General features: G+C 37.5%; 8 protein-coding genes across 14 annotated transcripts; 4 read left to right on the top strand and 4 right to left on the bottom strand.

Moving 5' to 3' along the window:
• Positions 1-19,833: 19,833 nt before the first annotated feature.
• LOC139131634 (glutathione S-transferase C-terminal domain-containing protein-like) lies at positions 19,834-34,689 on the top strand. Its single transcript, XM_070697777.1, has 9 exons — positions 19,834-20,163; positions 21,710-22,122; positions 25,445-26,286; positions 26,718-26,869; positions 27,303-27,418; positions 28,041-28,214; positions 30,930-31,094; positions 31,642-31,711; positions 32,918-34,689. The coding sequence occupies exons 2-9, from the start codon at positions 21,730-21,732 to the stop codon at positions 33,058-33,060; spliced, it is 2,055 nt and encodes a 684-aa protein (XP_070553878.1). The 5' UTR covers positions 19,834-20,163; positions 21,710-21,729; the 3' UTR covers positions 33,061-34,689.
• A 1,198-nt stretch (positions 34,690-35,887) lies between these two features.
• LOC139131640 (methylmalonic aciduria type A homolog, mitochondrial-like) lies at positions 35,888-41,227 on the bottom strand. 2 transcript variants are annotated; one of them, XR_011552175.1, is made up of 6 exons: positions 40,870-41,227; positions 39,980-40,102; positions 39,432-39,602; positions 38,682-38,917; positions 37,370-37,935; positions 35,888-37,291 (listed from the first exon to the last, which is right to left on the bottom strand). XR_011552175.1 is itself a non-coding variant. In XM_070697789.1 (5 exons), exons 1-5 carry the CDS (start codon positions 41,225-41,227, stop codon positions 37,612-37,614), a joined length of 1,212 nt encoding a protein of 403 aa, XP_070553890.1. In that variant the 3' UTR covers positions 35,888-37,611. The 2 variants fall into 2 exon arrangements, 1 of the variants encoding a protein (XP_070553890.1); XM_070697789.1 differs by having other exon boundaries at positions 35,888-37,935.
• LOC139131635 (uncharacterized aarF domain-containing protein kinase 2-like) lies at positions 40,482-57,520 on the top strand. 5 transcript variants are annotated; one of them, XR_011552173.1, is made up of 12 exons: positions 40,482-40,686; positions 44,060-45,029; positions 47,089-47,343; positions 47,799-47,851; positions 48,215-48,361; positions 48,631-48,759; positions 50,569-50,670; positions 50,896-51,147; positions 52,582-52,710; positions 54,155-54,208; positions 55,392-55,713; positions 55,862-57,520. XR_011552173.1 is itself a non-coding variant. In XM_070697779.1 (11 exons), exons 2-11 carry the CDS (start codon positions 44,228-44,230, stop codon positions 55,518-55,520), a joined length of 2,052 nt encoding a protein of 683 aa, XP_070553880.1. In that variant the 5' UTR covers positions 40,482-40,686; positions 44,060-44,227; the 3' UTR covers positions 55,521-57,520. The 5 variants fall into 5 exon arrangements, 2 of the variants coding, with proteins under 2 accessions (XP_070553880.1, XP_070553879.1); XR_011552172.1 differs by lacking the exon at positions 40,482-40,686 and adding an exon at positions 41,936-42,152; XR_011552174.1 differs by lacking the exon at positions 40,482-40,686 and adding an exon at positions 41,936-42,152 and having other exon boundaries at positions 54,155-54,476; positions 54,833-55,713.
• A 5,935-nt stretch (positions 57,521-63,455) lies between these two features.
• Positions 63,456-67,844, bottom strand: LOC139131643 (ras-related protein Rab-9A-like). Its single transcript, XM_070697794.1, has 2 exons — positions 67,710-67,844; positions 63,456-66,974 (listed from the first exon to the last, which is right to left on the bottom strand). Exon 2 carries the CDS (start codon positions 66,831-66,833, stop codon positions 66,213-66,215), a length of 621 nt encoding a protein of 206 aa, XP_070553895.1. The 5' UTR covers positions 66,834-66,974; positions 67,710-67,844; the 3' UTR covers positions 63,456-66,212.
• A 628-nt stretch (positions 67,845-68,472) lies between these two features.
• On the bottom strand, positions 68,473-75,087 carry LOC139131644 (DNA-directed RNA polymerases I and III subunit RPAC2-like). Its single transcript, XM_070697795.1, has 5 exons — positions 74,977-75,087; positions 74,273-74,370; positions 72,544-72,620; positions 69,929-70,008; positions 68,473-68,602 (listed from the first exon to the last, which is right to left on the bottom strand). Exons 1-5 carry the CDS (start codon positions 75,013-75,015, stop codon positions 68,537-68,539), a joined length of 360 nt encoding a protein of 119 aa, XP_070553896.1. The 5' UTR covers positions 75,016-75,087; the 3' UTR covers positions 68,473-68,536.
• LOC139131642 (vesicle-associated membrane protein 7-like) lies at positions 75,060-87,256 on the top strand. 2 transcript variants are annotated; one of them, XM_070697793.1, is made up of 8 exons: positions 75,060-75,186; positions 80,175-80,391; positions 81,281-81,330; positions 82,473-82,560; positions 83,313-83,403; positions 83,664-83,731; positions 84,261-84,353; positions 85,124-87,256. In XM_070697793.1, exons 2-8 carry the CDS (start codon positions 80,188-80,190, stop codon positions 85,181-85,183), a joined length of 654 nt encoding a protein of 217 aa, XP_070553894.1. In that variant the 5' UTR covers positions 75,060-75,186; positions 80,175-80,187; the 3' UTR covers positions 85,184-87,256. The 2 variants fall into 2 exon arrangements, with proteins under 2 accessions (XP_070553894.1, XP_070553893.1); XM_070697792.1 differs by having other exon boundaries at positions 75,074-75,186; positions 80,145-80,391.
• A 182-nt stretch (positions 87,257-87,438) lies between these two features.
• On the bottom strand, positions 87,439-107,706 carry LOC139131638 (scaffold protein ILK-like). The gene is made up of 11 exons (XM_070697787.1): positions 107,245-107,706; positions 105,901-106,066; positions 105,072-105,167; positions 101,867-101,963; positions 99,904-99,984; positions 98,919-99,004; positions 93,022-93,250; positions 92,400-92,521; positions 91,545-91,644; positions 90,672-90,802; positions 87,439-90,195 (listed from the first exon to the last, which is right to left on the bottom strand). The coding sequence occupies exons 1-11, from the start codon at positions 107,331-107,333 to the stop codon at positions 90,046-90,048; spliced, it is 1,347 nt and encodes a 448-aa protein (XP_070553888.1). The 5' UTR covers positions 107,334-107,706; the 3' UTR covers positions 87,439-90,045.
• Positions 107,707-107,904: 198 nt separating this feature from the next.
• LOC139131639 (ribosomal RNA-processing protein 8-like) lies at positions 107,905-113,937 on the top strand. The gene is made up of 6 exons (XM_070697788.1): positions 107,905-108,021; positions 108,996-109,775; positions 111,385-111,514; positions 112,162-112,268; positions 113,134-113,230; positions 113,627-113,937. Exons 2-6 carry the CDS (start codon positions 109,003-109,005, stop codon positions 113,738-113,740), a joined length of 1,221 nt encoding a protein of 406 aa, XP_070553889.1. The 5' UTR covers positions 107,905-108,021; positions 108,996-109,002; the 3' UTR covers positions 113,741-113,937.
• Positions 113,938-115,992: the final 2,055 nt, after the last annotated feature.

The following is a 115,992-nucleotide window of genomic DNA, read 5'->3' as shown; positions in this document are numbered from 1 at the left end:
AGTCAACCAGTGCTTCAGTTCTACGACGTTCGAAAACCAGTAACCTTGTCAGTAGATGCGTCCAAATCTGGACTTGGTGCTGTACTTCTTCAGGAAGGACATCCCATAGCGTATGCATCAAAAGCCATGACTCCGACCCAACAGAATTACGCTCAGATAGAGAAGGAGACACTTGCAATTGTGTTCGCATGTGAGAAGTTTCATCAGTATGTCTATGGCAAAGAAATCATGATCGAAACAGACCATAAACCACTGGAAGCTATCTTTAAGAAGTCGCTGAGCAAGGCACCCCCAAGAATACTTCGATTTTTACTCCAGTTGCAGAAATATGATTGCAAAGTTGTATACAAGCCCGGCAAGCTGATGTATATACCGGACACCTTATCGAGAGCGTATCTGTCAGATAATGCTGTTGACGATGCTGAAGCTGAGGCACAAGTACACATGGTATTGTCCAACTTACCTGTCTCTGAGAAAAAACTAGATGAGATCAAAGAAGCAACACTCCAAGATGACCAGTTACAAACACTGATGAAGGTGATACATAGTGGTTGGCCAGAGAAAAAACGAAACTTGCCAGAGTGTATTTCGATGTATTGGAACTACAGAGAAGAGATCAATGAAGCCGACGGTTTGCTTTTCAAAGGTGATAAACTAATAATACCAGAAACACTACGTCCCCAGATGCTGAAAAAATTACATGAAAGTCATCTAGGAATAGAGAAAACCAAAATGCGTGCAAGAGATGTCATGTTTTGGCCTGGAATGTCGTCTGCCATCACTGATATGATCTCAAAGTGTGGAGCCTGTCAAAAATATCAGCGCAATAATGCAAAACAACCGTTAATTCCACACGAAATACCAAGCAGGCCTTGGCAGAAAATCGGCACTGATCTGTTTACTCTTGGTAATAAAGACTATGTAATGGTAGTTGACTACTACTCAAAGTGGGTAGAGTTTGGAATACTGCCGAATAGTACTACAAGCAGTGACATTATCACCCAGTTGAAATCCTGTTTCGCCAGATATGGTATACCGGATGAAGTTGTTTCAGATAATGGTCCGCAGTACTCAAGTCACAAGTTCAAGCAGTTCGCAAACGAATGGGAATTCAAACACACGACCTCCAGCCCGGGGTATCCACAGTCAAATGGAATGGTGGAAAAGGCCATTGGCTCAATAAAGAAAATGCTAAAGAGAGCACTGGAGCAAGGGAATGACCCGTATGTCGTACTGCTTGAATACAGAAATACACCCATCGCTGGATTGAATTATTCACCAGCCCAGCTACTGATGAATCGGCGACTGAAATCAAAAATACCCACGAGTGAGAAACTGTTAAAACCTGTTGTAATACCTAACGTGGATCAGAAACTTAAAGACAGACAGAGAGTGCAGAAGATGTACTACGATCGCCATGCAAAGCTGTTACCAACTCTCAAACCAGGTGATTCTGTCAGAATCAAACAGACAGAAAATGGGAGCCTGCCATTGTGACAGCCAAAACAGCATCCCCGAGATCATACATTGTTACTACGGCAAACAATCAGTCATATCGACGCAACAGACAACACCTGTTGAAAACAAAGGAAGAACCGATCGCCCCTGCTGAACCAATGGATAACGAGACATCCGTCACGCTTGTGAAGCCGCCGCCACCACTACAAGAGGCTGTATCCACGACAGCAGCGTTGAAACCGCCACAAACAACTTCAACCTCATCGCCAAAGCTTCGTGCTTCTGGGATGGAATCTACAACACCGCCAAAGAAACTGTTATCCTCCCCACAAGGAACACAGCGAAGGGATGAAATCCGCACTTCATATGGTAGAGTTGTTAAAAAAACCGAACAGATATGGATATGATTGACGTTGATGAACGGGAACTGATATGAACTGAAAAACCGACAAAATTCGTTTGATTTCTTGTAATGTCCGTAAGTCTGTACAGTGCATATGTTTATTTGTTTGATGTTGAGAACAAAAATTCCAGTTATGTTTGTGCATTTTCGTTATCTGAATTAATCAACGTACTAATTTATACTAAATTACTAAATCTATTATTATTAAATTTGTACTGACTCGTTTGATGTGAACAATATATAAAAACACTTTGACAACAAACCAATTTTCTGGAAATGATAAGTTGACCTCCAAAAACGGGGAGATGTCATGATCGCTAATCGATACTGTTACGTAATATATCATATGACCAGGTGCTACTATCAACGTGGCTTTTGCAATAAAGTTCAGTTGTTGTTGTTCAACGTGTACGGCTAGTCTGAGTGTCAATCATTACAATTACCACTGTCTCTACACATTTTCACAATGGTCTAACAACACTTTACTGTGATCGGAGTGAAGTTATATACCGGTAGTCATCATTCAGATCGTACTTTAACATCGACGCAACCATGTGTTTTGTCATTGCCGTAAATTTTTATACTTTCGATGCAATTTTCATTCAATCAGATGCACCGTCCATCTGCTGTCACGATCTTGTTGAACAAATCGCCGAACGTAATATCAGGACAAACACTGAGTAGCATCTTTTGAACTAACTGTTGGCCATCACGTCCGAATGTTGGCGATCAAATTAATACTCATGATGTGACATGTACTAACCTTTACAAAACGAGGAAATGCGGAAGTAAGAATTTGCCGCGATCAAAAAAAAAAAAAAAAATTCCAAATATGCCAAAGTAGAAGCGGCGATTCCGATGAACAATTTATTTTTTCTTCCTGGCCCAAGGGGTGAAAATAAATCAGTACATTCAAGACAATTAATATACAACCTGCAGTTAGACTCATGTATTTTATGTACGCTAACTGAATTTTTGGTTTCATTTTGGAAAGGAAATAACTGATTTTTTAAATTCTTTGCAGCCATAGCTCTGTATGGTAGATATATTGCTACCTCTCTCCATTAAACCACTGTAGCAGTATGCAGCGCAGCTTTAACATCTTTATTCACACACATTTCATGTGCCTCATCCAGCGCTACATTAACCCAAGTTGAGCCTGACAAATTACAAACAAATCCACCTGCTTTGAAATGTAACAGCAGAGAGTTTGGCATCTTCAGAATGTCAGCAAGATGTCTGGGAATTAATCTCAAATACAGTGATCTGTCGTATGCATGGAATAGTGGGTTCATTTTTTTAAAGGTGATATTCGAAGGTTCCAATTTCCTGACCGTACTGCAATGTACAAAGAGAGGTATGCAAAGAAATCTTCCTGTATAAATCTAACCCAAAATTTAAAGGTTTTGTCTGTATTAGCCCTTCTGTCACAGAAAATCTGAAATTCCTCTTGCAAACCAGTAAGTTGCTTTAAGGTCATCATTTATTTTGTCAATTGATCAGCTGTATCTTCAGTACATTCCAAAGATTTTGTTACAGCTTCTACTAAACATTTATTGACTGTTTCTGTATCCAAGGGACTGTGTTGGGTACTGTGTTGTTCACCCCTCTGATTTAAAAAGGAATTGACAAGACATCTAAACATACTTTCCCATATTTGTGTTAAGAAGCGATGTGTGAGTTTGAAATTTGTACACTGTACTAGTGTTTCCAAAGTTCCGCCTTTATGATTAAAACCTGCAAGATGTTTTAAGCCAGCATCCCAGAATATTTTCATGATGACAGGCTGGTAATTTTTTAGAGTGTGCCAGTCACCAATAAAAGGCTGCAACCAGTCCAAGTCTGCACCATACATGTCCTTTAACTTTATCAGGTGATGGAAAGTTTTCCCATCACCAACCACAACAAGGTATTTTATTCTCAAGCCAACTCTGAATGTAACATACATCTTGTTGATAATGTCATGGACCGTTTCAATGTTGTCAGCATGTTCACTGATATGCCCAAATAAATGACATTTGAGCATTCACTGTCATTACTGTTAGCAGCTGTTGCTAACTTTGATTTAAAATCCCCAAATACTGATTCAATACCAGCTCTGTGCATTGCATTTTTCTGTAAAGCAAATATGAATGCTTCAGAATACAGGTTTGACCAAGCAATGACTTCTTCTTCTTTAATATCAAAATCTGACAGTGAAATTGATGACTGTGGTTGGTGTTGTCTCAGTAGAGGTGGTTTAAATGCTACACCATCATGAACATTATCGTTTGATTTATTCTCTGTGAATGTACGGGCTTTTCTTGCAGGTGCACTCAAACCTGTACCAGTCCTTTTTGAGATAGGTCCGTCAACCATAGTTTCAGTATAATATTTCCACAAGGACAATTGCCAAATATTTCATTCATGTCAGAGTCTACCATATTTTGTGAACAAAGGATACTGTTTAATTCCTGCCATCGTTCAAATGAATTCTCTGCATTCTCACTCAGGAGACTATCTTTACTTTTAATTAACTGTCTGTTCAGAAGCAAATCATAATGGCCTGGTTGACCTGGCCTGTCTGGTGTGTACAAAAGACAGACAGGCTCAGTCTTGGAAAACACATCACCAAAAGTTTCTCCTCTCACAAATGTATCATTCTGCTTTGTGTATATATGTAACGGACATTTTGCAACATACACAACAGATAACATTTCTGGCATACCAGCATATTCATCTGCTTTTTCCATACATTGAGCTCTGTGCAAAATGTCCATATACCTAGTGCCATCTAACAGTACATCAAGTTGTGCATCATCAAGTTCTTCAAAGTATCTATGATTGGCACGCATTATGTCTACTGTATCGACCCTTAACTTGTCTGCCAGTATTTTCTCTCTGTCTGCTAAAACTGGGTTAGAAGGGAGTCCATTAGGTAGACGCTCGCAATTACGCAATTCAAAATCATTTCTCACAGAGATGCTCCTGAAAAAGCACCTTCCATCACCATATATGTTGATTAGCTTAAAATCTTTGACAGTTGCATGCTTGTCATGACTGCCAAACACAATATCATCAGCACTGTTGAGTATTGACTTTGGTTTTGGTTGGACCATTTGATAGGAGGTACTGTGGAAACTTCTGTCCTTTGGATCAGCTCTAACAGCTGCATATTTAGCCGATTTATCAATATTATCAATGGATGTTATACAGAATGCATTATTTGCAATATTTTCCTCTGTGAAATCAGCTGATGATCTTTCATTAATAACTCCTAACATGTATCTATGTAATGTATCACCAGAACAAATAACACCAAATCGATTTAGAACTTTAACTAGAGTAGATGACCTACCATAACCTTCAACAATGTAAGCCAGGTAGGTATGCAATGGGTAAATACAACGGTCAGAACAAGTGAACAATAGCATGCACACACAAAACAAACGCCTGAGGAATCGTGCTCTACTCTCCATAGACTGTCTGTTATAAAATCCATAGTAGTGTCTATTCCATTCAAAGTTGGAGCTTTTTAATTTACTACGTTCACTGTTGTTTAAAGTTAAATACACAACAGTGTTCCACACCACAGGATCAATCTCACTGACAACATTTTCAAAATCAAGCGTGCTTAGATCAACAATCTTTGTTTTGCAGTAATCACTGAATTCTTCAGATTGCTGATAAATACGGGCATTTAATTTCACAGCAACCAAATCAAGCATTTTGAAAAAGTCAATGTCAATTTTACTCAAGTCTCTTACTTGCATTTCAAGCCTCTCTATCTGTTTCTCAGTTTCCACAACATACTGGCGATGTTCACCAAGTGCATTGTGGAGAGCAATCGTGAGATCTGAACCAGTTCGGAACAAGAGGGTGGAGAACTTTCTACTTACTTTTGATACAACAGAAAGGTGAATAGGAAAATAAACACATAGCAATTCACGAATGAGCCAGCTATTTGGTTTTCTGTACAATTCTACTGGTTGTAACTTGACCTTTCTGCGCAAAGTCTGATATTCATTGTCCAAACATTCATTGAAATACTGCCTCACATCAAACAATAGAATGGCATGTTTTTCTGAGAAGCAGTTCTCCTAAAAAGACCACAGTTTTCCTGAATGCAAAATTTATCAAGTCATTGTCATGGCTGCAGCCTTTTTGTAACATTGCAGTGTATTTTTAGCTCCGCTGTCAGCGACGCGGAGCTTATCAAATAGGTTGATTATCCGTCGTCGTCCGTCGTCGTCCGGCGTCCGGCGTCCGGCGTCCGTCAACAATTGCCTTCTCCTCTGAAACCACAAGTCCAATTGCTTTGAAATTTTATATGCAGTTCACTTAAGGTGACCTTACTTCAGTTTGTTCAAATCATGGTGATATTTGCATATTTGTATTTTTGGGGCATTTTTTTGTGTTTTGGTAAAAAAATCTTCTTCTCTGAAACCGCTCATTCGATTGCTTTGAAATTTGATATGCAGTTTGCTTAGGGTGACTTAAATCAGATTTGTTCAAATGGTGGTGAAATGTGCATATTTGTATTTTTAAGGCAATTTTGTCAATTTTGGTAAAAAAATCTTTAAAAATCTTCTTCTTCAAAACTACTGGTCAGATAGCTTTTATATTTGGTACATATGTCCCTAGGGATGATCTATTTCAGATTTATTCAAATTGTGCAGAAATATGCAAATTTGCATTTTTAAGGCAATTTTTGCCATTTTTGGTCAAAAATGTATTTCTCAAAAAGTACTGGTCTGATAGCTTTGAAATTTGGTATACAGGTTTCTATAGATGAATTTAGTAATATATATTGAATTTCTGATGAAATCTGTAATTTTGTATTTTTGGGGCAATTTTTGCCATTTTTGGTCAAAAAATGTGTATTTCCAAAACTACTCATCTGATAGCTTTGAAATTTGGTATAGAGGTTTCTACAGATGAACTAAATGATATTTATGGAAATAATGATGAAATCTGCAATTTTGTAATTTTGGGGCAATTTTTGCCATTTTTGGTCAAAAAATGTGTTTCTCAAAAAGTACTGGTCTGATAGCTTTGAAATTTGGTATACAGGTTTCTACAGATAAGCTTAGTAATATATATTGAATTTCTGATGAAATCTGTAATTTTGTATTTTTGGGGCAATTTTTGCCATTTTTGGTCAAAAAATGTGTATTTCCAAAACTACTTATCTGATAGCTTTGAAATTTGGTATACAGGTTTCCATAGATGAACTAAATGATATTATTGAAATAATGATGACATCTGCAATTTTGAATTTTTGGGGCAATTTTTCCCATTTTTGGTCAAAAAATGCGTTTCTCAAAAGTACTGGTCTAACAGCTTTGAAATTTGGTATAACTAAGTGTGATATTTTGAAATTATGATGAAATCTGCAATTTTTATTTTTGGGGGGCAATTGTTGCCATTTTTGGTCAGAATATTTTATTCTCAAAAAACTACTCATCAGATAGCTTTGGTTGACATGTTCTTAGGGATGATCGGATGTGATATATTCAAAGTATGATGAAATCTTCAATTTTGTATTTTTGCAGCTTATTTTAGCCACATTTTCTGGCCACTGCATTGAGTTATCAAAGATTTCCACTTCTTCATCAACATGTGTCAAAAATAGTTATTCTGTACATAAACACAGCGGAGCTATATCGGCCGCTAGGTCGCTTGTTTAATTTCTTCAGTAAGTGCTTTATCACTAGACATAATAAGGCCTTGTTGAATACTACATCTGGCTTTTTCTGCTAAAGCAACAAATGTTTTGTAGCATTTCAAACAAACCAGGCTTTCTTGAGTAAGGGCAAATGGTGTGTTAGTTTGTTGATGAAATGTTTGCACCATATCAAAGTCAGGAATTTTAAACAAATTGTTAGTCCGTGATGAACAAGACGTACACACAGCATGACTTTTTCTCATAGCAAGGATGTAGTGACTTTGACATAGCGGAAATGATGAAAATCCTTGAAAATCTGAACTGTGTATATTAAGTTTCGTACACAGATTTTGAAATGCTTCCACATTAGCATCATGAACACTATCACTGTCACACAAGTCAACACTTTCAAGAATGGATGATGTTCTTTGCCTTTTTTTGGGTACATATTCATATCCAGGGTCTTTGAATAATCTTTTCAGCTTTCTTGTACAAGCTCTGCAAAGACAGTCTGTTTCTGCTATATTGTACTTGTCATACAGAAATGTCTTCACATCAGCAGACCAATCAACAGGCTGGTTGTACCTTGCTTCATTCATTTTGTCACAATGCTTGCAAGAAACACACATTACTTTGGGATGACATCTTTCCATAGCACTTTTCCTACCACCCCCTTTCCCTTTACAATATGCAGCTACGTAACCACTAAGAGGTACCAACAAGTTTTCATCAAGAAGTCTGTCATTCAAATACACACTCAGCTGATTTTTTGGAAGAGATAAGGTTGCTCCAATCCTTTCTTTCATGTCTTTTACAGTGTGACAGCTAGACATTTCCGGATTTATGCACCTGCCACCAATTTCAATCTGGTAGAGAACAGGGATACCAATGAAAATAAGACAGGAAGCCATAGAAAGCAGCATTGTTCCACCTCAGATCACAGTGAGATGGCTCTCATTTTAAAAACATTTAGGTTCAAAATGTTGATCAAATTTTGATATGTCACATTAACTGATATTCTTTCACATTACGCCGTCTTAATCTTATTAGTATTACAAAAAATACCGTAAATCGCCAACTTTGGCGAGTTGAGCTAGCGAATTACTAAGTCTACTTTTAAGGGTGAGAGTCGTTACACTAGTATCTAACATAAGCGGTGGTGATCGACGTGCCTGATATCAAAGGGAGTGCATACCTAGTAAACGTCTTTTCTTAAGAGAATAAATACGTTCAGAATCAAGAACAAAGTTACAGAATTCATGGCCAATTTTTCAAGCTTTGTGAAAAGTGATGATGGTCTTACATACACCTTTAATTTTCAAACTTCTAATAACATCGCAGTTGAAAATAAGTAGTAACCGTCCACATTCAAAATATCAAACATTTCAATTTGTTCTATCATTTCAGTGAATATCTTTATAACCTTTGAACTTTCGTGTAATATTATTCACTTATACCCAAATCGAAATTCAACTTCCCGTGCTTTTGGCGTGCATTTCTGTTATTTTCTCTTTATTTCATGACTAAACTAAGGATTATAGCTACAGGTCTGTGAGATACGCATGCTTTCTCTTTACTTCACAGAATATCGCTTTGCTGAAACCAGTAAACGGTCATCGATAAATCCATTATCATGATTGTAGTCTAATGATTAGAATCAACAATTCCTTATAAACAGTAGCAATTTTCAAAAACATAAGTGCTTTAAAGAGTTATTCTTAACCAATAGTCTACGTACAATCCATATACACATAGACTTAAAGCAGCATTGGTGCCAGGGAGTGTTTGATAAAACACCCGGATGGGCAAAACACCTTCCAATACGACCTACGGTAATTGGCTGATTTCAGTTTTCTTCTGACGCCCTGATTATACTGTTTTTGAATAAATCATCTCACCACAACACAAAACCGATGACGCTCCCCTTAGTGAAAGGGTTTAAATATTCTGAAAGAAGTTAAGTTCTGTTTTTATTGCATTAAAACACAAATGAGAAGCTGGTACAGACTTCAACTAGAGAAGCTCACAGTCCGTATTTATTTTTCAACAACTTTGAGTTTTCTTCAATAACTTTAAGGCACAGATCAACATGTCTTCGGTGGGTTCGACAGCTAAGTACACAAATTCTCAAGTTGAGGATACCACAAAGCATCACAGTAGACAAGAACACCCTGCCATCATCGATGATACCTGCATGAAGTTCCCTGTTGAATATTTCTCTTGTTTCCTCATCCCCAGTATCATAATAGAAGGTAACTACGCTCAGCTGCGGACTCGGCCTTGCCACGAATCCTTCGAGGGCTGTTGGACGTAAATATCAGAGTTGCAGTCATGAAACGAACAAATAACATCGTCGGCTCATAAGAAAACCGCCCCCTACGGTTGATAATCAAAAGAGTTTCTCACCAGTTATTTTCTGATAGAAGTATTCTGCCAGTAATAGCTTCTCCTTCAGTGCATCAGAAAACGCTCTCACTCCGAATAGCTTCAGCGGCAGCCACATCCTGAGTCCCCTGTTGATTAGAAAACACTGCAGATATAATTCAAAGCCTAAATAAACACGCCCTAAGTCGTATATTTTTAAAAGTTAAGGTATTCATATCATGAAAGCTGACAACATCATAGTCACACTACGATATTAAACACCGTGTTGACAGTTTATTTGTCTAAGAAACGAATTGTTTGATCATCCCGTTATGGGTTTCATACACCTACAAATCCTTGGTTAATATTTGAAACAATTTTTTCAAAGCAATATTTCTTATCAAGGGTTATGTGAAACCTCTTCCCCCCCCCCCAAAAAAAAAAAAACAACAACAGCAAAAAACTACATATTTTCAAAAAATAGAGAATCTAAAGTTTTGTGTGATAGCGATAGTTTACTCGAAGGATAAAGCTGGTACACGTTGAGGAAAAAAAAATTCAATTTTGGTATCAATAAAACAATTAAAATCTTGTCAATACTTTACGAAATTTAATATCTCATGTAAGCTGGACTTTAAAAAACACGGCAAATTTGTTTATCATAATCTATTCTCATTCTTAAATAGCAGGAATCGAAATACTCGCTTTTGAAATAAATGATGAAAATGACGATAAGCCCACTTTTAGAAGTTTATGCAACAAGAAAATTATAGGTATTTCAACAATGTTAAAATTTCGCAAATTTAAACCAGCCAGAATGGAGTTAGATTCTTTTGAAATTATCAAAAAAAAAGAGCAAAAGAAGACAAGAAATCCGGTAATTTGCAAAGGTTTACATATAACGTACACCTCTTTTTCATCCAACTCATAACTTCTTGTCATGCGAAAAAAAGTAAACCCTACGAATGTAACAATCTTTCGTCAATAAATCACAGAAAATTGAATTATTATTGTGCGAAAAGTAGTGATATTGTGCAAAAACTCAGAGTAACCTGCAACATTCCCTTAATAGCTTCTTTGCAGTAAAGGATCGGCCGTTAATATTCAAGTAAATAATAGGCTGTGTTTTCGATAAGTAACTGAAACAGAACAAATTTCCCACTACCTTGAATGTTTTGACTGTTCAAAGGACAGATCACAAGGGTTGTATTCATCCATTCCAACGGTGTCCTGCAGCATGACAGCTGATACGGACTGAACATGTGACTCGTACATTTTACGCCCATCACGAATGACTACGATTCCCAAACCAAAAGGTAGAAACAATCCTGGAATGTAAATTTGTTAGGCTGAATATTGAAAAAGGAAATACACATATACCAGGTATAGCAAGTCTGTCTGTCAGTGTGAGTATGTATGTATGTATGTATGTATGTATGTATGTATGTATGTATGTATGTATGTATGTATGTATGTATGTATGTATGTATGTATCTATGTATCTATCTATCTATCTATCTATCTATCTATCTATCTATCTATCTCTCTCTATCTATCTATCTATCTATGTATGTGTGCGTATATGTGTGTGTTTGTGAAAGGGGACGGCGGGGTATAGGTAATGGACATTGTAGAAATCCACTCAACGATACCATGAACATTCCTTAGGCCTAAACCGAAAAAGATCATTGATGCCGCACTCCAAAGCGTCACAAAGCTGTTCCTCTACTCTATGTACACGAGAGTCAGTCCTGCCTTACAAAAGTTATTATATATGTACATGACACCAGTGTGCGAAATTAACGTCGGTCCGACGGTCCGAGACCGACAGATTTCTCGTCGGGTCGAAAGTTTTTAGCAACATGTCGGTCCTTATGACCGACTGAAATTTGGAATAAATAATGAAAATTTCTCCGTCAAGACCTGTAACAGATGCAGATGATGACTGACTCTGAATCATGTGGTTCAGACTTGAATGCCATGCAGCTATCAATGTTTTCCACTGTGGGAGTGCGGGGGCAACAGGGGATATTGATCACACTTCGTGTCCTGGTAGTGGAGAATTCAATTTCTATGGTACGCCAGACCGGGGGGGTTGACAATGTCGCGACATTGTAATTTTTGTCTCGCGACTTTTTACATTTACGAATAGTCTAATCCCTCATAGCACAGTGCAGCTGATTACATTCAGATCAGTGTCAATTATGGCCATGCATGCAGATTCTAGCAATGGAATAAATTGATTTTGGTGCAAGAATGCGATACAATATTATAATAATACTTGTCCAATGAGTGTAACCCTGGTATAGTAATGTTAGCATTAACTGATCGTGGTTTTCAGCAGAATCGAGTGTCTGTCAAACGTTTCAGAGTCATTTTAATAACTTTACGCTTTCAAAGGGCGATGAGACCCAGCAATTGCTCAGACAAAACTTTTCGATCAGAAAATATGCATTCATTTCCGCGAGTGGCGACGTGTGCCGTTCATTGTTGTCTGCAATTTCTATAATCGAGAAAAAAGTTACGATACTTGTCCTTTTAATTAAAAGTATAACGTCATCCGTTTCTTCGTGAATGCAACAGAGGCCATATTTAAGCATATTTATTTTTTGAAAAATTTTGAAAGTAATCCATACGTCATATCAAAATACATACGAGGTGCTTTCTCCCTTATGTTTTACATAACAATAGAAAGAACAATGTTTGCATAAAAAATTATTCATACACTCCCCTTACTCATGACTGTTTTCAGGGTACTAAGCTATTTACTCACGCCTCTACCACTCGCGTTGGCTAATTTCAGAAGTGATTTTCAGCTCTCCAACCATTTTCAATTCAAAATATCACATGCCCAGGTGTAGTGTACAATTATACACAGCAATTTAGAGAACACCATCCCAATAGAAAGTCATGAGAGACAAACTTTCTCGCTTTCATCAGCCACATGTAGCCAGTGCATGAGCCTGTATTCGCCGGCCTCTGGGTGTTTGACATAATTTTATAGTCCGAGAGTGGGGAGATTTGACATGGCTAGAAAAAAATTTCAAATTCTCCTAGGCCTGTTAGTCCCATAGTACCCCCCTACGTGGTGGAAAACATTGAGAAATGACAGTGAGGTAGATGAGGGCTGTGATCTTTTTCAGATTCCAAATCATGTAGCTGAATGATTCATTCACTTATACTATTCTGCAATCTATGTGAACAATAGTCATTTTCAGAGAATACTTACTGACTCTTTTGATAAAAGGATATGAAAAATTAATATTACAACATTCAAAAGCATAATATTGGTGGAGAAGTTGACTTTAATTGTCGTTAACAACTTCATGTATTGAGGACCGGCAGTTTTCTGTAAGGACCTGAAGCTTTGACAAGCAGTGAGTTACGCCTCGCAAACTGGAATGACATCCCGTTATCTGAACAACCGTATGGTTTCAAAAAAGGGTCACAACATTGTAGTAAGTGTCACTTGGCACATAAATACGAAACACATGTCTGCACATGTTCACCGACGCTTGACCTTTTTGTCTTCTGAGATGGTTTCTTCCAGCTTCTGAACGTCCATGTGCCATTTCTCTCCCGTGACTGGGATTTCTCGAACGATGATGTCACCCATGCCCAGCACCTTCAACGACTTGCGTACACAGTGATGCGTTGATTGTGTAATGTAGACGACAGAACTGTGATGAGAGTAATAAGAGAAACGCGGAAAGACATCAAGACTACGTAACACAGACGGGTTAGCGAAAAAGCGAGATACAAACAACGAGGACTGACTGAGAGAGGGGGTTGTATTCAATCTTTTTGCCTGTACACGGTACATGTACAAGGACTGAACGCGATCTTAGAAAATAGGCAGATTTGAATCTTCTCCTACTACCAACATTTTCACGAAAAATTAATGTTACCGATAATTCTGTCTCAAAGAAATAACATGTAATCGTTCTATCCTAAGCGTACATAATATTTCAAGAATTCTCCATGAAACATTTGTGTACAAATGAAATATTGATAAAAATTCCTGACCAAGATATTTTTTATATTGCATCAGCTGGAACGAAGATTTCCATATTTTGACAAGGGTTCTTACAAAATATGCAAAGGATTATCTAACAATCAATTAGCAACGAAATGAAACGATGTTCAACTTAATCTGACAGTACATCATGAAATCATTGTAAAGCTGTCATGTATTGTCTGTGACTCCAAGGAGAAAGCCGGTAACAATCCTTGTTTTGTTTTGTTTTGTTTTGTTTTTTGACAGTTAACGTTCAACTTGCAATTGTCCTACAATTTGAACTTGATCAAATTATAACGTGCGTAGGAGGGGAGGGACACGCTTCCTCAATTTATGAGCTGAGTGATATTGTTCAATTTTGGTGATTTAATCTCAAAGTGCCGGTCACCTTTCAAAATCTCTTCCCCTTATAGCAAGACTGTCCCTCGCAGTTGCTATGGCGATGAGAGTGGCGGATGTTCCGCCAGAACATAAGTTGCCGGCATGATCTTCGGGATAGCCAATGAGACCCGCTAGCCACGATATCAACATATTTTCCAAGCGTACTGCTTCGGGGGCGCCAAAGAAAACCCCTGAAAAAAGGGTGGAAACTTTCAAAATTAACACATCACGGCTGTAGACGGTTGAATATAAATGTGTGGTAACGGTATGAATGGCATTTTACTCAAATCATAGACCCTCGAGGGTCTATGCTCAAATAGGCCGAGGAATATTCTCGCAACGGGATTGCGTGCCTTTGTGTACAAGACGTAGTGTGTATGTAATGTCCAACGAGCCCTATTCTTACCTGAATATCTGTTCGTCAACGCTGTAAAATAGTCTCCAAGCGCAGCTGGATAAATACTTGATCCGGGTACAAATCCGAAATTCACCCCGCTGTTTGTTTCTAACCCTGTCTTCAAGACGTTGTCTTCGTACAAATCTAAAAGATCGTCTTTACGGAAAAAATATTGATCTTCAGATAGCAACAGAAGACCACAAAATAGCGTTCCCATTCTGTGTTTGAAGGTAGTATGTGCCTCGAAAGAGAAAGACTAAACTTTCGCTCAATCTTTCCTTAATGAAACTTTCAACCATTTTCATCATTCCAAATCAAGAATAAAAACCGGGATTCACCGTGCAAATTTTGATGATTGGGAAACAAATCACGCAACATTTACCGATATTTAGAATTCACCTTGTTAACTCCAGTGGGGGATTAACAAAACTAAGACGGTGAAAACTGTTCTTATTCCAATGATGTTAACTCAGTGACAGATATTCGGGCCCTCAAACTTTTAAATCCCTTTTGGTCTACATGGGAAGGGGGGATATTTTAAGCTCACGGAATAAAAGTTTTCACCGACCCGATTTGACTTGATATTTGAAAGAGAACGGTTGAAAGTTTGCACGACGAAAGTCTGGGCAAACGTTTATAGGCCTATAGGTCTTTCATTTTTCGAGGCGAGAACACCTTTATAGTGCGTTCGTTCTAATTTACGAAAGTCTATAAGAGTTATCACTGGTGACACAGTAAACAAGGAAGAACTTGTCCATTTTGTACACACTGGCCCTTCCAGTCGTTTGGAAAAACGTGTCCTTTCACCCGCTGCTGTACCAGACTAATTTCTCACAAAGTGTAATCAACATGGCACAAATAGTGTAGCGTATGGAAATCCGGTCGCGAAATGCGACCTGCGACTTCAAAACTGCGATCTGCGTCCTGCGAGTGCGAGTTTGAAAACATGCGACCTGCGACTTCGGCATTTTAGACCTACATGTAGGTGTAACCTGCGACTTCACAACAGTGACTTGCGTCCTGCGTGTTTGTCAAACTGCGACCTCCTGAGTCGCAGGTACGTCACAGTCACAGTCACATCTCGCAGGCAGGCCCACAGTCGATCTGCGACTTACAAACTGCGAGATAAATGATGTCTAGAGCTGGGTGGGGTGCATGGTCACCGGAATCGAATTACAACAACCACAGAATACTTCTTTATGCTTAAACTAGGTCATTTCGATCTGTGAAATAGCCACCACTTTAGGAAACAACATATATAACTACATGCTTGTTGAAGTAGGCCTATCAAAACAAATTTTATACATGAAAATCGGTGATCAGTTAAGCATTGTCCCTTTGAAACCGGACTTTGAAAGCAACCGAACAACACGTAGGCCAACACAGCTGTGTCATCGAACTGATCGAAGCTCATCTCTTTCCTAAATGACACCACCTATCACTGATATTACTTGTGACTGCTTTTCATACTCTCAATGAATACCAAATACCTAAAATCATGGATCAGGTCGTGATCTCGCAGGTCGCAGTTTCAAACTCGCAGGTGGCAGCTAGGCCAGAGCACCTGGATGTCGCACGTTGCAGTTTGACAAACACGCAGGACGCAGGTCGCAGTTTGAAGTCGCAGGTCACAGTTACGAGTGGAGTGATACGTACCGGCCGCCGCGTACTATGCATATAATAATTGGCATAGTACGCGGCGGCCGGTACGTATCACTCCACTCGTAACTGTGTCGCAGGTCGCATGTCGCATGTCGTGACCGGATTTCCATAGTGACATGCTGAGATGTGGAAAGTGACCAATTTTCAGCGTGCACAACCTGACTCGGCCGTACCTAAGGGACTGGTCAGTTTCTTCAGCCTGGGGGGGGGCCGGTGGATTCATGGGGGGGGGGGTCACCCTGTTTTTGACTTTGGTGATGGGGGGTCACCTTGTTTTTGAAATGCCCAATAGGGGGGGTCAGTGTGTTTTTGAATTTTGACACAGGCTCATCATTGCCTAAAATGCTAGTGTCAGCCACAAATTTCATTATTCAGTTGTATTTTTCGGCGCGCCCTTCGGGCGCGTAACTTTAATAATCAGTCATATTTTTCAGCACACCCAACTTAAACATATCAAGCATACATACATCAGAGATATCTGTATGTTCAATATTTTTCAGCGTGCTCTTCAAGCTCATTACTTTAATATATATCAGACATTTTTCAGCATGCCGTTCAGGTGCATGACTTTAATATACGAGGCATATATATCAGAGATATCAGGATGTTTCATATTTTCGGCGCGCCCTTCGGGCGCCATACTTTAATAAATCAGAGATATCTTGATGTTTGCTAAGTGAAAGTGTACCATTATGAAATCTGCATTTCATATGAAAAGGATGACAATTTCTGATACTTTTCTGTTCTCTCTATGAGAATTCAGTATGAGAAAGCAACATGCACAAATATTTCACAATATATATTTGATACAGTGACTTATTTTAGAGATAGAAAAATGACAAGATATCTTTCCTTCTCATTGATGCAATTATTTTCCTTTGTGTCACAGGTTTTCTGTAGAAAGATGCTTTTTATGAACAAAATAACAGTTAAAAAGGCAGTTTTTGTCATTATTAGCTGTGCTTTTATGGTTTCAATGTTACAAGAAAAGGTCCTCTCAGACACTGTACACATCAGATTTGGCTAAAAAAGCTCTCTAAGGCTCCTCAGGAGATTTAATTGGATGGTTGGCAAGTCTTTACACCCATAAAAGTTTTGATTCACTGCTTTTCCTCTTTGATATTAATGATTGACATCCATTTCTGTACAACAGTTCAGGACATCTGGTTAAGCATAGAAAGTGTGAAATACATTCACAGCTCATTCAAAATAAAGCTCATTCAAAATGTACTGTATTCAAACTTTAAGATTGACACTTTGAAATTCCTATCTTACAACTGACATGTCAACAATTTCATTAAAACATAGAATGACTATTTAAAATATAAATATATGTAAAATGTAAAATGTAAAATATAATATAATATATATATATATATATATAATATATATATATATATATATATATATATATATATATATATATATATATATATATATATATATATATAATTTTTTGTCCACCTTTTGCTTTACCTATGTCGCGCGCCGGGGGGGGGGGGGTCACCTTGTTTTCGAAATTTGGAATAGGGGGGGTCACCCTGTTTTCAAAATTTGGCATAGGGGGGGTCAGCCACTTTTTGACGTCGGCAAAAAATAATCCACCGCCCCCCCCCCCCAGGCCGAAGAAACTGACCAGTCCCTAAACTTGACCCATGATCAGTCATCGGCTAATTCAATATACCAGACTGTGATTTCTCTTTGGGGCCTACGTAAGGCCGTTGTTGTTCTTCGTTGTCTAAACCATCTAAGTACTTGTCTGCTCTATCTTCGATTATCTTCATCCACTTATGTCGATCTTCTCTTTCCGGTTCAAAGCATATTGTATTCTTCTCAAGCTCTTCCAGCGTTGCTGTGAGCTCCGCCTCAGATTGGCTGAAGAGAAAAACGAAAATAAAACATTCCCCCAACACTAAACTCCGCGCTGATTACAAAATGATCATTTTGTATTTCTGACGAGCGGACAGTAAAATCTGACATCTACACAACTGGGGAAGGTATGAGCCACAACTTAAAGACAAGAATGTTTCTTCCTCAAGTTCTCTTTTATGTTGTTTATCCTTCCCTCAAGGTCATGTCCTGCACATTCTCCATCACAGTATTAAACCTTTCCGTTTGACCCTTGAATAAAAAGATCTCTTGGGGTTAGATAAATGGGAACAGTAACATTTGACACTGTGACACTTACCCGTTCTCTATATAAATATTTCTTCTACCTATGTTTCGCAGAAACATGTGGCATTGTCCTCGGACCCAGGCCGCGCGGGAAAATATACGTTGTACGTTTGCCATCATCTGTCATACATCTAGTATGGTTCCTTCCACAATAAATAAAGATGAAATTATTCATATAATATACTCTGTGACTGAGAGAGAGAGAGAGAGAGAGAGAGAGAGAGAGAGAGAGAGAGAGAGAGAGAGAGAGAGAGACAGAGAGAGAGAGGGACAGACAGACAGACAGACAGACAGTCAGGGAGGGACAAACAAACAGACACAGAGACAAAGGCAGACAGATAGATAGATAGACGCACATTCGGAGACAAAGATTGAAAAAATTAACAGAGAGAACCAGATGGGATGATTTCACACTGTTACTTACCATATACAATGTTTACATTCCTTTGACTGTGACAAGTAGACAATACAGTTCCCAAAACTGCTGAATGACCGCCAATTTATAAAAACTACGACTCTGAAAAATCGGAGCCGGGAACTTTGCCGTCGCCAAAGACAACTTGTTAGTACTTACCTGGACTAAAAGAAGGGAAGAAATTCGGTGTATGTAAAGCAACACAAAGCAACACTAACTTGACCTTGTGGCGCGGATTTAAAGAGGCTGGACTGTGCTGGACATATCACATGTCTTCCTTCAAACCATGTGTTCTTGACATCAGTGTGCTTCGACATAAGTAGGACAGCACCTTTATGTGTCCTTTGAATGCATCACTCTGATCTGGGTAGCGGTCCATTTTATAATGACTGGAATTTAAAAACTAGAAACGCCCATTTGGATTTCCCATTTAGAATTTCCAGTACAGATGTAATGTTTACATTTCGGGGCAGAATAATTTTTCATCCCTTTATATAAAAAGATGTTGTTGTTGCCAGGTCGTTGTTTAGGATAAACATTTTCGGTCATAGACTAATTTTAATTTTTATGCCAATGGCGATGGTTTGTATTCACCGGTACATGCACCAAACAAACAGTGTGGAAATATAAATGTAAATTGGAAACCCCATTGTTGTTTCAATTATGATTATTAATAAATTATGGTTGAGATTAATAAAAACATATTTTACACATTTTAATCTGCTTATGTAAACAGCCCTCTGGAAACCCTTATTTAGTTCACAATCTATGCAAAAATATACAATTGACACCATTACCCATGTTCAGTCCACGGCAAAAGTTACTACACAGTGCCTGCCATGCAACGGGCATCGCATACCTGATTTATGGACAGGCATTGAGCATTCTAACGCCCTCATCGACGGAAGATAAGAAACATCTGGCTAAAACTGAAAACGAGGTGGAACATAACGCTGTGTTGGTTGAAGAGCAACTACTGTGAAGATATTGACTGTGCCGATCATCTCCATCTATAAATAAGGTAGTTGCATGTTTCAAACGAATACACAGAGTATTCCCTGACTCCTTTAACCTCAAAGCCGTATGCAATTCGCAACGCCATCCTTGTCCGTCCGCTGAATCACTGGCCACCAGCGAGGTGAGGGCAGACATCAGAAGCAGTCTGCCAGCAGCAGTGTGGTGTACCAGCACAAGGGCTGCTCAGTATCAGCACTGCACTGCAGCTGCACAAGCTGCCGGACAGGTAAGCAACTGAATTCCAAGGAGTTCATAAAGCTTGACATCCCTCTGGATACTTCGGTTCGATTTGGTCCTACATGTATGTTGTAGGCATTACGGCTCTGTCATAATGGAGGCAACTACCTCCGTGGAGGTTCTCTTTTGTAGCTCCTTGGTGCTGGCACACTCCCTCCCTTCACAGTCACACAGCGCCGCATGAAGAGCAGGCCTTTGGAGTTACATTGACTTTGGAGTTACATTGCATAAAACACTTTTATAAAGAAGGCACATAGCTCATGATAAAGGAAGGCACGTTAATTCTCTGGAAAACAGACCACATGCATCCAGTACTCAGTCATGTAGTATTACTAATACAGTGTGATGTTGTTGTAGAACACAAACTGACAAAGAGCGTACTAGTAACCACTGTAGGTTTTAAGTGCAGGGTTCTACTTATAGTTTTCCATATCAAAGACAGACAGTTCAAGTTATCAAATACATTTTGCCAACAATTAATGCTTTTGTCATACCTAATAGTGTGTAAATTGTAATATTGCGTAATTGCTCTAATAGCGCATACCGTACACCAGTCCGGGTCAGCTCCAAAATTGGAGACGCTTATACCATAATATTTTCCCTCTCATTAGCCAATCAGCGGCCAGCGCGCTATCAGTAAAAATTGTATTTCCTGGCAACCTCCACATGCGTCCTTCGTTACGTACGCCATACTGTGTCGAACTCCCGCGCCGTATTCTGTCATAATGTCGATCAGTTGTGTGGCCACTCTGTCAAAATACAATTTCAAAATCGCGTACCAGTTTTATTCTGGCTAAGACAACCAAACCCCATATATCGCTGTGATTCCTAGACTCTGGCTTGAAGTCCTGCGAAATATAAATCGTGTACCTACACAGATCGTTCAGAATACCCCATTTGTATCGGAGATGGCAGCGATACAAATTCTACCGTATGGGGAACAGTTGTGTGGCCACTCTGTCAACACATTTTCAAAATTGCGTACCATTTTTAGTCTGCGTTTGACAACTACAAAACAGGTATCGTTTTAAAGCTCTGACATTGCTCTTCTTTCTTGCAAAATGTTATATGCTTACCTACACAAATAACCTTTATAACAGTATTTCTAATAGAGATGACGAACATCCACAAAATGATTCTCGGTACTTGAGCGAAATCGATAAACTGGGGGTAGAATGAATCGTCAATATTTCGAATATTTGTTCACTAATCGGACTCCTTGTTGGACATGACCTTCTGCAGAACACGTGGATTATGTTGACTGTCGAAATTCGTCGAAATTCACAAGACAGGGGCTTAATAAGCGGCCCAAAACTGCCGATCACACTTGGTGGGTAATTTGTGACCCAGGGTGACCTGTACTTTATTAATGATGTAATCTGGTCGATGATTGGCTGAATGCCGGAATACATTATCATAATGAGTCTCCAATTTTGGAGCTGACCCGGACTGTACACTTGAACACTTGAACTCCTAATGCTTTCACTGTTTGAGATTGCCATTGAAATGTATAGTTTTGTCTGTCTTTGTTTCAGACCAGACTGTCATATAAGTGATGACATCATCTGCTTCGTGTGAAGATACATTGTACCTCAGTTACTATGACAATGATTCGGGTACCCTCTCTCTCGAATCTCAAATTACTCTCTTCCTTCACACTTTCTGCCAGTTGACGTCTTCCGTGTGCAAAGTGTGTCTCGTGAGACCTCTCATAAAACGGAAGGTTTTCCAGCTGAATACCACATTCAAGATCCCGGAGTCACTACAATACAATGAGATTTTGGATGAAGGGAGCGTTCCGCCATACGTGCGGCACTGTGCGCCCCCAGTGTTACTCTTGAGAAATGAATACGCCAGCTGTTGCTGCTGCGGCCTTGCCAACATTTTGAGGAACTTGGTGTACAAAGGAGACAAGGAACATCCGGAAAGAAATCTCACCAGTTATTTGGTAGGTGACAGCACTCCCAATTATGAAATATTAATTAGTGCAGATTTAAAATAGTGTGATACTGCAAGGACATAAGAACAACATCTTTTCATGTCAATTGTATCACAACCAGTGTTTCATCTAGAGAGGGGACGGGGGATTCCCCCTCTGTTGACATGTTGGCACCCCTTGTAATTTTTCAAGGGGGGGACCAGCCCCCCATAAAATGGTGCCAGTCACACCTTAGAGATACAAGTAGAACATATGAACTGGTGAAATCCCCCTAAATTTTCTGGTAAAGGGGAAAAATCCCCCCTGTTGATGCCACCCTGGATGAAACACTGCACGACAATATAAAATATTGGATTGCCATGCCAGGACAGTAAAATAAGCACAATCAGTGCTTTTGGAAGTGGTTTGGCTTCATTTATTACACCTGCACCTGTGATGAGCTGACTTCATGGTTGAAAAAAGAACATCACTTTTCACTGTTCACCAAACTAAATTGTCCAATCCTTTTATTTCCAAATATTCAAATGATCCAATAACAAGAATGAAAATCCAAACATATGTTAATCAATAAAGTTATGACACATCAAAACAATAAAAAAGGCTTGTTAACAGATCTATGATTTGAAGACGTCACCGTAATGACTCAATGTAGAATTTCTCTTGTGAAACAGGGGGTAAGAAGTAACACAAAATAAGGTACGGTATATGTCTCTCTTGTCACACATCTGCAAAATTCATTGAACTATTGATATTACAATCTGTTTCGTGATGGCTTTAGCATTCAACTTCAGGGTGAAGGTTTAGTTTTGAAAAGTTTTCAATCCGATAATATGAGGCGACTTTTCAATTACCGTCATGCTCATCATGTTCTGTGTTTATTTCTTTGGTTTATTTCCATATAAAGCGTTATCGTGTTGCACTTGACAGGAAAAGACATCTTTTCCTCCCACAATTGTAACATTCTTTCAGTCTTGACAGATCAGACACGCTCTGATCAGACACGTTGCTGGTCTGACGGATCAGATATGCTGCAGGTCTGACAGATCAAACACGCTGCAGGTTTGACAGATAAGACACGCTGCAGGTCTGACTGATCAGACACGCTGCAGGTCTGACAGATCAGACTTGCTGCAGGTCTGACGTATCAGACACGTTGCAGGTCTGACGTATCAGACAGGCTGCAGGTCTGATGTATCAGACACGCTGCAAGTCTGACAGATCAGACTAGTTGCAGGTCTTATGTATCAGACAGGCTGTAGGTCTGACAGATCAGACACTGCAGGTCTGACAGATCAGACACACTGCAGGTCTGACAGATCAGACACGCTGCAGGTCTGACAGATCAGACACGCTGCAGGTCTGACAGATCAGACAGGCTGCAGGTCTGACAGATCAGACACACTGCAGGTCTGACAGATCAGACACACTGCAGGTCTGACAGATCAGACACGCTGCAGGTCTGACAGATCAGACACGCTGCAGGTCTGACAGATCAGACACGCTGCAGGTCTGACAGATCAGACACGCTGCAGGTCTGACAGATCAGACACGCTGCAGGTCTGACAGATCAGACACGCTGCAGGTCTGACAGATCAGACACGCTGCAGGTTTGACGTATCAGACGCGTTGCAGGTCTGACGTATCAGACATGTTGCAGGTCTGACGTATCAGACACGTTGCAGGTCTGACGTATCAGACAGGCTGCAGGTCTGATGTATCAGACACGCTGCAAGTCTGACAGATCAGACTAGCTGCAGGTCTTATGTATCAGACAGGCTGCAGGTCTGACAGATCAGACACTGCAGGTCTGACAGATCAGACATGCTGCAGGTCTGACAGATCAGACATGCTGCAGGTCTGACAGATCAGACACGCTGCAGGTCTGACAGATCAGACACGCTGCAGGTCTGACAGATCAGACACGCTGCAGGTCTGACAGATCAGACACGCTGCAGGTCTGACAGATCAGACACGCTGCAGGTCTGACAGATCAGACACGCTGCAGGTCTGACAGATCAGACACGCTGCAGGTCTGACAGATCAGACACGCTGCAGGTCTGACAGATCAGACACGCTGCAGGTCTGACAGATCAGACACGCTGCAGGTCTGACAGATCAGACTTGCTGCAGGTCTGACAGATCAGATACGCTGCAGGTCTGACAGATCAGATGCTGCAGGTCTGACAGATCAGATATGCTGCAGGTCTAACAGATCAGACACACTGCAGGTCTGACAGATAAGACACGCTGCAGGTCTGACAGATCAGACACGCTGCAGGTCTGACAGATCAGACAGGCTGCAGGTCTGACAGATCAGACACGCTGCAGGTCTGACAGATCAGACACGCTGCAGGTCTGACTGATCAGACACGCTGCAGGTCTGACAGATCAGACACGCTGCAGGTCTGACAGATCAGACAGGCTGCAGGTCTGACAGATCAGAAACGCTGCAGGTCTGACTGATCAGACACGCTGCAGTTCTGCCAGATCAAACACGCTGCAGGTCTGACAGATTGGACACGCTACAGGTCTAACAGATCGGACACACTACAGGTCTGAAGGATGGGACATGCTGCTGGTCTGATGGATCGGACACACTGCAGGTCTGACGGATCGGATACCCTGCATTTCTGACAGATCAGACACACTGTAGGTCTGACAGATCCGACACGCTACAGGTCTGATAGATCAGACATGCTGCAGGATGTAACGCCAAGACTGAAAAAGAAATTGCACAATGCACTGTATTTGCCCATATTGTATTCACACAAATTATGCAGATATATGTAAATGACTGTGTGTCATTAAAATATGGTAGCTCTACCAAAGTGAGCTGGCCAACCTCAAAATGTTGCAAATGCAACTAAATCATAAGCTACACCCTTCTCATTGTTTGGTATAAGCATAGCTTCAGTGTCACAACAGCTTAACAGCTCAGGTACAACGTAATTCCAAAGAGAATTTGAAGCCATGGCTTTGTGTTGTAAACTAATGGGGCTTCCCTTCTATCTACTCCCTGAGATTCACGCATGCTTGATGGGTAAAGTTTCAACATGTCATACCATAGTATAATTTTGGAATTTTACAGTGGCAATTTTTATCAAATACTAGGTCCTAACACCGGAATAGGGGTTTTCTTTGAATGCAGCTCAAGTGTAAGAGTTTTTCAGTTTTATTTGCTCTGTGAATATGTCCAATTATGCAAAATATGCAGCCTTCCCACTTTCATTTAGATCATCTCTGAATTACACGCAACTTCTATTAATAATATGATAATAATTCACAATCTGTGTGTAGTTTTTGTGTAATATTTTCCTTTCTTCATACACAGGGCTACAACCAGACATGTTTGAAAGCCTGTGCTGAATCAAGTCAGTGGACAAAACTCTGTGAGATTGAAATGCCAGCAGCCATTGAGGAGTTCCTCAGGACGGGTTGCCATGGTGATATCCCTCTGGCAATACTGAAGTTTGAAAATCTCCTTTCCCAACCCGTGGCTATGTCAAACATCAACAAAAAGCGCCGAGAAGTGCATAAAATGATGAATCCTGATAACTTTGTTAAGAGTCGGGGCAAATGCAAGCATGATGGAGGGGTTTCCGAAAGTGATGAACAGGGCTCACAGAGTGAGACATCAAGAGAGAATGTCATCGTGAACACAGCCACAAGAATGCAGAATATGCAAGTTACTGGTACGGAAACTGTGGAAGTGACAGCGCCTATGAAAGAAATCATTGATGATGGATATATCGCAAACGATGATGAGAATTGTCATGACAACCAAGACAGGACAGCATCTGGAGCGACAAGGAGGAAGAAGAAGTGGAGGAAACCTCACTCCAGGAGGATTATCCCGACAGAAAGTTTGCCAACATTGCCTCACCTGTTTGCGGAGGGATTTGAAGTCTCGCTGGCCGATCTGGTGCTATTTCCCAGTCTTTATCATTACATCGCACACACGATAAAGAACGACGTGTCTGACATTCAGGAGAAAATCCCACAAGTATTTCAGTGGTACAAGAACATGCTCACTGTACCATACGTGACCGAAGCATCTGAAATGTGTGGACTGACTCCATTGATCACCAGAGACTTGCAACCAGTCAGTCAGCTGGATGAACTCAGCATTCTTCAGAGTGAGGATAGTTTGAAGCTTCAAAAACTAAGATCCAGGTAAGATTTACTGTTAACTTCAGCATCAGAACATCAGAATTTATAGGAATAGTGCCAAATTTATTGCAAACTACATCACAGGATGTTCTAAACAGCAACCATAATGTGCATCAATGAAAAAGGCCCCAAACAAATCTTTGATGGCAGTCTCAGATATCATAACAGAACATTTTGCAATAGCTGACTGTCTGAACTTCAGTGTATCATATATAATCTTACATTGTCCATTTCAAAAGACACAGTTCATTTGTATTTACAAATTTTGATTTATAACGTTATGAAAAAATATCAACTAAATTTTGTTGTCATTCCTTGAAACATGACAATATTCTGAGAAAATTATTTCCTTCAGAAAAGTGAATTAAAATAATTTTGCACTAGACAGCTTCACAAGTTCAAAATATCTGATGAGTTCAATTGTGTCTTTACAGGAAAACAATCAAAACTGCCTTGAAGAAGGAAGTGCCTGGCCTCTTGGATAAGCTTGCCTCCAATGGAATTGAAACTGCCTTCAAGAAGCATCCGTGTGAAAACATAGAACTTGAATGGAATGATTTTCCAGAAGATGTCAGGCCAATTCAAGGTAGCTTGCATTTGGAAAATTACAGTGGAGGGTGAAAGCAGGGGTATCAGTGCTCAAGCTGTCATTCCTCCTCCAATGGCAACTTAGAAATGTGTAAAAACACAGACTTGAGGGTAGTGATAAACAGCAACCTTAACCATGCTTGATGCATATAGTTTACTATAGAACTTGCAATCTGTATATAAATCTGTAGCTCTCTCTCAAAGAATTTTGGAAAAAATGTCAAATCAAGAAGCCGATGAGAAAAGTCTCAGAAACCGTTGGAATCCATCTCACTTTGCCGGGAATAAAAACTAAAGAGTAAACTATACTTTATGTGCAGACACATGTAGATGTAACCTTTTATATTTCCATGTTTTTGTTATTATTTTATCATCTCAACACTCAAGAGCTGATGATAACAAATTTTTCTGAATTTCGTTTTCCCTTTCAGGTGATGTGACTGATGAACGATCTCTTAGAAAATGTCATCAAGTTGAGAATATTGTATCAGCTGTACTGACAATAGCACAGCCCGGAGATGTCATCGTTGATTTTTGTTGTGGTGCTGTAGGTGTAGTTATGAATTTCTATTTTTTTGCCTTCAACTGTGTCAGATTTTCATAGTGTATATTACGTATGTGCTCCTTCAAATTGTTGCTTGTGAGTTTTCTCAATAAGCATCAGTTAATGCTGAAAGACTCCACAGAGAATACATCACGTACTGTGTTTTAATTTGTGTCCTGGATTTTAAATGTACTTGATAAATCTAATAGTGTACAGTACTTGCATTTCACAAGGTGGTTGTTACTACAATTGAATCAAAGGTTTCTTTAGCTCATATTCTGTCTCCCATGGGCTGACAGTACACAGTTACATCATGAAAAGATATGATAAACTGGAAATTCCTTCATTTTGAATGTCAGTGGACTTGATCATGAACAGTGTCCGACTAAGAAGAACCAGGACAATCTTTTGTGGTTGTGTGTAAATTGTGAAAAGTTCCCATATGAGCAAGAAAAACTCTGTTTAATCAATGAAAACTTTCACTGAAAGGTCGCATTGTATATTTCAGATATTTTTAAGCACTGTCTGGTCAATGACAATATTTACTGCTAAAATTATTACTATATTTGACCAGTCAGTCATTTATGTTTCTTTGTTTAATTTTTACTCTTTCTCTCTCCATCAGGGTCATGTTGGAATCACACTGGCCCATCTACTGCCTCAGTGCCATGTATTTCTCATAGAGAACAAGATAGAATCATTAGAGAGAGCGCAGAGCAGAGTCGTTGACCTCAAGATGAAGAATGTCACGCTGTATCATGGCAACCTGGAATACTTCCTGGGCAGTTTTGATATCGGGGTGCGTGTTCAGCCTTTATAAGAGATGTGACAGAGATGAGAATCATCAGAAAATGCTCTTTGTAGAGCTGTCAGTACAGTTGAAATATTGATTACAGTGGCTTTATATTTGATGCCTCAAGTTATAGCTGTAACATCATTAACTTTCAGCTGTAAGGGAGAACCATTTGATTTCTGGGGGGGGTATGGAGGATTTTGAGAAAAAAAAATTTGTCGCAGGTGAGATAGAAGAAAAAAAAAAATTGATCCTGCCATGGCCTGAGAAAAAAAAAATTGTCATAACAGACAGAAGTGAAAAAAAAAATTGTCACAATGCACCAGAAATTAGCAAAATTTGGAAACCTATTCTCATGTATTCTTTGCCGGCGCGCCGCCATAGGCGGCGCAAATGTTTTTACAACAAGCAATTCTTATGTTTTTTCCCAGCACTTATGATATGAGCATGCACTACATAGGTCTACTACACCTCAGTGCACTCATTGTTTTCCTTCCCTTTCCTGACCCAAGAAATCATATTTCAGGATTTCTGTTGCAATATCTCAATGGCATAGGCACTATCTAAAGGGGACTTTTTGACTTCTGTAAATTGTGAAAATTTTAAAACAGAAGACAGGAGTCAATAAACTAGTGTTAAAATCAATATAGTATTCTCTCAATATAAATATATTAGGAAGATGTACAAGTTGACAATGAAAAATTGAGGAACAACAAATGTAATGAAATACAAGGGAGAGGGTCACTAAAAAAATTGAAAACTTAAGGGGGCGTTACTCAAAATGTGGAGAGGAAGAAGGGGGACGGGTTACTCAATATATTTTGGCGAAATAAATTGAAACACATCTCAGATTGCACCATTGCACACATCCATTTCTCAAAATTTTCAATGCGAGAGGGGGGTACCCCCTCTCGTGCTCTCCCCCCCTGGCTCTTCTAACAGTGTTACTGGTAAAAGACAAATTTAAAATACCTATCGGATTGCACTACACTGCACCATGGCGCACATCAATTTCTCAAAATTTTCACAGGATCTAGGACAAAACTGAACTGTTGTGAATTCATCCTTTATTATCACAGAGACATGTTTTCATACCTCAGTTCAATGACCATTTTGACAGTTAAACATACCATATTCATGCTTTTCATTAGAAGCTGGCAGCTGGAGAAATGACACAAGAAGGTCACAAATTTTCCGTTCCTGTATATTTATTTATCTTCAGTCTCTGGCAAACAGAACTGTTTTTCACAAATTGTATTGTCATTGTTTGGTTGTTGAATATTGTGACACAAACACTGATCATGCATAAAATGTAAAAAAATATTGCAGTGTTCAATGTCATTTTCAAACAGTTTTACCAAATGCAAAATAACCTGAAACTCCTCTCAGATTGCACCATTAAACACATCAATTTCCCAAAATTTCCAATACGAGAGGGGGAAACCCCCTCTCGTGCTCTCCCCCTTGGGGTGTTCTAACAGTTTCACTTAGTAAAAAAAAAATTAAAAAACACCTCTCAGATCGCACCAGACTGCACCATTGCACACATCAATATCTTAAACTTTCCATGCAAGATAGGGGAAAGCCCCTGTGACACTTTCCCCCTAAGCCTCTCACATGTTCTCCCCCTGTACTTTCAAATTCTGCCCGGTCAGATATCCTAGTGAAAACCTTGTCATAATACCCATCCAAATTAAACAATATACTATATGGTTAGATACTGCGTGAGCTTTTATATCTTTATTTTATTGTGACTTGCAATTTCATTTTGATGGGTTCACCTTTTTTGAACCATCATGAGATAACTGATGATAGTCTAGCAGAGTACATCAGGATTTCAAAGGTCTTTACTGTTAAATTGCTGTATTTTGTAAATTTTACAAATACATGTATTTGTATTTAACTTTTCTAAGTGGGGGATCAGTCAAAATTTCAGAGTTAGAGAGGGGAGTTACTCAAATTCATCATGGTTGACGGGGGGGGGGGGGGGGGGGGGGGTGTCACTTGAAATTTCTGAGTTTCAGGCCGTAAATAATGACGGCTCCCTTATATACAACGCATCACAAACTTGATGACAAAGAAAAAAAAATTTGCATTGCTACTCCATTTGAAAAAAAAAAATTGATGAAACTCTGACAGTAGAAAAAAAAAATTGCTGTCACTGTGACAGGAAAAAAAAATTTGCTCCCATACCCATTTCCTCCATACCCCCCCCCCCAAAAATCAAATGGTTCTCCCCTAATTGTCACTAAAAACAATTACATTGTAGATCAACTGCAATCAACTATATCAGCTATCGGTCCTGATGGAGTTGCCATATGCTGGTTTACTGTAACTAATCATTGAGTCAGAGACTTTGAAATGTGTGGTGATACCAAAGCTAATCGTTTACATTTGTATATACAATGTGTCTGTCTGACACACAGAGTTGTGGCACCAAATTTAAATCCACTGTAATTGCAGAGGTGAACAAAGTCTATCAGGTTCAGCACCGACAATTTTTTTTCTGCTTTGATTTCTGAAATAGCCACACTACTGGGCCAACAAATTCGCACATGTCAAGGGTGTTTTGATACATTTTAAAGTCCCTTTCTGTTATTCCATACCCAGACTTTTCACAAATGTGGAAATTGAGCGTGAAGTGCATGATCTTTTATTGATATAATAATCCGGATATAAGAGTATTTTTACAAATTAGCTAATATGTCATTTCTTTCGCAGGTGTCTTTACATGCATGTGGTGTTGCTACTGACATGGTTCTTGCCAAGTGCATCGCCTGTAAAGCAGCGTTTGTCTCGTCTCCTTGTTGCTATGGCAGCGTACGCAATACACATGTCATCACATACCCAAGGAGTAAGACATTCAAGCAGGTGCTATCTGAAGAGGTTCGTACCATTATTATGGGGATTTGTTAGATATTTCCATGCTCAGTAAATGTGGTCAAATTGATAGGAAAAGCCCTATTATGTTTAGGGATGGATAACGTGTATCCTTCACATTTTTCACAAAACGAGATCAGTCTTGACTTTTGCCAGAGATGGAAAAACCCAATGCATGATATCTAGATGACAGAATGAAGATTAGCATATACTGCTGAGTTTTCTTGATCTCATGCAGGCTCATAGTTTGTTCATGCTGATTCGTTCTTCAGTTTTGCTGAGAAGAAAAACTTGAGCAACTGCTGGCCCCCATGCGTACAGCACTTCCCGGTCATTGGAAATGTCCTACCATACCTATGCACAGAGCTTATCCCTACAGCAGCCACAGATGATGGTATGCTTGTTTATTGCAGACAAGTCACTGTACAAGAGCTATGATTCTAGTATAGACAAGCAATAAAGGGATGGGCATGGTAGAGTTTCACCTTTCTTGTGAAGATAATGTATCTCGAGCCTGCACTTTATTTAAAGACTATTTTCTATTGCACTGTAGGAGTATATTCTCATAGGACATGCTGCTGACCAGACTCCATGGCAGTTTGAATCAGACACTGCCAAGCAAGGTGAGGATTATTTGTGCATACCATATCTTCATTGCCACACTCTGTGAATTAATTCCCCATGTAATCACACTTTTTTCTTACTGTTTATGTGGGTTTTTTTTTCTTTTTTGTTATTTTTTTGGCTTTATATTAAAGTTTAACTTTACTCATAAATGAAACCACCTGCAATAGACAAGCCTGCCCTCAGCACGAAAAGAAATGGCAGTAAATGATCACACAATCAAATACCAGAAATGCATCATCAAAACAATCATATGACAATATTTGTATCTTAAAAGCCCCAATAGCTGTTAATCTGTGATAACTTACTTCAAAATATCCTGAGTTTTCCTAGAGTTTTCTTTGAATAAGTACTGAAAAAGTGTATGACACTGTCACAAGTGTCGAAAGTGACATGGAAATTCAAACGTTTTAAAATCATTTTACTCACCATTTTCCAAAACTTGTCATGTAACAGAGACGGAAAATAAAGATGACAGCAAAAAAATGTCGGCCATCGTGTGTTGTGCATTCAAGTAAATGGCATCATGCTTGTTTCTTGTATGATCACGATGGGTATGTGCAGGAAATACTGTGTTTTTTGTACTTTTCCGTTGGGGCACCATTTTATGAGTGCGGCATCCATTTATTATTCAGCCTGTTAAAATGTGTAGGCATGGTCCAAATCAGTGAAAAGTGATACTTCTATACACGTCCTTCAGTTAGCACATTATCACGAACCAACTTTGATTTGAAAATAAAATCATGAAAATAATGCATAAAATTCTCAGCTATTGGGGCTTTAATTATGAAGTGAAAAGCTGACATATTTCACAAGACATGTACGGAAAACGAGGAGGTCAAGATGCAGTGACCTTTGGATATGTTAGCTACATGATGTTTGCTACATGATTAGCTTGTTTTCATCATGTACCGGTAAGTTGTAAATAAATTGCAACATATTAATTTGAGAAATTAGAGCCATGTTGTATGGGATTTTATTTGTGCTGTTCATGATCTGCATAGCGCCCTCACACACCCTATTCTGTTTCTAAAATGCAGCCTGTTGTTGTTATGGCATGCAGTCTTGATTGCTAACTTTCATTTGTAACAATAATGTAGACTGATTCCATGCTGAATGACTAGAATTTTATAGTAACATTTTCTGCAAGCTATGGAATAACCCTCATTTTGTAGTTAACTCCATATTTTTCATTTTCTCCTCAGGTAAGAGGTGCATGGGATTGATTGATGGAGACAGAGCAGAAAGAGCCAGAGAACATGGTTACCTAGTAACAGTCTGCACCATGCAGCCGCCATCTTGCACACCCAAGAACAATCTACTGATCGGCTTTCCACCAAGCTCATGACACCACTATACACAGCTCTAGAATTTGCATTTTAGCTTTTTTATCGTGCAAGCTGTTTTTAAAAATCAAATCTTTGACTAAACTTCCACCAAATTGTTCAAATATTGTCGGCTTTATAAAGATGAACCCTGCTGCGTGCTGGTTGTCAGCATTTTATCAAGTGTACTTTGAGGCATGACCCCAGCCACTTTGCCAGTGTTAAACACCGACTGCGAGATTTATTTTGTCTTTTTCAACCACCCTAAAAAAGCACCCACAGACCTGGCCTCAACTACCTCATTTTCTCAAGGGTACTTAAGTTTTATTCTTCAAAATCCAGCCTTCATATAAGCTCAATTTGTTGCCTTTTGTCAATTGTGCTCTGAACATTTTCATGAGTTTTACATGTAATGTGTTTGAAAACTACTCAGAGTGTACATAACAGTTTAAAAGAAATTGTTAATAATATGGACATCATTGAATTTTTCGAATGGATTTCATTTAACTTACTTTGCAGGTGAACATTTCGGTATTGCAAAGATGATCCTGGAACCATGGTCATTTGATGTGAGAAACAATAATTTTTAATGAAGTTTTTATGTGAATAATTGCATGACTGTTCTTGAAATAAAGTCTGTAGAGGGCGCCCTTGTCACTGTAAGCCTGAAGATATGCCAGTGACCTGGCTAATGGAAAGATATATATGTGTACATGTTTTAAAACCACTCTGGTTTAATAAAATTAGAATGTCTGTGAACATGTGTTTTTAGAGCAAGACAGTTGTCTGAATTTTAGAGCTTTGTTTTTAAAGAGTCAGCAAGGTTTACCTCATACTGTTGAAGTTTTGATATAAGGTCAAACAAAAAAAATGAAACATGCTCAATATTAAACAAAATGTACTATGTAATTATGATGTGTATTTATTTTCCTTTAGAAGGAATTGAGTCACCAGCTGGATGACTTTGTTGACCATTAACATCCTGATCCAAAACGAAAAGTCGTCTAAAATAAACGTATCTGGGAAAGGAATGCAATATTTTTCAGTTAATACCTCAGCAAGGCATTCCGAATGATCTCTGGATCAAGATGTTCACTGATTTAGCCACTGCAGAAGGAAAGTGAACAATAATTTACTCCTTTGAGTAAACAGTCTCCACAGTTCATGCTCTCATTAAGGATACTTGAGAAAACAAATAACAGGATGTATATTGTTGGTTCTAACTTAAAGAGAGTATGGTAGTCTGATTTGAATAAAATCGTGTGTGCTGCCCTGACTACTCCAATAACTGATCTGTTGTCTTGTTAATCTTTGAACCCTGAACCCCCTGATGACCTTTGACATGGAGGGATTTGACCCCCACAAATGCTCAAGGAGGAATCAAAATGCAAATAGTAAATATAGATCCAGCTATTTCTGAAAAAAACTAACTCCCCTTGTTTTGTCTCCTGTAGGCAGTGGCAAATTCTGACCCGTTTTGCAAGTTATAGTATGACAATTAGGAATTATACTATATTGATATCGAACCCCTTTTTTTGGAAAAAGGAGAGCTGAAATGGTTCAGACTATGAAACAAGTTTTGAATGATAAACAAAAATACTGGCGTGTCGTATAGCTTTATAGATAAATGAAGAAAGAATACATTCTGTCAAAATATTTTCCAGAATTTTTTGTGGTTGTATTATTCCTTCTACTGGTCCATCTCGTAGAGGTGCTGCAAACGAATGCTTATTTACATTCAATGTTTCTCAGATGAACAGCAGCACTTACAAAAACTTCACCTTTACCCAAACATCTTTGAGAAGACTAGCTTTCTCCCTCTTGTTTGTGAAAATCATAAAAACTTTGATATACATAGTGTGGGCATAGAGCATTTCCTGACATAGCTATCCATGGTCCAGTTACAGAACACATGTATTGGCACGTCTTCCAACACTTGCGTAGGCTGTAGAGTGCAGCCATCAAATAACAACAGGTGTTTATCATTTCTAGATCTACTGGAAAGTTCATATCCCTGGAGAAATATTACAATATATATTAATATTAGTCTGTTGACAGACGTTTGTTCCTCTGGACCCCATCATGATAGCTAGCATTACTGTACTGTCTTATGTATGTAGGATGCATGTCTCTCTTTTTCCTTTCTTTTTTTTCTGCTGTGTAGGAAAGATTTTTGGGTTATGACCTCTGTTTGATCTTGCATGTACACAGATTTGGAGAGGAATTATTTTAGTGCTAAAACTATAAATTATCAATTTTTGATAAAACTATAAATTTAAATTATCATTTGCAATTCTGTGGTACACCTTTTTTAGGTGAATTTGTACTCATTTTTCTAGATTCTGCCTGATCATAAAAGCAATGATTAGGAAAGAAAGTAGCTGAGAGGGGCGAACACTGATATCAGTGCAGTGCCCCAGAGACAGCATGGTCCCCTTCCCTCTCCTTGAATGTGTGACAGTGAAACAGCAGTGTCTGATCAGCATCTTTAGTCTACAGCCCTGCATCTCTAGCCATAATGTTGATGACGCTTGCCAGCTACCTACCAGAAATTTGGTTCACTCCAGGACGTTTTTTTTTCCTGTAGACAGGCTGGCCTCAGATATTGGAAAATGGGGGTGTCCAGCATTAGAAATGACACCGTTACTCTCTTTCTGATGGGAAATGTCTCGGGATGGTGATTCACAGACAAGGTCTTGACCTGCACGTATTGTTTGTATATGCCCATATTGTAACATGTAGACAGCAGATGATGTTTGAAATACCTTGAGGCAGACTACTGGTAAATAATATCGTGTGTTGAGTTCCTAGTTCCACACAGACTAGTAATTGAGCTACTTGAATTGGAGATGATTTCTAGGAGCCTTGTATTTCTTTTTTTTATTATCTTCAAAATATGCCTCATTAAATAAAAAGAAATGCAACATTCATGCCAACCATACACATTGATCAAGTGTCTGCAGACATCAAATGACTTGTGTACGTGTACATGCACAGAAATATTAACTTATGAAGTCATCAGTATTATCAAATGACAAAATTTAAAAGTATGCTACATATGCAGCAGTATATAGGTATATTTTTCTGCCAACTTCAACTATCTTGACAGACATTGTAAATGATGTGAAAAACTTACAGTTACAATAAATATGCATTAAAAAGGTGATTGAATGCCTGTACTTTGCTACGGTAACAGCACCAGTCTGTTTTGCAAACCAGATGGTCTAATCATTCAGTAATACTGAAAACCTTAATTCATCTCTCTTTTGAAAATGGTGTGTCCATCAAAGCCACAGAATAAGGTGGTAACACTGTAGTGTGTATTACATGAGATGCTGATGTAAGTGAGAGGTGAGGGATGGGAGAGATAAAGACATTGGCTGCCTTGATATTATCCTTTTCTTCAAATAAATCTTTGTACATTTGTATCATTCCGAACAAAAAGTCTGTAAAATGGTTTCCACTGGTAAATGACATGCAAGGGCCGACGATTTCTTTCACAAATTTTCATGTAGGTTGCGTTGGCCTATGAGAAACTTTTCTCCACAACTGCATCTCTTATCACTTCATATTGATGTCAAGAGCACTTAAACATCACTGACAGACCATTTCCAATATTGGCAACAAATTGCTCACATCTATTAATGTCTACATGTCTCACTAGTGAACTTGGAGCACTGGCACACAAAATAAAAAACCTCAAACATGTTGATGGTTGATTATTCTGTGTGTTCCTTGGACTCGGGGAGATACACTATTGCTCAAAATTGACTCCCAAGAGTACATTTTACAACAAACCTGCACATTTTTGCGAAGATTCCTGTCTTTTGAATAAATACCCGCATTCCTATGCAAACTCTTGAATTTGTACTGTGGCAATTCATTTGGAACAATGGCTGTGAAAACCCTATATTTATCCATCAACCATAACAGTCTCCTTTTTATTGAAATTTGGACAGATTACCAGCCACATACAGACTTCTATGGCATGAGTTGCATACATGAAGGTTCCACAAGACATATATGTACTTATGAAAAAATGGAAGCCACACACGAGTTTCTGAAAGTTCAGATCACTGTGCAGACAGTCTGAATCAGTAATTATTTTAAAATTCAGCTAGTTTCAAACCATTCCAACAAATCAGTTTTTGGAATGAATGATTAGTAATTGCAGTCATGAAGATGTTTTGTCACGGTTTTTGTAGAATTTTGCCAGCTATTCACCTTTGCACAAATTATTCTGCAGATAGTTTACTGGAGTGGTTAGGCAGCTGTTCCTTCAGAAAGACGCAAAAAGTACTGGATAGGTTTTGGGAAAGCATCTTCACACACATTCATTTTTGTTGTTTAGGCTATGTTGAACACATCTACGCAGATACAGCATGCAGTATTGCTGTGTACAATTTCAGATTCTCATGTTAAGATGCATTATTGTCTAGTCACAAACACTCATTCACAATGCAGCCCCTTAACCCTTTCACCACAATGAATTGGTCCAATTCCATTGTTACCAATGGTGATTGTGGACCACTTTACGGGGAATTAGGGGTGAACAGGTTAATGCCAATGATACTTTATTTTAATCTTTTCTCATCCTGTTCTATGGCTTCCTTTGTGGCATCTGAAAACGATTTCATGAGAACATCTGCTGCCAAGCCTGGCGTTATCACCGCCTTGGCCACTTTTTCCTCCAACAGTTTGATTTGGGGTTCAACGCTTGGGTGAGTCTTGAACAGTTTGATGATGTGGTCACGTATGTGGTTCCACATCCAGGTCTTGTGCTGCTGTGATCGTCGTCTCTTCATCTCTCCAGTGCTTGTCATGACGCGATAAAACTCAAACATGTTCTCCCACACCTCCCTCATTCCCTCATTCTTCCTGGATGACACCCTCATGACCTGTTGATGGAGATGTGCATGAAACAAGTGAAGCTTCGGTGATGTTTCAAACTATGGTTTCTCCAAATGACAGGGAAGATGTCTTGCCATGCAAAAATCTTCCTTCCATTCAGAATTGAATGTCTTTACATGTATCTCCCTTAATGTTGATTTCTCAAATTTGACATGCAATATACACAATCCCTAAAAATATCAAATAGCAAACTCAAATTATAAATCTGAAGTTACAATGACCATGATTATTAATTTTTCCCTAAGCAATACTGTTAAAAAACTCATATTGAAATTTGTTGAAAGTACTTCCCAGTAATTCAACTTGTCTCCAACACATTTGATTGACAGGTGTCTGTAAATGTCCAACAACAGCAAGAATGTGGATATTTTTGTTTGAAATAAAAGTAAAAATTTCTCTAAACAATAATCTTTGGTTTGAGCGTGTATTGGCAATATTTAGGAGATGTTGTGTACAAAAAGCAGCATATCAAAATTCAAGCTGGCTAAGCAAGGACTGAAAGTAGAATTATAAACAATGGCAGTGAATATACGGGTGTCAGAGATGTGGAAATTAATAATGGTAGTTTCCACGTTCCAGTCCTTCTATTTCATTATTTGTTTCAGAACTGAATCAGTCCCCTTTACGTTTTTACGAATGGAATACATATTACATTTGGATTTTGTTACACTATTCAGATTTACCTAATATGATGCTACGATGGCGGCATGTCAAACATAGCAGAAATCCTTACCTTTGGATTCCAATTTTTTGACTTTTTCCGCAGCAACTTGATAGCACTGACGTACTCCATTTGGATGCGTTTGGCAGGTATGTACAGATCACCATCAGCCTTGTTCACCACAATGAGATCAGCCATCTCAACGATACCTTTCTTAATGCCTTGGAGTTCATCACCAGCAGCCGGCGGTATCAGCAATACAAACATGTCCACCATGTCGGCCACAGCATACTCAGACTGTCCAACACCTTTAAAATAATCAGAAATTATTTCCTCAGGATGAAATTCTGTTTGCCGTATTCTTTCTACTGTCTTCTACCTAACATTTTTCAAGTTTCACCAATCTCTATTACAAGACATGCAAAAGCCCTAAGAAAATATTAATCCTAACAATAAATGGCCTCTATTTCATCATTGAAACACAAAATTTACCCTCATAATGGTATCATCTAAATTCCAGCTCCATCATAGCATGTTAACTAAATTTAAACGTCAGACAGCATCCACTAGACTATCGAAATGCCAAGGTTCTATTGGGTATATCCGTATGCATTTCACGGGATAAAGTTATTCCGGGAAAGGACTATCAACAGTCATGTTCAGGAAATAACACGTTGAGGAATTTTACGTAATGGTAGATAATGTTTATTGTTTCATGTCATTGCCTTGGGCCATGGTAGCGCAGACTCTGAAGCTAATGTGTTGGAGCACAGTTGGCAAATTCAAACCACTGGTTAGGGTACGGTCACCACGACTGCTTACCTACTGTCTCCACAAGAACCACATCGTAGCCTGCAGCTTCACACAGCAATATGGCTTCATTCGTGCTGCGAGTCACGCCACCGAGCGTACCGCTAGTTGGTGACGGCCTGATGTAGGCGTTCACATCTCGGCTTAGTTCAATCATCCTGGTCTTATCGCCAAGGAGAGATCCTGGGAATAGATTGCTACGTCATTGGTTGGATTCACCACATATCAATTGTGTTGTCATTGCAGTACATCAAAAACTAACAATTTGTCAATATACTGCCAGTGTTACGCTTGGAACTTTCAAAAATGCACAATGTATACAGAAAGACCTGGTTTCCATGGATGCTATGACATAACAGACCTGGAGATACATTACGTTGTGATTAGAATAAGATGAAGGGGTTAGCTTCTTTTTCTTTCTCTTCCAGTTTCACTGGCATTTGTTTTAGGTTACTGGAGAGGCAATGACAGAAAACACAAAAACCAAACAGTGTATGAAGTCAAAGCTTATCTCTATGGCTGATTTTGATCAGATTGACGCATATCAGAAAGGTGCTTACCACCAGTGGAGGAAGATGAGGGATCAACTGCTAATACTGCCACTTTACGTCCTATTCCTGTCAGGTATTTACCAAAACATTCAATGAAGGAGGATTTCCCAGCACCGGGTGGACCGGTCAGACCTGACATTTAGGATGAAATATAAAAACAAAAGAATTTAAACGTTCTGGCAGCAGGTGATGTTTGTCATATGCAAATATAAAAAAAGCCAGCCACGCTGGTTAAGGTGTGCTGCAGAGGTAGGTTCACTTGTGATAAAAGACAAAAGGATTGCCCTTGTGGATGGATCTTTAAATAAGTCCAAGGAAAGCAGTGGCAAAATCATTTAATGATATAAGGCATGAATATCACTGGCTGGTTGTCTATCTGAACATAACACTAACACATTTTACACACCTCCTCTGACTCATTCACCAATACGCTACCCTCTTTCCTTAAATGGGCATGTCCATCTCCTTCTGATCATATTCATACAAATTTAAAAAGAGACATGGACCAATCATTTCTATCAAATGACACGATGTGGTGCTAGTAAAAACGGTTGGTGCCGGATGCCAATCTTATTTGTTGTAAGGACAGTGTATTGGGAATATTAGGGTTCTGTGTCACATGCTGCAGTCACAGGTGGCTAGTAACAGCAACATGCAGAGAAGAGTAAGGTGCATAAGGACTTTCCTGAAGACAAAGATTTGTGGTGGTTGCTATGGTAATGTAAAAAACTGGTGATTTGGTTTCTATTTTATTTATTGGTGGATTGGCCTAGTTGATAAATATTTTTATTTTTACTGTTGTCACATGTAGGCACAGTTATGTGTGGGGTAGAGTAACCATGATGTATGGTATGTGTGTAGCCTCATTGGAGTTGTGCATGTTATTTTATGCATGGTACCTGCTCTGAAAGATATAGGTTTCCCACTATTGTGTTGTTCCTTTTTTCGTAGGTATCCAAGCACATCGGTCAGCAGTCTTTCCGCCAGGGCTCTTTTCCTCGGGTTGATGTTTTCAACTAGAGTTATGGCCTCCGCAAGGCTCGCCCTCTTGCCAGTAACGACCCCTTGGTACAACTTCTTCACCAGTCTGTCGTCTGCTGTTTCCTGGTCCTCTTTTTGTTTTGCCAGTAAGCTGGTGAAACGGACATTCAAACAACTGATCGGTGGTATCAGTCTTGACGTCACCGCGGTTCTATTTTGACAGCACTCGGCAAAGTATGCCAGCAAGTGGGGCGCTTTGCTGATTGACCTAAGCATATTTTTTGCAAGGTGGTTGTATTTCAAGTTCTAGACAGTTCGCTACACGCACCCGGGGTTTCAGCGTAGCACAACCTCCCCTTATAATCGTCGAGTACAAATACGTTGGAAGAGCAAATCCTTGTGTGATTTCCAATTTCAGTGGGACCTTGGACATCCAAAACTTCAATTCACACAATAAAATAAGTTCAGGTAAACTTTCTAGTTGCCATCGCAGCTCCCCCGCGTTGTAAACAGCACTATATAATGCCGAGCCGGCTTTCAAGGCGCGACCCAGTAATATAAGGTCACACTGTACCTGCGAAGTGACGTGAGACAATACAAATGCAGTTGCAGAGATGACACAGCTCTGTAATATGACGCCCACGCTCTTCGGCAATATAGATATACGACCGATCACCGATGAATACTAAACGCTACGTCCGATAAAAGCGTTTCAGTATAATTTCGGATATAAACAGTGAAGGTCACCTACGGAAGACATTCAACTCAAATGGCCTCGCTCCTTCTGACTGTGTTTACCCGTTGGTTGATTCATTTCTCAATTATAAAAAGCCAGCTAGCTGCGGCAAAATTTTAAGTGCACGAAAAGCACGAACGTATTACGATGATGCCACGGATATTTTTTTCCTACTTTTTTCGGTTATTTTTTTCAATTTTTATCAGAAATCCGACATACAAAGGTGCACTTGTCCTTATTTTAAAAACGGGCTTTCAAAACAATAAGCAAATCATGGTAAGCCTAGGTGGTTTCAATTTCTCTTCACAACTCCCGGATGTTTGCTGGGCAGTTATAAGTTGTAAATTTTCATTCATGCAACGCAAACCAGAAACTCGCAATGAAAGAACATCGGTGACAACGAGCGGTCCGTGTTACGTCGTTGCACGACAGGCGAAGAAGAACTCGGCTGGTTGCACGGTCAAGGTATGCTTAAACGTGCCTTGCACAAGGTCAACTTTATTTTTCTTCACTTGAACGACACCATTCGCAGATAGGCAGGTGCAATTTGGGATATTTACATGCCGTAGTGTTTTTCAGATGTTGTTATGATTTTTCAGGGCTTCTCTCGACCTATGTGCACTTTTCACCCGAGAAAACTCGAAGGGGGGTTTTGCCAATTATTTTCCTAGACTCACCTTCCGACAGGAAATCTCGATTTTTCAGTTTGTCGGGGGAAAATAAGTAAAAAAATAATGAAGTTTGAATGGCAAAAGGTCTGTGCGGTGTTTACAAATAGAGACACGCTATGCACAATGGGTAACGTGGGAGTTGTTTACATACAATGCCGCGATGGAACTGTCCAAGGACATGTAAAGGTTATCTACCTCACAAAAAGATCTAGTGACGCAATTTGCATTTCCACATCATTTCATCCAGATTTCCTTCAATTTGGTCCATGGAACATACCCGAACGTAGTACAGTTTTCTATTCAGTTTCACTATTTTGAACACCAAGTATTCGGTAGATGTGAATATTTTCCCGGTTGTTATTTTTCCAATTTTTGTTTGATTTTGTAAAGGAGGCCATAACATGTGAAGGTCATTTGTTAACTGGAAGTTGTTTTTCTCTTGCCAACAGCTGTTTTCATAACGGTATAACATTTTGCATTTGAATCGTTTTTTCAGAATATTTAACGAACAACAATGTTTCATAATTCTCAGGATTTATCTACAAAATAAAGCCCATTTTTATCACTCTCCTCCATATACAAAATTTAACCCAAAAGTTGATAAAATTTACTGAATCAAGTCATCCGCCATATATTTTATCACATGCAAAGTATCTCATTCATGAAATTTTGTAGTATGTTTGACCTCAAGCAAAAATTAAGCTTTTCATATTAAAGAATAATCAAAAATTAATTTATGATTTATCTGAACCTAACACTGTTGATTTGCCACAACCCTTTTCAAAAATATTCCTTAAGTATTATTTAAATGTATCACACTTTAATTTTGGAGATTTAAGTCATTCAGATAAGGTATTGAACATGCTGAATCTGTGCAAAATTTAATGTTATGCTAACATTTTTTTTTTTGGCAAAATTTTTATTTTCACTAGTCAATGTTTTGTTTTTAATTTTACATTCTAACCATGGTAGAACCTGTTTATTTCCTCTTTGCTTGTAAAGGCAATAAAAGTTAATTTCTGTGTTCCATTCGGATAGTTTCTGTGTACAAACAAGGAAAGAAAGTGATACCGTTACAGTGACATATTTCAATCTGAAAGATAACTGACCATTCAAACGCTTAAAATTCCAGCAGTATAAGCCGCTGACCGGTAGCTTTCCAGGACTTCCCATGATATATAACCCTATAGCTGTGACAATTTTGTTTCTTTTTTTCTTCTCATTGAAGACTCACAAAACTCAATTTCCTTCCGGAAGAAGTAATTTTTACTCAATGTGAATGACTGGTTTGCCAGTGTGTGCATTTGACACTGAGTAACCTTTCTTATGTCATCGATGAAAGTTGTCTTGAAAGACAAGTCCAAACGTACCGGTGGTACCAGCTACTGTGGCCATGACAAACGTTAAGTCTTCCTGTAGGGACATTTTAAGGATGTGGCTGTGACAAAAGGAAGTTGACAGTCATCAGGCTATTCAACAAACTATGTTAAAGTTTTTTTGTTGTTTGCGTGTGAGTCATTCTGTCAGGGGCATTGACCTCCTATCAGTTGATACAAAGGATTAACATATTCCCATCAATGCATGGCTCATTATTGTCTTTTATTGTTTTTTTTTAATCATAACCAATAAACAGGATGCAAATTATTCATAATTAATCCACCCCCTCGGCTTGATAAAGATACATCGTTTAAACAATTTCAGGAGGACCCAATGTGAGTCATTTTGTATCCTTCCTGTTGTTGAAAAGATGACAGTGAGATGCCAGAAAAAAGTCAGAGGTCAAACTCAAAGCCAATTAAATCTGAGGTTCTTCAACGGCGCTTACTCTCGGGCATGATGATTGGTCTGTGACATGACCCTGATTACACAATGACATATTGCTATATGAGGACTTTATTCTACTCATCACTTCAAAAATGCACTTCAAAGCCTTGGAAGTACACACTGGGTATTGTCAGGACCCGGGCAACTGGACCATCTTCGACTTCTGGAGTGGGATTTCACAGTGAAGTGACAGCTAGATCAAAGTTGACCAGATTTCTTCTGAATGTTCCATTGGGCCTTATCTGTAGAGTCTGCCTTAGTAAAAACAAAGCTGAAGTGGTCTGCAAGGATATTCAAATTGTTCCGGCCAATACCAAAACAAGTAACATCCAAAAGAAAAACAAGAGAAGTTTGGCGGTGAAGATTTTGCGACAACTGTACAAGTACATCACGCTTTACCTGCGCTTTTTAAGGCTGTTGTTGACTTTCCTACCAATCTACTCTGTCTACCCATGGACGTTGTTCTTCCCAACCTTCAAGTCAACATGGCTTCACCTCTTGCTGTTTGCCGTGGAGATCTCAGGGCCAACATTTATCAAGCTGGGTCAGTGGGCCAGTACACGGAGGGACCTCTTCTCCGCAGAATTGTGCGACTGCTTTTCCAAGCTCCACCATGATGCTCCTCCCCACTCGTGGTATTACACAAAGAAGAAGTTGGAGAGGGCATTTGGGAAAAACTGGCGGGAAATCTTTGTCAAGATTGATAACAATCGACAAGCTATCCAGTCAGGATGTATTGGGCAGGTCTACAAGGGATACATGAAAGCTGAGAAGATTGCAGATGAAAATCTGCTGGAGGAAATATTAGAAGAACTTGATGAGACAGATGTGCCAGATTTCTTTGAAGGTAACTTTTAGTAACATTTGTATTTTCTAATCTTTAAGCTGATTTCAGTTTGTTTACAAAGTAAAAAAATGCTCACAGTATTTAAATTTTTTTTTGCTAAAATTGTTTCATTTTATAGTGAGTTTCTTGTGGTTATGTTGTTCATAAGAAAAAAGTGGTAGTTAAAATTTACAGTGGGTCCTATAATGTAGTTTAATTTCCCCATCTATATATCCTATGCTTGATATTATTTCTCTTGGAAGCGGTAAACAGTATTCATCTTGTGTACATGTTTTCATGTTAAGCGGATGCTCTCAGAGAACACCAGCAGTGGACTTGGCAGGTTGCCATATACAGTCAGTGTCGCTTTTGTACACAAAACTTTTTGTGAATAAATTATGCAAATCCCCTTCAACTGGGTATGGGAGTCATCCGTGCATGATCAGGGACAGGACCATTCAAGCTCTAGGTTATTTTCCCCATTAAAAGATGCCAGTAACTTTTATAAACTGTACATCCAACCACAACAGATGTTTTCCGTGGTGAAAAACAAGTGCCTCGGACAAAACCATCTTGACATTTTAACCACACCAGAGGGTTTTCTGCTCCAAAAATGGAGTAAACAAAATGTTGCAACGTGTTAGATAACATTTACATAAACGATATTAAAGTTAATGTTTTTCTTTTGCTGGCGGACATTGACCCTGTAAAAGATCACTATGGTGATCATAAAACATCAGGTTACTAACTTGCCCCAAAACTATTTTGTGGAAGGGGTTTTCTTTGCAAAGGAAAAAAAAGAGATGTTTTGACTGCTCATTTTGATTTTTAATATGGTAGTCTTTTACTTTAAAATATGTAGGTTCACACATACTGGTTCATGTAACAAATGATTGAGTTTTATTAGGAGGATAAAGTGTCTTGGACTGTAGTTTTTAACCCTTTGAGTGCTGTAATTTTTCCCCACCAAAATGTTAGTGCAACATTTATTAATTTTTATGAATTTTTCTGCAAACTTTGTGATAATTTTGGACCAATTGGCCATCACATTTCATTGACTACAGTTCCTTATCAAAATTTTGGTAAAAATCTGAAAAAATTGACTGGGAAACATTTTATACAGGCGGCAAAAATTGACTTTGGCACTAAAAAGGGTTATCATCAATTGTGTGTCCTCCATCAGTTCATCACTTGGCATTGACTTCAGTGTTGTGCCCCCTCTCTCTCTGTGAAGCTGTCTTTTTGTCTATGTGTACCGAGGATGAAATGTTTTATGATGAAACAGAATTCGTTAAACTCTGTTTTTCATTGAAAGTGTAGAATTAATATTTCTCTGAAATATCTTTCTCAAGCTTATCAGCTAAAATTTTGACGGCTGATATTTGTGATTGGAAAATCTTTGAAAAAGTTGTATTGTGAAGGTTGCACACTAACAAGATTAGAAAACAATAGGGAGGTTTCTCATCAAATGGAAGAGCATGTAGCTCACTTCAGCAGTGGTATATTCTGTGGTAGTCATGGGTCCTTATCATGGTACCACAGAGCTATATTTTCCTCAATAAAATATGAAAAGGAGTCAATGTGTAAAATATGGATTACAAAATCTGCACTCCCATTTCAAATTCGGCCCCCCACCCATCTAATGTTTAATGTTGTCAAAGAAAAATGAAAGAATTAAAACAGCACATCCTTCCATGGCAATTTCATGTAACTTTTAACTTTAAGCAGTATTGAATAAATTACAGAAGTGTGTCCCAATGAAAGATGGACATCCTCTCTTGATGGAGAATGGTACATTTTTTTTTTTTTGTAATTTTATTACTTCAAGTCAATGCATCCATAAATGGATTTTCATGCATTGAATAAAATACATGGACATATACAGAATAAAAATAAATAAATAAATAAATATATAAATAAATAACTAATAAAAACCAGTAGTTAAAAGTTAAAAAACTACACATCAAAAGGTACATCAGACTTCACTTTTAATATCAGCCCGTTAACAGTACAACAGCATATGCCTAAGCTGCTCATGTAAAGCTATTGTTTGTGAGTTGAAATTTGAATTTCTTTGAAGGAATGGAGATTCTTGGATTTGGCCAGCTCTTTGGAACCAGAGACTTGGAGCTAGACCAAGCAGAGAGAGAACGCATTGCCCTGAAAAGAGAGAAGGACTCAGCTACGGGCATTGAGAGCTGTGAGCCCTGTAATGACAAGAAAGTAACCTTAAGGCAGGGCGGGGATGAAGGAGTGGATGACGCTGAAAAGGCGACAAAAGAAACAAACATGGAAATGTTGACGACAAAAAGCGTGGAGTGTGGGGACTGCAAAGGTATTAACATCATGTTGGTTTTGTGCCAAGAAACTGTTCTCAATTATTTGAATTGTATGCTGACAGATGTTGGCTGATACTTGTACACACTGCACCACTTCCATTAGGTTGCTGTACCACTTATGTATTTGCATAGGTTTGTTTAATATGCATAACTTCCTGAAAGTTTGACCCTAGAAGTTTTGCACAGAAAACCCCAAAATGCACTTAGCTTTGGGCATGAGTCAGCATGCGGGGCTAAACAAAGAGGAAAGTCTTGTAAGAAAAGATTGCACGGAGATGGTTAACTGTTATTCAAAGATAGTTCATGAGATCGGAGCATGTAGAATTTGAACTCTGTTGAGTGGAGTTGAAGGCCTGCCAAGTGTAAATGACCTTGTGTGGGATATGTCAAGGCTGTGTAACACGAGTTAACAGCTAACAGCCGTCGGTATGGTTGTTTTTTTCCTCTACAGAATCTTCTGACGTTGAAGATGATTTAGAGGGTCTGATCCCAGTTGCCATAAAGGTGAGTAATTCCTCACCCTGTGTGGAGGAAATATCTGATCAATTTGTCACCAGGATAGCACTAAGACCAACATTTCCTTTCCTGAACATGAAAAAAAGGATTCCTTTGTCTGGTAATTGTAAACAGGTTACGGTTTCCTCATAATTCGGGAGTCAGGATATTGAAAATTTATATTCACAAGGGTCTTAGTAATGTAGATGCGGCCTTCGCTGTATGGATTTAATTGTGAGTACTAAATTCATTTATTTTGCATAGGTCCTTGTCTTTGACTCATACGGCATTGAATTTCTCGTGTTGGGCTGATACAGTTCCTGTTGTCTCATATTAATCATTTTCCAATCAATGATTTCAATCAATTTGCAGGTTCTACATCCTCATGTTTATAGGAGTGTGTCAAGGGATATGAAACTGCTATACTTTTGGGCCAGTGCGCTGAGTTGTCTCCCTGGACTCAAATGGCTCAGTCTACAAGACATCGTAGAAGAGTTCGACACACTTCTCAAGAAGCAGGTAATTTAAAAGCGTCCATTGGTATTTTTTTCTCAAGTTTATCATTTCAATTTTGAAAATAGATAGAGAAACGAGACTACAGACAGAGCTGGCATGATCATTTGTCTTGCCTCTGAAAGCTCTTAAATGCATATCGGTTTTGTTTGCTTGTTCACATCGGTTGACTAGATGCATTAATCATGTGAGATGAATGCAGTTCAGCTAGAGTGTCATCAGACAGCCTTGACCGTGACCTTTACCTGTAAGTGCTGCATTGTGTCTGCTTTCAGATTGACCTGAGAGTTGAAGCCAAGAACTTAGACAGATTCAACCAGAATTTTCAGGACGTTCCCTGCATCAAATTTCCAAAGCCAATAAGGCCTTACGTCAAGAGGGATGTGATGGTCGAAACATTCGAGGTGAAGGATTTTCTATTATTAGCAGACAGACAACTTTCTTTGAGTACCAGTGTATCAGTTTGTGTGAAAGTGAATGGATTTTAAAGTTTGATTTTGAACAGGTTTTGAATGGTTCACTTCTTATCACTTTGTAAAAGTGTATTCTCAGTGTGTTGCACTGCTACATTATTCACACTCATGGAGAATATATATTTTCTCTTCTTTCAAAGCATTCATGTTTAATTTCACAGAAAATAAATGTTAGCCTCGGGATAGTTCGTTTTCAGTAGTTCGTAAGGGGAATTATTTTTATACTGAAGAAATACACAACACAAACTTCAAAGCCAAAAACTATTTCTCACATTGAACTCATGTAAACTTTCAACACCTTTTCTGAACCAAGAGGAATGCAGCAATTTCCCTGTGCGGATGTTTTAATTAGAGAACCAAATATTGCACACCAGTAAAATTTTCAACTATTTGAAATTACAATTGTCTGCTGTACTCAATCATACTATTTTGCCAAAAAAAAAACAAAGCATTGATTTTCATAAAAATGATATAGTTAACACCTTATATCTCCTGTATTTTAAAATTGCATCGCTCAAAATAAATTACAACAAAGACTATTGTTATTTTTCGATTTTAATTTTCTATCATAAATTCCAAGTGAATTCTGCCCAACTTCCTTTTCAGTAACTTTTTATAGATATCTTCTAGACATTTGACCTTGGTTTGAAGTAAATTCTACATTGATTGGCGTTTTTACTGACAGTGACTAGGCCGAGAGGATATTCTCTTGATTCTTTGTCATGTTGGAGGAAAAACAGGAAGGCGTCCTGCCACTCTCTGGATCATTGCCATACATGTTGAGGGTGTTGTCCTCTTCTGTCACACTCAGTACAGTGGTTTCACTTACAATGCACAGTAACTGCACACCAAAGAGCTGCATTGCACTTTGTGTCATGCAGACTGCCCAACAAAGGTCACCGTAACCTTTACTCCAGTACTTCTTCACAAAGTAACAAAGAGAATGAAAAACAAAATCAAAATTTTATTTTCAAGTTACACTGATATTACCATAAAGGTGTTACACTTTGCATATTGCTACATAGTTCAATATGTCATGCCTTGCAACAACAGGGTAACATGTACTATCAAATTTGATTGATATATACATACAAGGAAATGTATATTTACATGTGTCTCTGTGTGTCTATGTGTGTGTATATACTATATATATATATATATATATATATATATATATATATATATATATATATATATATATATTTATGAAGAACAAGTACATTGATATAACAACATAATATGCTTCTAAAAGTTACTAGAAAATAGCCATCAACTTTCAGTTGATGGTGTTATATCAAAACAGACATATTTACATGAATTTCAACAAGAGATACAATATAAAGAGATAAGTCTAATGGAGAAGTAGAGGTATATTCATAGCATAATATCATTTAAATCATAACTCTCATGCTTACTAGGTGTATGCAAGTAGCTGTAAGTACTTGAAACTCTGGTATTTTAATTTTGGACAACAATACTGTCATAGAGTATAACATTGCAATATTTCCAGCATGTTGCAACGATCAACTTTCATAATATGTACCATTGAAAAAATCTGAATCTTTAACCTTCCCTGAAATAAAAATGACATTCCAGGATTTTGTTGCAGTGTGAAGACAATTTTTTACATGACAGTGCACATAGGGAATATTGGAATTCAGCACACAGCATTTATTTGTGACAAAATTGCATTACTCTGAAGTGACATGCTGACAGATCCTTTTTCCAAATTTTTTTCAGGAGGGTGAACACGTATCGAAGTATCTCCAAGATGATGATGACAGCTCTGAGGAACTTAAAGCCAAACTTGCTACCCTGGGAATTGATGCCTTGCTGAAAATGGTAAGAGTCAAATTACATAGCACCTATAAAGAGCATACATTCTGCAAAGAGATGGAAATTTTTCATGGAAGTTATAAAATATCAAACACACCTATTTTCCAGCAAAGTATATATTCTGGTAATTGTTAATGCCTAAATGACTGATGACAACTTTTTTTGCAATTCTATTGCAAAACCAGCCATCATTTAGTTTTTGAAATTTTTTCTCCTGTATCTTGTTTTCAGGTATTCGTTGACAATTTCGTGCATGCTGATTTGCATCCCGGCAACATCCTGGTGCAGGGTTCCTGCAATTTCAACCCAGATGAGCAGTCCAAGCTGACCCTTGTCGACATGTGTGACACTGTCATCGTCAACGTGAAACCTGTAGAATGCCCCGTGAAGCTGGTCTTCCTGGACACCGGCATCACAGCCGAGCTGGGCCAGGAAGACATGGAGAGTTTCCGAGACGTGTTCACAGCTGTTGTTTTAGGGGATGTAAGTTTTGCTCATTATTCTTGCCGAACAAGTGTTTATGTCAAGCTCTACTTACTTCAAGATGTTGATGTCGGGGGTAATATGTTGAATTCACATGCCTGCTGGCCATCGTAGGTCATTTGTACCTCTTTAGAATTCAGCACGGGCCAGCATTTCTGTTCCAGGGAACGCATTCCAAGAATGCACAGTCATCGTTTTAATTTTCCTGAATTCAGCAATACCGCAAGATCTTCGCAATGTATTTTGTGACCATCATTATTGCAAAGTTATCGCCTGGAGTAAAATTTGTCCTCTAGAAATTCCATGCATGATTGGAAATTGTTATTGCTACACACAGCCAGTCTCATTTGAATAATGTCTCTCGCTGTATTTCAAGTCATGGAAAATAGAAGCATGTGATTCTAAATTATAGACAGGGAAGCTTTGTGGCTGGAGGGGAATGGGGTCTTTCTTAAACCTTATTTGTCTTATGTAATGTGCAATGGCCAGCCATAAATATATCAAATAAAGTACGACAATCAGAAAGGTTAGTGTTCCCGAGAATGCTGATCAAGCCTCTAAATTCTGTCGTTGACATCAAATAATGTACAAAAACAGAGAAAAAATCAGAGACATTGAGAAAACAGAAGGGAAAAACCAGCAAAATTGAGGTTAATAAAGATTCAATCATTTGGTGTTTATTTGATAATTCATGCTGTTGAACATGCTTAAAGACCACTGTTTGAATAGACTTCCGTTCTTTGATTCACAGTCTTGGCTGCGTAGCTGTTGCACAAGATGTGTTTATGGTTGCCAATGCGATTTCTCCACAAATACTTTGATCATTGTCTTCCTGGTGAAAGTATCTCGACGCAAGTTTAATACGGACTTATTTTTGCCACTGCCTCATCTATAGCTCCCTTGGGAAAAGGGCCGTGGTGATAGATTTATTAGTTTTGATTGTTACGTGAAACAATATGTTGACTGTTTTGCATGTACTGTGAACGTAGCTGCACAGTTGTTATTCTCTCATTTCCAATGCCGCTGAATCACTGTTTTCAAAGACGCATGTTTTTCATCAGAGATCCATCAGACAGCAAATATGTTTATACCTCATGAGAATCAAATCACGAATCACAAAAACACTTGGATACTTTCTGATACTTTTAACAACTTGGGAGAAACCTGATTCCTGAATCAAAACAATCCCTGTAACCCTATCACTGCCATGGTTTGGCCCAAACCCATTGTTATCAATGCTGACTTGGGACCTGTAAAGAGAGAATTTGGGGGTGAACAGGTCAAAAGTACCTGTCTAGCATTTCCGAGGTCTTCACATCTCTCTACAACAATGTATTTTTTCTCTCAGTGTTTTTTCGTCCCGTTTTGAAGACGGATAATAGGGTGTAGAGGTTAGATTTTTCATGTCACTTGCTTTTTTTTCCTGTGTTGCAGGGAGAGAAAGTGGCAGAGTTGTTTCTCCGTCACACCAAGACTCATGAATGCAAAGATGTGGAGAAATTCAAAAGCGATATGGCATCACTGGTTACAGAGGCTACCAAAGATACACTGAACCTTGGCAAGGTGTGATAAACTTTACCCAGATATGTAACTAATTGATAGCGTAACTTATTCTGTTTTCTTGTTCTCAGTGTAGTTTTCAACTGTTTAAGGTGTGCTTGTGAATCTTGCTCACATTGAAGTTTCAAACTTTTTTTTTCTTAAATCTTTCCATATATGTTCGTTGTGTCTATAAATATCCGTTATTTCTTTTCTCACTAACTAAACAATTTTTGTTTGACAAGATTTACATTAATCTATTTCACTCTCAGACATGACAATGTTCTGTGTTGCACGTCATGGTATTTGACATCAACATCTTTTCCTCTGTGCATGTCTCTGGCTATATGGTTATTGCAATCGGAAAAGCACCCGACACAAGCATGCATGTACGGTATGCACTATTGAAGTAAACGTTTTGTATATGGGTGAAAAATACTAACCATAACAAATTGTTGGTGCCACTTTCTTATCAACTGGAATATCCAGAAGTTAAAGCCATTAAACTGATCGCTTACTGTAGTGTGAATAACCTATACCCTGTAAGGGCAATCTTGTGTGCTACTCCCTGTCACCAGCACTTGCCGGCGACTGCAAACGAGCCTCATAGGCCGAACAATTGCCCAACTAATGCCAACAGTCAATGACTAAACAATGGCTAAATGACAGCCTTTGTGCTGAGCATGGTAAACAAGCAATAGAAGCCATTCTTGCGACATGATGTCATTCTCATAAAGACCTTCTCACATATCGTGCTAAGACCAGCACGGTTGGTTGAAACAGGGCTGCTCTCGCTGCCGAGGAGATTGAGTACTGTATTGGTGCAGAGCTGTTGACTTTAGGGTGGCTGGACCGCTTAATGTGTTCATGTTAATGCTCATCAAGCAGTCCATCCATCCTTGAAGTTGACAGTGTAATACGCTGACTGACTGGACTGTGTTCAACGTGGAAACCCCCCCTGGGCTGGTATCAATCTCTGTTCACTCCCAAGCTTATGTCAATAATGTCAGTCATCTCTGTATAATCTGTATTAATACCCTGGATATGGTTTGTAGTGTGTGTGGTACTGCCTTGGAGTTGTTACAAATGTCATTTTTTTACGGAGGATTCTCATTTAACACTTTTCTGAATGAGTTTATATATACCTGTAATGTAACATTAAAAAATAAAACATTTTACACAGAAGCTAATAACTTTAGAAATTATCTGTTGCTATCCACTTAATGTATGACTAAGATTGCATGGCACCATCTTGTTAATTATAAATAAGTAAAGTTTTTTATAAAAAAAAATGTAAATATGTAAAGTTTCAATTTTAAAAGTAGGTAATTTTTAAAGATAACTTTGGTAAAAGTGAACTTTAAACATCATTTAAGTTTACTGTAACTTTTTAACAGCGAAATACTTAGAAATTTCCGAGGCTTCCAAAATGATTTGACTCAAATTTTGCTATGATTTCTCATCGCAGATGCAAGTTGGTTTACTGTTGCGAAATGTCTTTGGAGTATTGATAAACCACAAGGTAAGCTAGGCGGATGATTTTGTTCACAAAAAAAGGCACAAAAGTATGTGGAATTATTACAGAACCTTAATTTGCTGATGAAACTCATGGATATAGTGCAAGTTCTTGGATGACGTGAAATCCCTCCATTGGACCAGTCATTGTCTCCTCATTTGTACTTCTTACTTCTTGTACTCATTAATACACTCAGTGTAACTAAATACTGATGGGTTTTGCTTTCAGCATAAGTGAACTTATGAATAAACATCAGACAAATATTGAGTTTAAGGTAGTATGCACCTCGAAAGTGAAAGACTTAAACTTTTTCTCTAACTTTCCTCAAGGAATCTTTCGATCATTTTCTTTCAAAATTAAGAATAAAAATAGGGGGTCACCGTGCAAATTTTGGTACTAGAGAAACAAATTACCCAAGATTTACCGATATTAGAAATTCAAAATGGCCGCCATCCCTGTGTTAACTCCATGGAGGAAAATAGAAATTTTCGAATTTCGAAAAACTAAGGTGGTGAAAAGTTTTCTTTTATCAAGAGCTTTAAAATGAACCCCCACATGTGGTATATCAGAACAGAATTGTAAAAGTTTGACAGTCAAAATGTCTGTCCCCGAGGTGCGTTCTACCTTAAGAGGGGCTAGTATTTTGTTGATCAGCTGGGCACAACTGTCGAAAGAAAACGAAGTACAAATCTCATGTTAATAGTCATTGACAACGAGCACTGATGCAGGAACAAGGCATTGAGGACTGTCTATTTTATGTCTTCTATGAAATGTCATGGACGTGAGAAGTAGCCATGTAAAACCACTGGTCAGTGTAGCTCCCACTTTACGAGCCAAATGGACTGTGTTTGCATCAGTGACATATAGAATGAGAAACGTCATCAATCAAATGATTTATATTCCATTGTATGCATGATCTAGCGTCACATGTGAGAAAGTTTGTAGCTTATAGCCCGGCTGCCGTGTTTCAAGGATGATGTTTACATGACCTCTGAAGTTCCTTAACATGGTGACAATTTGTAGGATTCTTCAAAAAAATATTCTCCCAGGTGAAAGAAGACTGTTGTATGAAGGGTTACTAACGTCATCAGACTCCTTAGCAACAGCTACATGTATTAGTCAATGTTGACTGAAATATGTTTTCTGTTTGTGTTTGTGTTGTTGTTTTTTTGCATTTATTAACCAACAGATCAAACTGGAAAGCAACTTTGCATCAATGGTGTTGGCAATCATGGTGCTTGAAGGACTCGGTAGATCCTTAGACCCAAACTTGGACATCTTGCAGTCGGCAAAGTCTATACTATTACCCGAACTCTGATAATGTCGTATCAATTATCTTCTTTGCCAGTCCATGGAGTGCAACACAAAGTTACATAACTTGTATAAAGTTTGCTGTACATGTATCCATGTTTGGCAACAGACCGCAGACGAGAAATACTGGTGCATGATTCCATCATGGTGTCAGTGTGCCCCTTGTTCCAAGCAGTTGACATTGTGGTGTTGCTATCAATGTCCATGATAGGCCTGTGCAGATATCGTTGACCCTACAGAAACTGACAGTATAATTATGTGGTGTTGTGTTCATCGTTTACTCAGGAAACTTGTAGACAGACAAAAGCAGATGCAGAATGTTACTTGTGTCGTCTGAATGTGCTCAAGGGTATCTTTCTGTCCGTCTAGGAATGTTACACTGGATATTTAACATACAAAGCAGGAGGACATATCTTTGGTGTATTGTTCAACCATGAATGTCATGAGCATGTAAATTTCCACTGGCAGATCTTGGCATAGCAATTTCTGTAAAGGTGCTCTTTCTCTACTAACTGTATGGTGTGATACCCGTGTCCTTTGTCAAATCACTGATTACATGACTTCCCTCGTTAATCAAATATGTGCTACGCCATTGGTTTGAAAATTATCAAGGTGTGGTTGATGTTCCGAACGACTTGACAGAAATTTGTCCGTAGTCATTTGCACTTTCATGTGAACTCGTGAAAACTTACAAGATACACGCCCAGACATGCCTCTCAGGTGTGTTTAATTGTGACACAAAGGAAAGTGATTAAATTTTTCTGTCTAACGATTGAAAGTAACTTCCACCCCATGCGTCATACATTGAACACAATCCCAGTGCAGGAATGCAATTTCAGTTTGCATAAGTTGTAGCTCTGATCCCAAAATAGCAACTGTATACAAATTTAAACACTGTCGTAAGAGTTTAGAATTCCGGGGTCATGGATATGAACAAGGACGTAGCATTGACCCGATGTTAGCACTCCGCCGGGTTGAAATGTTCAGGGAGAAAAGTATTTTCTTTGGATCATAAATGTCGGGGCAATCAGTCATTAAATATAAAAACAGTGAATTAGCTGTTTCCTTGACCAAAGCAGAAATCACTGCCAACTCTCATAAAACTGCTTGAGGGAATAGAATCCCATTAACTGCTTGACATTTTGATTTGAACAGAGTTGAATTATCGGGCGTTCTGCAGGTAGTAGGGCTGTTGGATTAAGGGAGAGTTATTTTTTGACTTTGAGATTGTTGTTGATGAAATGTGTTCTGAAATTTGGGCAAGACGTTTCTCATTCTATAGATACAAGACATTCATCCTGTGAAAATAAGAATGCCAGATTAACTTCACAAACCGTACATTTTCCATGTTTGACATCTAAAGGGACAAAGCCAATGTATTTAGGCATTTTTCCATGTCAAAAAAAAAAATACCCACCCAACCCTGTCACCACCATGGTCTGGCCCAAACCCATTGTTATCAATGATGATTATTATTCTTTTTTCAGGGAATTAGGGGTGAACAGGTTAAACAACCACAAAGTCAAATAATGTTGATATTGTATGTACCTTATTGAAGAGGTGTGCAGTGTAGAGCTCTTTGCTCATACATATGTATTCCCAGTTGATGCCAAATTTATTTCCATATTTTCCGAAATGTCCTGTCCACAAATGGGACTGAATATTTATTTTTGTCAGCCACTATTTGAACATGTTTCAGGATGTGGACAATACAATATTTCTCTTGAACAAAATTGCAAAATTGACAAAAATAAATGTACAAATACATTGACTGTCCCTGTATAAATATGGATGCAGCTGATTTTATGAGTCACTTACCTGTGATAGAGTACAAGGTCACGTCAACAGAATGAAAAATTTTTAGAGGTTGTTTATCTGCTTGAACAGAGTTCTGTATTTTCAATGTTTGTTGTCGTTGTTGTGTTAAACAGTATTGAAAAATACGCTTGTTCTGAAATAATTCACATTTTACAAATTTTATGGAATAAATTTATATTAAATCATGAATTTTTGTGTCCAGCATTATTTTTGAACATTTGACTGTCAGATTACATCATGCTGAAATGAGTTTAGATTCTGACACTTACAAAGTCCAGCTCTCATTGTGTGTAGTACATGGGGGGTGGGTGGGGTTTGGTTGGGGGGTGGAAAAATACAGAAACATCTAACCTTCAACACTGTGATTTGACACAAACCTATTGTTATCGATAGTGACTGTGGACCTGTTTACCGGGAATTTGGGGTGAAAAGTTTAGTGGGTTAATGTAGATATTCCTCAGTGCAGATGAAGGTCACTTCAGCAGTCATAGAAAGTTCAAAAATAACTCCATGCCATGATTATATTAGATATAGTGTCCCAGAAATACATGTCAGCGATGTCTTTGCTTGCAGAGGTCTGGGAGTCTGTTAACCCAACTCAACAAGAAGTGAAAATCTCCGACAGGTGCTGAATATAGCTTGTTACTGGGTTTATGTAGTGATATAAATCAAATTTGTACAATTGTTGACTGAAAATGTGTGGCAAGTGTTAATGTGCAAAAAAGATTTGCCTTCTTTTCAAGAGACTCAACATAACTATCAAGTTTGGATACAGCAAATTCTTTTCAATGACAAAGTTGGACGAGCAAGACTGGAAACAGCTGGGCCCAAAATGTACATGGGGGGCCCAGCTGTTTGCAGTCATGCTGTCCAACCATGTACATTTTAACAAGTTAACATATAATCCTGCAAGGGTTCAGTAATTTCAAAAAATCTGTTGGAGAGCCCCATAGCCCCCTATCATTATCAAAATAACCACGAGCCCACCATTCTTCAGGTGTGCCACGTGAGCAAATGTTATACTGAGAAACAATAGTTTTTTTAATGATCACTGTAGCATGATGCTTATGAAAATATACAAATAAAAATATTTGTATCCCACAGCTTCCGAGTGTTGTATGCTTGTGTCTTTTCTTCATCCCTAATGATATTGACCACACCCGTTAAAGATGAACCAGTGTGTATATGTGCTGTGACTTGTGTACCATGTTGACGTGTTAAACCATTCCATGCAAGGCTTGTTGACAACACCAAACCTTGCCCTGAATGTCACATCACAATAGTGCATGCCATGGATACAGGCAGTTGAGAAGTACTCTTTTCAGTACATGTTATGATTGCCAGTCACATGATCTGACCAGACCTTGAACCTTGGCAAGGCAGCTTTGGGAGAGCAAGAGAAAAAAATAACGCATGGGGGGGAAAAAGAAACTGGTAAATTACCAGATGAAGTTTAATATATTGCAGAGGTTCAGAATGCCTCGTATACAGTGCAAGGCCTCATAGTGGCTATTAATATAAAAGCTCTATATGTCTGCGCTGGGATCCGTTGCAGTAACCCTGACAACTAAAAATCAATACCGCTCAAGGACTATATGGGCCTGAGATCATGTGGTGCCGTGTATCTATTGCTATTTTTGGTCTACTTATGAAGTATTCAAGGTTAGTTCTAGGCATGCTGGGATTCCATCTGCTCACGTACAGTCCGCTACAGACCTGTCTATCAGAACAGTGTCAAGGCAACACGATTTGTCACACCCTCTTGACGTAGATTCAAGGATCAACACATCTTTGAGGTGATGTCGATGAAGGTCGACTCTAGAGGGCGGCCTTCTGAGAAATTAATTCAGGACAATGTGCAAAAATGTTGAAAAAAAGGGACTTCAGTGCCTTGCGACCTGTATCATTTAAATTTGTATGGTAAATTCTGCCTTGTGACCATGCAGCCTGATGCAAGGCCATCAGTGATATTTTTTACCTCGTGTTCCTAAAATATAATTTTACGTAACAGCTTGCTGCAATATTTTTTATAGCTAAGGCTGAGCTCAGCCAAATATTTTAAATGATCATGAACACATTGATTGAAGAAAATGTGACAATTTTAACATTCAAATTCCTCTGCATATTTGCCAACAAAAAAAGAAAACAAAATTTAATTCAAACAAACTGTTCTTTGGTTTCCTTTACTATGTGAAAGCATTTAAATTTGTGCACTAAATATTTTGTTTTTCTGTTCTCACCGTGCTTTAAATTCCTTATCTGTGTAACACTAGGAAGTTCCTGAAAGTGTGATTTGTGTGGCCTTCATAAGTTGAGACTGTTCCATTGAAATTGTACATAGAACTTGACCACATTAGGCTTCAAGAATGGATAGTCAAAAAGTAGATCAAAATAAAAAGTGCAATGACCTTTCTCAAAAAAATTTTTGGATGTAGTCTTCTCTGGTAAAGAAAAACTCACTAAAATTGTTGAATTCTGGAAAAATCACGCATGCTCTGACCATTGCTACCTATCTATCAATCAATCAATCAATCAGTTTATCAGTCTATCAATCAGTCTGTCTATCCATCAATCAATTCATCTATCTATCTATCTATCAATCAATCTCAATCCATCAATCAATTAATCAATCTATCTACATATCATCAATCTATCTACCTACCTTTATATATTTCTATATCAACCTATCTATCTATCATTAGTTTCTATCAATTTATCTTTCAATCAATCTATCAATCAATCAGTCAATCTATTTATCCATCTATCTGTCAATTAATCAATCTTAATCAACCTATCTATCACTCAGTCTATCAATCAATCTATCTATCTAATCAATTGTCAACAATAACAATGCAGTTGACACATGCATGCACTGCAGGCTGAGTTGACAATATTAAAGAGCACTGTTGTATCCAAACTTGTTTTCAGGTGTGGAACAAGAAATCGCAGTTTACCTTAAAAACACAAATGGTGAAAAAAAACATCAAATTTACAGTTACTGGCCCTTTGAGTTACATCCAGGTGATGAATTGACTTTATCCACTGTTTAGTAATAGCATTCATGCAATTCCCATGGCAAACTATATATTTCATGATATCCCCTGTCCATACATTAAATTCACACACATTTAACCATATGATTCAAACAAACTTTCAGATGGTAAGGGTATGAACAAGTGTAAGCAGACATACTCTAACATACATAATTTTTTAGGCCAAGGAAAATAAAAAGTTTGTTTCTCATCCTCGCGCATGCCAATTCAGACCCACAGCGTCAACCTTTTTTTCTGCTCCTGAGGAAATAAAACGGAAAAAAAAATAAACGCAAAAATACGCGATGATAGTGCATAACAGAACCGTAAACAAAATAATTGACACTAACATTCCATTCAGAACTGTACACATATGTCACTGTTATATTAAGCTGTCAAAACTGCATTAATTGCTGCACTGAAAGTCAAACCGCAGAACTGTTGCTATACAAAAATACTACAGCTACACTGCTGTGCATTTATCTCTGTGTGCTTTCCTATGTTGTTGAAAAAAACCTGTCACCGATCATTTTTGAAATATGTCTAGGATGAGAAACAAACTTTTTATTTTTCTTGGCCTTACATACAATTTTTTCCTCACCTCTAATTTTTTAAAAGTACTCATGTCTCAAATTGAAAGATTTTTGCCCAAACTTTCCTCAAGGAAACTTTAAATGATTCTCTTTAGAAAGCAAGAATGAAAATCAGGGGTTTATACTGTGCAAAATTTGGTACCAGAGAAGCAAATTACCCAATATATACTACACTTGGAATTCAAAATGGCTGCCATCCCTGTGTTTCTCTATGGGGAAAATAAAACTTTTGATTTTCACAAAAATAAGCCGCTGTAAACTTGAACTACTCCTTGAGCTTCAAAATAAGTCTCCGCAAGTGGTGTACCCAAAAAGTATTGTAAAACTTTGAGAGTCCTTACATCTGTCTCCAAGGCACATGCGACTTCAATTTTAAATTTGTGATGATATCAATGCTTAAATAAGCTGAGTAGGTACAAATAGCCAGAAAATATCAAAGTGATATCATCCCTTTCATATAACAGATTTGAATATACACAATGAAAAGCGTTTTGTGTAATTGGGTCATTGCGTCATTTGTTTATCCTTTTCATAAATGATATAACATTCGTCTAAATTTCACAAAGGAGCAAGAAATTATTTTTCAAAAGCACTGTTCATCAAGAAAAACTCATACCATAATTGTCCAACTGTGTCTCTGTACATAAAGATACCACTGTAGGCAGAAAAAATGAACTGAAAACTTACTGTTAATGAAACCAGCATTTACTTGACATCTGTGTGACCATTCACATGACTGTGTTTTCGTGTCCATGCCATAATACAGATACCTGTTATACACTGATACCATTTCCATTGTACATAAAAAGGCAATTAATCACTTGACAATAAATATGACTGTCAGACTAGCCTTTACATTTATACACTTCACTTCAACAAATTATATTTATGTACTGCATTTCCAGTGACTGGTAACTGTTCCCACAGTGTTTTGCAAGATATTACACAGAGAAAATCATCCTATACTATGGGTTCAGAAAGCATTGTTTCCATCCTGAAAAAAGTACAACCCATACTTGTGCCATTTTCCTTGCAATTTCAACACAATGAATAGCCATTAAACCCAAAGAATAGACCCTAGTTAACCCTTTGAGCGCCAAAGTCAATTTTTGTCGCCTATATCAAAATATACACCAGTCAACTTTTTTCTAAATTTTGCTAAAGATTTGATAAAAATCTGAAGCCAGTAAAGTGTGATCTTCATTTGATCCAAAATTGTCCAAAAAATTACAGAAAATTCACCTAATTTTGGTGGGAAAAATTGCAGCGCTCCAAGGGTTAAAAGATGCCTGGAGTCTGCTTATTACCCTGTGCTTTCGACAGAACATGACTTTTAAAATTTACCCATCATTCACAAAGATTTACTAACTTTTTGCAGTACTGGCTTATGTAAATGTTCTTTCACTGTAGGACTTTGCTGCGTAACCATTGTTTTCTATGTAAAGCCAAAAACCTATGCAAATATCCACAGGGTTAAAGGGTCACCAGGTGTGTCGTATATGCAATATTAATCATCATTCATTTGACACTTTTTAAAGGTTACACAACCCTCTTCAAATTTCCAATTTGCTCTATTGCCTCAACAGAAAAAGCAATGCGTGTTAAAGTTTTTTCACTTGCGGTTCATTTACCTCTGCAATTTCAAAATTCAGGATACCACGTCCTCCACAGTTGAATTAAACTTCATCAAATACTCAGGCTAAGGTAAATGATATACACACAGCAGAGTAAATACAAATTACATGTATTTCCAAGCTTAATTTTTGGCTACATTACTTGATACTAATTAATTCTCTCTCCTCAGGAATTGCAATTTTCAATTGTCATGTCAGTGCAGTTCAAACTAGCCACCAAAAGTTCGATACAATTTAATACATCATTCATTTCATTCACTGCCCACATCATATCTCAAAATAGAAATTTGGGTCCAAAATATGAAAAGGACACCAAACGGTCAATTCCCCAAAATAAATGAAATCATTTACATACAAATGCACTGGTGACCATATTTTGAATGAACCAATCAACTGATAGAGGGCAATTGAATATTCATTAGCCTAAAATCCAGCATCAACTCAAAAATCCTAGAGACACACAGAGATTTTTCTAGGGTCTATGGTGAACTTCATCAAAATACTTGCAATACTTGGCCTTCTTAAAACAACCACCCCCATTTGCCTGTATACAGGTCCACAGTCACCATTGAAAACAATGGGTTCGGGCTAAACCACGGTAGAGAACGTGTTCATATTGTAAGTTGTTTTCAACTTGGCTTTGTAACATATTTGGAGGTGTCTTGAGCAGAACACAGGTGTTCAACAAGACTAAACTTTGCCAAAACAGGATTCAATCCAAATCATACGTCTTCCTGAGCTCTTCAATTACACAACACCAGCTACTTCTTATCAACATTCCAGTAGATACATATTGTAAATGCCTTAGTATACTGTACACACATCACACACAATAGTTCAGGGAAAAACAAAGAAAAAACAACTGTTGCAAGGATGGGATTTCTTTTAGTCAGAACAAAATATTCAACATCACATATGAACAGCTATTTTACATACAATTGATGTATTTCAGTCACACAGAAACAAATTCTCATGCTGAATGGCCTGTGTATTGATTGTCTATTCAATAAAGGAATCCATGATCAACACATGACAATGAATATATCTCCTTGGATAAAAATAATGCAAAAATGAATGCAGAATATACAATATACTCTTATTTTTTACATTAAGCCAAGTGTCTGTGTTTATTGTGTAAAATTGCTCTTTTCCGGTTAGGTACAGTGTTTATGCAAATTTGGGGTAAATGAAAATGACATACTGGTACCAGGTACAAACATTGTGCCTCTACTTATATTAGATCATTTACGTTAAACAATGTTCAGAAACCGTACAATTGCAGATCAAAAATCACCACTGTACATTTAAGCACGGTCCCTGTGGAGGGACCGTGATTTAAGAAGACAGAACTATGAGCTTCTGGTCATCACTGTCTAAATTGGAATTATTTTGAAGTTCAAGTCCACAAAACAATGCCTAATAGCTTGTCAAATGACACACTCAAAAGTGTTCAGCCTTACAGACACATGTACTCAGTACTGAACAGTCCATGGTTACAGCTTCAACACAGACAGTCATGTTTGCTGTTGGGCTGATTTGTACAAAAAGCATTTCATAACTGAAATGCCTCATGAGTGGGGTGATTCGTCTCTGATATTTGGAAATACCTGTCGGCACATTCCAATGTTGTACAGGGGTTGTCTCCTCCCCCCCACCCCCTTCCCACAAAGATACAGTACTCAATATTGCAGAACCATATATGTAGGACTGAACTGCCAAGAAACAAAATGTCAGTTTCCAGCGATGCCATAAAAATATCCTAAATGATTCCATTTTGACTTGGTGAAAGCCTTTCATAAAAGCATTGCAGAACAAAAATATCCGGATGAGCTGTGGCAGCCATAGAAATGCTTCCACTGTCATTCCTGGATTGCTCCGGACACGGTCCCTCCACAAAAGGGACCATGCTCTGGAAGTACACTTTGTTGCTTCACTATCTACAAGTGCTGTGCATGAAATTTGAATTAACCAACAACCTGCACACATGTTTCATACAATTTTATCAATGCTAACCTACAACAGCTGTTGTACCAGTTTCTGTAGGGATATTGGGATTACGTTTTACAGACATGTACATACAAAGAAAGTGAAGTTATATTCCACTACAATCAGTGCAAAATTTCCACTTCTTAACAATATCTCGTAACTCAGAAACCTTACATTTGTGAAAGTACCATTTTCATCATCGGCGTTTTACTGACAAGGTAACTCAGTAATATTTGCAAAATTCATGTCAGTCTCCTTGTTGAATAAAAATTTTTACAATAATATTTACACCAAGCAGATAGTGATTGTTACAAAACAGAGTGGCAAAACTGCATCTACAAGACTTATACAAGTTATTTCTGTGGACACTATGCGTGGTATTGAGGATTTATGCAAATATCACTCATTTTTATTTCAACAGACTTTCTAAATGTAAGAATTTCATAAGGCCCAGATTGATGTCCTTGTTTTAAAATGTGATTGAAGGCAGGTATTGATTCAACCTTTTCACCCCTATTTCTCTTCATATGGATCAATCCATCTTACTGGTAAACTAATGACAGGTATATGTACCAAGCTGTAAAAAAGGTCAATCATTGCTTCATTACTGATTTTCTCCTTCTGTGAGCACCACAGTCAGTCTACACCTTGCCTGAACCCACGCTGTAGTTTTCAGGTGTGCGATAAAGCATGTGAGCAACATTCTATAAATTAGCAAATCACAAAACGACAGCTGGGTCTAATCTGCACAAATGTCCTGGAACAGTGCAAAGGAGTAGAATATTTGCGGTATGACTGAGGTAACGGTGTCCACCGGTATATAGACCCAGTGACCCCATACATATTGAATACATTCAATCACAGTATGCACCATAAGAAAGGGGCAGGTGAGAACTCATGAATATTCATGGTTGTAAAAATATGACAAAACAGTCGTGACAGGGTTTTTCAAGCTCTGCTTCTGACATGTTCACATGACATAAATATTTGATGTCAACAGAATTTGAGTCACTGGACTAGTCTATGGTGTTTTGCGCTCAGCAGATGAGCAGCAAAATGTCTTGCGTTGAGCAGAACAACCAAGTACAAACCACAGCTGAGCCAGTCTAGTTCCAGATCAACACCTGACGGTACATTAACCTGTTTTTAAAGCTGTTACGCTCACATCATATTTTCAGAAAGATTTTGTTTTACCTTTTACATAATACACTGGACAGGAAATGTTATGGCCTTCACTTCTCGGGGTAAATAATGTCACTTCACTATATTAATTGGTCCTGAGCATTGACAAATGAAATCATTTAGTATGGAAGTTCATCAGTACTTTGAACTTGGAAACCATTGTCTCGGTCAAGTGTTCATCATTCTACTATGTTTGAAAAAGAAATCTAACTACAAGTGGCCAAAGTGTTTTTTAAGTGATGTCACATTCATGATTTAAGAAAAACAGCATCAGATATATGTTCACTGTTAATTTGTGACCATGTCTTGGTGGTACTATTTAGTTCTCTTTAAAAAATCTTAACGTGCATTTTACCTACATCCTTTTTCCAATTGTCAAAATAAACATTCATGCTCAGCGTTCAATTACTTAGAATTATTCTAACTCTCATTTTAATCCTTCCACCCTGTAACATTAACACGAGCAACCATCTTTCGTAGATCGTTGCTTGCCTAGCTTGACGGTGTCTGAATACTGCCCCGATTTGAATTCTAGTTTTTCTTCCAGCTTATGAAGCTGTTTGACAACAGCTGTGAAGGCCTCGTCGACATTAATGGAGTCTTTTGCACTGGTCTCGTAGTAGGGCACTTCTCCGTTACCCTCGCACCACATCTCCGCTTCCTGCGTGGTCACTTCTCGTTGCTCGGGCGGCACGTCCACCTTGTTCCCGATGACCACAAAGGGAAAATTTTCAGAGTCCTTGACGTCGGCGTAATATAAAAACTCCTTTTTCCACATGTTGAGATTGTGAAAGCTCTGCATGTCGTCAACACCAAAGGTCAGCAGGCAACAGTCTGATCCCCGGTAGAAAGGAGTTCGCAGACTCTTGAATCTTTCCTGCCCGGCCGTGTCCCATATCTGTAACGTGTAGCAATTTCCATCGATGACTATGTCCTTGTTCAGAAATTCCACTCCTATTGTGTGAAAGGACTGGCTGTCAAATTTGTTCGTTATGAAGCGATTCATGAGGGAGCTCTTTCCCACTCCCCCGTCTCCCAAGATGACAACCTTGAGGAGTGTGGATTTGCCAGCCATCTCCAACTGCCAACTTCTCGTCTAACGTGAGCCACACAATAGGAAGTGGGCAAAAGCAATGGAACAAATAGATTCTTCACAAAATCTCCATCAATATGCCACTCGTTGTCAGATCACAACTTGTTGAAAGTTGACAATATCCTTTAAAATTAAATGAATAGGAAATGAAACAGTTATTTTTACAATGTGAGTGAAACCATACTTGCAGTCATTATAGGTTATTTATTTATTTTAAATGATTCACTGACATCAATCATACAACTCGGGTAATAGCTATCTCCATGCTGATTCTTACAAAGAAAAACAAACCAAAACAATTTATTCGCCCTTGGCTGTGATCCACCACCCCACCCTCCTTGTTTAGGGATGAAAATGAGTCCTCATGCCCTCGAATTTATTTATTTCTGTAGCATCGTCATGGTCATACTTGATGAATCATTTGGTGCAAGGTCACAGCGATGTAAATACAACGTCATAGAATTGTCCGCAGAGACTTTCATGTCATGGTATGACTGATGCCCCCATCATACGGGATGAAGTGGGTGTTGCCAAATACATCATACATGTACTAACTCAGCGTACGTCAGGAGTAATATAGCAGCAGAGGGCTTTAAAATCGATAGCATGCAATTTAAAAAGGCGTTTTCATGGACTTTTAAGATTAGAATTTTAAAGTTACCGTGGTTGTCGAAACAAATACAACGTCAACAGCCTGTCCGGGCAGTTTCAATGACTCACGAACTCAGACACGGGGGGACAGTGATTTTCGATGTTTCACTTCTTGTACGAGTTTGTTTTGGAAAAATGTCCATTAAAACACTGCTCATAAGAGTTTCCACAAGCATGATGGCTGAAATGTGCCACCTAATAGCCTACCTACGACCCCATGTGGCTCAGGCCGACGGCGTTTCTTCTGTGTCTACCGTGCATGCACCTTATCACTTCCCTGCTTCTTCCTGGGTTTCCAACATGGCAGTTTCAGTCATGTGATCCTCTGTGACCCTTTAACTCGCTCGATTAAGATTTGCAGAGCCTCCAGCGTCATCATCGCTCTCAGCCTCAGAACGAATGATGATGGCTAAAGTTGACAGCAAAAGAGATCCCGAAAGACAGCCATGATGGGGATCAGTGTATAGAAATGCGGAAAAATGCCTTTATGCACTTTGAAATAAAATATGTATGAACGGTTGTCTTGCAGACTGTTACCTTTGTTTACAGTGGTATGTCAGTATTTGAATCATAAATGCATGTGGTGCCATGGATGGGTAAACTAGCCATGAATTGCCTATGAATTAGCTGTTATTATTAATATCATAATGATGAAATATGAATATTATTAATAATCGCTGCGGTATTTCATCAGGATTGAGCTTCCTTTCTGCTCTGGAATACTTTCAGAAATCACTGAACGTGTTTGACGTCATTTATACTGCTCATGACTTATATTGATATTTATGTTGTATCATTATATAATATTACCTCTTCACAATCACATGTGTAGCTATTGCCACAAAAAGACAGTGGTTTGTGACAATGGAATGGCAGTAAAGTGAGGAAGCCAGTAGTCTATCATGGGTTTGCATGTAGTGAAACTAACGCCCAACATATGAAGATAAACAGAGGACAATCAGACAATAGCTCAGGGAGAACAAAAATATTTATTTCACAAAAGTCATAAATTAAAAAAAAAGCACACATTGTTGTCATGTCTGGTCCATTTCTGTCTCTCCCATCTGCTCTCTTCTGGATTTGAATTTATTCACATTCTCCTGAAGAGAAAATACAGAAAGAAACTTAATAGTTACACACACTAGCCTATGATTGGCGTTGCACACATTCCACCCTCCCCTGACGGAGGGATTGAGGCATAACCCGTGTTTTTGCTAAAAATCAGTTTTTTGCAAAGATTCACTCAATTTTCATTAATTTGCTGACCAGAGATTAACATATTCGTTGGGTTCACCTTTTACATGTAGCATGCATGACACACAGCTGTATAAGTTTGGTTAGAAAGATGTGTAACACATACCCGGTAGTAAATCACTCGATTTCCTGGCTTCTTTTTTCACCCATTTTCAACCTTTCAAGCAAATTTTAGTCAAGTCTGACTGGGTCAAATTTTGGGAAAATTCACATAATGTTCTTTAAGTACCATATGATAAAATGACAATTTTGAATGAGAGTCATTTCAATTTTGCTTATCATGATTTTAATCACTTTTTTTAATATCAATCTTTCAACCCCTGCCATTTAGGAATGAGAAAAGATAGTGCAAAATAAAATTGTCATTTTTCTACATATTTCTAGTTTGAAATGAGACATTAAATTTCATAACGTAGTATCCAGCCTTTGACTGAAATTAATTTTTAACATTATACCACAATTGAGCTTTTCTACCCATGTTATACTAGTATACCCCTTTCATCTTTCGAGTAGACTATTGCTAAACTTTCTTTAGATTCCCTGCTGTTTGAAATATATAGTATCAGGGGTTTTCATGTCATCTTAGATAAGAATTACTGCTTTGATAAAAAGTGTGTAAGTTAAGTGCAACCCCACCTCATTAATCCATGAGAATATTCAAAAGAAATATTTCACTGATGTTTCCATTGCAGAAAATCCGAATATGTCTTCTTACAACACAAAGCTTGGAACAAAGTCAACATTTCTCTCAGTTGCACATAATTTGAATAACTTTCGAAACAGACTTCTGAAAAACTTCTTGGATAAATTTAAGAATTTGGCAAACCTCTATCTACAATGAAGAAAATGTTTAAGCTGCACAGAAGTATTGCTGTTGAACTGACAGGGTATCTGACAATGCATTGTATAATGTCTGACATAGTCTATGGTCATCTTGCTAAATGTAATGCATGCCAAGTATGAAGAATTAACATGTACACTTTGGGAACACATATAAACTGTGTCAACACACAGATATTGTGAACAGCCCTAAAACGTGCAAAATATGTTGTCATTTGTTGTGATATTGTAGCAATTTATTACATATAAGCTTCAAAGAATTAATATGCATCAAAAACATTTCAGGAATATCCTCGGAGTTCAGTCTGAAAAAAAGTTGTTTTTGGAAATACCTCAAATGTGGCTAAGACGTATTCTGATAACGTTGACAGCTCACGGAGGCCTCTCCTGAGTACATCTGTGGCAGGTGGCCCTGTCATTCAACACACAAGATAATTGGTTTCATTAGTGAAAACAGAGAGGCTATTCCAGTGGTGTCTTAATTGGATGAAATCCTAATCAAAACAAATATCCTGGTGTTTACAAGTTGAGATAGGTTATCTGGGCAGTAGACATTAATTGGTCAATTAAAAGCCAAGCACAGCAATGAAAATGATATGGATAACCTGTACCCTGATAAAACTTTCAATGTTCTGTTGGGATCGCCAATCCAATGTTACATAATTAACTTACTCAATCCTTACACATAAAGATTTGTAAAAGGTTGAATTTTCCAGCCCTTTGATCCGATCCTATCAATACAGTTAACCGTGTCTAACATTACAAATGAGGTATACACTATCTATCAATATAGGAAACACACTTCTTGCATTGATGGTATAACCCAAATAAATTAGAAATTTGTTTATGCCTATGACTTGTTGCTTACTGATGGAAGCTTGATAAATCTGAAGACTGACAGGTTTGGCATGGGAGATATTTTCACCTTTTCACCTGTGATTGCAAACCATGGTGTAACGTGTCATTTCATCTGTGTTATGAGATTTAGAGTTTTCATTTATAATGAACACAAAGTGCAAATTGTCCAGTAAAGGACCTTAAATGTTAACAAATCTCCAATGTGTTATTTATATAGCCATGGTCAACTTGTCTTTTAAATCAGTACACCTTTTCTGACTCCGAGCTTCCATCTGAGAAGCATTTCAGATGTAGAACTGATCATTTTCGAAAGAGTTTTTTATTATACTCAGTTCACGAAAGTCATATCTGTGGATAGAAATGCAGCCATACTTTACTGATTTAAATCCGTAATATTGTTATTTCTTGGAAAATTATTGTCAAGGGTTTATAATGCCAACGTGAGTCTACATGTAAGAGAATTAATTCAACTGTGCTGATTGCAAAAATGGTCAATTCACAAAAGTCAATGTTTTATATTTTATATTTTTGTGATACAAATACTGTTATTCAAACAGGAACTAAGAATACGCAATAACCTTAACTTTTTTGGTCAATATTTGGAAACCCTTTACCAGAATTTTGAATTAGAATAAAAGAATCTTTATTCCAAGAAAAAAATCCAGAGTCTGCATAGAATGTTATACTTGTTAACATTTTTGGATTTTCTATTGTACGGTTATTGCTGTACAGCTCATTAGCAATAATAAGGTACTGCACTGTTCTTTCTTTTATCGAATTGGAAATGAATGAGGATGATGATAATGATGATGATGATGATGATAAGAGAATTAAATACCTTAGGAAAATATATTTGGAAAATTGATTAAAAGAAATTTATTCTTGACAAAAAATATCCATACAGTAACATTGTTGTTACAATCCAATCTGTTATTCTTCCTAATATGACGATTATACGATTTGCTTATTTTTTTAACAATGTATAGCGGACACAAATATAGTAAAACATGGCTTTCTTAATAAATACGATATTCAAAATGAAGTAGAAAGCCGTTCACTGTCCCTCTTTACTAATTTTGGTAACAGCAGAACAAACAATTCAGGAATATGAGTTGACAGAGCTGAGCTGTTGTGAAGCAGTATGAGAATAACACCCTAGGTCATTGACCCCCTTGTGCCTGGCATGGCTGCTGGTGAAAGGCATAGTAGGCAGTGTGCTGACAGTGAGTGTAACCCAGGGGTCACTGACCTGCATATGTAGATCTAATACCAGCATTGGTACAACTAGTCATTTGATTGAACAGGTATGCTGAATGCTGATAGGCTGTTGCTTAGATACTGCCATAAGGATGAAAACATGTTTGTGATGCAATGCCTAGAGTTACGTCAGATCCAAATATAGATAAACATTTCTCTGATCGATTGATTGACTGCTTTGTATATTTTGCTACACTCATGAGAGGCACACAAGTTAATCCTATCAAAAATTGAACAAGAAAGCTAAGCAGTGATGATGGAATAATAAATATGAAGATCTTTCTATTCTCAGGGTATTGACCTTTTGATTATCACACATGCATTGTGGGAAATATAATGATTTTTATCTCCTGTATGACATAACCTGTATATTAATCTTATTACTTGCTCATTGGTATAAACATGCCTTTTCCTCTATGTTGTTTTGCTAGTATGCGTGATGCAATTTCTTCATTTTCGTCTCTTTATCTTCAAAAAAACTGTGTTCTCCATCATTTAGAAAAAAATTTCATGATTGATTTAGTAAAAACTTTGATCTCCAGCAACTCTATAGAATAAAGTAAATGCATATCTGTCAAAGGATAATTGCTGGCTTTTAGAAATAAATTTTCCTTGAATCCATGTCTAATTGCAACTAACCAATGGTACACATTGGTACTATATGATTCCTCAAGCCAGATACTACATTCCAAATGCAAGAATGGTTTGAATATGCAAAGAAAATTCATTTGTCGCACTGATTTTGACTGAAATCATTTCACAGCTTTGCTGAATGACTAATTTTTAGTCTTTGATGAGGTGTTAGTTGCCATAACGAGGATCCACACCTTACCTGTTGTCTGTATTCTTAGATTTATTTTATTCTCTGTTGGATGGGGAATGCTGTAACCACAGAACTGTACCTCAGGACTGCAAATGTACACAAAGACAAGATACAAACAGAAAACCAATTTTATTAGTTGGATAAAAACATGTACAGAGATAATCGAACAATTGAGGAAAAACGTATTTTCATATGTGTATTATGTGCTTCATTTCAATGAGTTGTGCACCTGAACAGGACCATCTCAGACAGGAAAGAGATTCAGCTTTGATAGGCGCCCTCTACAGTTCAATTTTTTCATATCTTCCTGCCACGGTAATCATAGTAACTCAGTTATGTTTCTCAGTGATTGTTGAATGTCCACTGGACCTTTTCTTGCATAGCAATCCTGTGCTGTTCTGATTTTCCCTTTGGGTTACAAAACTGACCATTTGTTGAGATACTCCCTACATTGTGTATGTATTACGATATGTTACCGCAGAACTTTGTTTATATTGTCAATCAACTGTCAAGTTTATCTGCACTGTGATCAAGAAAAATATGTCTGTGCTCAGAACTCAAGCTTGTCTCCTGTTAAATGATCATTTCAATGGATTGTTGTAGAATATGCATAAGAGCTGTTCACAATTGGATTTCAAACAAGTGTGAAACTATACACAAAGTCAAGTTATGGCTATTTTCTCGTCAAGAATCCTAAGGTAATCTGAACAATTTCTTGATTAATTTTGTCAGTCAACATTCTTTACTAATCATAGAACAAATGAATTCATAGACCTTTGATAGACATACCCTCTTTTCCTATGAACAAAAGTATTAAGCCTGGCATACTAGACATTTTTATTAAAGCACCATTGAATTTGCTTCTTTCTTGAGATTTTACTGCATTCTACCATTGACGGTAGAAGCAGTGTACCCTCTCAGCCATTTGGCATGCCACGACTCATGAATATTCTCTGTGACTCAAGAACATTTTTAGATGAATAGGAAATTAAGACTCAAAAAAAAATTTCACAAATTTTTCAATGGACTGAAAAGTTATTGAAATATCTTTTGTTTGAGGGCACACCCAGGGTAGGAGACTTGTGGAATGTTCTCAATTACTGTGTATACATGAACAGCAGAACAATTGTCTCTGGGTAAATATATGTATTTCTGATGGTGAGGTGATAACTAAAGTTCAGAAGTTCTGTCCTGTATGTTTGACAATGAAAATCTGAGCTCTGATCATGATTATGATACCAACAACAAATAAATTTGAAGCATAAAAATTAGTGAGTTTGATCTTGTATATAATTATGGCAAGTTCACTTATTTCTCAGTTGTATCTCATACGTATACTTACATCTCTATTACATCTCTACATATTACAAGGCTTTAAATGCTATTTGTAAAAGAAATTTACAAAAGACAGAATATCCTTGTGATGATTAATAATTATGTCACAAAGTTTCAATTCAATAAATAAAATATCAAGAAGAGATTTATATTTTTATTAAATTTTAGCATCTTACTAAAAGAAAGAATAAATGAAAAATTTCAATTATGTAGCAAAAATTTGGATTCTCTGGGTAGTAACAGAAATCATGTTTTTATTTTGATTCTCTGGATAGTAACAGAAATCACAAGTTTTTAGGTTTTTTGACTGCATCACTTCCAGATTTAACACGATTCAAGTTCTTTTTGTATCTTTGTGAGAAAGCGGGAAATATCAAAATTTACTGACAGTGAAAATTCTTACTTTTTCATGATCATGTATCTCAGGGCGTTGCCCAAGGTGTGGTCTTCGCCATGCATGACAAAAGTTGCGCATGTTTCATCTTCAACTTCAGTCTGTACCTGTTGACAGTGGTAGAAAGCTATGTATTACACGTAAAGCATCACTGGATGCAGGAAAGGTAGAAACAATATTGATGCCGCACAAGTATAACGCAGACTCATCACAACATGGCACGAAGGAAATTATTTTGGTGATAGTTGATGAGCATAACACGACATTGTTTAAGCACTGTACCGTCTGTGCTTTAATAAAAGGAACAGAGCCCTGTATGTACCACTGCATCGTGATAGGGTCTGCGCAGCGCCCGCTTTATGTGTGTGGAGAGAGAGAGAGAGAGAGAGAGAGAGAGAGAGAGTAGCTTAACCGAATGTCAGAATTCGGTTAAGAGTGGACTTTCACGAGCAAATTGCAGTGATCATGACACAGCTCGGCTGTTTGCCACCATCAGTCATGACTGTCACTATGTCGGTCCACGGTACGGTTCGACCGTAGTCGATACAAGAAACACGTGCATCATCACTTTGTTTTGATTTTCACGTGTGCAACGTGGGATCAGCTCGAGTTCACACACCGATCAACCGATTTATTCATTCCGTCTCCATCCCCTTTTGAAATAGCTCCCATAGAAGAATATGATCATGATATACAATGGGTAGTGGACTCACGACTTCTAGCGTTCTCTTCGGCACCTCGGTGTTCGCCATAATCAGATATAAATGGGACAGGACCGGTAGCGCGGCGCGGGAGTACGCGATGTTACACTGCAGCCATATTGGAAATAATTAATATTAGAAACTTAGGGAGTTCTGGCATGTGACAGTGACGTCATGAAAACAAGATTGCAAGAGGAAGACACTGACGATATAATAAGTGAGGTAAGTTCGCTATTCAGAGACAGTTTGATTATCATTCACTGTTAAAAGCGTGCGGAGGAATTCTAAGACTTAATTGAATGTTATGTTTTCGTTGTCCGCCCGTCTGCACAAAATTAATGTGTATGACATCTACAAACATGCAAGTTGCAACCAAGGTTGGCATCAAGCCCTGCTGCAGCTGCGGTTTGTATTCGTATGTACATGTACAGTCAGAAGTGAATTACTCATTTCGGAGTCAGCTATCATTAGCTCGCGATAGTAGAGTTTCTTTAAAACGACATGTATTGCGCAGACAACTCCACATGCGCGTCATTTTACAGGCCTTCGAGAGTGAGCAAACCACACACTGACGACATATGTACATATTGAGCAGACATACACATTGTACATCGAAATGTCAAAATTCTCATTTGTGGGGGTGTGTGGAACATGGAGCTGAGGTAGAAGTGAAAGGGGTGGATGCTCTGAGGGAATTTTATTTCTGTTTTTCAATTGATAGTAGAACCTTTGGGGAGGGGAAGATATTAATAGCATTTGAACCATACTGTCATGTCCTAGATTAAGGTAGCTTTCCGCCTTTGTTTTGGTATTTTGAGTCAAAAACACGATTTTTCTTTTATCCCTGAAAAGTATTCCTATAATATTGATCTTCCTTGTGTGTAGAATATCTTGGTCGTGAAGTTCCTGTTTTTGGGTGAAATTTTGGAATAAAAATGTACGAGAGGCACAGGTGTACATTTTGGCGTTTGAGACTACCGTTAAGTCTTGATTGACGAGGGATTACGCTAAGCAAGCAGCGTCACAGTATTCACATGCACTTAGTCAACACCGCTGTGAAAATCCCATTAACACCTACCGTTCACTGCGTAGATCAAGACCATAGTGTGTACCTGGCAATTAGGGGTCGAAAGGTGGGTCTTACCGTTTTTCTCATAGGGGTGGCCGCTCCAAAAAGATCACAATTTATCGACACAATCGGACAAGGTCAGACTTATGACATTGTTGACGGTACAATTTCAGATTACACAAATGGCCCACGCACTAAATGTTTTATCTGGGACATTTTTGTGCTTTTGTAAAAGCACCAGGAGTGGTGGATAAGTTTCGTAATGTTAAACATCTTTGAAGAGGCTGTCCCGTATACATAAATGGTACGTTCCACTGGCGGCCTTAGTGACAGCGGGAACACTTGAATACCGCAACAGACACCCTTCTCATCTTCAACATTCAAGCAACATTCGGCCGAAGTTTCGGCTTCTTTTGGCCCCAAGACATTTCGACACCCCCGTTAAGATTTATTTTTTTCCCTTCAAACTTATTAGTAACTGACAGACCAGTCAAACATAAGCGTGACCTTTGCGTTCTGACCAGTATGACTTTCACAGTGCCGTTTAGGCGCCGCTTTTCAAACTTTGACAGTGTCGGCGGCTATTGCTATTGAAAATGATATGAAACTCTTTTCTCACGGTTTTTCACCATGTTCTCACAAACTTTAAAGCATGTGAATGCTGACACTATACTTCTCAGTGTTTTGATTTGTAACATTTGGCACAAGTTCCCCCAACCAGGTAGTGCCGAAACGTCTTTGGTCGTGTTGCCTAAACGTCTTGGGGTCGGAAATTGTGCGGCCGAAACGACTTTGCGCCAAAAGGTCTAGAAACCCGAGATTGTCCGTTCGATGAGAATACTAAGTGAGTTGAACAATTTATGAATAAAAATGAAATATCAGAAGCCGCTGCACTGGAACTACTTGTGATTAGAAAATACAAGGTGGAAACAAATTGCATGGGCTTCAAGAGAGCGACAGCAAATTTTCCCAAGGCAAAATACGTAGCGATGCAGAAATCACACGCCACAAAACAATAGCTGCTTTGGTTTGCAGACGTTTTGGCACAATGGCAGTGAACTGATAATGTCGAAGTCGTTTCAATCCCGCGGTCCCGTTTTTCCTTGTCCCATTTCGTTTCCGGACCGCGCTATTACCCAATAATCGTACAATGCAACCACCCTACCACTAAATGAGAAACCGACCTTGACAAGGTAAAAACATACGTCGACTAAAAATGTTCATCGTACACCGGACGAATGTGAATCAAATGATTTTATGGGAATGGACACGACAGCATTGTTATCAGTTATCATGGCAGTAGCCAAAATGCTGCAGGACCGAAGACAAATTTCAATATGAATTTGAGCGTCACAACGTAATAACGTAATCGCCCTGAGTTTTCATCAACATGTCATCATTGGTCGGTAAACCATTGAATGAGACGCTTACGGGCTAACTACTTGAATACAGTGCAAAACACCATCCTAATCCTGAGATTTACATGTAATGAAGACGGGTCTGATATCATATTCGACTGGAATCGATGGTACTCATGTTGGATACGAACAACAGCAGAGAGTTATCTATCTGTGACCATGGAGGTAGGAAGACTACTACCTCCATGCTGTGACGTAGACGCTTGACGAGCGGTCTATCGCATGCAACTTGCGCTCGATGAAATGACGTACTTTTCTCTATGTTCATGTTTTCTCAACTTCTCTCCTTTGACTTTTATGCCGCCGACAGGCGATTGGTTCATTAAAGCAATGACTCCAGAAACGGTCTTCACCCACAGAAATGCTGTACAGAGTGAGGACGAACTATTGTCTCAGAAATGCTCGTAGTTTGATTCGTGTTAATCGGTTTTCAAGGCGCGTGAAGATCTAAAAAATGGCTGCTCACTGAATCCTCGGTTACTCGGTAATGAATCACAGCATGGAGCTGTTCTTTTTTATCTCCATGATCACAGACACCGCAAATGTACATTCACATACAAACCCAGAAATTTTTGTTGTCAGCCAATATTGTTTTCCCTATATCACTCATCGGGCTCGCTTTCATTCCGCAGCAGTGAGTCGTTTCCGAGGTCGAATCGAATGCTGCCATAAACTTACACTGTAGTGTACGGTACGCTTGTCATGGAGGTAATTAGTCCAAGCGCTCGTGTAGACGGCATCGAGATGCCGTAGCAGTTCCGACAGTTAGGTCGAACAGTTAATACTCTATTGAAACCTTACAACAAATCAGTCAACAGATTATGCATAATCCCTTCCCTGGCACTCCCCAAGTTTATTTACTCATCAGCTACTGTGTAGATTGCGCTCTAAAAAGAGTACAACGCTCCCAAAATTCACCCTTTTTAGCCTCATTTCGACCGTTGACACTGATTTCAATGAGTGAATATACTATTGAAGTTGAACACTTTGATTTCACTATCTGGTTTTAGTGTTTTGTCGGTTGAGTACATTGTTTATTGCCATTCAAAAGGAAAAAACCGAACCAATTTACTAAATCGCCTTTTTCTCAGTTCGGCATTTTGTCACATTGCAGCACATTCAAAAGAGTTTAACTCGAGAACGCGTGAACGGAAGTTCACCAGATTTTCACAGACGTTTGTCAAAGAGGTTATCTCCAAAACCGTGTCTCAGTTTCTTTATGAAGATTTTTAAAGTCGAGTTATTGCTGCTTAATTAGGCGGCATTGTAAGACTAATTGGTGGATAAACTTTGACTCAACGATGTGAAAAACCTAAGGCCTTTTTCAAAAATCTGAGACACGGTTTTGTAGCCAGTATTCTGAAGACCAATTGCCCGTTCACACCTAAACAATAGCCTCTCTCCGCTCAGACTTAAACTTTTTTACGTGAGACCACCCATTTTCTTTACGCTTTCACTAAGATCTTCAAAAAAATTCATAGAAATAGCCATATAAATACATCAACTGAGATTCGATCACATTCATTTCCTATTACAGAGCATTGTTCTGAACTCAAAAGTGCCATGTTAAACATCTTGAATAAATCATTGTTTACCGTACAATAGAAAACCATTGATGTATCAGTCATTTTATCTGGGTCTTTATTTTCCAATACTTCACATATTTATAGATACTACAAATGGGTTACATTGAAGTCAAGGTTCAGTTTTTGTTTTGATTTTGTTTTTGAGTTTTGTCATGTTGGTCGAGCAAAGTTCTATTAATAACTAACTTCTTTGGTGCTTGGATGAAAATAAGATGGCGACATATGTTTACAAAAATTCAGAATAGTGAAATGACCTTTAGATGAAGATAAAATGACGACATTTGTTTACAAAGATTCAGGATAGTGAAATGACCTTTGGGTGTCAAGAGGTTAAAATGTCAATCAGAGGAACAGTTGCTTTTACGGGTGGAGGGTGTCAGTCGTGCATGTGGCGGTTTTCAATTGCACATCCATGGGTCATTGTCTGTTGTCTGGTCATTCACTGCTGGCGAAATCAAAGTTACGCGGCTAACAGTGATTAAAATATCTGACAATCCAGGTCATGCGACTACAGGGGAGTGTGTATCCAAAAACTGGGTCCAGTCAGTGCTATCAGCCAATGTAAAGCTAATATGTGTTTAGTAGTTGACTGGAATAATGGGTGAAGTAAGTCATAGAAGATAAGACCCTACTATATACGGAAACCTATTTTGATACCCTTTACTATGTTACAACTTTTGTGAAATGACATGTTGTTGCAATCAGTGTCACTGTATTTAAATTTTTACTCACATCTCAATACTCAAAGAGAGACCAAAACAACAGGATGAGAGTGCACTAGTCCAAAATGGAAAGGATATACTTGATGACTAAGAGTCATGCCTTCTTGAGATCTCAACTCGGATACATTTACTGAAGTGCGGACTTCATGCAGACCATTCACTGTCAACATAATGGGATATTATGTGCCTACCAGCATGTCTATCATGACCCGTGTGTACCTTTGAAGTTACATGAACAAAAATCTAGGTTGAATAATACACTGATCTCATAACACTACTGCATGTTTTGGTTGGCCTTAGTGTGCTCCTGAAGTTATATGAACCACAATCTAGGTTGGATAACAAACTGTTCTTGTAGCACTTAACTATGTTTTATTTGCCTCAGTGAACTGCTTGTACCTGTAAATATTGGCAGTGATTGAAGAATCATGCCCATCCTATTCACCGTGGTTGCCAGGGGGACCACCATCCTAGCGAAATATGCCGGTTGCCAGGGTAACTTCAATGAAGTCACGGAACAGATTTTGATGAAAGTGCCGCCAGAGAATGCCAAGTTGACGTACACACACGGACATTACCTGTTTCACTATGTCTCCGAAGATAGAATCATTTACCTATGTATTACAGATGATGTAAGTATCAGATTCTATGTCTGTGGCAGAGATTCTCTCAGAAATCTTATCTCATTTTATTGGCCAATTGTTACTTTTTATTGTAATAGATTGTATCTGTTGAAAACAAAATCATTTGACATTAATAACTATTGTTGTTTACATATACTTTGATAATATGGAGTGTAATCTCCAGATGTGTTTATATTAATCCCAGTACCATTACCATAGGTACTGTGAGCTATCTTACAGTGGGAATTCAGATTTCAAAAACTCTAGCAAAACTGGGTTAACCCTCTGAGCGCCAAAGTCAGTTTTGGTCACCTTTATAAAATATACCCTTGTCAAATTTTTTCAAGTTTTTGCCACAATTTGATAAAAAACTGTAGCCAATGAAATGTGATGTTCGTTTAGTCCAGAATTATCAAAATAATTTCACAAAACTTCATAAAAATTGGCAAAATGTTGCATGTAAATTTTGATGGGAAAAATTACAGCACTCAAAGGGTCAATTGTATTTCTATACGTATGGACATAATAACCAGCTAGGAAACAATAAAATGGAAACAATTTGTTGATGTTATAGGGTTGATTTTAGTAAAACTACTTCCACAGAAGGCAAGATATTGAAGATCACTTTCTATTTTATTTCCTTCTTCGCAGCACAGACAGAACAAGATTCAGAGTCAAAATTTGAGCCGGTAATTTCAAATATAGTCGACAGGCATTGTCGGTCACAAAGTGAAAGTATATGCTTGAAATTTGAGCTTTCCTTTTATTGTAGGAAGTATCCCTGAAAGTGTGTGACTGGAGATATTTGAGTCTATAATTCTGGAAACAAAATGATTCCCTATTGTTCTCTTGAATATGATTTTCATGAAATGACTAGTAATTTTTCATTGTTTTTCAGGATTTTGAAAGATCAAGAGCGTTCCTGTATCTGCAAGAAATCAAAAGGAGGTACTGAACTTTGACATTAGCACTTTAGCATTTCAGATGTTCAATGCATATTGAGTCAGTCTTTTATAAATAATTAAGCATTATTCATCACCTTCAATAGCGCTGTTCACGGTTACAGGTTTGTTACTAAATATAGCTGTACGCGCGCGACATCGCACACGCAGCTTGAAATGCGGACAAATTTTATCAATGTTGCATACGTGGCCGTTTTTGCAGCTAGTACTCAGAGTCGTGAATATGTTTTTTAGTATTCATTGTTACACTAGCAGTCACCCACTGAGATGTATTTTCGTCGTTCTTGCATGCGTAATTTTCAAAAGCGTTATCTGAAAATGCGGACAAATATTTATTTTTGCATATTAATGAGAGAACAGTGACGTAAACTGTGAACGGCCCTATTCATCTCTTTGATGTTGATTTGGATAAAATAATTTGTGTTTCACTTTGATTTTTGTTTCAAAATTTTCTCTGGTCAGTGAAATCTATAGACTTTGCTGATCTATGTCAAATCATACATTAACTTAAGGTAGTGTTCACCTCAAAATTGAAAGACATAATTTTTTGCTCAGAATTTTCAAAAGCAAGGTCCAATCATTTTCTTTCAAAATCAGAAATGAAAATCAGGGTCACAGTGCAATATTGGTACCATGGAAAAAGTTGCATCAAATTTACCAATATTTGAAATTCAAAATGGATACTACCCCTGTCTTCAGTATATGAGGAAAATCAAATGTTGATTTTCAACAAAATCAGACAGCAGAATGTTTTCGTGCTCCAAGAGCTTTAAAATGAACCCCACAAGTGATAGACCAGAAAGGTACAGTAAAATTTGAGTTTGAATGTCTGTCCCCATGGTACATGCTACCTTAAAATGCACAGCTAAGACTTTGAAATATGTAGAATCATCCAAACTGTCAACTTACTAAATATCTGTTAAGTACAATTCCTGCACAGTGCAAATGAGGTTTATCAAAATCAAAGCTGATGGAAGAGTCCACTTCACTATTCATGGACACTGAGGGCAGGAGAGTGGATCTACAAATGTGGATGAAGGACATTGACTTCATAGACTATCCTTGATTTCACCTTGCCATGTATCATACTGCTGACAATGTGTGCATTGTGCTTGTATTTCTCTTCAGGTTCATTACAATGTATGGCACCAGGGCACAGACTGCGTTACCGTATGCCATGAACAGTGAATTTTCAAGAGTATTGCAGACACAGATGGTGAGACTTTGGTTTTCAGTTTGAATAAACTCAAGTAGTTTTGATGACTTCAACAATTTTATCAGGCCTTGCAGGTGCAGTTGTTTTACCATGAGTTCTAATAAATCAATATATCCTTTCACAGTGGACAGATTTAATGTCGGTCTGTCATTCCTAGTGACCTAATCAACAAACACAATGAATTGAATTCATAGCCTTTCTGTATTATGTCTCTTAAGTCAAAGTATCATTAGCAGTAAATCTTTTATGATGAGAGTCCATAAATAAGGTGACACAGAAAGCAAATGTTCTCTGTTTGTCAACAATTTCCTGTTTTCAAACTCTGTTCACATTACTAAAACAATGTAAGATTGTCGTGAGATTTCTGTTAGAAGAATTATAATCCTAATACAAAGTCTTCACCATCGGCATTGGGAGCAATACACCAATCTGTACATTGCTGTTGGCTAGGCCAAACATCAAAACTTCAAAAGAGATACCATAAAATGGAAAATATTTACAGCTCATATATGTACAATGCAAATATTCACAACAGTGCACAACACGATTGCCTAATCTCTCTTTGAAAATCAGCTTCATGTGAGAAAAAATTGGGTGTTATTATCATGGTTGCAGTGAAAAAAGAAAATGTGTCATTATTGTATTATTTAAAGGTGCTGGTCTAAGTTTTAACCTTTGTGTGCAATCTAAGCACACTAAAGATATTACACATTTCAATATAGAGGTTCACAATCATGTAATTTTTTCCACAGAAACACTACTCTGAGAGTACTGATGTAGATAATGTTTCGAAAGTCCAAGGAGAGATTGATGAATTAAAGGGAATCATGGTGAAAAATATTGGTGAGTTTGGGGGTGTTCATTGTAACTGGTAATTTCAATGAAAACATCTCAGAAACAGACAACAAGTTCCACCTTCAACATTACCATTCATGTTTTAATCAACGCTTCACACAAACCAAGCAGGCACATACACATCTGTATGTTTCTTGTTTTAAAAATTAAACATTTTCATTCATAGTTTTGTGTAACAGATTATTGACAGAAATACTTGATTAGCAGATACTGATTGTCATTTCCGTCTGTTATGTCTTCTCTCATAGACACAATAGCAGCAAGGGGTGAAAGACTTGAATTGCTGGTGAACAAGACAGAGGACCTTGAAGCAAATGTGAGTGTCCAGGAAATAATCAGTTATTGATGACGGTATTATAGAATTGTATGGCTTCTAAATTTAGCTCTGATAGGAAGCATATTCTCGCTCAAATAAGTTTCTCTTCCATATTTTTTGAACTTTTGATAGATAATGGTTCTCTTTATTTGTAAAGAATTTTCACTTCCACAGTGCCCAATGTGTAATTTATGCACTGTTACGAGGCATTGCAATGAGAAAATGCAAAAAAGGCAAAAGGTCTAATAATGGCAATAGATCTAATACTTTGATTCTGTGAATCAGTTACCTGAAAAAAGCAACTACATCTACAAGGAATTTTGTCAGTGCTTTAATATGTGTTACTATAAAATATATACTATATTCCTAGTGTGTGTCGTTTGCCATGGTGTAGTTTAAACCGTAAACAGGAGAATACAGTGAAATTAATGAACGATAGTTGGGAAGATTGCTTCTCTGTGTTTAATGTTGTTCAACCTCTGTAAAAGCAATCACCTAACTTCATTGTTGCCTTTTATATTCTTTGCAGAGTATAACATTCAAAAAGACAAGTAGGAACCTAGCCAGGTCTATGTGTATAAAGAATGCCAAGATTACAATAATCCTAGTGGTAGTAGTCATAGTGAGTATGAGAAAATCAGTACATCTCAAAGTACATGTAGTAGCCAGTTTACACAAATATCATAATTATCTATTTCAGACAATAATAAACAGCGGTCTCCTTTTCACCGTTATAGTTAAATGTTGATTACCTTAGAATTGACACTCTCCCTAAAGTTGAGAGTTGTTAAGTCTTTCATTTACTGTTTTCATAATAATTCAAAGAGGGAATGTCAGTCACCGTGAATAGTGATTTGAATTGCACCCTCTAGTGGTGAAAACTTAGTCTTGCTTTGCCAACTGAAGCAGATAGATGTACTTTCATGTCGCTTCATTTGTTGAAAGGTCTGGTAAACATTCTATGAGACATCATTGGCTGTAAGATTTGATACTACAGTGTATTCACCATGTCAACAAGCAAATACAAAGCAAATTGTCTGTCTATTTTTGTTAAAGATATTTGGAAATCTATTTGTATTGTATTATATAACCTGTCAGAGCTCACTGATCAACCAAAGTTTCAGTACTCCATTTGGTCCATAAGAGTACAGCATAATCAATATATCTTTGTATGCTTTGACTTGCATTCACTGGTAGAGAGTGACAGTAAACTGTCTGTGTACACTTTAGCAGTAGAGTTCTCTGATGTACCATTTCCGACTAGAAAAATCAACACTTTGTAGAATGTAGATGGACAAAAGTGTTTGTAAAATTATGAAATGTCACCCTGCTTGTCTTTCTTCAAATTGTAGATTTCCAGAGATTAACATTTTATCCTGCTTTGTCTTTCAGGTCATCATTTTCTTCATAGTGTCGGCAGCATGTGGAACTTTCAACTGGTCTAAATGTTAGTGCAACAAGTACCCCCGACCAGCTGCATATTCTGGACTGTACAGATCACGAAAACCATCAACTTGAAGTAATAACATTGAGCAGTGATGATCTCACTGCATCAGTTAGTGAAGCCATTATCTTAGAGTTTCTCTAAATCTCAAACAAAATATAAAAAGTACAATAACTTTTTTGTTTCATTCACAATAGACTTGAAGTAAGTACACAACATCTTGTCATAAGGTGCTTGTTTTGATGTAAAATATGGTATAGTATGAATAAGAGAATCGCTGCTTGTATACTTTTAATGTGCCCTTGAATACGCCGTGTTGATAAATTTAAGCATCTTGAATTAATTTAATAATCTTGATAGGAATAAACCTTGTACATTTTCCCCATGTATAAGACAGGCTGTTTCAAATGCAAGCTGTATATTTACAACTGGTATAATTGAATAAGGAATCCGATGTGGTTTTGGAGCATAAAAGCTGAAGAGATGTAAAGCTGGTTCTGATGTATGCTGCGTGAATGGTTGTATGCACAGCACACAGAGGATAGAGGGACTGTCCACAGCAATAGCCTGGAATGACTTCAGATTACTTGAAGGCAAAAGGACAGAAGGCTATAATCCCTGTAGTGAGTCTTTAACAGAAAGGTTCATAGATGTATACAGAGCCTGCCTTAGAGGTTTTGTGTGCTGGTGTAATTACGGGATGGTGTGTAGAGAGGGTGTGTTAGTCTAAAACAGCAGAAGTTAATATTCAAAGAGAATTTCAGAATAATTAAGATGAAGAATGTGTATTATACAATGTGATTGCCAAGTCAAATACAGACACCAAGCATTGAAATCACCATGAAATCTTTTTTTTTTTTCTCATATTGCTGCCTTATTTAAAAATTTCAGACCCATTTTGTGGGCTGCCATTGTATATTTTTCACAAGTGTCTTTAAAAGCTCCCAGAATTCTTGTGTTCATTGAATACCCAATCATGAACCATCACTCTATAACTCACATCCATTCACCCCTTTCTCAATGTGAATGGGGCCAGCCATACATTGAAAATGGTGGGTGTGTTGATGAAAGGAGGAATTTTCAAAAATGTATGTATTGTATAGGTAGATGATAGCTCCCTCTTTTAAGAATTTCTGTAATGTTCTGAATATTACCCCTTAAATCACGACGACATTATTTTGCATCTGAAGGCAGCAGTCCAGAGTGGTGTACAGTTCATATGCAATATTCTTGTTAATATTTTGTTTATAGAAAAAATTTTTTTTCCGTTATCATTCATCTACCACATAATTCCACAGTTCCTTATATTACCAGTATTGTTATCATTGTGATGAATTCAATGTTATTCAACTTTGAATTAACTGCTCTTGAAGCTGAAATTATTTTCATGGTAGCAACCTTCATCTTGATTTGAGTAAACACAATTAACTCTATCATCACCATCAGTATAGATCCGACAATGGTACAGGCAACAATTGGATTGTATCAGAAGGGTCAAAGATAACACCTTGATGTTCTCACTTGAGCTTCTAGATTCACCTGCATCAAAGACAAAGTGGAGTTCAGTAATTCATTTCACAGACCACCACCCTCTTTCAGTACAGTCCTTCCATATGAATGGACTGTACCCAGAAATAGCCTTGTGCTTTTTACCCATAAAAATCCTGGACCACACTCTTGGCTTATAGTCACAACACCACATGCGCATTGCAAGATGACCTCAGAAATGAATGGCGCCCTCACATGAGGTACTGAAGAGGGCACTCTGAACAATAAAAAGCTGTTTGTGGTTCAACGCTGTGGTGTCACTGTTGTATTTCAAAGCTTTTCATTTCATTTTCATTCAGCATTTCACGTCATAAGTAGACTGCTTTCTTTTGTCAGTTCTTTTGTTCGATAACCAAAAACATGGTGTTTTTCATTTGAAGATTTCTTTATTGTATTCAAGTTTAAAAGTTCCTATGCTTGTGCAACATCATTTTAGTTCAGTTTTATGTAATTTTTACCGCCTGGCAATACTCTGTGGTATCATTTCACTGTAGTAGCTTTTCCATTGGAATTAAAAGAGTTTATACAAACAACTGGTTGTTTTATTTCAGTGAATTTCTACCACCTGTGCTACTAATGTGCCACTCCTACTACTTCATGCACTGACTATTGAAAAGTCAGTAGCAAAATTGACTGCTATGATGATGAAATAGCCCCTCAGAGTGTGTGCATTTCAGTGGATGTGATGAGGAAAAATGAGACTGTACCTCAAGTATTTTTGCGTATAAAAAATAACTTTTATTAGGCTGAGTTGATATTCAAATGCTCTAAGTTGAAAATACATGAGTTGAGTGAGGGGGTATTTTAAGTACTGACAAAACCATTTCATGCAGTGAATCAGTTCTGCGATTCCCCCAGCAATTTTTCCACACCTGGGATGGTGCTTTCTATAACCATTGCTGACCAACTGAGAACAGGTGACTGAAACAGATCGACTTTAAGTTTTCTAAGATTATTTCCGAAATAAATTTATGTGCTACTGGTAACAAAGTGATGGACTCTTAACAGGACTTTACAATGGCATACCGGTTTTTGATTGAATGGTATGTTGTCAAAGTAGTGATGAAAAGACCACATCTTGTCTTCGTGAAGCAAGTGTACATAAATATGGTGTTTTACAGACTGCACTTCTGATGCGGCAATGGTGATCAGTCTTAGTACCACTGAAGCTGGTCTGTTGTATATTGTTATTGTGTACTGAATGAGAAATATCAGTGTATACAAGCTAGTGGGGTGTCAATTTGCCCTGTCAGCTAAATTGACATACCACTTACTTGATGTGCCACTGACTCAATTGAAGTACCGTCAACTCAATAAAGTTTTCTTTGATGCAAGAAAATTTCATGTTACATTAATGGCATCGGTCTGATACAAAGACATTTCTAGAAATTGATAAACTGACTCAATGATTTCGTTAGAGGGTTGGGAATATTACGGTGAGTGAAATGAACAGAAAATTCTAATACAGTGGGAATTGTTTCAGTAGGAAATTCCCTTGTCATTTCATTCATATCTTGCCTCCAGGACAATGATGTGACCCAGTGAGGATGCCTCGGGTACATAAAAGTGAACTTTTCATGTTTAGTCAAGCTCTATGGTCCTGTCTGTTGATTGGCTGAATAAATCACAAAATTATTCCTAGGATTTCAGGTAGGCTGTGTGAACGCAAATCTGTCCCAGCATAAATGATGTTGTAGTTTGCCACTGAACCACACAATGTTACTGAGAGAGCTTCCTCCTCTTAAATGTGGATTTTCGGAAGCCCGATCTAAAATTGTATCATTGTTCTTGAAAGTTCAAAGTTAATGCACAACCCATATTGGACATAAATTACTTCTTGCTAACGATGAAAAATTCTCAGACATCTCTACATCTGCCATGATTGCGTTCTAAAATACCGCTAACTTTACATATTATGTAAAACACTAGGTGCAAACAAAAAACGTATACAAAATTACAACGTAGTATTCACTGAACAAATAACTGCATAAAAAGTCTCAGCAAGGTGTGTTTAAAAGGGCACATCTTTGACGTGGTACACTTTTTGTTCTCAAAGTGCACTTGTATAACTGATACTTTGAAAGTCTATTTTTTTGAATCTGCTAAAACAAGTTTGCTTTATGTTAACTTTGGTGAAGAATACGCCTCTTTGATCAGTTACATCGGGCAAAATTAGATCTTTTGAAGGTACAGAGATTTACTTAGATATTCTTGATAGCTGGCAGTGCAAAGCCCTGAGCCCCATGAAATGCTTAACCCATGCAAAAAAAGTCTTATTGACTGTTCAGAGAATTGTCTTGGACAAATAAGATGCAATCGGGTCGTCAATGCACCTTTCATTATTAAATGGATTGAGTTTGAAAAGCTGGATTTAAAATTCATGCTTTGTCATTAACTTGTAACAGTCAGTAACCTATCAGTGGATTTAAAATAGTTTCCTCTCAGAAATATCACAAATTTGTATATTTGACCTTTGACCTCAAAAAATGTGGGATGAAACGAAATGACAAATGCCCTATATTTACCATAAAACTACAAGGTGTGTTGACAGTTTACAGGTCAAACACGATCTACACTGCAAAGTAACATCTACAGTCCCGGCATTTGCTGCTTTTCAAAATTACATCTGAAAAAAAAATTGTTCATTAAAATAACACATGTACATGTATAATGTTAATAGCCACAAAAATATAATTAAATTTACCTAAAAAAATAGCTGCAAGCAATGGTGAATCAAATATTTGTTCTGAGAAGGACCAAAATTTGATCCAAATTGAGTGTACAAACTGGAATAACTCTACATACATTATCATAATTATTAAAATTTCAATAATACAGAATGTTGATTTCAACTACACAATAATTGTTCGCATGAATATATGTTACATTTTAATCATACTCGTCCTCTCTCCCACATTTTACAATTCTGCATAGAGTGAAATTCTTAACTAATTGAATTTTATCCCTGTATTATTTAAATTTGAAACATTGAAAAAATGTTTTGGTGCCCTCTTGGTAAATTTGTGAGTCATAAAGCAAAGCACTGTTATAAATTTACGCAAATTAGAATAAATCATTATAGCCTAGTTGCCATCTGTCAATCACCATCTGGACCAATGGCAAGTCACAAAAGAAGAATTAAAGATATACAGTCACCTGTAATCTAAATATGCCCATATATGGTAAAAGGGGCGTTCCTTGGTATTCAAAATGCAGCCACCCACTTAAAATCTGTGATTGGTTAGATTTTCTCTTTCCATGGTAACTATGGCAAAATCGGAACAGGTGACAGTATACCTTTAATTTCTTCTATATCAAGACCCTATGCATTTTTCATTTTCTCCAAGATGGGGAGTATCATGTCAAATTTAGGCCTCTTAGCTGGGTCTTCATTCATGCAGATTCTGATGAGCTTGGCTAAATGAGGTGAAATGCCTGGCGGAATCACAATTCTGAGACCTTCGCACACAACCTGAAACGGTAAAAATATAGATGAGTGATATTAAGCGTACAGGTAATGGGTGGAACTGCCAGAAAGCTGTTTAAAAGATGAGGTAGCATGTCTCCATCTGATAAGAATTACACATCATGGCGCAGCATTGTGCCATTGAAAACCCAAATCTTTCATATCGAATAAACCCTGCATGATCTGGACAAGTATTCCACGCTGATGTACATTCTTGCAATTTGACTGTATTCAAATGTTTCTTTGCTCTACAAATTCTTCAATAATAAGTTACTGAACATTTGTTATCATCTGAACAGTCACTGTGACCATTTCTTGGGACCGATACTTTTGCAACTTCAGAAAACAAATACCAACTTCATAATGACAAGACCATAGCTTATTCACATCAGAGAGGCTGTTGTGAGACCTGGCCTCATATATTTGAACAGGCAATTTTCAGACAGATTCTGCTGATGTGCCGACAGACTGGTAATGTTTACCTTCATGCCAATTTCCATGTTTGACATTCCAGCAAATGGCACATCTCTGGTTGACAGTTCCCAAAGCAGGATGGCAAAGCTCCACATGTCTGCTGCCCTCACATTCATTTCATCAGGCCATCTCTGCATGGCTGTCAATGGAAAAATTGTGTTCTGGTTAATTTACCCTTAAACCACCATGGTTTGGCCCAAAACTATTGTTATCAATGGTGATTGTGGACCTGTTTACAGGGATTGAGGTTGAACAGGTTAAGGTAATATGAACCTTGATATGTCTTCAATTTTTGCTCAACCTTTCCACAAATGGAAACTTTAAATCCCTCTCTTTCAGTTTCATAATTAAGAATAACAATCTGAGGTCAGCATGAAAATTTTGGAATTGATAATTTCCACGTATTAAATCCAAAATGGCCGCTACATGCTGTGATAACTCTATGGGAATAATTCTCTTTTTCAATTTTTGCAAATACGAGACAGTGGAAACTTCATGTACTCCAGCAACTTTGAAATGACTCCACACAATCAGTAGACCAGTACAGTATTCACGAAGAATTTATCAGTTCAATATCTCTTCCAAAGAATCAATCTACATAAAGTGGTGACACCGTCACAGTCATTCTCTTCAAATGCACTTTGAAGTTCAGTTGCCACTGTCAAAATTAAAATAAGATATGCACGACTCCCATGCATATCAATTTGATGCAGTAGTAAAGTGTTTTTAATATCAGTAGGACAAGAACCATAGGGACAACTAGAGAATATTTCTGTCTGTCTCACTGCTACTGTATCTAACTGAAGAATAGGACTGAATTGTTTTTGATTCACTGTGCTGAAAGACAGAGTCATTTCAAAAGCAGTGTGTCTGGTTCTTACCTTCAGGTGCAGACCAGGCTGTATTGAAGAGTTTACCACGGTTTTGAAATGAGAATTTATAATCCGCCATGTTGATCTTGGCCGACAAATCTTCATCAATCTGAGAAGAACAACAGATGTAACATCATTATCGATATTTTAAAATCCAGGCTGTGCTTTCTTCATTTGCGTTCTGCAAAAAGTAGAAGACAAAAGGGCCACTCTCTGCATGGCCATCTAGAAAACTGATGGCAAGTTCAATATTAATCAAAAGAATAACTGAGGTTATTGGTCAATCAGCAATGAGCGGTACATGGACATACCTTCTCACTTTCAAAAACTAATCTTTTCAAATTTTAAAAGATACACATTCAATAACCTAAAGATTGTGACAGACGCTGTCAGTGTGTTACCACCAAAGACCAGGGGACATTACGTTTACCATATTTACTCAACTATAAACTGCGCAATTCATTCAAACACTGCTTGTAATTTGAAATTTTTTTCATAATCTATTTTTAATTCACCTCCAACCTAGCTTATTTACTTTCTCCTCAAAAGTGATGAAAGGTTACAATTTACATGTTTTCTGAACAATTTGTTCAAATCAAAATGAGCAAAAAAATGCATATATTTTTTCTGAAGAGTATCATCCTGAGTATCGTGACACTCAAACACATTTAAATTCTCTATCATGGCTACCTGCATTTGATTTCAAATTCTGTCAATTAATTCTTTCAAAATGGCTATTTTCCAATGTAGTCACATTGAACAAGGCAAAATGGTGCTTTTAGTTTTTATCTCCCTGCTGACACAGCTTGATCAACTGACAGGCACACAAACACAAACCAATGAGATCTGATGTTACCGACTCACCATGACAAGTTTACTGCTGAGATAAAGCCTTGGAATCATTGGTTCTAAGTTGTGTAAGAACTGCATTCCACGGGCGATGTCGATGGCAAAGTTGATGGCTTGGGCCTGGTCAACAACAATACCTGATTTCAAAGGAAAACATACACTGTAATTCAAGGGTTTTTTTGACCATTAGGTTTGTACCGTTGATACACTACTCACAACTTCAACTGAATGAGGTGATCAAGCTCCCTGTACTATTAACTGCAATACAACATAATAGCGGACCTACTGTACATCACTCTGGCACCGCTATACTGTGTGGCATAGACATAAATATTTCATCAGGAAAAGCTACAACAGGTGCACAAGCTAAGGAGTAAATTTTTGGTCTCTAATGTGCAAAATATTTCTCACTGTGAAAACAACAGTAAATTTTTATTGTGTAATGGGTTGAGGTCGTAGCATTGCAGATAGAACTTTTGCCTTTATGAAATTACCGCCATAACTACTGTATAAATCCATCTGAACTTGTCTTCCCATCACAAATGACTGATTTAGTAATTTCTTTATTTGTTTAATCTGAAAGTAAGAACTACATTAAACCATGTGCTCCTGAAGTTGAGAATCACAGAGTACCTACCTGCTCCTTTGTGGAGCACATTGAAAAGTGATCCAAATGGCATGTATTCGTTGAGCACAACAAGGTTTGGTGGCTGGTTTACGCATCCCAATACTGGAAGGACATTGGGATGGGAAAATATCCGGAGCCTGGGAAACTCCTCCTGGAATTCTCTGGGTATCCTGGGTGTCATATCTGGTTTCAAAACCTTGGCGACAACTTCAGTGCCTTGCCACATTCCCTTCCATAGCTGACATTTTGCAAATAAGAAAAACATCGCATCAAAATGGGACAAAACTTGGATTTTACTGCATCTCATGAGCTTGTGGCTTACAGTTACCAAAGAATTTAAATGTTGCTTCTAAAATATAAATAACGTCAAGACTTACTTTCAATTTGCAAAGAAAGCTAGAGTAGACAAAGAACTCAAAATTCAATGTACAAATATACTTTGAAATTCATATCTGGTATACCATGTTGTTCATTGACCAAATATTACTTCAATTTAACCCTTTGAGTGCTGTAATTTTTCCCACCAAAATTTTACTGCCACATTTTACCAATTTTTATGAATTTTTCTGAAATTTTTTGATAATTTTAGACCAAATGGACATCATATGTTATTGGCTACAGTTTTTAATCAAATTTTGACAAAAATCTGAGAAAAATTGACTGTGGTATATTTCATAAAGGTGAGAAAAATTAACATTGGCGCTCAAAGGGTTAATGTCTACAATAGTTGGCCTTCACTGAGTTTCAGGTGTAAGGGGATTATGCAAAACCTGCATATTTTGAAGACATACTGCTAAAAGACTTGAAAACAAAATCTTGAATGACTGGTGAGAATTTTCAGGTATATCATGGCATTACTGTTCCTAACAGCCTTCCAAATGGGTGTTTGCAAATCCAAAACATAGGGCCATTGTTCCTGAAGCTACTATAGACATGGATACAAAATTAAGTATTTCCTGACTGTATGAAATTATCTCACTAAAGTCATCCTAGGGACATGTAAACCAAATATTAAAGCTGTCTGACCAGCAGTTTTGAAAAAACAAGCGGCTCAACAGTTGACAGAGCTCTGCTGTGTTATGTAGAGAATAACCTTTGTGACACATGATGAAGAAGGTGGATATCTTTGATAGCTCATTTCAGGATGGCCTGACCAAAAATGGAAAAAATTCCGTAAAAAATACAGATTTGCATATTTCATCAGACTATGTTAGTCTATAATAGCAAAAAATAGTGACAACATCACTGTTCGCTCCCATATAGTTATCAAAACAAGTCAACAATTGTATGAAACATGGACATACATATACAGACAGACTGACATACACAGACTGGCACAGAGTGATATATAACAAACAGCTGAATGTAATGATAAAATAGTTAAGTATAGGCCTATACAGGCACTGAGAGTGAATATGTTACAGCAATTTGATTAGTTTCTTTTCCTTTTCTACTTCTGTGATAATCTTTAAGACAATCAATCTGCAAGGCAGTTTATGTATTGACAAATATGTTATCTTTTACAAGCACACAGTAAACTGTTCTTGATTTTTCATTTACAATATTTGACATAGACTGAAATACATAACATGCAACCAATGTTTACACTTTGCCCATACACCAGATACATGGAGAAATTTCAACATACAATCATCAATTCAGAAACCCTACAGGGAAAAGTAAACATTGTTTTCTTCCAGAACAGCTGGTGCATCCACATCTGGAACAACTTACAAACTTAACCAATTACACAAGGATGATGACACAAGAGATAAAGTTAAGAAATTTAACTGTGGTGAACTTGACTATTCCTTTCAAATCCTTACCTAACTTAACATCTTAAACTAAAATACACTGCATGGTTAATTGTGCACAAAAATACATCGGGGTGGACCATTTGATAAGGGATGGTGTCTGGAAGATGAGGTACATTATCTTTTTATCCGATCCATTGTACATTCTTTTTTCCCCACTCTCCCACCTTTTCTTTTTGTCAAACCTTCTTTGTTTGGAATTTTTTCAAAATCTGCCAGGATTTTTTTACCGCATTTCAACACCAAATACAGTTTACCATATCAAATGCTTACTAAATCACCACATTATATACTCTTAGTTCCAGCAGGTATAAAATTACCCCAAAAAATCTTAAAAATACAAAATGAAAGATATCCCAGTAAACTGAAAGTTTCGCAAAGTTGCCCCAAAAATTCAAAATTCCAGATTTCAACTTAATTTCAATATATCTTATTAACAAAAACCCTAAGGACAGGTTTACTAAATATCAAAGCAATCAGACTGGTAAATTTTGAGAAACAAATTTTTTGACCAAAAATGAGAAAAATTGCCCCCAAAATACAAAATTGCAGATTTCATCCTAATTTTAAATATATCTAATTAACATAAACCCTAGCACCTGTACACTAGATATCAAAGCTACCAGATCAGAAGTTTTAGGAGAAAATTTTTTGACCAAAAAAGGCAAAAATTGCCCCAAAAATAAAAAAATATCCAGTTTCAGCATACCTTCAATACATTATATTGAGATTGATCTTAGATACCTGTGTACCAAATATCAAAGCTATCAAATCAGTAGTTTTTGAATTAAAAAATTTTTTATCAAAAATTGGGAAATTGCCCCAAAATTACAAATATGACAATATCAATACAGTTTGTACAAGCATGACTGAGGTCATTCTGAGGAACATGAATATTAAGTTTCATAGCAATCAGACGAGCGATTTCAGAGAACAAGATTTTTTGACCAAAACGGAAAAAATACCCTAAAAATACAAACATGCAAATTTCATCCTAATTTTTGCACACATAATTTAGAATACCTAAACAAATCTGCATACCAAGTTTCAACCAAATCTGACCAATGCTACTGAGTTTTAGCCATTTGCAGGATTTTTCCTTTTTCCCCCTCATTTGCATATTTTTGGCACGGACATGTTCATTTGAACAAATTCACATCTCCACCCTAGGTGCACCTGTACACCAAATACTAAGACAGTAGGTGCTACGGTTTAGGAGTTTTTGATGTGGACGGACTCACAGACATACATACATACTTACATACACACAGACGCCATTTTCCACCTTATACGAATACCTCCCATTTGCGTAATAAACGGGAGCGTAATAAACGAGAGTTAATTACATTCTAATTACAGTAAACAAAGACTTGCTTAAATCAAGATTTACGTCATAAAAAACAGCATATCTGTCAGGTTATAAAGAAACTTGAGCTGATTATCTTCTAATATCAGTATTTTCATCCTATTAACAAGCACATTTTAACTTTCAATTAACATTGTAAGTTCTGTTGAATAAGTTGAGACTGTACATACTCAGAGAAAGCACACTGAAGAGACAAATGTTTGAAACTTAAGAAGTTCAAGGTCATCAAAAGCATTATAAGGAATCATGTACACTTTCATCGCACTGTTTACACAGATTGCATAACTGCTATAAATAGCACATGAGGAATCTTGCAGCCCAGCTTTACCATAAAAACCCTATCACTTTGACCACTCTTTCAATTGACCACTCTATTTTTTCCCTCAAAAAGTAATCTTATTTTATCCTTACCAAGTCAACCATAAATGGAAATTAGAACTTTCTCTATCTCTATTTATTTGACCACCCTATCATGACAAACTATTATGAGCAATTTCTTTAGGATAACATAAATGGTGGTTCAGAATATATCAAAGTTGGGATTCACGAAAGTTGCCTTTACATGTTTTAATCCTCAATTCACTGTGAACTGTCAAAAACTTTCTGATAATTCCACACTATAATTATTTTGGCTTTGATGATTTCCTAATTAATTCAATTATTTAAAATCATATTCATTATTTTTTTCTGGGTGAATTGATAGGGTTTATACAGTACAAGAATTACATACAATGTAAGTCAAACTTTGACCAAAAATGACAAAAAAATTCCTTAAAAATACACATTTGCATATTTCATCACAATTTGAACAAATCTAAGTTGGGTTATCCCTAGGGACCTGTATACCAAATAACAAAGCTGTCTGACCAGCGGTTATGAAGAAGAAGATTTTTTACCAAAAACACCTTTTTTGGCATTAATTTGCCTATTTTCAACAATATCAAAAATTAAAAAAAATGGTTTCTCAAAATCATATTTTTCATCTACACAACAAATATCAAATCAGTAAGTACTGCGGTTCTCAAGATATTTGAGTGGACGGACGCCTCACAAACGGACATACATACATACATACATACATACATACATACATACATACATACATACTGACTGACGCCGGACGGATACCCATCCCAATAGCTTCTATAGACTATAGTCTATAGTAGCTAAAAAATTAAAATTATTTTTTCTGTTTAATTATTGGAGTGATTAAGGTAGACTATAGATCGACATAAGACACAAATTTCAAACATAGGGCCAAAGTCCCTGAAGCTACAATAGACATGGATACAAAATTAAGTATTTCCTGACTGTATGATTCTATGAAATTATCTCACTGAGGTCATCCTAGGGACTTGTAAACCAAATATTAAAGCTGTCTGACCAGCGGTTTTGAAAAACAAGCAACTCAACAGTTGACAGAGCTCTGCTGTGTAATATGTAGAGAATAACTTTTGTGACACATGTATTGATGAAGAAGGTGGATATCTTTGATCAACATTGTAAGTGAGTTCTGTTGAATAAGTTGAGACTGTACATACTCAGAGAAAGCACACTGAAGAGACAAATGTTTGAAACTTAAGAAGTTCAAGGTCATCAAAAGCATTATAAGGAATCATGTAACTTTCATTGCACTGTTTACACAGATCGCACAATTGCTAAATAACATGAGGAATCTTACAGCCAAGCTTTACCATAAAAACCCTATCACTTTGACCACTCTTTTAATTGACCACTCGATTTTTTTTCCTCAAAAAGTAATTTTATTTTATCCTTACCAAGTCAACCATAAATGGAAATTAGAACTTTCTCTATCTCTATCTCTATCTCTATTGACTATTTTGAGCAATTTCTTTTAGATAACATACAGGGCACAATAAATGACGGTTCAGAATATGTCAAAGTTGGATTCAGGAAAGTTGCCTTTACATGTTTTAATCCTCCAAGATGGTAAGCATTTCACTATGAACTGTCAAAAAAGTTGAACTTTCTGATAATTCTACACTAAAATTATTTTGGCTTTGATGATTTCCTAATTAATTCAATTATTTAAAATCATATTATTATTTTTTTCTGGGTGAATTGATAGGGTTTATACAGTACAAGAATTACATACAATGTAAGTCAAACTTTGACCAAAAATGACAAAAAATTCCTTAAAATACACATTTGCATATTTCATCACAATTTGAACAAATCTAAGTTGGGTTACCCCTAGGGACCTGTATACCAAATAACAAAGCTGTCTGACCAGCGGTTATGAAGAAGAAGATTTTTTACCAAAAACAACCTTTTTTGGCATTAATTTGCCTATTTTCAACAATATCAAAAAATTAAAAAAAATAGTTTCTCAAAATCATATTTTTCATCTACACAACAAATATCAAATCAGTAAGTACTGCAGTTCTCAAGATATTTGAGTGGACGGACGCCTCACGAACGGACATACATACATAGATACATACATACATACATACATACATACAGACTGATGACGGACGCCGGACGGATACCCATCCCAATAGCTTCTATAGACTATAGTCTATAGTAGCTAAAAACCTTCTGCAACAATTGATACTCCAATTTTGCCAAATTGCCAAAAGTGAAAAACTCCATGTAATGATAAACCATACAAAACAAATATGGAGGATGAACAAATGTGCAACAACATCGACAAGGCCATATATGGTAATGACCAAAGCGCCCACCGAGTGATGACAACTCACCTCTTCATTGTGACCTGCACTGATTTTATTTCCAAACTTGATTTCCTTGTAATCAATCCCAGAATGCCTTGAAAGCGTTCCATCTCCTGCAAACCAGGTCAAAATAATTCTTACTGGCAATACATGAAAAAGTCAAAATCCTGTTACAGATATTCAATCCTATCTCTTAATTTCCTTGTCTTCAACTCTTTGATTCACACTAGTGTGAGCTGAGTTATATTTGGTGACAGTGCAAAACACTCTCGGTGTTCCACCCTGTCCAGGGTTATTCTGAGATGCCCTAATTATATGCCCAGGTGAGCTGAAAGTAAGGAAGTGATCAAGGGATGCAGTACATGAAACATCATCCAAACAACTGTAATGCAACTACCAGTATAACTACATGCAAGATCTAAGATAGGACCCCATTAAAATAAAATGTAAAAGGATATGTTTAGAAAAGATTTGCCCACAATGTTGATAAATATAGTATCTGTGGAAAACCATAGAGTGCAGTTTTGCATTAAGTTGGACATGCATAAGCCATTTGACTCCTTTAATACATAATCTAGATAAATCTCACCGATATTTGAATGGCTGCATGGAGCTGTGGCATTTGTCAGCATGAAAATAGCATCTTTTGATGTCTTTATGAGACAACAAGATCTAGGGAAGTGCTAAATGTTGGAATACTTAACTGATACACTATGATGGTTTTTTTTTGTTTTTTTGTTTTAGACTGGTAACCATATCTTTGACAAACAGATAACCTTTCTGGATTTATTGAACAGTGCTATTTGACACACACTGTTACACTTGTTATTTCAAGATTTCACCTTTAAAAGTCAGTACTACATGCTGTGGTTCATAACATTTGAAGTGGTGAACACACAGACACATTGGATCAAGAAAGTACAATCAATCAATCAATCACACTCAATTTTAGAAAACATAATCATTTACAAAGTATGCTAATTACACAATGTTCAGAGAATTTTACACTTACTACTTCTTGTCTTGGTTCCTCTCCAGTTATTTTCTCTGTAGGGTATCCTAGTCAAGTCCTGACCCAGTGCCGTTGCCCTTTCTGAAGATTACACAACATATCACAATGAGTGGATGAGTAATGCATACGCCACAAAACACCCTACAACTGTGCCTCACGTTCTATTTTCATTGACTTTCATAAATTTGACATTTGATGTATGAATTCCATTACTTTCAGAACATAAATTACATTCTGTATTGCTTGTTTAATCCAATTACAAATGAGATGACTCACTTTCACCATGCAATATATCATACACTGGCAATCAACATTCTTTCTCTGGAAGTTTCATCGGTCAAAAATTTACAGACTTCCTTGAAAGAAAGATGTACACTTTTAAATTACACGCTGGTACCCTTTACTTTTATTTCACTGATTACAAATTCTGCCAAAACAAAGAACATTAATGATAAAACAATAATTGTAAGCGATGATAAATATAATTCAAAAATTAAAATATGCATATCAAGATTGTCCTCACCACCTACTATACAGTTCATCAACCTAACGTCAAAACAACATGAATTATCGATAATGACATCAAGCCATGAATATCTAATTTCATTGAATGTACAAGATGGTATGTTTGGACTCCTATATATGTTAACAGAATGCTGTCTGAAATTTCAAAAGTTTTTAATGCAATTTTGTCATCTTATACTAGCCATTATCAACGGAGGTTACTTATGAACAAGGGGTTAAAGTATAACAGAGAGCTGTAATTTTGTGTATGATGCCATTTTATTGTATCTTCTGTTAATGTCAACCCAGTACTATTTTATTTAGAGCACCTTTTTAAATATATGTCAAAATTTTAGTGGCATTGAACTTGCAATATGCACATGAAAAGTAAAACTGAGATTGCAATGTAACATATATATGTATATTACACTCCAATCCCATTTGTCTGTGCAGAGGTCAAACTTTGCCATGAAAAACAATACGATTGGACTAAAATTTGGTTGTGAAAGGTCAAAGAGTACATTCACATACACTCCTGATAGTATGTGCTGAAATAAAGGCATGTTAATACTGTATAAACATGGACAGTTTACGGATAATATGCCATAGACACCTTTGGTTATGGCAAGGTGTGTTTAATTACACACTTCATTGTGGGTCAAACCCTGGCTAAACATGATTTTAGAATTTCTGCATGTCAGAGAAATTCTCTACTTGAACAGCAAAAGAATTAGATCAGTTTCTAAAAACAAAAGCTACACTGTGCACCGACCACTAAAATTATACGATTTAAACAATGAATAAATTTCCGGTACGTATGAAACTTAATGCACTTTTAGAGGTTGCAATCATGACAAAGTATGCATTATACAAGATATTTTACAGCAAATGGTCAAGCAGCAATAGTGTTTACAAATTCCGTGCTAAAATGAAGTAGCTGTTTTAAACTCAAATGTAAGAGAAAAATTGTGTGTGAGATCCATTGTAGAACTCTGTATAAACCAGCTGTGATAGCAAAGCCAAGCACTTGAGGCCATGTCGCTTGTTAAAATTTCAAAGGACGGTTACAGTGCCCAGACAAAGTCATGTTTTTTTTCCCCTCTTCATTGAATTTATCCTGATGACAAATGACTACTTGATGTCAAGAAATCAATGTGAAGTGTGATGAGATATAACAAGATTTGTCAGCCTAGTTTTACGGTATCCAGTCCTTGTATAGATGTTCACGAATCCACTAAATGATATGCATGTTGTCCCATTTGTACAAATTGAGGGTTATTACGCAGAATGAGTTTGTTTAATAGTTTTCCGATGGAAGCATTTATGTCAATCAAGTCAATTGTTTCAAATTACACCTACGATGAAAATGATCAAGTGACAGACTCATTTGTACATGTTGCGCATTGCAAGTTGTACATTTTCGGCTACTGGGGGACAAGCTAAGCTGACACCATCTTACCTTTCAGAATTCTGGCTAAATCTGGTTTTCCGTTGTCCAATGGCGTTTCTCCATACCTGTTTTCAATGGAAATCAAAGCACCATTGTTGACCAGCTCCTGTGATAGGATAGATGTTGCAAAATAGAAAAGGTAAACCCTCATGTTGTAAACATGTATCATCATTACAATCATTATGAATTCTATAGCTACACCAAAATTGAAACAAGGTACCTGGGAAATAGCCAAGTAGCCCCTGGTTTCTAGAAAAGAAAATTCATCAAGAATAACTATTTGATTGCTAGTAAATAATATACATTTAATTATTTCTCAGTATTATTAATATCTCCATACTATCTCAAACTAAGCAAAAATCAACCATTCTTGGAGCTAATACCTCAACAGATTGAAAGTAAATTTGACCTTTGACCTCAAGGGTAAACATCAGTTGAAGACTTGTACAAAGTATAAAAGCCATGGTGAATCTTAAATTTCACAGGTCTACACAATTTAGATTTCACTATGCTTTAGTTCACTCCCTCTACTGAATCATGAGATGCTCCCAATGATAAATTGAAGGCAAAACTTGGCTGGATTTTACATGTAAAATCTTCATCCTGCATGGTAATTTGAAACACATCCTTAAACACATCCTATCATTGAGGGTGTCATTTTTCAATATAAAGAAAAACCTGAACATTGTAAATGTCCCATCACTACCACCCACCAGCCTTGCTAGCCTCCAATGGGGTTGTCATAAGCTGGTAAACTTTGTCCTCACTTTAAAGACCTGGGAGTTCAAATTTGTAGACATTATACATGAAGTGCAAATTTATGAATTTAAAAAGCACCAAATGTAGCAGACAAATAAAAATATTTCTTCGTAGCAAAGTAAGATTATCTATTCATAGTATTTGTTGTCTCCCGTTTGTTAGACAGTATTTCTTGGCCACTGATTTTAAGTACAACTTTGATACCATTCCTCAAAACATTTTGGCTCCAATTGGGAGCATAGCATGCTGTCTACAAGTTAGTAAAACCTGCTCAGTAGGCTAGTCTAACACTCCATCAAATTGATGAGACAGAGTATATATCCAGACAAAACCATTTGAAGGACAGAGATTGGAATGAACGTCAGTCTGACATACATGTAACTATGCTGGTATCTGTGTATCATTTCAAAAGCTTCTAATGCGTATCGCAGACCTGTTCACAGAGGCCAAACTCAACAGCTGTGGGTATGGATGGCTTCCCCTGTGAATTATGTTTTTCAACTGTCATTTAGCAACTCCTGCAGTGAACTTTGTCGACATGTCACAACTGTAAAGACAAACATTTTTTTTTCTTCTTTCCTTCTCGTCTCATGGTCTCGCCTTTGATTGAAAACTTTCAATGAAATGTTATCTGGGCCAAATCCAGTGTGTGGGGGCTTTTGTGATACATAGGTCCAGTCAGTAAGGCAATACATCATCACATCTGGACAAAAAGCTCGGAGGCATATTCATAGAGCAGGCATTGGAGATCAAATCACTCTGATGACCTCATTTCTGGTATTTCCCACAAGGTGAAAATACTCAGGGCCCTTCTCTATATTCTGCAATGTGTTTTAAATACCACGGTTCCATTCCTTTCATCATAAGACAATTTGCTTCACAAAACATTGGTTTGACTATTCTGTGTCCTGTCAGATTTCAGAGTTCTGACTCAGTGTGGACTGTGGGGGGACATACACCACAAACTTTGACAAATTTAACTATAACAACTTCATGCTACGGTAGGAGATGCTGAGCGAACACTGATAGTGTGCATGATGGATGCAAACACATTTTCAGACACAAACTTAAAGTGAATAAACTTACTGTGACCGCTTTCTAGCCAAAGAGTTCGATAGTTATTCAATACTCTGATATACTGTTTGTTATGAATAGATATCCTGTTCATTTATGTCTCAATAATTTGAAATGTGAAGGAAATATCACTGACGGAGGTCAAACTATGATGAGTTCAGACATCGTTTAGGAGGATCCCCCTCGTCTGGCTGACTAACATGACCTTTCAGACTTTGTATACAACAGGTCACAATACTGAGTAAGCGACACTCAGTGATCTGCCATTAAATTCTTATCGAATCACAAGCTACTTTGCAATTTGATCACCAGAAAATGAAGGCAGCTATTTATTTCCGTTAAGAGTAATACTCGGCACATTTGTTGGTCAAAACCCCAGAGTTTCGAATTTTCCAAATTTGACTGTAAGGCTCTGAACTGAAGGTCAGCTATGCTGCTTGTAGCTTCTTCTAAAATAGACAACCTGGGTATTGAAGAATGCATGGGATAATTTATCACTTTCATAGAAAGAGGCTATGCTCGCTCAGCTGTGAATCAGATATAATGAATTGCTGTTGTCAATACACAACCATAATGATCAATGTGAAAACCCCAGTACACATATACAATTGAACACAGTGTGGTACAGTCCATCGGCAAAAAATGCCAAGAAGAAATCGGAACAGGATACATGCCAGTGAGTGGTAGGAAAGGTCAAAGGTCAGATGTACCCATGGTGGCATTGAAGGTCATGCATTCAGTTTCCAATACAGCACGATTCATGCTGTTCAGCTCTGCAGTGGTCTCCCCATAAAAGTGTTAGGTGTTATTGAATCATAGGATATGGTTGTAACATAATCGTTGAACGTAAAACCTCCATAATGCATATCTCCTGCCTTCCTTTAACAATACATTGTGAAAGAAATATTAAATTTGATACATGAAAGGCTGGGAATGTATAAAGAATGAAACCTGTCTATTAAAAATATCAAAGGACGCCCTATGGAATGGCAAGCATCCTGAAGTTAAATATGGATTAAATTCTATCAAATTTCTAACTTTTGCCTTCAAAGTTTCTCCTTTTATAGACAGGTGTACATATTAGAAAAGTGTTCTTATAGACAAGTATTATATTGAAAAGAAACTTTTTTCATTTGTTAACAATTTTAAAAGCATCCATCTCTACACTAGACAGAATTGAATACTGCAGTTCATAAATTTGACTTTTAAGGTCAGTCAGATCAAAGGTTAAGGGTGCCGACAGTGTCAATGACCTTTGTGGTTAGTGCAATGAAACATTGCAACATAAATTCAGGGCCTTTGAAATGTAAGTGGTCTGAAGTGACTTGGGAAATTTGGAAAGGATGAATTGCCGTAAACCAAGATGATGGAATGAACTTACCTCAGCTACGTGAAAGTGCGACCAGAAACAAGCATAGTGAAGGGGCGTATTGCCGTGCTCATTTTGAGCATTTATGTTTGCTTTATGCTGCAACAACTGCAAGAGAGAAGGTACAATTATTGTCAATGACCTAACAGCTCTAAAATTGCATCGTAATCAACACTATTAAAAAGAAGGTACAGTCATCATTTCTGCTGCTATCGATTTGCCAATACAAACGTAGAGCATGTGTGCATTTTGCAATTTCTTAAACAGTTTATCAGCCATTCCAATTTGCTAAAATAATAAAAAGTAAGTTACTGTCTATGCTCACATTGACCATGACAATCAAACAAGCAAAGCAACTTAATTACATATTGGTTGCAAATAACTGACCTTGGAATTGTAAATGAAATCACCATTTATTTCAATCCCAAAGCAGAATTCAAGGAAGTACACATTGACACCAGTTTATTTTGATATTGACAACACAGTCCATTTTAAAAAAACGTCATGGTGCATGATGGTTACAGCTGAGTGATTCATATTAAACCAGCATCATTCTGAGATATCTATATTAAATGCCCCTCAACATAAAGGCCATTGACTGTGCAAATAGAAAGTGATGTATGACTTCTTCAATTACTCTTATGTAACAAAAGAAGTTTACTATATCATATTCTGCTATTAATGGAATATGCTTGTCAAATCATTTGATCAATGCCCCATATCCATATTGAGTCAAGTTGTGACCTGAAAAACTACAATTAATTAACATCATAGTGTGTACAAAAAAAGCTTTTGATGGTGAAAAACTAATCAGCTCACACTTCCTTCGCCCAGATCTTACCTTCAGAAGAATATCTCTGTATCCATGACTTGCTGCCAAATGTAATGCAATGTCATCGCCCATATTGGTAATGTTGATCTTGGCACCCCTCTGTATTAGCATATCAACAATGTGAGTCCTGCCCTCCATGGCTGCCCAGTGTAGCAAACTGAAGCCATGGTCATCTCTGGGAATGTAAACAAATGAAAGATGAGACACAGACCTAAATGTGAAGCTTAAGTGAGTTGTTCGAGATTACTACAGGAAAACTTTGACTAATAACATATCAATCAACTGCTTGTATTTTATAGTTACTGTATACACATACTGGTACATGCAAGTAAGTGACATTAAGTTATAGACATAAATTAACTTTTTTCCAGAAATAATTCTCTGTTGACTTGCTAAAATATTACCTTGTAAATTTCAGGACGATAAATGTGACAATGTAGACAGTGGATGCACTGACAGTATCTCACACTCTATAACACAGTTGTAATATGAGAGAAGGAAACTCAACATTGATTAACTACTAATGCACTTGAAAACAGTTAAATTTAAAATTTACATGAATTCTAATTCTAATTTACATGGCTTCTAATTTTCACTGAGGCAGACCAAATGCAACACATGGGCAAAACAGCCTAATAAATGTCAATCACATTTCATTTACGGCTGTGGAATGTAATTGCATAACACAACAGCATTCCCTAATTGAACATTCAATAGTGTTTGTTTTGTATGTATGACATAACACAGGGCAAAGGGGGCCCAGTTTTAAATAGGCGAAGTTTTTCAAGATTTTAGTGAAAATGCCATGTATATTGGATATTATCTTGATCATTGTTGAAACACATAATTTAACCACTACCCTGGGTCTTAAACGTGTGATTTATTCTGACAGTTTGCCGAGGAAAAACAAATAAATCTAACCTCGGACGGCAAAGACCAGAAAGTTGATTCTAGAAATGCCTGTTAAAATTCATGACAACTGCTGCAGATTATTACATAAAATTTCCTTCCCGCAAATAATCGAGACGTTAGCAGTGATAAAATTACACTTGCAAGAATTCCTTTTTCCGAGTTGTTTATATCTGGAATGGGATGTGACACTTTCCTTGGGAGTGCCACACCCCCGCACTTTACGTTTCAATCACCCCGTCATCTTGGTTCGATTACTTCCTTTGAGAAATGATCAGCATCACTGAACCATCCAGAAAATAACGGTGTAATTATTAAATGGTTGAATAGTTACAAATCTGCGTGACAAAGGCCGAATATTTTGACAGACCCTCGTTTGTAATGAGAAAACATCAAAGAATTATTAATAAACGTTAAAAACAAAAGCTAAGGTTAGTGTCTTACCCTTGATTGAGGTCATTCTCCATGTTTTCCAGCCACTGGCGGACGTACATGGTGTTCCCCTCTCGAACTTGAGAAAATATATCATCCATTCTGTGTGTTTCTCCTTACAGATACAGCTTCCTGCAGAAGAAGTTCAACGTACTTAAAGTCGGCAGACGCAGCGTCCCGTCCGCGAACAGTCACACACTGGAACGTACTGCTGTAACGCGATGTACCCACATTAAAACTTTCCAAAGTTGATGTGATTGGATCGTAAACTCAGTGCAGAAGGAAATCCATTGCTATTTGTAGTACATGTGAGGAATTGACGAGTTTGCGCGAAAACAAACTAAAAACGCTCTGATCAATATACAAGATGACCGTACACAAGTGATAGGAATCGAAAACTGAACGCTTGTTGAGACGTAAATATGAGAGTTATTCCAAAAATGGCACTCCTCGCTGATTAACCAGTGTGAGATTAATAGTATGTATTTTCGTCAGGTGTGTCTGGAAAGTCAGCTTTCATAACAGTGGATCAAAAATGTTTTTAAACTTCTTGAAAATCTTTTTATATAATTTAGTATCAATAAAACACAGTCAGATTTTATTTTTCTGTTGAAAGTTAATGGCACCAATTTTCGAAAAAGACGTTGAAGATCTAAGACTGCATTTTGCGGAAATCAATCATATGAATCATGGCGGTTGTCCTGAGGTGATCTCGAGCGATGAAGTCCCCACTGTCAGTAGTAGATTATACATGCAACAGCCAATGTAGAGAGTCTAGACGCAGTATTGGTAAGTGAAATTCCGATTTGCATGGCCAAGTAATTGGATCATGTCAACGTAAAAGCAACGAGTTTTGTACGTTGAATACCTGAAGCTAAGCTTACAATTACAAATAAAACATGCGGAACATATCGAAAGTATAAGTATCGCAGAACATGCAACGTGCGAAACGGATATCCCTACGGGAGTATAATACACATAGACATCATGCCTATATATAGGAATTTCTCCATCACTGTGATTGTGATGCGTTGCAGTGCGTCCCATCAAAGCGAAAGCAGGCTTGCACTCGTGCACACCTGTCTCAGATGAGCTACATTAAGCACAACTGTGTGCTTTGTATAATTAAGAATTATTATACATTGTATTATATCATATCAGTATATTGATGGCTCAAAACTCAAATACAACAATCTGATCGGTTGAGACGTGAAAAGAACCATGGTATATTCGTGATATAACACGGTTGTCGTGCATGCGAGCTCTCGGCGAGAGCAAAAACCCTTCTTTGATGTTCGATGCCAGAATTTCAATATACTGTATGATATGATAGCAATAAATCACACCTAGCAACGGTATACCAATCAGTTTTGACCAGTTAACTTCATATATATACTCGCTTTTGCTTGTGCATATATTTTGTGAACTGGTCAAAATCTTGTGGTATACCGTCGCTGGGTGTGCTTTATAGCTTTTTAAATATACATGACAACCAACCATTGAACACACACTCATGTACATGTGCATATGTAACTCTATGTAGATGAATTTATACAACCATAGACAATAATCTATATTTCTCTACTGTCTATGATGAAACTTGATGTATTTATTCATTCATCCGTATTACTGAATTGTGTGGCTGAGGTAATGTAAGTTCTGTCAGGAAAGGTCGGTGGATTTTTAATACTTTGCCTAGTCATGTTGAATGTATCATCTGTATTATGACAGACATGCATTGAAATACACCTTTGATGTTGCAGGTGTGCAATGGAAGAACAAGTGAAAAAGAAAACTGTTGTAAAAGCTTCTCGGAAAAAGAGAAGAAGATCACATGCAAAGGTAAAAACAGAAAAAAATAGTCATCATTCCGTGGAAGAAGTGACATCAGTGATGGAGAGTGACTCCGCTAAAAGTACAGAAAAAACAAACTCTAGAAAGAGAAGATTTACTTGCAGTACTGATGATTCATCAGAGAGAACTGTTGACACCAAGAGAATTAAACTCGATACTGAAGACAAGCAAACAGAAAGTGCTACAAAAGAAATGAAAACAGGCAAGAGGAGAAAGAGGAAAAGGAAGAAAAAGGGCAAAGCAGCTACCAGTCAACCTCAAACAGGCAGCCAGTTACCTACAATCAGCCAGCCACAAACAATCCATGAAGAAGCTCAAAACAAAGCAAATGGAGTCACAAAAAAGAGAGGAAAGCGGAAGGGGAAAAGAAAACAAACCGAAGCAGAGGAGGAAGAGTCGGAAGTTGATGGACCCATGATGAGTAAAATATCACATTTAGATGTGCTGCCCAGACACAAGACAAAATATGAAAAGTCAGTGGAGCTTCAATCCAAGATGGTTGCAAAACTAAATGCAGCAAGGTTTAGATACATCAATGAACAGTTATACACTTGTACTGGCAGTGAAGCGCTAGAGACAATTGGGAAGGATAAAGAGGCTTTTAAAGTTTATCACCAGGGTTATTCATCACAAGTCTGTAAATGGCCAGTTAATCCAGTGGATAAGATTATCAGCTACATCAAGAAAAAGTAATGAAATTCTGCAACATTTTCTTCTTTTGGTATCTTGAATTTTTGTGTATTCACTAGATCCAGTGTGACTTTTCTTTTCCATGATTATGTGCCAGTGCCCTTTTGTTGTAGAGGGTGGTCCCTTTTATAGGATACCTTCCTTTTGCTGCATCAGAAATGGGTATCTGGGAATGCAAATGTTGATCATTGAATGTGGCCTTTAAAGGTGAAGTTCTGTCATTGTACATGTGTTGTCCATGCAACTACAGGCAAGGTGAACCAGCATCTGTGCTCTGTGCCATTATAATGACAATGACAGATCTGCTGTTTATTTTGTTGATCTATATATTCATCTGTTTGAGAAATATTTATGTTTATTGTTGGTAGCTTGTGATTAAAGTTTGATTCATACTGTCTGGATGATCTACTTATGATGATCTACTTCTGTAAAATATTGTATAAAATATTGTATTAGTGCAGATTGTTGTACCTGTTGACAAAGGTTCACACTGGTTTGATGGCAGTGTGTTGTGTTTCTAATTGATTGAAAAAAGGCCTCATCAAATATGCCTGCACAGTTTCCAATTTCAGCTATTATAAAATTTCCAGTAATTGCTAAAATTTGTTTACAAAGAACTGGTTTGCCCATACAGACTAAATATTCATGACTTTGACAGTCAGGCACAGCTGTTGTTTATCAAGGACTTGCTGACTTGAAATTTGCTACAGTAACATCAAACCATTTTGTGTCATATGTTGGTTACATCAGAGTCCGAATGACGTCACTTGTTTTTGATGTAGTCATGCAAACATTGCACAGAGTTACTGCGCCAGAACATGAGAGGTCAACATGTCATACAGAACACTGAACTTTATTAAAGATTATTTGCCTGTGTGGCATTTACTTTTCGGGTGGAGTGGAAAGCAAATTTCCATATTAGACAAATTTGTAAATATATTGCCCTTCTCATGTTTGAGTGGCTGTTTCCAACTTTCGAAACTATTCAGTGAAACCCCACAATTTGCACAGGTCACAACATAATTACGTGTTTGTTGTTGATGAGGAAAATGGCTTGAAAATGATTCATTATACGGGAAATTTTTTGTTTAGTTTGTAGGGCCTGGTTCAGCCACCTAAATATTTATAAATTTAGATTTATTCAGTCATTGACAGGCTACACATGTATGGCAATTTGATATGCTACTGTAGAATTACCTGTTCTATAAACTACCAGTTAAAAAATTCATAGATTACAGAATAACTTTTCAAAGTCGTGGCTTCACAACAAATATATTCATATGAGTATAGTATAGAATGATAACAGTTAAATGTAATATTAATTTGTCACCCTTTTCTTGATTCCAAATATAGAGACATCCAAGAAATACATATTTTGTAAAAAACTATGAAACTTAGAACCAAATTCAGTGTCTGTCATTATCAGGAAATGAAGAAGGTGTTGGGATGATGGTAGAGTTTGCTGACAGGTTGATCAAAGTAAAATAACTGCAATATGGATACAGCATGTCAGTCGTAATGCATTTACTTAAAATTGTTCTAGTAAACTGAAGGATAGTGATTCCCTGAAATTCACAATTTAACCTTTTTTTCTGCATTTTTGGACAGGTCATCCACTATGGTAATAGCTGACTTTGGCTGTGGTGAGGCTAAAATTGCACAGTCGGTTCCAAACACTGTGTTTTCATTTGATCTTGTGGCACTCAACAAATATGTTGTAGAGTGTGATATGGCTGAGGTGAGTGTATTCAAATATGTGAAGTACATGCCAACACATATGTCTTTATGGTTTAAATTTATGATATGCCTTTGTACAAACAAGTATCAAATGTTTCGTAGTCTATTTGATGCATGCAAAACTGAAAAAAAAAGTCCAATGTATCACTCTAACCAGGATGAGAGGTCATTTTACTATGATGACCCGACGAAAATGACATAATGTCTTACTGGTGCCTCAGGCCCATCAGGTCATGAAGGTTTTAAAGTCAAAACCATTGTTGTTTACTGAAGTTACTTTGAACACATTTATTCTTTCATTCTACTAGCTCACAAGTATGAAGAATGACTGGTTTTGAAAATTATGTATTTCGTGCATTCATTCCCATCTAGTTGTTTTGCAGCAGACAGAAGTGTTAAAATGCAAGTTTATCCAAATGTGAAGTGGAAAGATTTTGATCAACCATTGATAATTCATTGATAATAACATATCTCTGTGTGACTTTTCAGTAAAATGACGATAAAATAATTCAGTAGAAAGAGATGAACACCACAATACAATATGGCAATTCTGTCTTAGAGCCAGTGCTCTATTTTAGGCTGCAATGACACACTTTTTTTGTTCTTTTTCAAAATTTCACTTCTGGTAACAGTGCTCATTTATTTCAGGTACCATTGGAAGATGATAGCGTGGACATGGTGGTGTTTTGTCTGTCATTGATGGGGACAAATCTTATTGATTTCTTGACGGAAGCTAACAGAATACTCTGCACCGGGTGAGAGCATGTCAATTTTATCATTTCATCTGATGCATGGTATTTTGATGAACCAGAGGTTGTAATTCAGAGTACAGTTGAAATCAGCAAATAATGATTTGATCAGAAATCAATGGCCAGATGTTTCCTGACAATTTCAGACAAGTAGCTGACAAAATGATCCAAAATCATCCACAGTTTGTCATTATGTAAGAAACTTTCAACACCCTGACACTTTACCCAGTTTCAGTACAATGTTGCCTCAATCTTCCTGAACAGCAGACACACAAATACATGTATTTAACCTGAGGATATGAATGATGCAGGTTTCTAAATGAGCTTTATTCCTAAGACAACAGTATAAACAGAAAATATTGTTTTTGTAGCAGCTGGTAAGTTTCACGTGTGTTGCAGTATTCCAGTTGTTTTTTATCTGGGTTTTAACTCAGCATACCCAAAACAACCGTAATGGGGTGACAGCTCTGCAAATATGTTGCTAAGTTTCTCTAGTGTTTTAACCTATTTACCAGACCTTAGAAATGCCACTAAAATGTCATACCCACTGTTACATTAAATGGATTCTATGTAACTCTATAACCAAGCTGCTTGTCTTGAATCGTTGCCTTCATTGTGAGATTTTGAAGAACACTGTCTACCTAATGATGCATCAACCTATCAGTTGTGATTTCATCCTTACCTTCACACCAACCTCAATCAACTGATCAAACACAAATTGTTGGCATAGCTCATGTTTTACTGATTTCCTTTCTCCACACTGAGCTGTGGTGGGGGTCACATATATGTAATATTTCACCGATGCTAATTGTATTTCCAAGACACAATACAAACAGGGGATAGACTGAGCTTTATACTTTTGTTTTTTCAGTGGTACTTTGAAGATAGCTGAAGTTGCCAGCCGATTCGAAAATGTAAAGAAGTTTGTCAGAGCCTTGAAAAGACTGGGATTTACATTACAGTCGAAGGTAACCTTATCTTTTTAAGCTGCTCAAAGTTGCTGGTTGTATTGCTGTCTCCATGCATAATAAGCATTAAAAATAACCCTAGTTTTCTTTTTTAACAAATTCTTTTGCTCGTTTACAGTTCCATTTTTTTTTTTGCAATATTCACTGTAAATCCACACACTGATGTTAGATCAGTAAGAGTGAATCATAACCTTTGGCTTGTGACCCACTTGTGACCTTAAGCCACTTGTGTGACTGAAAGTAGGGATGTGTGCTGATGGATAGGTTATATGTAGCAAGTGCTGAGGTCGTGACCTCAAAATTACTCATTGCCAATCTACAGTAGCAATACGCCATATGCTACTTGTCTGTCATGTTCTATAAATAATCTCTGTCTCACTGTTTCCCATTCCACAGGATTTGTCGAACAAATATTTCTTCACGTTTGAATTCAAGAAAACCGGGAAGGCAGAAAACTGGAGCAGTCTATATGGGCTGGAACTGAAACCCTGTCTGTACAAAAAAAGATAAATTAGACGTTGTGAATTTTTTCCTTTTGAGTTTTAACCTGTTCACCCCCAGTTTCCTGTAAATGGATCCACAGTCACCATGATAACAATGGGTTTGGGCCAAACCATGGCGGTGAAAGGGTTAGAGATACCGGCAGCAATATTACAAGTTATGTTGTGTCGATTGGCCTCTGATTCAGAAAGAGGTTTAGCCACAGAGTCCACTTTTCTTTGTCAATGATATGCTTTGTTCTCCAGAGCAAATACTTTCTTGTCAACAAACTAAATTGACGTTCAAGTTTTCCAGCTCTTAGTGGCTTTGTTATAACCTTTTGAAAACACAAGATACCAGTTAAGCAATCACTCTGTACCAATTTTAGAAACATTCATCAGTAGGTTTCAACATTTAGATAGTATAAGCGAGACTGTCTATGGTTTCAATAAATCATAATATACTGGAGGTATGTAAGAGTAGCTCAAACCCCCAACTGGGACCGCCAACTGGGACTCCCAGTTGGCTTAAAATGCACTCTGGGACCGGTCCCAGTTCACTTCTGGGACCGGTCCCAGTTCACTTCTGGGACTGGTCCCAGAAGCGAACTGGGACCGGTCCCAGTTGGCCTCTAGGACTGGTCCCAGAAGTGAACTGGGACCATTATGATTGCTGGGAAACACTTGTATCTAATGAACTGTACCTTGGAGGTAAGGTACCTCCATGCTGTAATGACGAAATCATAATATTAATGGGAAAGAAGTTTCCCATCCCACTATATGCCTTTTGTAGCAATTGTATGCACTTGTTTTATTCATATTCTCTGTACTGTTGTGAAAATTATGTTTTTTTGTGTGGGAAAGCTAACATCTCCCAGTTTCATTCAAGGACAGTCAGGTCTCATTTCAATTCTGGGACTCGTAGCTCCATAGAGCTATGACAGACATACAGACTGAAATAGAAAACACTGAGACAGCATATACTACATATAGCTACTAGCTGTCAATGAAGTTTTGAAGCAGTGCATGTTGTTGACTTGTATATGTATTCAAAACCCTTTGTCTTAAAATGTAATGGGACTGTTATCACCTCATTGATGTCTATTTTTTCCTCGCATAACAATGAAATGATTCTGCTGTAACAGTACATGCATGCACTAATGGTTGCCCCTCTCCTATTTGTGTCTATCTGTTCAGAAATATTACTACCGTAGGTCCAAATTAAGATATCAGTCATATACTGCAAGTGAATTGCAATTCTATTAAAACACAGCGGGTTTACGTTAAATGTTTTGTTTGCTGTTTTAATGTAATGAAAGCCTTGATGAGTTAATTGCTAGTCTTGCACAGTTAGTTTCATCTCCTTTTCATCTGCTTCAGTACACAGTCTCTCTATCAACGTGATCCGTGCAGTAAGATTTCAACACACACCATAGCACAGGACTTACTAGTGCTAAGAATGAGTACATCGCAGTAAGGCCAAAGTAATCAAATTCTTTGTTTAGCGCGCCCACTCAAATGTTTCAAAACATGAGCGGGAAGGCAGTAACTAAAACACATACAAGAAAATCAAAACACACCTTATATTTTCTTGATTATTTCCATGTAACAACATAAGTGTCTATGCAAAATCATCAGAAACTTCCTTTCATCGTGATCATCATAAGTTATACTACAAGATGTGAAATTTAGTAAACAGGAAAGCTACTCAGTAAAATCCTATTCAAGCCATTGGCAGTAGAAAAACCCTAGTATGTGCACACAGACAAAACAAAGAATTAAATTACTTTGGCCTTTAATAGATGGGATCTATTAAATGTCGCGTATACCTACGATATGGCAGAGTAAAAAGATGAAAACATTAACAGATTGTTAGTATTAAGTACCAGTAACTGGGTTTTTTCATAGTGGTCCCAGTTCACAAATTGGAATGTGTCCCTGAAGTGTACTGGAACTGATCCTGGAGGCCAACTAGGACCACGGCCGCGGTCCTAGAGTTAATTTGAAGCCAATTGGGACAGGTCCTGGAAGCCAACTGGGACCGGTCCCAGAAGCCAACTGGGACCGGTCCCAGAGTGCATTTTAAGCCAACTGGGAGTCCCAGTTGGCGGTCCCAGTTAGGGTTTGAGCTACCCTTACATACCTGTATACTGCGTTTATATGGTTAACTTCACTCAGCTGCTTTGGTAGCAGTTTCACAGGTCAAAATTTTACAGTCGCTGTAATTTGCAGGTAAATTGTCAAGAAGCACTCATTTCATTCAGTCAGATATAAACTCAAACC

Source organism: Ptychodera flava, chromosome 4, assembly GCF_041260155.1.
Source record: "Ptychodera flava strain L36383 chromosome 4, AS_Pfla_20210202, whole genome shotgun sequence".
NCBI lineage: Eukaryota > Metazoa > Hemichordata > Enteropneusta > Ptychoderidae > Ptychodera > Ptychodera flava.
Note: the sequence above shows the minus strand (reverse complement) of the source record. Positions and strands in the feature narration are given on the sequence as shown.

What these genes read in the sequence shown, in the direction of transcription:
- LOC139131634 (XM_070697777.1), top strand. Translation starts at nt 21,730, where the DNA reads ATGACATCATCTGCTTCGTGTGAAGATACATTGTACCTCAGTTACTAT. An exon ending in CTTCAAAAACTAAGATCCAG is followed by an intron (nt 26,287 to 26,717) that starts GTAAGATTTACT and finishes GTGTCTTTACAG; the next exon opens with GAAAACAATCAAAACTGCCT. An exon ending in TGGGCAGTTTTGATATCGGG is followed by an intron (nt 28,215 to 30,929) that starts GTGCGTGTTCAG and finishes TTTCTTTCGCAG; the next exon opens with GTGTCTTTACATGCATGTGG.
- LOC139131640 (XM_070697789.1), bottom strand. Translation starts at nt 41,227, where the DNA reads ATGCTTAGGTCAATCAGCAAAGCGCCCCACTTGCTGGCATACTTTGCC. An exon ending in ACCTATATCTTTCAGAGCAG is followed by an intron (nt 40,103 to 40,869) that starts GTACCATGCATA and finishes CCTAAATGTCAG; the next exon opens with GTCTGACCGGTCCACCCGGT. An exon ending in CAAAAAATTGGAATCCAAAG is followed by an intron (nt 37,936 to 38,681) that starts GTAAGGATTTCT and finishes CTCCATCAACAG; the next exon opens with GTCATGAGGGTGTCATCCAG.
- LOC139131635 (XM_070697779.1), top strand. Translation starts at nt 44,228, where the DNA reads ATGACATATTGCTATATGAGGACTTTATTCTACTCATCACTTCAAAAA. An exon ending in ACACACTTCTCAAGAAGCAG is followed by an intron (nt 48,362 to 48,630) that starts GTAATTTAAAAG and finishes GTCTGCTTTCAG; the next exon opens with ATTGACCTGAGAGTTGAAGC. An exon ending in CAGCTGTTGTTTTAGGGGAT is followed by an intron (nt 51,148 to 52,581) that starts GTAAGTTTTGCT and finishes CCTGTGTTGCAG; the next exon opens with GGAGAGAAAGTGGCAGAGTT.
- LOC139131643 (XM_070697794.1), bottom strand. Translation starts at nt 66,833, where the DNA reads ATGGCTGGCAAATCCACACTCCTCAAGGTTGTCATCTTGGGAGACGGG.
- LOC139131644 (XM_070697795.1), bottom strand. Translation starts at nt 75,015, where the DNA reads ATGGCGAACACCGAGGTGCCGAAGAGAACGCTAGAAGTC. An exon ending in CGAAGAGAACGCTAGAAGTC is followed by an intron (nt 74,371 to 74,976) that starts GTGAGTCCACTA and finishes CACTGTCAACAG; the next exon opens with GTACAGACTGAAGTTGAAGA. An exon ending in AGATACATGATCATGAAAAA is followed by an intron (nt 72,621 to 74,272) that starts GTAAGAATTTTC and finishes GTACATTTGCAG; the next exon opens with TCCTGAGGTACAGTTCTGTG.
- LOC139131642 (XM_070697793.1), top strand. Translation starts at nt 80,188, where the DNA reads ATGCCCATCCTATTCACCGTGGTTGCCAGGGGGACCACCATCCTAGCG. An exon ending in CAGAGGACCTTGAAGCAAAT is followed by an intron (nt 83,732 to 84,260) that starts GTGAGTGTCCAG and finishes TATTCTTTGCAG; the next exon opens with AGTATAACATTCAAAAAGAC. An exon ending in TCCTAGTGGTAGTAGTCATA is followed by an intron (nt 84,354 to 85,123) that starts GTGAGTATGAGA and finishes TTTGTCTTTCAG; the next exon opens with GTCATCATTTTCTTCATAGT.
- LOC139131638 (XM_070697787.1), bottom strand. Translation starts at nt 107,333, where the DNA reads ATGGATGATATATTTTCTCAAGTTCGAGAGGGGAACACCATGTACGTC. An exon ending in TTTAGCCAGAATTCTGAAAG is followed by an intron (nt 99,985 to 101,866) that starts GTAAGATGGTGT and finishes TGTAATCTTCAG; the next exon opens with AAAGGGCAACGGCACTGGGT. An exon ending in ACATGGAAATTGGCATGAAG is followed by an intron (nt 90,196 to 90,671) that starts GTAAACATTACC and finishes TTACCGTTTCAG; the next exon opens with GTTGTGTGCGAAGGTCTCAG.
- LOC139131639 (XM_070697788.1), top strand. Translation starts at nt 109,003, where the DNA reads ATGGAAGAACAAGTGAAAAAGAAAACTGTTGTAAAAGCTTCTCGGAAA. An exon ending in ATCAGCTACATCAAGAAAAA is followed by an intron (nt 109,776 to 111,384) that starts GTAATGAAATTC and finishes ATTTTTGGACAG; the next exon opens with GTCATCCACTATGGTAATAG. An exon ending in TAGAGTGTGATATGGCTGAG is followed by an intron (nt 111,515 to 112,161) that starts GTGAGTGTATTC and finishes CATTTATTTCAG; the next exon opens with GTACCATTGGAAGATGATAG.